The 140,290-nt window shown below is 35.7% G+C and overlaps 1 protein-coding gene across 3 annotated transcripts; it reads left to right on the top strand.

Annotated features, from left to right (window-relative positions):
• The first annotated feature begins 19,758 nt into the window (after positions 1-19,758).
• wcd (U3 small nucleolar RNA-associated protein 18 homolog wicked) lies at positions 19,759-127,879 on the top strand. 3 transcript variants are annotated; one of them, XM_081728592.1, is made up of 9 exons: positions 19,759-19,992; positions 37,006-37,233; positions 38,104-38,272; positions 48,399-48,584; positions 50,711-50,908; positions 59,782-59,950; positions 76,229-76,527; positions 92,920-93,059; positions 127,471-127,879. In XM_081728592.1, exons 1-9 carry the CDS (start codon positions 19,820-19,822, stop codon positions 127,493-127,495), a joined length of 1,587 nt encoding a protein of 528 aa, XP_081584718.1. In that variant the 5' UTR covers positions 19,759-19,819; the 3' UTR covers positions 127,496-127,879. The 3 variants fall into 3 exon arrangements, with proteins under 3 accessions (XP_081584718.1, XP_081584720.1, XP_081584719.1); XM_081728594.1 differs by lacking the exon at positions 50,711-50,908; XM_081728593.1 differs by lacking the exon at positions 92,920-93,059.
• The last annotated feature ends 12,411 nt before the right edge of the window (positions 127,880-140,290 follow it).

The raw sequence follows: 140,290 nt of genomic DNA, 5'->3' as shown, positions 1-140,290 counted from the left end.
CGCTTATTTCTATTAATTTAGGTTAGATTTGGTAACGTTATGTTACGTCTAAGTACTTCCATCATTCATTTCTCCTGTGAATTTTGTGTTTATTACGTGCTTCTGGACCCCTTGTAGTAAACATACTCCAATACAGGTTCTGTACACTGTGCAGACATATACCGCCGGTGAAAAATTGTATCTAATAGAGTCATCTGTCATATGTACTCACTTATTTTTTCGCCGTAAAGCACTAGTAATGATTTTGCACTATTAACATTACACTTGTAAACCTAAAATACAGCTGTATTGCTTTGTATTTAATTCTGCCGTCTGCAGAAATAAGTTGCATATAATAGGATAACAGGTTGTTAGTAGTGCACTGTAAGCCAAAAAAATTAAAATATTAAAGAAATAAAGATTAAAATAAATTATGTTAAATCATAAATTAAAGGAGCAGTAAATTTTTAAATTAAATAAAGAGTGAAATTAAACGAATGGTTTGTAATCTCTTATTGTCACAAATGGCAGTATTTTATTCATGACTCAATTAGCTTACAATGGTAGTATAGTGTATAGTCTTTTGTAAGAATATAATTATCTGACTGTGAACAATCAAGAGTTCAATCTGAGTTCAAAACCAGACATAGTAGGTTAGCTTAACTGTATAACAGTTAATTTTAGAATCACTTAATGCTAGGCCAGTTATAACAGAAATAAGCTAAATATTTAAACATTCAAATCTGCCTGTCACTTTCAGAGACTTCCTAATATCATGTCATATGCAATATAGACAGTTAAAGTTTTCTATAGTCATACTATACCGTATTTCATATTTTGCTTGGTTTTGACCAGACAATGGTCTCTTGTGGTATTTGTAATTTTGTATAGACCATTTCATTGCGATGCTGGATGCAGGACCCAGAGTGCAGAATGATTTTTTACTTGCAAACTTGGTAATTTTATATAGACTATTGTCCTTGTTTGCCTTAATTATGTTTCCTTTTTACTTTGCCAAAAGCCAATATGAAAGTTCGCAAAATCTTAGGAAAGTCCTAATTACATTTTCTGAAAAATATTGTTATCTAATGATATAAGAATAAGTATTTTTGAACTTTAATTTACCTTGAGATTTGCTTTCGTCTTCTTTGTGATTTTATCCGAATTGTTAATTACTACTGACAAGCATTGTTACTTGACTACAAGTGATTCTTGACTATTTTGCTTCTGCTTCCAACGATTTCGTGATTACAAATACTGTCCTTATGATTTTTAAAAATAATGTTATGCACGTATCCAACAGTTAAGATATTACAAAAAACTTCGTTCCATTTTTACCTACCAAATTGCCATTATAATTTTTATGAATAAAATTCATGATTTTTTAAAATTCTTAGCTCATGGTTTCATTACAGTAGAGTAGCGCGTAATTTCCGAGGAACATCAGTATGTGTACGTATTGTCAGTCTGTACGCAGTACTTTGGGTATGTGCCAGGGTAATAAGAGTTTTAAATGGCTTAGAGAATCATTTAAAGCAAGAGAGATAATAATAATAATATTAATAATAAAGCTTTTTGAATTTGACGGATTGCTTTTAATCTGTAAGAAAGAATATGTTTAGAGATTTGCCAAAATTTATTCTAACTTGGTGATGTAGAACATCTGTGAGACCAAACTAAGGTCTAAGGTCTTTTAACAAGCAAAAAGGGTGCTGGGGAAGTTTAGGCACACATTTTCAAAATTTATGGGTAACACTCAGTATTCTATGGATAGGCATATTTATAAGGGACAAGTTTCTGGAGGTGGCAGAATTGAATACTAAGTAATACAGCTGTAATTCAGATTTAGAATGTAGGGTTACTGGTGTAAAATCATTGAAAGTGCTTTTTGACGACTAAAATAAGTAATTGCATACAGAAGATGACTATTGGATTCTGTTTGTCACCGACAGAGTATTTCAGCAAAGTATATAATAGCTATATTTTGTGTTTACAAGTGTAGCGTTACTAGTCTGAAATCTAGTTACTAGTATAATTGCGATAATCTACATGTGTTGAATACCCTTTTTACGAATATACTCACTATCGTTGACGCACCTGCTCCCTTCGGACGCACACGTGCGTACCAAGCGCCGACCAGTTTAGCTCTGCCCTGACTCTACTACAGAGCATTCGTGCTTTTTAGTGTCACAGCACAGGTTAGTTTGTGTTTTTTTGCACCGTAGATGTTATGCAATACTTCCAGACGCTGAATTTATACACAAATGGTAAAAAGGACTGTAATTTCTCAAAACAATTACTTATGGTGTCTCTTTGAATTTCATCTATTCTAAGTAGGGTAGTATCATGTCGCCTTGTATACAGGGTTTGCCCAAGTGGGCCCAGCCCGAAAAACCCGGTTGGTTTTTTCGGGTTGGACCCACTTTAAAACCCACCTGGGTTTTTGACCTATTTGTTAGTATGTTATTGGTACAACTAAGGTGATCACATTGAAAGTGATTTTTATCCGATTTTAGACTTTCCTTGGGCGAATTAGAGGCTTTCACGTTAAGGTATACAACAACATTCAACATAAGACTTTTATAAAGCTCTGAATGCACTTAAACCAACCAGCTTGAGATAGTTATAAAACAAATTAATGTATAGATTATGTTTATAGCCTTTTGAAGTAAAATAAGCAATTTTGTACTTTAGAAAATATTTTCCGTGAATAGTGTGCTGGTCGACACCGAGGGACGTTATCACCCATACGTTTGACGGGTTTAAGGTCATAGGTGCCGGTACTAATAGTACATATGTAAATACATTAGTAAAAATATTAGTATTATTTCTTACCTTTGATGTAAAACACAAGTTTTTTCAACTAAAATTTCGTTGTACAATAGCAGTTTAGTTCAGTCATTTGTTGCTACTCTTCAAATAAGCATTCTGTAGAATCAACTCCAGCAATAGCGTAAAAATTCTTGTCAAACTTGAGAAGCTTAATGCTCGGGTTTCCGAAGACTATGTAACGCTTACTATTTCAAGTGCTGTGTTCAATTTCCGTGAAAGAAGTGCTCGGGAAATTCCCGAATTAAACGCAGAAGGATCGGAAATGAATACTTCAAGAATAAAACTATTTATTTTGCGCTTGAACCTGCCATGGGACAGTCGCGTTTTTGGGCCTCGAGTGTCCCGTATTTTAACTCCGTTCCATTTCTGCTATCAATATCAGCTTATTCGAAAAGTGAAAAACAAAACATTCTGACATTGACTGGGTATCCTGTAATTAGTGAATGAACAGAACGCTGTTGCATGTAACAGTTTCGAGAAAGTTATTGCACCACTCTGTTCGACTTGATAGCAAGCGAAATTTGCAATGCTACTTTTTCCATTGAACTTGATGGAAACTCGGATACTCTCCGGATAATAATTTAAAAAAGAAGATGGCTTTGAGTGTTTCTACATTTACAAACACAGGGAACAGTGGCGGCGGTTGGACGTTAAAAGTGGGGGGGCAAGACATGATCTGAATATTTGTATATCAATGTTAGTTTTCCTAGTTTCTTGTAACACTTTGTTTGATGAAAGGTTGTATAACTATTAGGATACTGTCTTTTTCAGTTAAAATACCGTGTATCGTGTTTCATATTTTATTAAGTAAATTGGTAAGAGCAACGCAAGTAGACACTAGCCCCTTGTAGTCTTAAACAACGAAAGTGTAAGAAGAGATTTGGTACCTTGTTCATGAACATCTTAAAGTTCTGTCTGGAAAATTGTGTGATCAGATTAGGGGCCTATTTAATACCAAATTTGCAAAACAAATAAATAGAAAGGATAATATTAATCAAATAATCATAGTAATGAATAATGAGGCTTGTTTTGCAAAAGTTATATTGAAACTGGGAGTTAATGAACAACTTATACTTTTTAATTCCATGCATGCAGTTATGTGTTATTATGCTCTTAGAAAGACAGTGAGTACTACAAGCATGCTACGACATTTAAAGAAAACTTTTGCAGCTTCCCGAAACATATTCGTTGTCATTAGGTACAATTTTCACTTTCTTGGAATACATCAAAACTCAACAATACTTACGTTAGAGTCACGCTACATTCCAGTTATACAAAATAATCCTAAAACCTAGAATCATGTTGAATTCAATAAACTTATTTTATATGTGCACTCCTAAACTCGTATATTACACTGTAAAACAATGGTAAATGTAGAAGTTGTTTCTAATTACTCTCTTTTTAGTTAATATTCCTTACTGAGCCCCTTCGTGACTAAGCGGTTAGCGTACGCGACTTTGACGTGGGATACTAAGGTCCGATTCTCGGCGGGAGCTAATGTGGTTCGGATTCCACGTTAATCATTAGGTCCACGTTTTATATAGCCTCGCTATTGAACGGGATGTTAAACTCAAAAAAAAAAAAAAATCAAATCAAAATATTCCCTACTATTAGAAAGAAGAAAAGACACTTTAGGAACTGTCGATTTTTGTGCAATTAAAGAATAACTTGTGAAGGACTTAAAAAAAAAAAAAAAAAAAAGGGGTTATCTCAATTAGTTCCAAAGCGGCTGACTAACATATCCAGTCCTTGTAAGAAGAAATGAAAGTACGCTCGAATTGTGGCGCTCTAATAGGTTAATTTTTGGGCCACTTTTCGTGGTGATTTAAACGCAATTTCTGTAGCTTTCTTAGCTCCATGGAAAGACAACCAATACGTACTCACAGAACGGCAAATATTTTATGGCACCGTTTTTATTCTATGAACCAATAATACATACAAAACTTTATATTTCCAAAGGAAACTATGTACATTAGTGGGTAATTTCAAAAAAGTGGGGGGGCAACTGCCCCCCTTTGCCCCCCCTAATCGCCGCCCATGACAGGGAAGATGGCTGACCTTTTCTCCAGCAACACATTAGGTAAGTTAACAAAAATTATAATCTTTTTCAGAGGCTAGGGGCAAGGAATTGTGCTTTGGTCCAGGTCTTAGAAAAATGTAACTCTGGTCCTGACAATTACACACGACACAGGGAGAAAAATCAGCTTTTCATCAGATTAAACTGACGAACGTAATTTTGGCAAATACAGCCATGTAAATAAATATTGCTAAACGCGCGAAGAAAACATTTTTATAGCACATCTTAAGTTTTTAGGCATCTTTAGTCTATAAATTAATTGCAGGGTACGAACAGAGAAAAGCAGCTGCTGCTTAGTGAACTTTCGCCAGTTATACATATTCTAAAAAAAAATTAAATTGAATAAAATGATATCTTAGTTTTAGTCTCACGGTTATGCCTGCTATGCTCAAGGTGACGGTGATGATGAGAAATGAATGAAATGATGGAATGAAGAAAGTGAGAGAAAACGTGAGAATCCCGAGAAAACCCACGCACAAGGTGTTTGTCCACCACATAGCTCACTTGGCGCGAACTGGATTCGAACTACGGACCCAATGCACCAGAGGTGAACGCTCTACCACTGAGCCACCGCGGCCTATTATACTTTTGTTCATAACCAGACTATAGTTCAATTCATTGTGTTGGAAAGTTGAGGGGGGGCGGATCTGAGGTGTCCTGTATTCTCATGTAGAAAATATGACAGGTTTATTTACGCTGGAAGATGTTAATTTCATGTAAGACATTTTGAAACATTTATTTATTTTATACAACATGAATTGTATCTTTGTTTTAAATTGATAGACCCCTTTTGGTATTCATATTTGGCGAACGCCAGTCAGGCTTCTGGAGTACTCGATTTACATTTGTTCGTTTGTCTGCCGAGCTCCTTCATGGCTAAGCGGTTAGTGTACGCGTCTTCGGCATGGGTGACCCGGGTTTGCTTCCCGGAGGGAGCTCACGTGGTTCGGTTTCCTATTTAATCAGTAGGTCCCGTCTCATATAGCCTCGCTGCTGAAAGGGACGTTAAACACAAAATCAACTCAACTCGTTTGTCTGCCTCTACCACACACACTACAGGGTACAACTTTCGGCCTTTTAAGTTAAAATTTTCAGAGTACAAGCACGAGACACTCTAAATTTCCTGTATAGATTTTGGCGGCATACCAACGTAAAATATCAAAATTGCGGCCATTTTGTCAAAACAGCGAGTATCTACACTTCAGTCTTTTAAGTTGAAATTTTGTCGGTGGAAGCACAAGATATGCTAAATTTACTGTGTAGATTTTCTCGCCGGTTGAATGTAAAATTTCAAAATGGCGGCCATTTTTTCAAAACGGTAGTGAGTAGAAATTTGTTGCAAGTTGTGATAATGACAATATTGAAATATAAGTCACATTTTAACACTTTTACCCCAAAGACATTGAAATATTTCGAAAAAACTAATTAAACCCGAAAATACCCATATGGGCTCAGGTAGGTTGGGCTTTTTCAGAAAAGCCCGGGTTGTTTCAAACCTTGCTTGTATACACCTTTTGGAAAGCAATAAGAATTAAATTAGTGAGAATATTATAGTTTTTCAACGAGTATTTCGAGTGAGGGGCCTAAACTTGACCTGTACGCCAGAAAGTAAAACAATGACGTGTGTGTAATTTCTCTTGAAAACTTACATGTGAAGGATCGAGATAGGATTTAAGTACGTGCCCTCCAGATAAATCAAGTTTTATAATTCATAACTCTTCGTAAGTTACTTCCCGTCAAATGTTTGGTCACTCGATGCTTGGCGAAAGGTTTACTCACTTTTTGTTGTTGTTGTTGTTGTAATACTTCCAAATAGAATTGTGTGTTGCAAATGTTTTAGGGCGATTTTCTTCCAGCGCTGACATGGCTCTTCTTTCATTCTCGAAGATATATATATTTGTGTTTTACGTATTTTCGTTACCTTATTTAGAGTTAACATATGTTACCAAAATTATATCATATTATCCCTTATATATATTGTAGACTTCCGTTATTCTGGCATCCAGCATTTCGAAATGCCTGATGGTCCGGCACTGACACGTGCATTTGTTTTCTTGATTTTTGTGCCGCAGAGTAGGTTCCAACGTAGGCTTAAAACTCCTAACATTTTGTAATTTATTATCATTATCTTTGAAACTGTTTCCCAAGAAAGAAGTTGCAGGGCTTTACCGTTTTGCGAATAAATACTGTGTTTTAACATACTCCATAGAATCTACAATGTAAAAAATACCAATCTAGACTAGGTAGTCACTAAAACGCACGAATGATATGTTACTGAGTGAGGTCAGGGCGAATCCTGGTAGGCTCGCAGGGGTGCGTAGGTAGGGAGAGGCGCGCCAGCAACAATGAGAGTAAGCGGAAATGTCGCTGAAAATACCAGGTTCTGTTAGTTGCTTCCGTAATACATTCATATCTTTACTACGGTGTTCAAAATTAAATATCCAACTGTTTCTCCATTTTATTTATTTATTTTAAAGGCCTTCCTACATTTAGCACACACTCCGATTAATTTCAATAATCAGTTTTTTCCATGAAATGTAATAGGGCCTAACTCCTCTTCCTTACCAACATACGTTGTTATAAAACTGAAAATGGAAATGTCACATGAAACTCTCTATCTTTCGATAGGAGAACTAATTGCCTCATTACACCGTAATGCTTGACGTTCACATGCCTGCACTTAAAATAGTACCAACAAGACACAGCTTTTAACATTCCAAACTAACACATTAAACTTGGTTAGTTCGTGTGGATTTCACGAAAAATAATCGATTCACCATTTTTTCCTGTAAATTTCACATTTACATCTTATTCTATATATATTCTGGACCAACTCCACCAGTTAACTCAATTTATTGTAGGCTACAGCACTACAGTAATTCTGTACCAGTCTGTATTCTTTAAAATGTAGAATTGAAATGAAGATTCGGTTGTATTTGAGTTAAAGTGATTATTCTATTGTTCCTTCTATATAATGTTTCTGTCAAGCATCATATTATTGCTGTGTTCAATCTACGACTTAGCGTTTAGCGTTCATTTCTGGTGCGTGAGGTTCCTAGTTGGATCCCAGCCTGTGGCGAGTGAATTTTGTGGTTGACAAGTAGCGTACCCATAGGTTTTCTCGGGATTCTCCCGTTCTCCCCCACTTATTTCATTCTAGCGTTGTCATCCATTTGACCACCATTATCTCCCTTAGCCTCGATGCATAATTATGGAACTTTACTAAAAAAGATCAATGCACAGATTGGCATTTGGAAGATGTTAGCCATTGAATGCCAGCCCTTCGTGCATAGGTGGGTGACCAGTGATGCTGTAGGGAAGGCCTCATAGTTCGATGTGTGAATCCAGAACTGCTGAAATATACAGATATGGCTATTAAGTGCTGATGTGACAAAAACAAAAAAATCTTATGGTGAAAAAAATATTAACATTGGATTTGCTGCGTAAAGTTTTCTCACTCAAAGACCAGCAAAACAGAACAACGTAAACTGAGTTTTAAGACAGCCGCTTGTTACGAACTTACATGATTACCACACTTCAATAGAGCAATCCATTAGATTACAAAGCAGTAAAATGGTCTGTCTTCCTTAGGCCAGACGCATTATGAAGAACACTTGCATCACCAGAAGGAAGATATAAGTGAATACAACAAAAAGGAAGCTGAGAAGAAAATGTTGGATGCACAGCTGAGAGACTTGAAGCAGCAGAGGATACGTCAAACGGGATAGCGATGAAAAAGAACCTAGAAATTGATATATCAAACTGAACGAGAGCAAGAAGGAAGGGGCTTCCTTCCTTAGTTCAGTAACGCCTTGGGGCTAAGGCCAATATTTGGTCGCGATTTTTGCGGTGATTTTTTTTCTTTAATTATAGTTTAATAATTTTAATTCAAATAAACTGGTGTTTCCCGTTTTTCTATTTGAAAGTTGTGGTCATACTTGTACGCATTTTACGTACAGGCCTATGATCTTGATTGTAGACTTTGTGGAGTCTGTTAAAAGCGAAGAGAAATTGTCAAAAGTTGTGTGGTGAGGAAGGATCGGCTATAAGGGAGAAGGCCGACTTCACAAGAATTTCATGTGGTCATGGAATTCTTATGAACAGAGGGATATATATATATATATATATATATATATATATATATATATATATATATATATATCAGACCTGCAGAAACCGTGATATCTTATTATTTATATAGTTTCCTGTGCTGTTTGTGGTATTACTTTCACAAAAGAAAATGCGTGTTCTTCGCAGGATAGTATCAGCACAGCTGCACATTTGCTTCCATCATCTTTATTTCTGAAACTAAATATGACTAAATTTATTTTTTCTTTTGAAATAATATACTTATCTTCAGTTCTAAACAGGACATAGAGGATAGTTCAAAATCTCATTTATCCATTATATTTCGTTAAATAAATAAACGGAAAGTATTACTACATTTATACTCGAAAATTTCGAAGATAATGTGACAGACATGAACAATTCTGGGATTAATTAAACAATGGTCCATACCAAAATAAACTGCAATGAAGTGCAAAGGATTGGAAGCTATCAAAAATATTTTTTCTTATGTGCTGAAACACAAGTTACTTGAATAGATACGGGACACTTCACCTTGAAATATACATCTTGAATATGAGTCTCAACATAATTGAAATATTTTAAGAACTTTAAGACTTCATGTATCAATACAAGTTTGACGTTTCGTGGCTTTAATATTGTCTACGAACTGATTAAACTAGCGATAAATTCAGTAGTGGCTTACTGAACTCGTTTACATTATTACTACATGTCGAATTGTATGTCGGAACATATTTTTCTTTTGCAATATTTCAGAAAGAGAGAATTAACGTCAACATTTTATTAGCAAATGTAGCAAGTGATTATGCCTAAAAATTGTGTTTGTTTCGTGAATGTTTTTGAAGGTTTTACAGAATTATTGTTATTATACATAGGGGTTGCTTCTGTTTGATAAGAATAAAATTTCACTATCAATAAAATGGTTTATAGAGCCCATTCTGGAATATCCGTTTTTAGTTGTAGTTGATTTGAGTTTAGCATCTCGTTCTTCAACGATGTTACGAAAAGTTTACACCTTAACATGGAATCCGAACAACATGAGGGGGCCACGGTGGCTCAGTGGTAGAGCGTTCTCCTCTGGTGCTTGGGGCCTCTGGTTCGATCCCAGCTCACAACAAGTGAACTTTGTGGTGGGCAGACACCGTGTGCATGGGTCTCCTCGGGGTTCTCCCGTTTCCTCCCACTTTCTTCATTTCACTCATTTCTCATCATTATCGTCTCCTTTAGCCTAACCGGCAAAACGTGGAACGTAAAACTCAAAGATTTCATTTTTTTCCCAACAACATGAACTCCCGCCGGGAATTGAACCCCGTTTTTAGAAAAAGATATCTGACCGCAATCAGTGTTACCCGTTGATTTGAAACAAATTATTATATAATTATAATAATGCATAAAGTTTTTATATATATAATTAAAAGAAAACAAAATAATCATTTAAAATAATACTTTTTAATACAAGTATTTGCATCGAAGCAGCCAAAAGTGGAAGCAGCTTATTGTCAAACTTGTGTATAAAATAAATAGCAAATTTTGTCATCAGAAAATAACAGCCAAGTTATGTTGGTGTGTGCTTTTACATTCTTTGTACGTAGATAAAAATATAAAACCATCTAGTGGCATTGTAAATTAAAAAAATAACAGACGTGTTTCTTTAACTAGAAGAGAAAAAAAGCAGCATCAATCAATATTTTGTCTTTCAGTTCAATAATAATATTTTTAGAAATTATTATTTAAACTTACGAAAGTCAAAAATGCAGTATCAAAAATTCCCGGTAAACAAAAATAGGGGAGACAGGGGTTATAAGAGAGACGGCCCAAAAATATCCTAAATATCAAATCAGAATTATAACAAAAATAATAATGAAAGCGTGAATATTTTTACTTTCTTACCCCGCTTGTACTTATGAACTAATATGAGTTTTTATATTGTCACGCTTTGCAAAAATACCTTCACTTTGAACTTACCACGAAAGTTCGTGACTGTTTTAAAATAAAATTTTATTGTGAAAAGTGAGTTTCAAATGTGGAAATGACTGCTGTGACTAAAATTATGAAGATTGATGTGAAATTTTGAAAAATGCTGAAACATTGCATTTCAGGTCAATTAAGGGCATGTCTCTTATTACCCCTTTTAGAAATTTTGAAGGGGTAATAAGAGACAGCTGTCTCTTATTACCCCAGTTCAACTTTATGCTTATTTTGCGCATGTGACGAGTATAATCTGCTAGTGTTTTGTATATAGAAAATAAATAGGAAAATTCCTACTCTGGCAATCCAGTCAGAGTCTGTGCATAGATAGTGACAGTGGAGAATATGCTTTGGATCAACTAATTTCATCATCAACTAGTGAAAGTTTGCCAGGAGAAATTGATCCAACCAGAGCAGAATCTTGCTTAGAAATGTATTACGCCGTATACTATGATCTTGACTGGTATATTGGGAGCGTTATTGCTTTCCCAGATGAAGGACCGTGCAAGGTTACATTTTTGAAAAAAGGACTAAATGGTTTCAATTGGCCTGCCTATGATGACATTCAAACAGTGACATCCAAATTTGTGTTTTATGGAACTATCAAACTGGATGGAAATGGGCCATTCCAGATTTCCAGAGGATAGCTCCAAAAATTCATTGTGTTTATAGCAAAGTGAAAAAGGACTTTTGAAACCAAAACAGGAAGATTAAATATGACTCGTCTTCTTTTGGTAGGCCTAGGTGTTTGTACTGTTAAACTCATGCCTATATGTCAACAGTTCTTTTTGGCCTATACATTTTTCCTATGTTAAGTGCTCCAGCCTAAGATAATTAATAAGGCCTACCTGCTGTGTTATGTTACACTAAAGTTTAAATTACATTTATGAGTTTTAAATGTTAACTTGGAGTTTACATAGGCTTGCATAACATTTCCAAACTCTTTGGTACATTTTTCATTGGTTCGTTCGACTGTACATCGTAAAAGGTTTAATATTCATCTTACATATTTTTCGAAAATGTAGTTTTTTACATAGGCTACATTTTACAAAAAAAAATTGATCAACAATAGGTTTACAACATTTTTCAATGTTCTCTTCTTGTATGATTACAATTTAATAGCTTTTTCAAACCATTTAAGTTAGCTGAAACTATTTTTCAAATGCAGTGTATTTTTCTTTATTGCGAATTTAGTCACTTTTTAAGTTCATTTTCGACATTCTCCGGAAAATTTCTTATCAGCATTCCTTTTTATTTGGTAGTATGAGTTTTGTCCATGATGTATCTAGATAACGTAAAACTCAACTATGCTTTGTTTTAATGGTTTTTGATATTGAATACTCAGCTAAATTTTTCGAACGAACTATTGAATTTCATTTTTTAAATCTTGATATTTCAGGAACATATGTACATATTTGTGATCTGAAGAAAGTAAGTTGTTCAGAATTGTCTGAAGATGTTTCTTAAAACTATTATTCATTTTCTATTCTGTTTGCATGAATAGTGAGAGCCCTGTCTCTTATTACCCCTTAGGGGTAATAAGAGACTGACTTTAGCAGATTTTTTTTTTCATGAAAAAGCAACTGGAAAAATGTGTTAATACATCAGTAGATTTCATTTTTTTTTTTTTTTTTTAGTACAATCACATATTTTTGTCTAGTTCCTCAAGAAATCAATACAAGTGCCAGATTTTTTTTTTTGTCTCTTATTACCCCGGCCTCCCCTAGTTGGATATACAAGGACGATGGTGAGCATAAAAAGTCAAACTTTAAAGCAAATAAATCATCCCAGATCAATGAGTCATTTGGCTTTCATTATTTGGACTCACTTCATTTAAAGTTTCAACATAAAGTCTCTGAGTAGCGGTTGTCAGGACATTAAGTATAAACTTAAAGAAAGAAAGAAAAAAGTGTAACTAATGTATAGTGTACTATAACAATTTACATATTTTTGTAGTAATTGTATGCTTCTTTTTTTACTAATATATTTGTGTATTTAACGTATATGTAATCGTTTCTTTCATTCAAAATATTAATTAATTGCATCATTATGCATTCATATTGCTATTTTTATTCATTTTTTTTTTTTTTTTTACTTCACAATCTGTCACATCTAAATTAAAAAGTCATAAATCATTTGAGTATTGGTCTCCAAGTAACAGGCAATGCATTATAATCCCACTTTACTACCAACTAACTAGCTGTTGTGTTGCACTAATACATTTTACCTATCACACTGTTACAAATCAGTTTTATTTATTTATTTTCTTATTTATGATACAATATTATATTATACTTGGTATTGGGAAACACTAATGAAATTTCTTGCGAATTTCGTGATCTAAGCAGTCAAACCCGTGACTCGATATGACCCGAACAGACTCGAGGACGAGGAAACATCGCCATACACATGGATACTTTATACGAGGTTGTTGATCTAAGTCCTAGCCTTTACAGCAGGTCTATTGATTGCACGTGCGCCTTCCGTGCAAGTATTCCCCGATTCGATTCCCGATGGGAGATTTAAAAAATTTTGCTTTCATTAATCATCTGTCTTCTTTAACCTAAAGAACAAAACTATAGGACTTTTAACAAATGTTTCATTAACGTAGAACAAACACGATTCTGCCCTCTCTTGTCTTTAAATCTGAAATTTTCTTTATCTCTTGATGTCTGCGTCTGTATATGTCAAAGTGCCACACTGAAAAATAACTACAAGGTCTATAAGAGTGTAAATACTCGAAACTTGCATAAAAGATAATCTGTATGTTTTCCGTATAAGGTATCGTCAAAATTGAATCAAGCGAGTCATAAAACTTGTCGTGTAGAATATGAGAGAGAACGCTGAGCCCAAACAATGATTTGTTAAATCTTTTTGCGTAGTCTGTGTTCAAAAACCACTGCATTATTTTTCAGTATGGGAGACAAACTAACATGAAATTATACTTGAAATAGTCGACATAATATCTTAATTAAGAAATGTCACATCAGGAATGAAACACGTAAATATTCGAGCTTGATTAGTGGAAATCATTAAGGCGGTCTCTAACCCTTGGAGCGCGCTGAGATTCTCCCTATCTAAAAGCATGTAAAATTTGGTCATGATTATTTCAGGAACTACTGTACTTAGAACATTGTAATTTTGGATAAGTGTTTCAATGACCAATCTCAAGAAAATGACTGAGCAATTTTATAGATATCCCGTTTCATTTTGCAGTGGACTTTGATCATTTAAATTTGACAACCGCGCAATAAGACTGGCTGCTGCTCGCATGGAAAACAACAATCGACTTGTTTTTCTCTTTCCTCTTCCTCGCGTTGACCTGTCTCCCTACACGAAATGATTATAAGAAGTTTCATTTTCTTTACATCTTATTGGAGTACTATTATTATTGTCATTTTCTCCCTCGAATCTGAAAATAGGTTGAGGCACAGATAATGTAACTTTCTTACAGCAGAAGCATAACAGTCAAGTGATTGGAAAAAAGAACAAAACTGTCTCCGTACTAATTTTCACATATCTTTTTAAAATGCAAAACGTAAAATATTTTTAATATTCAGAATTATAGTGAATAAGAAAGTACTAAACCACACTCCTTTTCCAAACTTTATATATATATATTTGGTCTAGGAATTAATTCGTGCGGGTGGACAAGAGATGGCGCAACGAACGGAGCGTCCCACAGTTCCGTTTATCCACACATGTGTTGCAAACCCCTGTCATCGCGTATCGTTCGTAGTATAGGGCAGTGGATTAAAGCGTCAACAACACCAGTTTGTAGTTAAGTGAACATGGCGCAATTTGTGCCTGATAAAGTGTTTTTGCGGGGTGTCCTGCTGCATTACTTTAACACGCAGAAAAGTGCGACTGAAAGTCATCGTATTTTGGTGGAAGTGTATGGTGACCATGCTCTAGCTGAGCGAACGTGTCAGAAGTGGTTTGCACGGTTTAGAAGTGGTGATTTCGGCTTGGCAGACCAAGAGCGAGCTGGACAGCCAAAAAAATTTCAAGACGAAGAATTGACAGCATTGCTCGAGCAGGATTCGTGTCAAACGCAGGAACAACTTGCAGCAGCATTAGGCGTTGATCAAACAACAGTCTCCAAACGCTTGAAAGCCATGGGAATGATTCAAAAGATGTCACATTGGGTTCCACATGAATTGAAAGACAGAGACGTTGAAAGACGAAAAACCATTTGCGAATTGCTGCTTCAACGACAGAGCAGAAAGGGGTTTCTGCATCGAATTATTACGGGTGATGAGAAGTGGATCCATTACGAGAACCCTAAACGAAAAAAGGCCTGGGTGAAACCAGGTGAACCAGGTCCATCACAACCAAAACGAGATATTCACTGTGCAAAGGTTATGCTGTGCATATGGTGGGATATAAAAGGTGTGGTGTACTATGAGCTGCTGCAACCGGGTGAAACTATGAATGGAGAACGTTATAGACGACAATTAATGCGTTTGAAGCAAGCTCTGGCCAGAACACGACCAGAATGGGAGAACAAACATGTTGTTCAACATGATAACGCTCGCCCACATGTCGCAAAACCGGTCAAAACCTATTTAGAAAATGTCGGATGGGAAGTTTTACCCCACCCGCCGTATTCACCAGACGTTGCTCCTTCGGACTACTACTTGTTCGATTGCATGAACAACGAGTTGATTGGACAGCGGTTTACTTCTTCAGAAGATATCGAAACATGGGTCTCTGACTGGATCGCTTCCAAGGATGAGGACTTCTTTCGCCACGGAATCCGTACATTGCCTGACAGATGGGCGAAAGTGGTGGCTAGCGATGGACAATATTTTTCTTAAGGTATTTATGTATTTTGTGTTTGTACTACAGCTTCAATGTGTGCGTACCAACCGCACGAATTAATTCCTAGACCAAATATATATATATATATATATTCAAATTTGAGGCTAAGTCCGTTCACAGTAAAAGGAAGTGAAGAATGTGTTCAATCTAAGCACAGCAGGATACAATATTATTGAGCCTGAATTAATTTGTTCCATCACTAATTTCGTCTTATACAGTCTGGTTCAAAACATGTCTGTTCACTCTCCTAACTCTTTGACATCCATCGATTTTATTCATCATGAGCAACACAAGAACATTTCTTTTGGACAACTGAGATGTTTCTTCAAGCTGTCGCATCATAATTTCATGCATACGATTCGATTGATTAAATATGGCTTTTGAACGACTAGTGGGTAGCCAGACTTTTGAAGTGACAATACACAGAGAAAAATCCGTTATCCGGACATCGGTATATTGTACAAATATACTAAATCCATATGTTTACTACGTAAATCTTTACGGAGCACACATTATCCATATGCTACATACGTACTGCCTTTTTTCCGCTTAGATATCACATCATGTCGCTGCAGGATGTCTTATATCTAACAGTGTTCCATATATTACATATGTATACGTATGTTACATAGTTCATGTTGATGTTGACATTTTAATGTTGATCACTGTAGACAAAAGACTGTAATAGATAATTACCTAGATAGAAACGATTTTCTGTAATCAAGAAAAAAATATATCGTCCACTCTAATCTCTCTACTAAAACCGGAAGCGGCATAAATCTAATATCACTTTCGGTTTCAATATTAATTTAGAAAATATCACTTGATACTCTATACTGTCGTTTCCAGAGTTTATTTCATTAGTAAATCGTTTCCAGAGTTTATTTCATTAGTAAATCTAGAATATAGCATAATTTCTGTCAAAATAGAATCAGCGGAATTTGAGTGACTTTTCTAGTGATGGAATGGTTCTTATAATTTTGTGAATAAATGCTATAGAAATTGAATTTTTAGAATAAAAATAGATTTCATAATTGACCCTGTATTATGGGACTTTTTTTTTTTTTTGTGAAGGATCCAGAAAGGATATTACACTGGTAAGGTAAGTAGTGTTGTCACGAGACGAGATGTCTCGTCTCGTCTGGGAATCGAGGCAACAAGTAATTTTTAAATTCGAGACAAGACGAGAAACATGACAATTCTCACCTTGTTTTCCACACGACAATCTACATGAAACGAAAAATTTCTCGAGTCCTGTGGGAAACAGTATTTTATCCAAATATTAAATCTCAATGATGCATAATATAATCCTATAAGTTGACAAAGTTTTTGTGCGAACAAAATGAAGAGCACTTATTAACGTTTAAAGATGTTCAAGTCATTATACAGAAAAAAAGGAAATTTTCGAGACGAGATGGGAAAAATGGAATCGAGACGAGAAATAATCCTTCGACAATTTCGGCCACACTAGATGTAAACATTTTAATTAGACAGACTATTTGAATCTCAGTAAATAAAATATTGAAGTCCTGAGTGACTGGCTGACACTAAGCAAAGGCTAAACCACAACCAGAAATTTGAAATTTGGACAATACATAGGATTTGTGAAACATGGAATTTGGTATTTGACCTCATATTAGATACGTATTTTCAGCTCCCCCCCCCCCATAATATGGTCTTGAAGGGAAGAAAAGGAGCGGAAAGAAAAATGAGTGGGAATTACAATCATTATTACAAACCCTTAGAGACTTCAAGAAACTTGGTATTTGGACTTCACATTTAAAATAATTTCACACGTATTTCAGGATTTTCAGTATTTTAATAAAAAGGATAAGAAAAGAGATAGAAAGGAAAATGAGGGGCGAGGATTGCAATTATTATAAAGATGTCGTTATCTCAGAATCTCTGAAAATTAGAAACATGCAATTTGCTATTTCGACTTCTCAATAAGCGGTATTTTTATATATGGTCTATAAGGTAAGAAAAAGGATGGGAAGAAATATGGATGGGGATTACAATGATTATATGTTCATATCTCGGGGTCCTGAAGAGTTAGAGACATATATGGCTTACACATATATTTTTCTTGTGGACAACTCAAAACTACTGATATTTTTCTAGTGGTACTTTAGGGTTATCAGAAATTTGTATTGTATTTGAATGTTTGTTAGCAAAAAAGTATTTACCCGACCTGTACAAGTTTTTCAATATTTTAGTAAGCAATAACATGGTCGCTACTGAGAAGGGAGGCCTGATCTCCCTACGTTTCCGCCAGGCAGGTAGCCAGCCCACAAATGTAGGGGGGATGGTAGAAATTAGGAGGGGCGATCCAACCATATTATAGTTCATCATCATATTATAGTTCATTTGCAAACATACCGTGAAAATTTTAGGAGGGTCAGTGAAAATATGGGGGGGCAGGTCCCCCAGACTCCACGTTTATACGGGCATGATTTCCGCCACTGCAGATATCAGACTTTTTCTTGATGGAATCTAATTGTTGGCAGAGAACGCAAAGTATGTGGCTGCAACCGCAAACTAATTTGAATAACAAATTAGTAATTATACTTTCTATTTGGTTTTATTGTCATTGAAAGTGACCTTAGACATTTCAATCGCACCAATCCAATACTTGAAAGAAGCAGACATTCGTTTTGCTTACCTGTCCATTTCAGATTCTCGTCGATTTTCCCAGTACTTCTTCAGAAAATATCCCTGACGGGATCGTTTTTTCGGAAGATGAGAGTAGCATCTCCGTCTTCTTACTTTCGAATCTTCTGTATCGCTCATCTTGCCAAATATGGGTTAGTATTTACGTAAATATGCACAAAAGTCAATACTAGGTACGTTGTTTTCTTTACTCCGAAACTCAGAGAATTACAAAAGCAATACGGGTGTAACAATGAAAACTTGTCCACGCACTCTAATGAAAAGAAAAAAGAAGAAAATATCACCGCAGCACAAAAGGTGACAGAATGTCTCAAAGACCCAATGTTAGTATTTCAACTCATACCTCCTCACAACACACAGCAAAACTAAACAAAATTCAGTTGAGCTGTTTTATGAAAGAAATACTTTTTTTTTCAGTCGATTGTTTTAGGGACCGCATTTGTGAAACCAAAACCTACAGCTATAACTGGCGTGGGTGAATTCTACAGCATAAAAGCATGGAACAAAAGTGTTGAGAAGCATATATAGAAATAACACAAAACGGAAACAATAGATCTGTTACCCTCACCAACTTTCCCTCGACCAGCCATAAATAGGTCCTCATACTGAGTTTGGTGACATCCTCAACCACCTGTGGTGTGTCGGCATCGCACAGTAACTGTATACCAGGAAAGCGGACGTATAGCGCAGAGCGTTGAAATGTTTCTTGAGTTACAATGAACGTGACCAAAGAGAAAAAAAATGTGTCTGCTCGGGCTAGCAGCGACGAGTCTCATTGCATGATTGTCAAATTTAATCGAGGAAAATCAACTGCAAAACAAAACGAGATATCTATAAAATTGCTCAGTCATTTTCTTGAGATTGGTCATTAAAACACCTATCCAAAATTACAATGTTCTAAGTACAGTAGTTCCTGAAATAATCATGACCAAATTTTACATGCTTTTAGATAGGGAGAATCTCAGCGCGCTCCAAGGGTTAGAGACCGCCTTAAGGCTATAAAATGCTGTAGAGCTGATATTTCGATTACTTGTGGGCCATCGGATCTCTCTGGGTTACTGAGTCTGTTAAGATGAGATCGGGTCTGAAAAGCAAGACACACGGTGTCGTGTGTTGTTTCTCTTCGACAATGGACAACTCAAGCATTAGTTCGAGATTGCATCTGATTTAAGGTGTACTTTACCCGTTGTAATGCAGTGTCACCTTTTAATTATTTCAATAACGTAACGGTGTAAAGTAAATTATAACTTCCTTGTAGTGACGAACAGTGTAAAGTAAATTATAACTTCTCTTCCGTATAGTGAACTATTATTATACTGTTACTTCTTGTTCTGTTCAATAGTACTCTTTGTTCTAGGTTGATGTTCGTAGGGAGAAGTCAAAATGCTTCGAAGTAGAGTGAATGGCCCAGGAATCTCGAAGAAGAGAAAACATGAAGACGGAAAAGATGAACATTTTTATGAAAGGCGGCGAAGAAAACATCGGAAACCATTACAGGGACATACTGAAAAATCGGAATTATTAGTAACTGACGACACTGCAGAAGAGGAGCAGAGGTAAGCGTTTATATTATTACTGGGCATTTATTTTATTTTATTTTTTTATTTTTATTTATTATTATTTTGTATTAGCAATTAATGGTCACATATAGACAATCTTCGACTTAGATCATTTTAGGTCTCTTCGTGTGGGTTAAATATTTACCATAACCTAAGATTTGTCGCAAACATGTACAAAAATACCGAATAAAGTACTACTTAATAAGTACTGCTACTGTTAGGTGCAATGCAAGAAGTCAGTTACATAATGCGTTTTATAAATATTGTACAGAACCTTACATTCTTTCTGCACCAATGGTAAAGTAAATAAATGACACACAAATTAAGAATCAATAACAATTTAACAATAGTGAATTGTCTCTTAAAGAAGAATTAATAGATTTAATACTACTTACTTCAGATGTAATTCGTAAAGTTTACTTATATTGGAAATTTCTTAAGGAAATATGAATTTACTTGTGTCGAATTTACGTAACTCGGGGATTTTATATTTGGCCCTCAGAACTTATTACGAGAATTAAAAATTTATTGCTTACCTCTCCGCTGTTAAGAACAAAATGATTTTCTGTATACTCTGTGGTCTTTCTAACCTCCTTTAATTTAGAAGCTGAGAATGGCTACATCTTCTACACAGATAAGAATGTTTCTTTGGAAGTGTACCAAGTCCTTGTGAACATGCAAACTTACATAAGAGTGATCAAAATTATATTTTCGTTAGAACTGAAGAACATACTAGATTCTAAAAATCCCAATACAGGTAATTATGGTTTATCTAAACATTTATTAAAAAGTAATGGATAAAACACGGGTATTTACACATCTCAAGCACATCTGCTTTTGAAGCTGTATAATATTCTTATGAAACATCGAAAAAATTAAGTTTGGATCAAGGAAACCGTAACAAACACTGGCACAATATTACATCAGTGTACAAACACAACTATAAAAAAAGTAATTAATAGGTACAAAACTGCTGGTTCCATGGTCATGTAAGGATGGTTGTAACCTTTTCCATTTATGAGCTAATAGTTTTAGGCAATTTGATTTTCTATTTGGGATAATAATGATCAAATCGCAGGGGAAAGAAAGGAAGGTATAGCTAGGGGTGACCCAGGAAAGAAGAGGTAACCATCTGAACTTGGAAATTACAGAATTAGGAAGTGAGGAACCTACCGAATATAATCGGAAATTGATTTTCCTTAGTAGCAGCGAGGTGAGTAATAGGTTCTTAATTCTCAGATGATTTTCATTAAAAGAGAATAAGCCATAAGAATTTTATAGAGAGAATCAAGAAGAAATGAATATTATTTAGTTGCAGAATCGTTCCTAGTAATCTGCAAGACTAAGTACAATTATATATCATCACAACATTATATACTGGATAAGTGCTGAATGTCCACTTAATACAGTGCAGCCCACTTGTAACAAACTCGGAAATAACGAATTATTCAATATTACGAACATAAATGAAATTCTCGTCACACCGCCTATTTAAAACATGGAAGAAATGTCTGTATATCACGAATAATATTTTCCGTAAAGACCGCTTATAGTGAAGTTTTCAGAACGGGGTAGTGTTTTCTTTTCTTCAGCTCGTGGACAACTCAGGTACTAGAAACTGGTTTTCATAGCTGTTGCTGCTGTGCAAGCCAGGCATGATTCACTTCTCCCCTCCCATTCAGACGACAGCAGAAATTGCCACGAGTGCAGATATTTCCGGCAACGCGCGTCCACCAGTGTTCAAGGTTGAGGTTAAAAATAAATCTCTGTTTTCACTAGAGCATATTGTGTTAGGCGTGGTAAATCTGTTTTTACTGGAGCTCATTGTGTTAGGCGCGGAGAGAAAGTGAGGTGTGTTTTCTGGTAAATGAAGGCTACGAAGGAAGATGAAGCAGGCTCCGATGATGAGGGAGAAGTGGAAAATTTGAAACAATCCGAGAGTTCCAAAGGAGCGATCCAAAGTTTGGAAAACTTGCAACGCTATCTTTTCGAACAAAACAACACGGTGCCGATTAATGCATTTCTGGCATATGAGAAAGTGGAAGCGGTGGTGCTACGAACAGCTGCAACAGACACGGTTCAGAAGAAAATTACAGACTTCTTCAAGCGTGCTGGAACAGGTAGGAAGAACTGTAATATATACGATAGGTTAGATAACAACCCAATTAATAAAATTATCTTAACCCAATTAATAAAATTATCTTCAAATGTAATGCTATACTACTGTATATTCTTTTTTAAACGTATCTGCTTGTTATCTAGTCCTTGGTTTTTTCTATAATTCAGAAAAATACGTGAGTTTGTTTATAACGAAGTTGGGCGGATATAAAGAACTCATTGTGTTGGTCCCTTGAAATTCGTTATAAGTGGGCTGCATTATATTCTGATGCATGGTATGTTTCACCTGTATATTTACATGTTTAGGGTGATATATCGGTTAAATAATCTGGCGTCTAACTTCGATAGCTATCACTTGTACACAGCTTTGGTTCAGGAAGAGTAGGTTATCTGATTTGGAACTAAAGGAAATTAACCAAACTTCGGAAGTTGGTGAGGAACGAAACATGATACATTTGATATATGAATATATCAACAACATGACTGTTTAGTAATGCGTATTACAATTTTACCGTTGTTAACAAAGATTGCCATTGATTATTTTGTAACTGGAATTTCTAGATAAAATTGATATGCTCCCCACTGTATTGTAACTACGTTAATGATTTAGTTGGCTCACAACAATAGAATGTTAATTAGATTTTCCTGTATTTAAATTCAGAGTTACTTGTGTAAAATGCGCCACAGAAGGAGTATAATGAGTTCCTAACTTTCTTAGGTTTATCAGTTTCCAGAAGAGACAACAAATTGCAACTACAAAAGGACATATAAGGAGTTTATAGAAATCAATATATACATAACAGAATTTGAAAAACTGTTTTTCTGTATCATCGATTACCGAGGGAGCACCTCAAGACTATCCGATTGGGAATATTAGCCTTTAATATGTCCTTTAGTTCTAACGAAAATATTAATCTTGGTCACTCGTATATAAGTCTGCATATTTACAAGGACTTGGTATACTTCTGAAGAAATATTCTTATCTGTGTAGAAGAGGTAGCCATTCTCAGCTTTTAAATTAGAGAGGAAGGTTGGATAGCCCACGGAATACCTTTTATTGTTGACATACGAAAGAATAACCATTAAGGACTGTTTTGGGAAAAATGAGTGAAGGAGTCAGAAAGCATTGCAGAAAGTTCCTCATTTTTAGTCGTAAATGAGGAAGATGTATCCACAAATGCAATTTTGACACCTCCAAATAGTACTGAGAAATCACTTTTGGCTTAGAAATTATATTACCAGCTTTGTACGAGGTTCAGTTGAAAAGTTCCTGGTCTAACACTGAAGGCGACGTAGTAGCCAGCTGAAATTTTATATGCATTTTCCTATGTACTTTAATGTGTCCTCCGCAGCGATGCTTCAGTTTCTCTATAAAAAAAGTTTAACCCTGGGTATATGACCAGACATTGACAGCAATCATAACAGCTCCGTCCGTGTGGCAGATAACAATAAGGTGCTAAGCCGGGTAAATAGGAGGGTGTTAGATCAGTTCAAAGTAATAGACATGCAGTTTCAGGAATGTGGCGAGCGGTGTGGCGTGGCATGTTGTCATGAAGAAAGAGGATACCACGTTCCAGTTTGTCAGCATGTTTCATCTTAGTCTGTTGTTGTAGCTACTACAACAGGTTTGAATAATAATCTGCATTAATAGTCTGTCCTTTGGGCAGAAAATCGATTAGAACACCCTGTGCATCTCACTGACACCATCACTTCGCCCCGCGGAAGGTTGGAAAGAAACCTTTTTTGGTGGACGAATTGAAAAATGTTTCTGTTGTACTTTGTTTCGTCTTTGGGACAATGTCATCCTAAGTCAGAAACTGTTCTGAAAATCTGTACAGTTTGCAATGACGCGCCACAAATTTGTAACTGAGAGAAACACTTTTTCACGGTTTTGGTGAGCCTTCAAGTCCTGAGGCATGTCTAGATTGTCACGATTAATGACACACACACGCCCCTTAGAAATGTTTAGACGTAGTGCAATAGTTTGTTGTATTAATCTGCGATTCAATGTGATAATATTTTGGTAAAAGCACTCAACAGACGTCATATTGTTCGTAGAAGCACTCTTCGGGCGCCATCCGGCTCGAGGTTTGTCCCTCAGGGACTGTCGTCCAAGATTCAAATTCATTCATTCACCCTTCAATGTTGCCAGGGTGTCTACAGGGCAAGAAGGTAAAGAAAGTCAAGAAATCGAACACTAGGTCAAGAATGTCAAGAAAATGGCACGGTAGGTCAAGAATTTGCAATGGACGGTCCCAATATGAACGTAAAATATTTCCGTTGTTTGAAGGAACGCCTCAAAATTGAAGCAGATGATCCAGACCTGCCAGAAATTTTTGACATGGGAACATATTCTTTACATATTATACATGGAGCCTACAAAATTGCTTATAACAAGATTGGATGGTCACTTCATGAGTTTCTTCGTTCTCTCTCTCTCTCTCTCTCTTTTTTTTTTTTTTTAATCTGTTCTGTGGTTATCCTTCCAGACGAACAGATTACACACACTTTTCTGGTTTATTAAGATTCCGAGTTTTGTACAATCAGGTGGCTGGAAAACTCGAAAGTCATTAAAAGAGTCTTAGAAGTGATCACATCTTTTAGGAAGTATGTGAGTGGGGTCCAAAAAAAGCCTCCTCAAACTTCGAAAAGGTACAATAATTTGGCAGGATCATCTTCTAATTGCAAAGCTTGAGTTTCTTCAGTCAGTTGCACTTGAGTTGGAGCCTTTTCTTGCCATATTTCAGTCTAATGATTCACTTCTGCCATTTATGTACAGGGAACTGTACAGTATTGCAACCAGAGTCATTCGCAAAACTGTCATGAATGAAATAAACAACGCCAGAAAGCTCACTACCATTGACTTGACAAATTCGTCCAATATCAAAATGGCTCATGATCTAAATGTTGGTTTTGGTGCTTCTGCTGCTTGCAAAGGTTTAAAAGATCTGGAGATACTGTCATTTCGGAACGAGTGCAAAGAAGTTTTGATCACTCTGTTCAAGAAACTAGTTGAAAAACACCCATTGTCCTGCAGAATTGTTAAAGGGACCTCTTGTTTTTCATCAGATATAATGGCGAATAGCTCATTACGAGTGTCTCGTAAGTGAAAGTGTTAATTATGACACAGCAATAAATAAAGCCATACGCCTTCCAGGATAAAAATTAAAGTTCATTCTAAGAGGTAACACTGAGATGATAATATTAGGTAAATTGGATGTGCAGTCCTTATTAATTCAAGTTGCTGAGACAAAAGTGTAAAATACCTTTACCTTTCATCTTAACCGGCCATTGGTAGAAGATTTTTTTTTTTTTTTTTTTTTTTTTATAAAGAATACCGTAAGATATTGTGGTACTTGGTCAAGAAAATTAGTAAAATCGTCAAGAAAAGGTCAAGAAATTCGGATTCTCAAAACTTGCAGACATCCTGTAACGTAGAATTGGGCTTTGCCGTATGAGATGTTTTATGCGTCTTCATGAATTTGTTAGGCCGTCCAGTCTTCAGTAAGAGATAACTGAATTATTGAATGATCAGCTGCTTATTTACACATGGTACAACTCCTGTTAAAAAGTAATATATAATACACATACAAGAAACATATACGAACCAATAAGGAAAGTATTCAAATAAGGGAAGTCCCCTCCATGTAGCGGACTGGCATCGTCGGGGAGGGGGTGAAGCTGAGAGAGCGACTTATTTTTCATCTCTTTATCACTTCTTCATCCGCATGTTCTCACATACATTCTTAGCCGTGAATACTGATGCCGGACTCGCGGGTGGTTGATGAGAGTCTTGGGAAGTGGATGGTCTGTTCATGTCTTTCTCCATTTGCGGTGGGCGTGCACCTATCCCGGCTGTTGTGTGCGTCCAGTGTTTGTGTTGTCTGGTATGCTGCGTCCTTAAACATAAAAAAGAAAACAATTAAAATCTCGAAAAATAAAAAAAATAACAGTTGAAAAAAAACATCCGCACATTTTGTCCTTTTTTTGGGTGGAGTGTGTCTAAATTTTGGTTTACACTTTTCTTTAGTTTCACTACTTTTTTCGGGGCTACGCGTTTCTAACGACAAAAATGGTTTTCTTGCATCCTCATTTCCCGTGATCGCGTCGGCCCACGCTGATTCTGCGGTTAGGGCATGTTTATGGGATAGCCAGAGGAGTAGCACCCGCAAATTCTTTCTCCCTGGTGTGAAGTTGTGGCGTTCACACACGTTTTCTATTTAGCAGTATGTATTTAAAATCAGCTTTTCATGGGTACTAGAAAATCTTTAAAATCCGGTCCGGGCTCACCCTCTTGTTTATATATATATATATAAATCGAGAGAAAGACAAACTCTCAAGTTGTAAATAGTGTGAAAAAGACAAGTATCGCGACGCCTGTAGTCCGATATCTTGTAGTTAAAGATGCTGATAGTGCCAATGTAGAAGCTAACCGTCCGAGTGCTATTAAGACCTTGTACCCTTTTCTTATTAATAAAGTTATTACTTATAACGCCTGACAGATTAGAGATATCAAGAAATTACGGAATGGCACTTTATTGGTGGCTTTCTTTTATTATTTTTGGCTTTCTTTCCGGGTTTTATTTATATTTTGCAGCCTTTTTTGTTTGGTATTATTGTTTGTTTTCAAACATAGTGAATGTTAATCGTGATGCGGACAAATAGCCTCGATGCTGGCGTCCCCATTAATCTTCAGTCAATCAATTAATCAAAATAATGGAAGAAGTGACATAGAAGCATGAAATTAGAAGAGAATATTTATCATTACAGATTACTCTGATTCAAGTTCCAAACACTATTATCTCACTCATGGGGATAAATTCATACATATAATTACGCAATTACAAACGCTTTCGGTAATCGCTGCATTAAATACAGATGAAAAAAGTAGGAAGAAAAGATAAAAACATAAATAGCAGAAAGGGAGTGATGTAGCGTAGCTGGGCTGACGGTGGAGACAATTGAGTATTGAGAGATAAAATTAATGGAGCGGGGAGATCGTAAGTGCAAGAAAGCGAAGAAGATGATAAAGTTAATAAACAAGTTCAGTGATATATAAATACAGGGTGAGACATAAGTCGGATAACACCCCTGTAGCACACGAACGTCTTGGCGTTCACAGTTGGTACATGATGTATATTGTTCGGGTAGGTCATTTAACATGAACTCAGTATCAGGGAAACAGTGGTGCAGTCCATTTTCACCTACCGTTATTGGTTCAGAAGTTATTGCGTCACAAAGGGTGAAAATTTGGCATTACAGCGTGTGCTCTAAGTGCTGTCCTTTTTGAGCAAGACACACTGCAAGGCACCTCTGCCAATCAGCATGGACTCGCAACAGCATGTCCGGGTCGACTGTTTCACAATATTGCAGAATTTGCTGCATTAGATGTGGATATCACGGATGGATTCTTAATAAACCAGGTTCTTCAGATGGGTTAGATCTGGGTATCGTGGTGGCCACTCTATCAGTTCCCGTCGCCCTATCCAATATCCCGTTAATTTTCTATCGAGCCATTGACGTGAACATAACGCATAGTGACGTAGAGCCCCGTCTTGCTGGAAAAAGGATGGAAAATCGCCGCCCTCATTTAAGAGAACAGGAAACGCATCATCCTCGAGCAGATCACGATATTTCTCACCAGTCAGGGTGCCGTGGATGAAGTAAGGTCCAATAATGTGCGCCCCCAGATTCCACCCCCACTATCATTCTTATTGCTGTCTTGGCGCCAATCAGGGTTTGTGTCACTCCAGTATCTGATTTTGTTTATTGACCTCTCCGTGAACGAAAAATAATGCTTCATCACTGAAAAGAACACATTGTGGGAATATGGGATTCTCCTCACACATTTCTGTGGCCCATTCAGTAAACTGCACTCGCCTGTCTGGATCATCCTCTGTTAAGCGCTGCTAAAGTTGCAGCTTGTATGGGTGCCACTTGTTCACGTGCAGCAACCGTAGCACTAATCGCTGAGTGACTGAGTGATTCCTGTTATGGATGCCACACGAATAGAACTGCGTTTTGAACTTTTTACAACAGCAGCCAACATTTTTGTCACATTGTCATCATCAGTAGCAGGCCGTGGGCGTCCAGATCGATCCTTGTTGTGCACCCCGTCTCATGGAACTTCTTCAACAACTTGAGCACTGCAACGTGCGAGATGTTCTCCCTTTCTGGGTGGGATGCATGAAACTCAGCCGCAATCACCTGGCAGATCGTTCACCACTCTTCATCACGATCTTGATTCGTTCTGGGATTGTTAGCGACATCACCTGGAACAACAGAGAAAAACGTGCTGTAATGCCAAATTTTAACCCTTTGTGACGCAATAGCTTTTGGATCAATAACGGTAGGGGAAAATAAACTGCACCACTGTTTCCCTGAGATCGAGCTCGTGTCAAATGATACCCCACATGCACCCTTCCCATTTAAAAATTCGAAGTTGGATTCAAGATGGCTGCCATTGCAACCATGTCGTGCAATATGGTCCATTACTCACCCAAACAACATATACTATGAACCAAGTGTGAACGCCAAGCCGTTCGTATGCTACAGGGGTGTTAACCGACTTATGCTTCACCCTGTATATATATATATATATATATATATATATATATATATATATATATATATAAAATACATTATAAAATATAATGAAAACTTATACAGAGTGAAAATATGAAGGAAAAATTAGGAAAGGTAAAATAGATGTGTTGGAAATGGAGAGCGTGTGTTGAGGAAAAGTATTACAGACGGACGAGTAAGAACAAAAGGTCGGTTTGCAGACAGGGCGCTAATGTAAGTATCTTCTTATCTGTTTCTGAGGTACATAGAGGACGAAGGAGGGTTTTAAGGACAACTTACTCTGGAAGTTTAATCAAATAAACTGTTTTCAAGCGTTGGTCTTCCGTGGCAATCATATGGAGAATGTGTGCTTCTTGTCAGTGCCTATATTTATTTTGAAACACGCTTGTAGTTTTAAAGTAATTGATAGAATTCTATGAAAGTTTCGAACGTGTAAACATAAACAGGGGGACAGTATTAGACATACTTATCAATACCCTCGATTAACATTGTTGTCAAATTATTATTATTATTTTTTTTTAAAAGGAACGTCGTATTTCATATCTACTACGTGTTAAACGAAAATTTACAATATTAAACTTATTGTTCAGTGTTACAAATTAAGGACGCTACAATATTTACAAACATCCGTTAACAATCAAATTTTGGAAACCTCCACAACATCAATAAAGCAAGTGAGACCGGTGTGTCAATGGACATCGGAAGTACTTTAATGTTCAAACTTTGACCATGATATGACGTATTTCTAAACCAAAGGCTAGTCTATTAATATATAAAGCTACATGAACTGACTCGCAGACGTAAAATCACGGGTACTTCCAGTTGCTATGGAAAGTTGCAATATGGCATGCTATAGGTTTAGGAGAGAATGCAGCTGGAAAATGGTTAAAAGTATATTTTTTACATTTTCAAGAGATAAAAAGAGAGGATGAAAAAGTTTCCCATGTTATTTAAATGGGCGTTTCTTTGGATATTAAATCTCACGTTTAAGGGGAATTGGAATTGGAATCACAACTTGAAATATGGTATGATCACATATTTCTGATAGCATGATCTAGAAAGAAACTTTAGTGCGTTTTTATTGGGAACAAAAAATCTACACGTAATTAGTAGGTACTTCCAATAGACCTACAATGATGTCATTTGGTATGTTTGTAGTTTATTGAAACCAACCTACGGAAAAATTACCAAAAGTGAATATTTGGAATTTGTAGGGGGTCTAAGGGGGAGAAGAAAAATTTGTCTTCAGTGGTATAATCAAGTGGTGGTGTTTTTCAGTGAAAAACGTCAGATACTTCAAATTAGAACAGAAACTCAAAACTAAGTCTGGAATGCGTGGAGAAAATTCAAACAAACTTGGTACACACATGACTTATAACCAGGAAAAAGTACTATGTGGGAAAGACCCACTAGTGTGGGAAGAGGTGACATAATAATAGAAAACTTACGATATTAGTGTCAAATTCATAGTTCTCTGGATCTGACAAGGAAGGGTCACGCAGTGGCTCCGCTGAGATCCGAACGAGGCAATTGTGTTTGCATTTGAAATGTTATAACTAGATGAATCCCAAAGTTATACGTGCCACCGGGAGGAATATCGTGAGTTACAACATATTTTGTAATGTAAGAACTACAAAAAAATTACATGGCAGAATAGTTTGAACCGAGTCATTTGTTCGGAAACGGTTGGATAAGTGGAAAACTCGACCAACACGTATCCCATCATTTTCAACGACAACGTTTTTGGGGTAAAAAAAACTTTGTCCCAGGGTCCCCCGCAGGGTCCCAGACGGGGTCCAACTCAAAATTTCAAATGGCAAGGGGGGTTAAGTGGCACATCATTTGAAAGCTGTTGTAAAATGAAAGAAAATGCAGCAAGTCTCGACTCTACAACAACCCTGTGCAAAATGACGGAGGGTCAAAATGTAAACAAAACTTAATTGAAAAGTCCATGGTCACCCCTATAAATCGGAAATGGTGAGACTTGAAAATAGGAAGGGAGTCTGGCATTATGTTCAAAGTACAACAATTTAAGTGAAAACGTCTTGTCCCAGGTGGGGTCCAACTAAAAAGTTTCAAATGGCAAGAGAGGTTAAGAAGCTCATCGTTTGCAAGATCTTGTTAAATGAAAGTAGATGAAGCAAGTCTTGACTTTCTACGACAACCCTGTCCAAAATTGTGGCGGGTCAAAATGTAAATAAAAGCTTAATTGAAAAATATGGCCACCTTGAATCCAAGGTGCTTAAAACCTGTCATTCATAACAGTACAAATCTAAATCTCTATTTTTCTCTATTATTTATTTAGAAATACTAGGAAGACTAAACAACAATTGAATTTCGATTCACTTCAACTATTATTTCATTCGGTAACAACATATATATGGTTTCTTCTTAATGCACGTTCGTCACGGTTCTCTCGGCATTATTTACTTGAATATAACGAATATGCGATGAACACACAACTATGACTTCCTACTCACAGAAAAAAAAAAGTTGAATACCTTCGGGTATTTTTTAAATTTTGTCATAGGTAGTTCATACAGAAAGAACTTGCTGCACCAGTAGGTTGGGGACTCTATTGTAACGTATTCGTGATGGTTACATTTGTATGTCATTCGTTGGTTTGATCTCAATACTTCAAACAATACCAAATTAAAAAAAAAAACATTTGCAAGATTGGCAAGTAGTACCAAACATATGTAAGTCATTTCAGTACATCGAACTGCGTCAAACTTTGTTCGCTTGGTCACAGTATTCCAAGAAATAACATGTTTATATACAAACTCATTTTTCACGCTGGCAGCCATATTAGATTACAGATTATACTCTTTGATATTTTGTGGACTATTAACCATAAACGTTCACTTCTCCAACACCAGTGGTATGAGCTGGATATGCGTTCGATACATAGTGCGGCATTTTGAACTCAAGATGTCGCGTTTTTGAACATTTTGCATATTTTAGTCACTTGCTAATCAACATTAGTGCCAAATTTGTTTTCCTAGCTTCAGCAGTTTGGCATGCTTATCCTTTCGATATAGGTTTTAAGCGGCCATCTTGGATTGTTTTCCAATTTGTTTACATTTTGACCCACCGCAGTTTTGGATAGGGTTGTCGTAGAAAGTCGAGACGTGCTCCATCTTCTTTCACTTAACAAGAGCTTTCAAACGATGTCCTACCTCTCTTGCCATTTGAAATTTTTTAGTTGGACCCCACCTGGGACCATGTGGGGACCCTGGGACAAGACGTTTTCACTTAAATCGTTATACTTTGAAAATAATACCACATATCCTTTTCTGTTTTGACATTTGTCTCACCATTTCCGATTTATTGGGGTGACCATGGACTTTTCAATTAAGTTTTTGTTTACACTTTGACCCGTCGCCATTTTGCACAGGGTTGTTGTAGAGAGTCGGGACCTGCTGCATTTTCTTTCATTTTACAACAGCTTTCAAATGATGTGCCACTTAACCCCCCTTGCCATTTGAAAATTTTGAGTTGGACCCCGTCTGGGACCCTGCGGGGGACCCTGGGACAAAGTTTTTTACCCCAAAAAGTTTGTCGTTGAAAATGATGGGATACGTGTTGGTCGAGTTTTCCACTTACCCAACCGTTTCCGAACAAATGACTCGGTTCAAACTATTCTGCCATGTAATTTTTTTGTAGTTCTTACATTACAAAATATGTTGTAACTCACGATATTCCTCGCGGTGGCACGCATAACTTTGGGATTCATCTAGTTATAGCATTTCAAATGCAAACACAATTGTCTCGTTCGGATCTCAACGGAGCCACTGCGTGACCCTTCCTTGTGAGATGAATAGTGAACCCGATGTCGTTTAAGTCGAAGTTCTTCCTTATTAGCATCCCTAGGAAGTAAGAAGCTGGTTACATGTAAAAGTATTAGCAAACGACCGGTATTAGTGTCAAATTTTTCGTTTCCGGAGTCACTGAGATAAATACTGACGTATCTGATGCTGTTTAAGCACAAGTTTTGCTCCTAGTGGGAGTAAGACATCTCTAGCACTCTTAAGGGTGGAGATGGCATGTAAAAGTAATCGAAAACCGAAAACGACTAATATTAAATCTGATTTAAACTACTCGCTGAGCAAAACAATACGTTTATTGTAGTTTGGCTTCATCAGCCAGTATCTGATATTTTCAGATATTTTCCACAAACCTTTTCTCCCCGTGCGAAGAACGTAATGTTACTTCCTCTGAAATATTAATATCAGGGTTAGCAAAAACCATGGTTTTCATTGAAAAAAACCAAAAAACCCGTTTTTCTTGCTTAAACCCGGTTTTTTGGTTTAAATCGTTCTATGTATTTATATCAGATATGGACAGAAATAAGTTGGTTTCGCCTTGGTGTTATTATGCAACAATCGGGTTATTCTGGAAGGGGTCGCATAAGCTTAAAGCGGAATCCAAACCGCTTTTCGGCTTACATCCAAAAGAAATTGTCCTCCATTTGAAATTGAAACCGGGACAAATTGGTCACAAATGCGATACGTCAACCGACTCACTCACGAAGGACACCTGATAAAAATACGTTGTACTGATCTTTACATACTTGTTAATACACTTAGGCCTATAAAGTCATTTCAGAAGGACAAAAAGATAAACAGTTGCATAAGTGAAACCATTATATAGAATTACATATGACAATTTCAAAATACTGCAGAGTACAGAAGAACTACTTTAGTCCAAGTTAGTTTACTACGACTTTTATTACTCCAAGTTAAAGAAATTCAACAACTTAATTTGCATATCAATAAGAAAAGTGAATAAAGATACGAATTGTTTGAGTCTACTTTGGCTCTGACCCATTTGTACATAAATAGATACCAAAAATACTTCTGATTTCAATAAATGCCTCTCGTGGAGTTTTGTATGACATCCTCCCCAAAAGTACGGCATTTCGATGTATTTTATGAACAGCAAACATTATTAAAACGAAATTAATATTTAGTTTTTTTTTTTGGATGCAATTGCATAACAATAATAACGAACTATAAAAAAGTCAGAAAAGAAACATTCATAAACTTATAAAAAAAGCAAAAGTTGCTTTTGTAAAATAAATTCAACGTAAGAACCACACCTGAGATAAACAAAATACTTTGTATCACTCCGCGTCAAGCACGTGCTTCACTGCGAGATTTCTGCTTCGGTTAACTGTTTTTTTCCGTGCGTTCCTCGATCTCAAAAGCAAGGTATCGGTTATAAAGCAAGCATATCAATAAATAATGGAATCAGTGGCGTAGCCAGAATTTGATTCCCGGGGGTCCGATAGCTAGAAGGTAATTTCGGGGGGGGGGGGGGGGTCCGAGGTTCCTCAACCGGAAAATTTTGGGGGGCAAAAAACACGATTTTAGGCTTAATTTTAACAACTTTTCCAAATTTGGGGGGGGGGGTGGCCCGGAACCACCCTCTGGCTACGCTACTGAATAGAATTAAGTAATAGCGGTAAGTAAATGTTATTATCAACTTACAGAAATAAAAGATAAAATAATTATGAATTACTCACGTTAATTTAAGGTTTTTCTGAATCGCTTAACGCAATAACTCGCAGGTCTTCATCAGAAGATTCATCAGGTTCGTTGTTTATGTTAATTACAAGGCAAGGTGTTAGAAAGTCCGTCCAAATTCCACATTTTCTCTTCTTCCTTCAGCACATGACGAATAATGTTTTTCCACATATCTGGTGTCACTTGAATCAAGGCAGTTTCAAGCAACAGCCGAACGTCACGTAACTTAAACGTGGTATTGTTTCTGGCTACAAAACCCGTAACAAACGCCCACACAGTTTCTATCGGGTTCAAATTGCTGTGGCAGGGAGACAGTCTCTCAATCATTTTCTCGTTCTGTTTGGCGGTGCTGTCTGTTACAAATAGGTTTTCGTTGTTGAGAGCAATGCTTTGCGCTTTATTCAGTAGTTCCACTTTAACATCGAACTCTGAGAAAGGCACTCTCTGCTGTTAACCACTCAATTATTTCTTGTTTTCGCAAAGCAGGAGGAGTTTGGACGTCGTTCGAGCCTTTCACTATGATATGAAGCATTATCCATTAAAATAATACACCCGGGATCAAGTTTAAGCAATATTGTTTCAAACCATTCACGAAAAACGTCACCATTCATGTCATCATGGTAATCACCACCGCGCTTAGATTCAAAGATATGAGCACCACCATCTACAAATCCACTATCACTACCTATATGAACAACTATTAGTCTTTTTCCCTTGAACGTAGGATTTTTTAGACCGGTTGATTTTCCAGACAAAAATGCCTGTTTTTTTACAACATGCAGTTGTGTCTACCTATACACTGGATGTGTGACCTTCGTTCACCCAGGTTTCGTCTAAGTAATGTATGGTTCTATTTTCCGCTTTGTGTTTACGAATATTTCTCAAATATCGTCGCCGCCATAATGCAATGTCTTCCCTATCTAAAATAACATACACTTTATTTCCCTTGAGAAACAGAAAACGAATATCCAACAACAATGTGTAGAACGTAGGTCGTTTGAAAGTAGGCAACATAGGGTCACTATTTACAGAACTCAAAATTTTGTTTGGTGTAGGTGATTCATTTCCTAGAAAGAAATCATGCACTTTGCTCCAAATAGCACATTTCACAAAGTCATCCGTCTTCACTAATTCTGTTTTCAGTCTGTTTCTCTTTTTACCCGGTGTTTTCAACAACCCCGTTTCTTTGAACTCTTTACGTAGTTTACAACACTCGACTCAGAGACACCAGTATATTCTGCCGTTAATTTCACTATGTCATTCACTAACACAGTAGGATTGTTTTCCAGCAGTTTATTGAACACGTTTAAAACAATTCGTTTTTCCCTGCTCTTCAATGGTTTTCCTTTTGGATGTTTCATAACTTGACACTGAACAGAAGCACTACATGTAGCCGCCATGTTTTCAAATTGTAAGGTGACTGTTGGGGGCGGGACTTGAAATGACTTGCAATCTCTGCGTTTCTTAAGGACAGTCATTACACTTTTTTAAAAACTGTTTTTCTTTATTATGGTTGTTAAGAGCAATTCAAAATATATTAAATTTGTACCGAAACATGTTATATAAATGTTTATTCTCTACTACATTTACTATCTACCTCTCTCTCAAGTGTTTAACATTTGTTGTTATAGGTTTGCATGTTAGCAACACTGTGACGATTGTTTTTTTCTCGATAACAGAAGGTAAAAATCACAGAATATGACATAAATTTTGTCAGTAATTTGTAGTAGTATATTTTGCTCCGTGAATTAATATTTTTTTCGTCTCGTCTAACAAATGGGTGAAGTTAATTATACGAAACAATGTGAAAAAATAGTTCCTCTCTTCAACCAATTACAGATAAGCAATTACGTCAATCACGGAACTATATTTATAACTCCAGCCAATTACATTTCATTGTAGTACGTCATTTGTTTATCCCAGGTGTGTTTCTTACGTTGAATACAGAATAGTATAATCTCTTTGAGTAATGAATGGGGAATTTAACTCTGAATATAATACGAATAATATACGGGAGTGAAACGTGATAACCCACAAATGTGTGTTCATCAAGTTTTTAGGAACACTAATACTTTTACGAACATATTTCGACTTTTGGTTTAAACCGTTTTTTTAAACTGGTTTAAACTAGCCAACCCTGATTGATATCTTTATAAAAGTTCTTTAATTGTGTCACTAATAGTATTAAAAGTAAAGTAACGCAGTAAAAACATGACTATTATTATTATTATTATTATTATTATTATTATTATTATTATTATTATTATTATTATTATTATTATTATTATTATTATACACTGAAAATATAGATAGACGTAACCAATCGTGACGAATTATGAATTTCTGGGAAAAGTCTATTTCTGATCGGTTAGCTTGTAAGTGATTTATTTTCAAATAGCAGAAAGCATTTTCTGTGCTAAATGTGTACTAGCTAAGAATAGTTCCTGTTCATTATGAAGTGATTACTAAATCGTTAGGAATAATAATAATAATAATAAAAAAAAAAAAGACTACGTTCGTATCTGAAAGTATCCGTGAAAAAGGAGGGTTTTTTCCCATAAAAATAGATCTATTTTTGCAGGGATGAGAAAGTCCATTATGGGGGCATCCACTATTGAATGATGTCCGTTAAGAGAAATTTCACCGTGTAGAGAATTTTCTAACATTACGTTAGAATTTTCTAACAAGAGATGCGTTACGTTTCAATTACTAAATTACGATCTGTTCAGCTACATTGTTTTACACATATTGATGTAATAATGTGGACTTTGTATTTTAGGTTGGAAAAACTTGTGTTTGGAGATGCATCCGATGTCTTGAGGAATTTGCAAGTTAGCACTAGCCATGGAGATACGACTGCTGGAGATTCTGGAGTCGAAGACGATGGCACTGAAGATTCTGAGGACGACAATTTACCGTCGCCGGATTCTGCTATGTCAGCAGATCATGACAAAAGTGACGACGATCGTCAGCCTGCTTGGTTTGATGAGGATGATATAAATATTAGGTAAGGTTTATATTAAAAGACAAACTGTTGAATGTGTCAGTTTTCACTTTTAGCATCTCGTATTTTTTTTTTCCATGTTTAAAAACTATGTCCGAATGTTCTGTTCATTCGCAAGATAAGTTCCAACATCCTCAATGGCCACTACTTCTCTTAGTGCGCAAATGTGCATTTAATTCACGAGTAGGATTGGCATAGTATGATTGTTGGAAGCCCAGCATGGGCACAACCTAATGATATGACCGACTGTAGATCAAGAAAACGTGGATTAATGGCGTTGTAAATCTAGACATTGGCGATGGCGCTGACTTTCGTTGAAGTTATACGTGCGCTTCGTCCGTTCTGCGACGGGCATAGACTAAGAAAGTAGAAAAGTTTGTTTAATTAACATTATTTCGGAAGAAATTGTCTTATTAGGGATCTAATAGAGGATAAGTGAGGTAAGGAAAGAAGGGAACTGCAAGGAGTGGATAGTATTAGAGAGGACAGTTACGAAGGGTCGTAGTGCATAGAAGCTCCTAATTGGCTGCAAATAAGCTTGTAGTAATGGCTTGTAGCTTGTAGTATAGTTGTGATGATGGAGCCAAATTGAGATTACTTAGATTTTTAAAAGTAGGTTAATTAATTTTCGTGTAGTTAATTATCTAATTAACTTTCGTGTAATTAGAGGATTGGTAATGTAATGGCAAGGGAAAATTCATATTGACTTCCTTTGTTTGTGTATTCTTTGAAGATTCGTCTATAACTAAATTTGTCCGATCTGTACGCTCCATATGTTGCAATTTTTCTGTATATTTTTTTTATTTATAACTAAGTCACAATTTCTTTTCTTACATTTAACTTGACAATTGAATTATATGTAATGTATTACAGCACCAAAGATGCCGTCAGAGGTCCTATGGCTAGTACTTCTGAGGAGAATTATTCAAAATTCCTCAAAAAGAAGTTCGAAGCGGTGATGGGGACCCCAAAATGGGCGGAACTTGGATCAAAATGTAGAGTTGACTCGGATGATGATGAATCAGATAATGAGTTCCTTCAGGTGAATGTTTAATATATTTTTTTTTCTCTTTAATCTTTTAAGACTTTAAAAAATAAGAGAGTGGAATTTATGTCTGTCATAATTTCTGATTTTGATAGTCTTGTTTTATTATTCCCGCGTTTTGTTTGTCGTAATTCTAAATATATGACTATAACATACGAAAATAATTTTACGAACTTAAAGTTTAAAGCACCATTGGCTACAGTTTAATTTTGCTTTCCTGAACAGATATCACAGTTAAGGAAGTGCCTTTACCACATAGAGTACTATGACTCATAGGTTAAGAGTAGGTTCATGTCTCATAATCTCGGTGCTAAAAAAAAGACTGTAACCAGGGTTTGAAAACACCCGGGTATTTTTTGAAAAAACGCAACCCACCTGGGCCCTTGTGTATTTTGTCGGGTATTTTCGGGTTTAATTGGGGTTTTTCGAAATATTTCAATGTCTTTGGGGTAAAAATGTTAAAATATGATTTACATTTCAAGATTGTCATTGTCACAACTTGCAACAACTTTCTATTCACTGCTGTTTTGAAAAAATGGCCGCCATTTTGAAATTTTATATTGGATAGCCAAAAAAAATCTATAAAGCAAATTTAGAATGTCTTGTGCTTCTACCCTCAAAATTTCAACCTAAAAAGTCCGAAAATTGCACCCTTTAGCATGAATACCTGCTATTCTGAATAATGGCCGCCATTTTAAAATGTTATGCCGCCAAAATATATATACAGCTAATTTAATCTCTCGTCTTCTGCTTTGAAAATTTTAACTTGAAAGACGGAAAACTGCCCTTTGTAGCGTGGATATCCGCTACTTTAGAAAAAAAAAGAAAAAGAAAGAAAGAAAAAGAAAAAACAGAAAGAAAGCGCGCCATTTTGTAATTTTACGTTGGTATGCCGAAAAAATCTATACAGAAAATTTAGTCTCTCCAGCTTGTATCCTGAAATTTAAAAGACCAAAAGTTGAACACTGTGTGGTACAGGCACACAAACTAACAAATGTAGATCGAGTCATCCCAGGACCCTGTGACGTTCGCCAAATATGAATACCAAACAGCTATATTAATTTAAGACATAATTCATCAAATGTCTTATATGAATAAATATTTTTCAACGTAAAATAAATGGTTTTATTGTTGAAGTTCACTTTCGATGCTGAAAATTAATTTAAAACAATTAACAAAGATAGACCTATAATTCATATTGTATTAAAATAAATGTTTCAAAATGTCAAATGAAACTAAATATCTTCTAGCGTTTTATTGTTGAAGTATTCGCTTTCGATGCCTTGTGGGTTCAATTGCGGGAATTTCCCGAACATTTCTTTCACGACGGATTTTTTTTGAAAATGCAGCTTGCTTTACTGTACATCGAAATTTCCATTAATACTGAAGTTTGAATTCAGCACTTAAAATAGTAAGCGTTACGTAGTCTTGGGAGCTCCGAGCATTAAGTTCCTTAATTTTGACAAGAGTTTTTACGCTATTGCTGGTGTTGAATCTACAGAATGCTTAGTTGAAGGGTAGCAACAAATGACTGAACTGAACTGTTGTTGGAAAACCAAATTTTACTGAATACTTTTGTTACCGTAAAAGGTAAGAAATAATGCTAATAGTTTTACTAATGAGTGATTCCATTTCAAATCGTCCAGGGTGGTCCACACGACTGTCTCAGATTTAGTTCATTTTTTAAAATAAGAAACTACATACAAAATTAATAGACTCATATCTTTTCTTTTTGCTGAAAAAAATTTTCCTTCGATATACAGCCTTCCAAAATGGCTGCCCTCCTCTCGGATTGCTCGAAAAACTGAAAAACATGTCAAATTAAGAGTTTTGTTGTAGGGAAACGAGTGTACTTAGTAACGTATTCGCAATAGCAGGAAGAGTATAAAGTTGTATGTTTCGGTGGAGGGCCAAAATTCGTCTATTGGTCCAATGGGAATCGCGCAATTCACTCGCAATGTTGCCAACTTTGGTGAATTTTTTGGTAACTTCAAACATTTTTTTTCTGTCCTCATGAGCAATATCAACCATCTGCTTCTAGCATCGAAATCTACTCCATAAGGTCTCTTGAAAATATAAAGGACTAATAATATTGCATGTAGATCCCATATAAAAAAAATTAATGAAATCTGAGACTATGATGGGGACCAATTGTGGTTTGCCTGGACGATTTGAAAAGGAATCGATCTAATGTATTTACATATTTACTGTTAGTACTGGCACCTATGATCTTAAATCTGTTAACGTATGAGAGATAATGTTCCTCGGCGGCGCAGAGTCAGGAAGCAGACTATTCACGGAAAGTATTTTCTAAAATACAGAATTGCTTATTTTACTTCAAATAGGCTATAAGCATAATCCACACATTAATTTGTTCTATAATTATCTCAAGCTGTTTTTTAATTCATTCATTCAGAACTTTATAAAGGTCTTATGTTGAATGTTGTTGATTACCTTAAAATGAAAGCATATAATTCGCCCAAAGAAAGTTCAAAATCTGATAAAAATAACTTTCAATGTGACCATCTTAGTTGTACCAATAATATACTACCAGAAAGGTCAAAAACCCAAGTGAGTTTTTTCAGGTGGGCCCAACCCTGCTGTAAACCCCAAACTAACCAACCAACCACGCTATCTATTCACCGTGTCTGCACCTGAATTATATACATTTCGTCCTTTGAGTTGTTGTAGGTTGCGTAAATTCAAACTTGAAGTTAATGTTACAAGGTAATGTAAAAGTTCTTGCCACTTTAACATTTCATTTAATGAAGCGCTCACAGAGAGAAAATGGAGTGACTTACGCGCCGGAGGAGCGATGGAGGTTAGTGTGACTACAATCCTATGCCAATACAGGCACGTTGTGCGCACACAGCAATCATAGCTCGTCCATTGTCGAAGAGAAACGGAGGTATAGAAGCAGTTTGTTCGCGATTGCTTGTTTTCTAAGCTTTTAACTGGGCCGATCAGCAGCCGCATCAAGTCATCAAATGCATCAGGTAAGTGGGGAGGATGCCGTGAACGAACACATTGCCAGGCACCTGTTCCGGAAGTTCAGGCAGGGAGATCTAAGCCTGTCTGATGAGTTGTAATGGGAATTTAAAGATTTCCTGTTATTCCTGAGTTCGTTCCTGCACGAGCAGCCTTTTTTATATTATTAAGATTAATTATTTTTCATAAGCTCGAATCTTGTCTCATATTCTGATGTCATCGTTAGAGTTGTATGGTTCGGTATGCAGTTGTCTCATAAAGCGTAAGGGTATCTACCACAAGTTGACCAGTTCAAAGTACATCTGTACCGGTGAGAAATTGGAAATGTGTGATTCGAACCCTGGACATGCGTCAGATAACAACGCTTTCCATTCAGTGACAGTACGAAGTCACTGCATGTTTATGTCAGTACAAAACATTCATTATGACATTTTGTTCGGACAAGCGCATTCTTCATATAAACGCAATCACAAAATACTAACTTATACTAACATGCAATTTAGATTTTACATGCACAAGTGTTAAATAATTCAAGAAAACAATAAAATTTTATTTCATTGTAATGTAGTTGCCTCAGGTATTCATCAACTATCATTTCAATGAAGCAGTGTTACTTACTACGTGTGTATTACAAACACTTATCGTATATCATATTATAAAATAAGGTCACTTTCTCAAAACTATATATATTGAAATTGTGGATATTTTTCTGATATTAATATTTTATTAATACTTCATAGCCCATAAGAAGATGATTTCGAGCACGCACGATCACTAAATTACTAAAGCTCAATATAGACTGAACATTCACACTAACACTTCACTAATTCACTTATCTTGATGTGATACCACTCAAAAGAAAGAGGGAAGGGATTCTTCTTAGAACATACTGCTTCCCACATTATAGGCGTTGAATACAGTATGCACAAGGTAAAGCTATGCCCATAAACGACTGCATAGCCAATTGTGAATACAACACAAGTGACATCAGACTTTCTACACTGAAACAAATTATACACTGAAATATTTCGTTATTAATAATTTTCCGATGGTTCTTGATTTTTCTTTACGGAGATTATCAGCATCCTACAGTATGATGCCACATCGACATTCCAATGGGTAGATAAGCTTTTTCCATTTTCTTTTAGAATATTTACATTTTCTGGTTCTAAATAGCACAGTTCGAACTTGTCACTCTCCTTTACATCGATTTTTTAAATGTGTTAATTTTTAATATTGCCACATATCTCAGGTAATTATGATAATGTTCTGCACTACAATGTTAAAAATTAACACATTTAAAACAATATTAATTAATGAGTCGCAAATATAGTTATTACTTGTAATAAATGGTTACTGTGACTGACTGTCGTTTGGCACGCGTATGTAATATTACGCCAGCACTAAAATTTGCACCATCATACTAGATTTGCAATAAAAGTAATTAACACAATCCAATACACCTACTGTGCGGTGTTAAAACCATTACTTATTAATGAAATTTTAGTGCATAAGATGTCAGTATGTCTTGTAATGATTAAGGATAAAGATGAACTATTTCTCGAACATACTACGTAACACCTTTCTTCTTTGTCTTAAGAGCGTGAGAAAGCCACGCCCACAGCAGTTGATTTGCAGCACAATACTGATGATATACTGAGTTTCCAGTGACTCGGACAAAACTCGTAGGCTACCAAACATGGCCTCATTCCATAATGGTATGAGAATTAAATGCTTTTAATGACGGGGGAGACACTGTCATAGAATCCCGTAGTGAGCTACCACAGGTGCTCAATGACGAGGCCCTGAAAACAGCAATAGAGGAGGATAGCAGTCAGACGTGTGGTGAATTTGTCGAACTCTTCCAGGTTTTCTAGGAAATACTTACGACTTCAAGGTACATCACATAGGGTAGGTGTACACTCACGGAATTAATTGGCTTATGTCCGTAATGAGTACCGTCATGAGATGGCAGTATTGTGTGTGCAAAGTTTTAGCAGCATAAGGTCAGATTTGTAATTCACAAATCCGTGTTCAATCTAAGCTTGTCACTTTCCTTTACTTTTATTTCTACAGTCCAGCTGGTTATTATTAACTATTTTGTTTATGACACAGAGCGAGACGAGACAGTGTGAAACAGCGTCATCACAACGGATAAGATTGTCAGGGGCTCTAAGTTGAAGTTTGTTCTTGTTCGAAGACAGTTTTATTTCCAGCGTTAACAGAGAGAAATAAAATAAAATAGAAATTAACTCCGAAATGATATCCTTTATATATGAAATTCACAAAGAGACACTTTTCTATCAGAACCGTCGGGTAGCGACCGGACCTTGAAACAGATTACAAAGATTTTTTTTTTTTTTTTTTTTTTTTAAGAAAGAAACATTTACAGGATACTTATCTTTTATCGTAACTACTTATTTTTTTATTGTGTATTGAAAGGAGACATACACTGTATAAGCTCGCTAATATGAGAGCTAGCCTGCGATTAGGACAGTTAACACAGACTACTGAATTTGCTAAAATTTTCAGAAACAGATAAAATGTAATTGCACAGTGCCATTCTGCACCGACAATAGTTAGTCGTATGGATTTATCAAGAACGGAAAATTGTTGTAGTGAATTTAACAACAAATCCAGATTGGTTGCAAGATGATACAAGATAGTAACAAAGGATGCTAAGGAATTTGTACAAGAATTATTTAATTCTCAGCTACTGTTCGGAAGCAAAACCTATAATTATGCGAGCGTAACCAGAATAATGAATTTGAGCTCTAAAATCCATCTCCCAAAATTTGGCGCTCAGTGCAGTTGCTCGTCTCGCTCAAGCCTTCCGCCGGTCCTGCTCACGAATGACGAAATAGCTGTATTGGGATTAAAGGTTTAACGCTGAGTACCATGCGCTGTATATTTGTTTCTGACGGTCGCGAGCGACATTTTTTTTTTTTTTTTTTTTTTTTTACCTTGTATCTTGGACAATAAAATAGAAATGGAAACATTAAATATATTTTGTGTGTGCAAAATATTCTTGTGCCACTTTGTAGTTCGAGAACTATTTTTTTTTTCTCTTCGAATGTTGTCTAAAAAAAATGTAGAAAGAATATACATTGAAGAAGTATAACTATAATTAATGATAAAGAGAGAAAGAAATAGGAGGAAACTTTAATTGACGCTGATACGAGACTACCAGGAGCAGTGGAACAATGTTCTAAAGAAGGCATAGATGACTCTCCTGCAGAACTCCTATAAAATAGTGGTGACAGACTAAAAAATATATGTAATTTCGGTATCCAAATCCTATGAGAAAGGTATCCCTGTTGGTTTATACTAAAAGAAACAATTGCAATGCCCAAGAAAAGTAATGTGTTAGATGCTCTCCCACCTAGAATCGAACCTGGGACCTCGTACTTCAACAGCATGTATTCTAATACTAGATTATGGAAGATCGCTGAAAAGACACTCGAGAAACAGTACTTGTACTATGTTTATCCTTGAAAGAAAACTAGAGCTTAACAGGAAATCTTAGGTGGCATGCATTGATTTAGAAAAAAAGAAAGAACTTCGATAATGTTGACTACTGGCAGTGCGCTGGGCAGACTTGACTGGAGGATCACAAGATTAGTTCTGATCTCTATCAAGGAGAAAGTACAGAGATAAAAATTAGTGATAGCCGGAAAGAACAAAAATGAGGAGATTTAAATAGGTTGGCTTTCATCACCTTTTTCATTTAAATTTATTCATAGAAGAGACAATATCTTTAATGAAAACAACTAAATGAATGAAAATTATTAGTAAACAAATTCACTTTAGCCAATTTGCAGATGATATATCATTAGTTGCATTCAGGAAAATGAACCAAGTCGATTACTAAAAATTTGAAATAAAATACTTGTAAAATTGCTAAAAGTGAGCAATAAGAAATTAAAAAGAAAAAAGAAAATAAATAAAAAAAAACTCCATTCTCTACTACCATTACGCTTTGCTTAGTGTCTTCAGGCAGTCAGTGTTACTCTGTCTTTGCAGGTAGTCTCTCTCGTTTCTTTTTTTCTTCCTCTCTCTCATTTCCACATTTTCTTCCTCACGCTTAAGTGAGACTACTAAACTTAGTCTCGATCCTTGTATTTAACATCAGACTGGAGTTTACTCTGTCTGGTTTCTTAATTGGAGACTCACTGTAGAAAACAATGTAAGTGGCACCTTGAAATTGTTTCACTTATTTTATTTTTTTAATACGTTTATTCCTTACTTAGATTTTCATACTTTGTTACATGCTAGGTTGTATTTCTAAGCAATAGTATCTTCTATTTGTGAAGCTTAGGCACAATTTACTGTCTTTTGTCTCAACTCGTACAGTAACTATTGTTTATGGCACTTATTGTTTTCTACAGCGAGTCTTCAATTTCTTTTACTTATTTTCTTGTCAGTAATACATTTGATACACGTATACATACATACATTTAAGTACACACATACAGACATATATATATATATATATATATATATATATATTTGGTCTAGGAATTAATTCGTGCGGTTTTTAATAAAAATTGAAGCTTTATTTCAAAAACAAAGTAAATGAATACGTTAACAAAAATATTGTCCATCGCTAGCCACTACTTTCTCCCATCTTTCAGGCAATTTACGGATTCCGTGTCGAAAGAATTCCTCATCTTTTGACGCAATCTAATCAAAGATCCATTTTTCGATATTTTCTGAAAAAGTGAACCGCTGTCCAATCAAATCGTTATTCATGCAATCGATCAAGTAGTAGTCAGACGGAGCAGTGTCTGGTGAATATCGCGGGTGGAGTAACACTTTCCATCCGACATTTTCCAAATAGGTTTTGACCGGTTTTGCGACATGTGGTCGAGCGTTATCATCTTGATAAATAAGTTTATTATGCCTGTTATTCCATTCTGGTCGTTTTCAGGCCAGAGCTTGCTTCAAACGCATTAATTGTCGATAGCGGTGTCCATTAATAGTTTCACCAAGTTTCAGAAGTTCATAGTACACCACACGTTTCAAATCCCACCATATATACAGCATAACCTTTGCACAATGAATATCTCGTTTCGGTTGTGAAGGACCTGGTTCACCTTGCTTCACCCAGGCCTTTTTTCGTTTAGGATTCTCGTAATGAATCCACTTCTCATCACCAGTTACAATTCGATGCAAAAATCCCTTCCTTTTCTGTCTTTGAAGCAGCAATTCGCAAACGGTTTTTCTTCTTTCAACGTCTTTCTTTTCAATTCATGTGAAACCCAATAAGACATCTTTTGAATCATTCCTATGGCTTTGAGACGTTTGGAAACTGTTGTTTGCTCAACTCCAAATGCTTCTGCAAGTTCGTCCTGCGTTTGACACGAATCCTGATCAAGCAATGCTCTCAATTCTTCATCTTCAAATTCTTTTGGCTGTCCAAATTGCTTTTGGTCTTCCAAGCTGAAATCACCACCTTTAAACCGTGCAAACCACTTCTGACACGTTCGCTCAGCTAGAGCATGGTCACCAAACACTTCCACTAAAATATGATGACTTGCGGTAGCACTTTTCTTCATGTTAAAGCAATGAAGAATAACTCCCCGCAAAAACGCTTTATCAGGCACAAAATGCGCCATTTTCAGTTGAAGAAAAAATGATGTTGTTTCCGCTTCAAGCAACTGACATATACTAAACAAGATGCTCAATGACAGTAGTTTTCAACGCATGTTTGGATCAACGAAACTATGGGACAATAAGCTAGTTACGCCATCTTTTGTAAAACCGCACGAATTAATTCCTAGACCAAATATATATATATATTTAAAATCCTGATATTATTTTGTTCTATCCATACCGGAGCTCATGATTGGGTTATTTTCTCTCCCATAGATTCTGTTTCTTTCTGTATTTATTTACGTACACTGTGTTGCTGCCTTCTAACGATATGTTTGTCTCAACACTTTTCATAATCGAATTTTCAGGGTGGTTTTCTCACTTTTTTACTATTATTTCATCTTCTCACAGATTACTGCTTATGTACTATACAGGACACTAACATTTGACACGCTGCAATTCACTGTAGGACAAACAGGTCGGATTTCCTGACCTTTCACATGATCAATACAACAAGAACTAAAGCTCTGATAAAATATTTTGTTACAAAAGTACCAAAGATTGAGTAGAATTAAAGCACTAATGACTATAATGCCTTTGCACGATCAAAAGCTTATATCGTTTATAACTGTGTAAGCAGTGGGAAGATACTACAAGTAAAACAGTTTCACTCCTTGGCAGTGAAATTGAGAAAGAAAATAGATTATTTTCAGAAACCACGAGAATTGTAGCATTAGTAAAGCAAACAGTATGCAGTATGTTAGCATATGGATTCAAGATATGAATTTTAGGATAAAAGTAAACTTGAAGGAACTGAGATGTGGTTGTGGAATAGGTTTACGAAAATTAGTTTGACAGCAAGGAGATGTACTAAGAGAGGTACAGACAGAAAGACAATTGATCAAGGTAGTTGAGAAGAGAAGAATGAAACTCATTGGACATTATTGCAGTAAGAAGTTTCATGCAAATATGTTGTTGACCGAAGGTTTATATTTTGTTTAAATCGCCCTACACAAATTCAAACAAATTAGAACAGTAGTATAAAATTAAATATTTAAATGAGTAATCATAAAGTAATGTAGTATAGTGAAACAATGCGTGACTGTATTGGGACTCATACGCAGGATTTTCTGCGTACCGTGCCGATGCGTTAACCACTGCACTTCCTAGTCCGGCCTCTGAACAATGATGTATAATACAACCGTTAGAGGTGTTCTGAATGTGGACACTGGATTGCCTAAGCATAACAGAAGTTGTTGTACAGACCATGTTGTCTGAGTGAACGAACACTAACTTCAAAAGTAAGGGAATCTTTAACTGTTCAGGGAGTGGGCTGGGTAGCGTTGTGTTTAACGCATTGGTACGGAACGGTGAAGATCCCGGGTTCGAGTTCCAGTCCAGTTGTGCATTTTTTTTTATTCGTTGCGTATCATTGAATTCACACCTATAAAGGAATTGGGGTGTTAGAAATTGGTTGTTTCCTCCATTTATTGATATAGTGTAGTGTTGTTAATTCTACTAGTTTGGCTTTTGATTTTAGCACTGTGGAGATTTCCTTCGAAAGTCATCGGGTAGTTTGAATAAAGGTATTTTGGACTATAGAAAACTTCGAGATATAAACTCTGAAACCCATACAGAAGGAGCAGTGATCAAAGCAGTGGAATTTCATCCTAAATCTTCAGTAGCATTAGTGGCAGGTCTTTCTGGTGTTGCGTCATTATTTCAGGTAACTAAAGTGTCATTTTATGGTGCGTGTGGAACACGTTATAATATAACGAATTATTCACCTATTAATATTCCTTCAGTTTTTCTTCTAATATTTCGAGTGTTACACTTGTGACACTCTTCCTCAAGGACACAACGGCTTTAACCCCTTTTTTCACAATAGAGTCTTTACATAATTGTATCAACAATGGTATTTTAAAACTGTTACGAAAATTTCATCTTTAAAATATATAAGAAAAAATTACAGGAACATTAGTAGGTGAGTAATCTGTTATATAAATTATTATATATAACTTTACTTCCAGTTGCTTTTCTTCTTTCTTCTGATTGCGTTCTTTATTGTTCGCTTATTAGAGTTGACATTATATGAATGTCTTTGTTGTCACTGATATTAAAGTCAAGTTAATTTGCAGATTCATGTATCGAATGGTGATTCCTTTCCGGAAGGAACCAGTGTTATCGATCCTTTCTGAATTATCGTAATAATGTATTCCATGTCTTTTTATTATAATTATTTGAAGAACGGAATGTATTAGATAGTCTAAAAGTAGTGAGTCTTTTGTGCACGAGATGGTGTTAGTGTCCCAAATCTCAAGGTATATGAGTCCAACGGGTCAGGTTTAATATCATTCGAAAGCTAACAGTTGAAGCTAGTAGACGTGCGAGAAGTGTTCGAACTATAATCAGACTTATGATACTGTACTGCGCCTTGAAGATGAGTTAACCTTCCGCAATACTACGCTACATTCTACAATTTTATTTTGATAAAGGCTCAGATGCTGCGTAGGCCCCTGAAGAAATTCATGCTGTTTATTGATAAGTTACAATGTCAAAAGCAACAGCCAGAAAATGGTTGAGTCGAATTCGATCTGGAAATTTCGATGTTGTAAATGCTCCTCGCAGTGGGCGACCAATTACAGCAAAAGACGAACAAGACCGGCTTGTAAACAGTCATGACATCGTGAATGGCCTGAATATCTATCACCAAACAGTAGTAAATCATTAGAGAGAGCTGGCTAGAAATAGAAGCTCGAATGTTCAAGTGTCACATGATCCAACTCATAAAGTTGGATCCAACCCATACTCAGTTTAATTTCTATCAGCGAATCTCTACTGAACGTAATGAACTCGAACAATTTCTGAAGTGATAGGTTACGATTGATGAAAATAGATAACATACGACAACAATGTGCCGAAAAGAAAAGATCGTGGTCGAGTCGAGAAGCTCTACAATCTGTCGCAAAAATCACACTGAAGCTCAGGAAGGTTATGCTGTACGTTTGGTGGCGTTGGGAGAACATTGTGCATCACGAGCTGCTGCACTCGGCAGAACAATAGACTTAGCTTAGGTCTATTGTCAGTTAGCGCGAGCGCACCTAACAATTAAAAAAAAAAAAAAAAAAAAAAAAAAATGGAGCTAGTCAACAGAAAGTGTGTGTCGTATATCACGCTGACCACACCAGACCGCATTCATCTGGAATAACCTGTAAGAAATTGAGAGAACATGTGTGGAAGGTTTTACTGCATTCACCGTATAGCCCGGACCTGACTATGCGAAACTATAATTTGTTTCAGTCTCTCAGAACTTCCTGAATGGTGTTAGATCAGTTTCAGAAGAGGCCTGTGAAAACCATATCTCAGTTTTTTGATCAGAAAGTATAGAAGTTTTATGGCGGGATTGTGGCGTTTGGGGAAAGGTGGCAGAAGGTACCTTCGAACAAAATGGTGCATATGGAATTTCTTAATGTTACTTTCAATTCACAATAAATGTATTGCAATTTTGATCTCCAAAGTCTCATTGCTTTTTAAACAACCTGAAAGAAAAGCATAGCTAAACAGTAGGTTATCAATTCCACAGTGAATTATAACGAACATATCGTTTTACTACTAGTTCATTTGTTAATCCTTAGAATACAAGAATTCCTCGAACTGTCTGTACTTTTGTGCTAATTCCTGCTAGTACAAGTCGCTAATTAATAGGTTTTTCTACCTGTCCTGCCTACATGATGCCAATAGATGGTGCTAGTGTGCAGGCAATTTGCAAATTTAATTGCAACTGATACGTTAGTTCAATATGTTAAAAGCGGCCTGAATGTGGTTTTGAAGTTATTTTTAATGTTTTTACAGATAGATGGTAAGAAAAATACAAAACTCCATTCAGTGCAATTTGAAAGGTTTCCAGTCAGTTGCGCACATTTTACTCGTGACGGCGAACACTTCATTGTTGGTTCACAGCATCATGGACATTACTTTTCTTATGATATGATGTCTGGTAAAGTTGTACGGGTGCCATGGAGCGAGAGTTTGGAGCAAACTAATATGAAGGTAAGACATGGAAAAATTAAGACGAATAAAGTCTAATGGAATATTTGTCATATACGATCAAAGTTCTTAATCTTAAACGGAATGTTATTTTTACTGTCCGTCCACGGAATGTATATTATTTATTTCGTGCTCGGTAATGAAAAATTAGTTTAGTTTTATTTCAGAAAGTTTTGAATAGGTAATCCCAAAATAAAATTTTGAAATCCCAAAACAAAACGAATAAACATACATAGAAAAAAGTTGTTCTGTCGGCATGCAAAGCCTATGAGAAGTGTAGAAAAGTTCAAATCTTGAATTCGATATTTTCACGATCAGATGCTTTCTTTACTTATATTGTACCTCGAAAATGAAAGTAAATCTTTGGAAGCCTGACAGTCGTGATTTAAATACATAATTTACCTAAAGGCCATAACGTTTAACATATGGAGAGCAAATTACAAATTTAGTGTTTTTGTAAAGTTCTACATGGGAGGTTTCCGAATTTTCTTTCTACCTATAAAAATGAAGGAAATTTACTGAAGGGTGGAAATCAAAATTTCCACTATTATTGAAAACGACTCTTATGAATTTGTTCATATTTCATAAATCAATATTCCATTAACAATCCTATAATATGGTATATGTCGTTTTTCTAGGAAAAATTCAGAAGTAGTTTAATCTCAATTGTTGGTTCTTTCTGGATGATTTTCTTAAAAGCAACTCAGGCGAGGTGTTACGTATATTAATACCCTATAATATGGGGTTAGTCATCTCTTTTAAAAAGTATAAAATAAGTAATAAAAAAAAAGGTGCAAGTACTCTTGGGGATGTATTTTACTAGCGTAGCCTATATCTCATGTATTACTGCGGATAATATTTTTCACTTCTTCTTCTTTTTGTGTTTCATTCCTCTTCGTCTTCAATATTGAATACAAATAAATAAATAAATAATAATAATAATAAAAAAAACACGAAAAAACTTTCTAAGCCCACATACCTCCTTACAATTTATTGTGCGAGAAGAACATTTATACAATATTTCAAGATTAGACATTTTAATAATTTCGGACATTTGGCGAATAACGAAATATCCTTCAACACTTCAATCCTCCTTAGAACAGCAATTCCAGACACTTATTTACCGCCTAGGATGCAAGGAGAATAATTGTACAAAATTTCAAGGTTCTACACCAACAGTTCCAGAAATCAGGTAAACGCCAAACACACACACACACAAACTCTTTAAGCTCCTATAGCCCCGTGGGATATGCAATTCTGAAAACTCCGTCTTATTATTAGAATATGCAATTTCCAAAACCTCGTCTTATTTATAGGGTGCAAGGTGAATATTTATACAAAAATTCAAGATTCTACGCCTTGTAGTTCGGTAAATCTGCCCCCCCCCCCCCTCAAATAAATATATAAAGTACTTGACAAAAATGAACGTTCTACGTCTAATAGTTATTTACTAACCCCTCCCCCCTAATCCCCCTCATATTACGTATTTCACTAAATCCAATCTTCTCGACAGCCTAGGTGCGAAGGGAACATTTCCACAAAATTTCAAGGTTCTATGCGTAGTTTTTTTCGGATACCTGTTGAGTGAATTAGAAGTGAGCCAAGGTTTGATTTGATTTGGTTTGATTTTGAATTTAGCGTCTCTTTCAGCAGCTAGACTATATGAGCCGTGGAAATACAGCTTAACGTGGGATCCGAACCATATGAGCTCCCGCCAGTAATCGAACCCAGATCTCCCACACCAAAGGCGTGAACACTAGTCACGAGCCACGAGGGACCTCAAGTGAGTGAATGGATGGATGGATGGATGGATAGATAGATAAGTAGATTTCAAGGTTGTACGCCTAATTGTTTTGGAGTTCTGGCGAACGGCAAGCCCCCTTATCCTCCTTTAGGAGCCTCATTTCAAAAAAATGTCTATGTCTGCAGCTTAAAATACAAGAACATCATTCGTACAAAGTTTCAAGATTCTACACCTGATAGTGTCGGAGATATGACAAATGTCGAAAAAACCACCAAATCCCATTATCTCAAGAAATCCTGTCTCATTGAAGTCAAGGCTGTAAGGATAACGTTTATACAAGATTTCAGATTCTACGTTTAATAGTTAAAAAAAAAAAAAAAAAAAAAAAAAAAAAAATCATTCATGCTCTGTTTTTCTTGTGGCTGCATTTCTAAAAATCTCATCGTATGTACAGCCTAGAGTGCAAGAAACGTTTATACAAAATTTCGAGAAACTTCGCTAATAATTTCGGAGATTTGTTGTGTGAATCAGTGACTAAGTCAACGGAAAAATCCACAAAGGGTAGTTTATTTTTCCAGTGAGAGCCTTCCCAGATGATTTTCTCAAAAATGACTCAGTCGATTTTGCTCGTATTTCATAAATACATATTACTAACACTACGATGTGGTGAAAGTAATTTTACATAAAGATAAAAGAGAACGCACAAAATCCTTTGTCCGCTCATCACGCTAATACGGCTGAACCGATTTCTTTCATTTTTGGGGGGTTGTTAGGATTTGGACCCTAGATGGTTTTTATCATATCACTTTAATTTTCAATTACCAGTGTCTTGAGATAATTGACCAATCAGGTGTCAATACGTACAAAAAATCCTTTGTCCGCTCATCACGCTAATACGGCTGAAGCGATTTCTTTCATTTTTGGGGGGTTGTTAGGATGTGGACCCTAGATGGTTTTTATCATATCACTTTAATTTTCAATTACCAGTGTCTTGAGATAATTGACCATTCAGGTGTCCATACGTACAAATCCTTTGTTATTAGTTCATCATAGGTATAAAAATAAACGTATTTATATGCAACCCGCATGACCCTGTGACTCGGCGGGTTAACATAACTGACAGGCGCTATAAATCACTTGAAAGCGAAAAAGTAAAAATTATCTAAGTAACAAAGTTTATTGCGTTCCGGGATGACCGCAGCGAAGCGGGGCGGGTTGGGGTGACCGCAGCGAAGCGGGGCGGGTTAACATAAATGACAGGCGATATAATGTTAACATTAGTGCAATCTTCTATGGTTTTTATCATATCACTTGAAAGCGAAAAAGTAAAAATTATCTAAGTAACAAAGTTTATTGCGTTCCGGGGTGACCGCAGCGAAGCGGGGTGAACGCTGCTAGTTTTACATAAAGAAGAAACACGAGGGATAGTTTACTCCTGGAAGTGGAATTTTTCGCACAATTTTCTCAAACATGTTACAGGTAATTTTAATCATATTTCATTAAAACCCAATAATCCGTATCTACAATTATCAACAAAGCGTAATTTATTTATGTGAATAAGTTGTTCCGGACAATTTTCTCAAAAACTGTTCCAGGGATTTTGTTTATATTCCACAAATAAATAGTTGATAACCAAACAGTATAGCATAAGTCATTTATGATGAAATTCATAAGGCTAGTATATTTTTGCGGGTGTGTTTCTTCGAAGTTGTCCTAAAACTTCGGTATATGTTCATATTTCATATAAATAAGTGTATTGGTAATAACTGCAGTATTAGTTGATTTAATTTAAGAAATAGAAGCAAGAAAATTTCTAAATGTAGTACTAAGTATAATATTGTTTCTCAACAAAGATGTCTATAATTGCTGTTTGATTGATCGGGGTTTAATTAAGGCTCAGCGACGACGCTAATGTTCGGTACACGCTGCTTCTACCGTAAAAAAAGAGATAAAAAATACAGTTTCTAAAATTATAAATCGAACATAAGCTCTGCAAGCTGATAGAATATAAACGAAACCAGTTCTATAAAAAGTTGAACCGAGGCTGTGATAAAGCTAAAAAAGATTAAATACAAATGAAACAAGTGAGTATCATTTTACATTATGAAACTGTGATAGACTTCCAAACTATGCTATGCGCACTCAACATTGAAACTGGTCATAGTAGATCTATAACTCCCAAGAATGAGTTTACTGTCTAACAAGAATAAGATCAGACAGTAAATTCATTTTTGGGACGGTGAAGCCATCTCATAGCCATTTCTTGCTCTCACCACTTTTACTATATTAAGAGCAATATTTACATCATAAGTGGTTGTAGATCTCTACAACTTCCGTTTGTATCAGAGGAATCAAGTCGGAATGGAACATACTCTTAGGACGATTAGTTGATTGCAGAAAACTGGTTCTCGTTATGTCTTACCGTTTCTGCCCTATTGAAATCCATAAGGAAATCGAAAGTAGCATTTCAACAATTTCCCGTTTCAGTAGAGAAATGTGGGTGAAAATGATATATTTTCTTGAGACGCTGGTTTGATCCCAGTAAAATCTTGTCGGAAGGGGGATGTAGAGGTTGCACAATTTGTTTAGTGCTTCTTTGTGGTTTTGCTGAGAACTGGTAATGTGATTTTGCCACTAGAAGTACAAGAATATCACTGGAGTAATGACCAAGTTTCAATTTTTACAGAGGTCACGTATTTTCAAGACAATATCAAAGATGTTGCAGTTGTAAGTGATGACAGAGGACATGAGTTAGCACATGCATTTTGGCAATATACAAAATTCTTCAATGGAGATGGCAGCTGCAATCACAGGCACAAAAGATCTTCATTATTTCTGATAGTGCCCCAAGTCACTTCAAAAATTGTTCCTAACTATTTGAATTGACGGAATTGCTTGTGCCAGTGGCATAGGTATACAGTGCTGCTGGTCGTACGAAGGAGCCTTGCATGGTGTAGGGGATGTGCTGAAGTACCACACTACAAAACATAATCTTTCCAACCCAAGTACAGATGCAATTCAGAATACCGAAAATTTTACAAGAGTGGTGAAGTCATACACATCAACAGCCCTCATCTTGTTACTAAAAAAATGGTCCGACTAAACTAATCCTGTGGAAGGAATTCAGAAGAGACACGTCTGGACTTAAGAATTATGGGCAAACTTTGAAGAGGAAGAAAAAAAATCGTTGATCCAACCAGGATGTTGTCACAATTCTCGGTATCGCGGTCAGAATGTTTCCTGTATCTATTAGCTACAATAGTTAAAAAGGAAACTAAATGTGACCTCGAGTGACTTAACCATACCTGATTGGACAAATCCTGTAATAAAGATATTATTAAAGCAAGTAAATTACAACTAGGTATCATTGACACCAGCATACAATCTTAACACCGAAGTGAGTGAAGGTGGGTGATTAGAGTTATAGATTTTATTTAAAGAAATTCCAAAAAATTTTAAAATATTTAATGCAATTCAGATTTCCTTCAAAACAATTATAACAATAATTAAGTTCCAAAATTCTTTCATCAAATTCTTAATAGATCCTTAATTTCGAAGGTGGTGGTCAAAAATTTAATAGAAAAACCTTTACTCTAACAATTTCAGTAAATTTCGCAAGGCAGAGATCATTTACAGTAATTTAGGGCAATCACGAAGACAACACAATCAAAACTCTCAAATTATCAAAATTTAAATGTTAAATTGAATTCTATAATTCAAAAACAGCAAAAGTAACAACCACGTCAATTAATTTATCTCATTGTAACAAACAGGTATCGCGACTTTTCAAAATAGCCTCGTATATTTATTAACAATTTACTTCCTGAACTATTTATCTATTTCTCTCTGTATTTCTTAATTAAGGAATATGCGCAGTGATCGTGCTACTAAGATACTATTCAACTAACTACTGTACTTTTAATTAGTATTAATACTTCACACTTACCATAACTCAGCAGGAAATAATAGTTACAGAAAAGCAGAGGTAGTTACCATTCTCTTCTCCAGATCCTCTTGGGTCTTAGTGACTGTTCCATTATAATACCATACAATACAGTGCAGTGCACGGAGTATTTCATTCAATTCAAAAATTTAAAAAAAAAAAAAAAAAAATATTCGGACGGACGAAAATTTAATCAAAATTTTTATTTATTTTATTTCAAATTTACATTCGAAACCTAGCCGAGAAATCCAAGAAAACTGAAATAACAGTAAATGAATTTAACAGCAATTAATTAGTTAATTAGCTAACTAATGACGTTTTCAGTAACAGCACTGTAAAATAATTAAAATATTTCCCCAGTAGGAAATACCTATCTATAATTTACTTTAGTTCTTGAGAAACTATTACACCTTGAAGAAAGGAAACCCAGATTAATTAAACCCTATCTTAATTACAGTAATTACGGTAATTAAACATTTTTACTAAATTACTTTAGTCGTCCAATAACTATCATCACGTCATTAGACATGGTTTAGATTTAAAATTTAATTGACTCTTTTCAAAGTGAACGAAAACTGAACTAATTAGAAATTTTAAATTACCGTTAATTAGCAACAATTTAATAATAAACAAAAAGAAATTAAAGAAATCCTTCTCATATTAGTTACCACAAAAGTATGCAATTTAAGGGTGTAATTTTAACTCTTGATTTTACGTTTTACTTTTTTTTTCTTTTATAGTTGCCCAGTTAAATTTCTCACTCGACCTCCAAAGACACAACGAAAGCAAGACAAGCACTAGACACGCTGACGCATTACACGTGTTCCGTCTCTCACATAACTGCATAGGAAGTTAACGTATTTTTCAGCCTTTAAAAGGGTTTAATACGGACTTTTTTTTTTTTTTTTTTAAGAATTAGACTTTTTTAATTTCATTTCATTCACTTGCAAGATACGTCTTCTTTAACACCACTTCACACACTTGAAACACGGAAAATACAAGTAACCTTATCACTTTTAAACTGATTCAACTTTAGAGAACTTAATTAGACTCATAATTTAAATTAAGCCTTTTAAAACTCTGAGTAATTTAGCACTTAGACGCACAGTTATAATTAAGGCACTCTTCACAATATAATACGAGGCACAGCTACATCGAACACTTCGACCACGTTTTTTACTTTTTCTAAAAAGAACAGCTTTCGGCGCGAAGTAATGTAAGTCGATTACGTAAGTCCAACCCGTGTTGGCTCAATAAACTACGAAAAGTTATGAGGCGCAGCGGATCAGAATGGCATATATAAGACCAAGACTCTCGCTACTGCGCAGAGCCCAACTCATTACATACGTCACTCTAGAATACTGCGCTAAACTGAAGTGGTTGCGAATGTGTATATATATATATATAAAAATGCTCTACCGTATTACAAATATTACTAAGTTAACATATAGACATATATACATCATTTTAAAGCTTTTTTTAACGATCTTTGCAATGAAAGTATTCTCAATTCAATATAACAAAGTACAACAAAATAATTCTTCAAAAACAATTTTTTTAACCTTTCTTGCTTTTTAAAAAAAGAAGCAAAAGAGTAACTTCATAATGAAGATATTAACAAAAATGTAACGATTTTTCAATCGTTACAATGTCAAAAACGACAAGAAAATGTTCAAATTTACAACGTACAAAGAGAGATGTTTATGGCTGTGTGTATGACTGTGACTGGTGGCTTGCAGAGATTATAGATGTCAGTCGTGAGTTAAATGAAATCATCGTGAATTTTATGCTCCTACATAAACCTGCTGGATATAGATTTCCACCTGCAAGACAGCAACACCAGTGCTGAGTTCCAGTTCGCAATGTTTTAATTCTTATTGGTTCAACAGGCATCAGTCAATATTAAATAAAGATATTGATGTAGTTGAGCACATTTTTAGTTCAGTGAATTGCTAATTTCAGTTCTAAGCAGTGCAAAGAAGTGGTAGTGCTTTGGACCTGTAATATGTTTTGAGACTGCATGTATATTTTCGAAGCTTTAATATGTTTGAAAGCTGTGTCTTGTTAGTTATCTATATGTAAAACTAAAACCATGTCAAATAGGATTAGATTTTGATTTCATTAAACCAATGTATGACAATGTGGTAACAGAAACTGGTTTAATGTGAGACAAAATTTTCAGTTGTTTATAAATCATTTCAACTCAAAAAAGTTCTTTTCAGCGCATCTAATGCTGTAAGGTACTGATCAAAATCAAGATTGCTAATAAAACTCATTGACCAAAGTAGTATATATATTTTAAGATTATATATTTGTGTTACATAGCTGAAACTGTAACACAAAAATATAATCTTAAAATATATATACACAGCATTTTAATGTTTGCCGAAGTTCGCACGTGAGAAAGGACACCCGAGGCACATGTTTTGCAGCCTGTATCTCGGCCAGGAATTTGTTTCGACAAAACAAAAATAGGTTTCTTACTTTGTCCTGAATTTTAACATCTATTAAATTCAATAACATCGAACACTATCAAAGTAAGATTTTTTCTTTGCCTTCTTGTATTGATCTGGACTTGACTTTATGGTGTACCGGTTTAGTATTGTCTGATGTTATCATTATTTTCCGGTAAGTAATTTGGTTTGTATACTCTCCAAAGCATTCTTTTGCCCAATAATGGACATATTCACATATGAACACTATAAGATGATGATTATGGTATTTTCCTATCTAAGATAGTTCTGTTGCTTCGCTTTTTAAAATATTGATATGAAAACAGAAATAATTGACAATATGTGACTTAATATTTTGTGAATCGGTATGTGTCAATTCGAATATAAAATTATTCTTGTGTTAGAGATTACATATATTTTATAATTGGTAAATCACGGAACATTCATCTAAAGATCTGGAATTTTGAGAAAAGATGGTAGAGTTTAGTTTATTGTTTATTTTGATCCTCCAAAGCTTACTGTTGCGAAAATGTGTAATTTACTTCATATAAGTTGGCCTATAAGATAGATACTGGCGAATTTGAACCAATAAACATTCGGCGATTATGAAACCTGTAGCTTTTGGGGTAGGTTTTAGTACTTCTTGTTATAGTGTACTTTTATTCATATCTTTTCAACAGATCCTTTCATTGTAAAAGAGGGATGAAATTGTAACGTTTTATTTTGTTTCCAACAGAAGTTCGAGATATCACCAGATGGGCGATTAATCGCTGTTTGTGGAAGGTTTGGTAATATCCATCTTCTTACTACACGAACCAAAGAATGGGTGGGAACGTTGAAAGTTAACGGAGAAGTCAAAGACCTAGCATTTAATTCTACTGGCAGTAGATTATTTTCTCATGGAGGTAACTGTTGTTTTATTTTGTTATTTTACTGTTTTTTATGTCTGCTCCTTCGAATAAATTATATTTTAATATAATTACTTAAATATTTAAGGCAATTGTATTAGTTTCGAAAACGTTATCACAGTCTCTTAAGATAATGTTTATTCCAAGATGAGGCCCACTTGGACAGTTCATAGCTACCTCTATTCATCGATTTTGTTTTTCTTTTCTCAGTATATCATTATCATCATCCTACCCGATGATGCGTGTAGCAAAAGTACCAGAGCAAAGTGAGTACATTTTATAATAGTATAGATTGCAGTCAATGATGAAAGTTACAATAGTCAACAAAAGAAAATGTTTCATGCTGTCGCATATCTTGAGGATTCACCGGTTCTATTAAAGTATAATCACGCCAACGATAACCAAATAACGTGTAAAACTTAATAGTAACTATTCTCCTCGCAACTTGTGGGCTTGACCGCAATTTGAAAAGTAAATTATGATTCATTCAAGTCACAAGATCTTAATATAAGTATTTATGAAGAATTTACCCTGCAAATTAAATCATACATATTATGCCACTCTCACACTCCAATCTCACCATAATGTGCACTGCACCACATTGGTTAACATGTTAGGTAATTGAAATGCCTTTAAATTGAAAATCAAAACAATTTGTATAAATTCCAGAACTTTAATTTCACAAAAACTTTATTAACAAATACGTAGGAGGGTAGGCATACTACTTTACTATTTTTCCTAATAAATTGAAAAATCTCAAGGAGAAAAAGTTCCGTTAAAAGCAAAGGATCAAATAGCTCGTTACTAATTGTTTCGCAATATCAAACAAAATTCTGTATATAAGGTTCAAAAGGAATAACTCCAGAATTTAATTACTTCGAAAAGGAAGAAATTTTTAGGTGTAGATATATATATATATATATATTTTTTTTTTTTTTTTAATTTGAACCTTTATTTAATTAGGGTTTAATTTCTCACTCATACGTGCAGTGAACATAATTCAACTAAAACTACAAATATAGAAAATTTGGATACTCACCAATTTGTAGTAGACACTTACTTCAATATCTGAAGACTCTTGCCATGAAGGAATTACTTGACTGACCAATAATCTCATTCACTCCAAATTTTAGGATTTTAATTTAATTCAAATTTAATTTTAAGAAAACGTGTTCACTAATTTTTTTACTTAATCCCTTTAAATTTTTTAAGCCACTCACTCAGTTATAAGTTTTAATCCAAGTTAATGAGATTGTTAAAGATTAAACATTGATTTAATTATTATTTTACAACCAACATAAAATTTCAATTTAACGTCTTACCCTTATGTCGGTTTTAGAATCTCTAAATCATGGCATTTAATTGCGTTAAATAATTTCGAATTGTAATAGGTTTTAACTACAAAAGATTAACGTCCCGAATTTACCATATCTTAGTCGTATTTTAAGTTCCTTTCAGAATTTGCCACTACTCAGAAACGTGGTTTAATGTCCCTAAATTTTAGTAGTGATACCCTTTAAACCAAAAATAACTATCACTAGTATTTATAGATTCAAGAAATTTTTATACCCAAAACTCAAATACTTCTTTAAACCCCTTAAATTCTCTATTTAATGAAATTTAAGAAATATATTAAAATAATGAAGGAATCTTTGACATTAATTTTTAGCTTCCCTTTAGACCAACTTTAAACTTATAACAAATAGCTACTTTAATTTTTCCTATTTTTAGTTTTTAAGTCAATTTTGGTTCAAGAGAAAAATTAAAAAAAAAAGATTTAACTTAATTTTTCTCTAACTCTTTCTTTTAAACACGAAAGGAGTTGTTAGCAAAAGCTAGTCAAAAACTCCATTTTCCTAACGACACTACTCAGTCAAGAATCCTTTTGTATGACAAAGGCAGCATTTTGTACTCCACGCCAATTCAATCGCTTGGTTTTTCCTCCAAAAAGACACTAGAATCATACTACATTTCGCTCTTGTTCTTCACTCCATTTTAACACAATACTTTCAAAGCACAATTTTGTACGAAAGCTTCAAACTACAAACTTCAATGCTAAAGAAACGACGAACATAGAAACAGCTATCAACGGGCGAAAATCAACTAGTACGAGTAATCCCATAATCAGACAGCGATGTTGACCCAACTAATAATCCTTCCGTGAATGACACGGCAGTTTCCGCTACACACACACCAAGGTGAAAAAAGGAGGGGAGGGAAACAGGTTCGCGCAACGAACCTTGAGTGAAGAACACTGCCATCTATTATCGGAAATGCGAAACAATTGTAACTCACCATTCGATTTACAATAACTTACGGAACTTTTCCTTTACATTTTTTTTCTCTCTACTTTTTTAAAAAGAAAAACTAAATTTTATTGTGACAACATGTCACAACCTCCCTCCTACCAAAAAAAAATTTTGTAATATATAAATAAGAATGAAATTCTTTCAAAATTTTTTCAAAAGTCTCTATCTTTGAAATATTTTATTACTTTGTTTTTAACACTTAACAAATTTCCAAACCTGGAGAGTCCAATTTTCAATTTTTGATATTTTCATTTCAATAGAATGTCTTAATATGTTGAATTTTCAAGACTAGTTCTGGAAGTTTCAGGTCAATTTTCAGGAAGTCTTCCAATTTTTTTTTCCATGGAGATTCATCTTTGGTACCATATCTGAGCAATTCCAACCAAAAATACAAATGGACAAACATTGAATATTTCTGGATCCAGCATACATTAAGGTGCATTGACAAACAGGTGAAGAAAATTTACAATCATCACAGTAAGGACCAGCCTCATTTTTCTCTGTGAAAATATTAAAAATAACAATATTATATACAATTTAAACAATATCATATATATATATATACATATTTCTACATATTTACAATTCTAATTTATTTCAGAAACTGTTCGGAAGAAAGGTACCACCTTTATCAAATCTCATACATCAATTTAATTAATTCTTTATTCCTTATCCCTTTTACACAACACCTTACAGAATTTATTAACTTTATTTAACTATTTCATAATTTTAGACCTTACCTAACCTTTTTTTTTTTTTACATTACAGAACTCTTCTAGGAATAAACTTTTTAACGTCTGAGACATGAACCCTTCGTTTATTATTTTCATCGTCAAGATCTTCAACGAGCAAGGTATTAGCAGTAAGAAACCTACTTAACTTAAAAGGACCGATCCATACATAAGCTAAACTTTTAGCAAATTTATCTTTCAAGGATGACTTAACATGATTTTTAATTAGAACTTGATCTCCTATGGCTAAATTTACTTCTCGTCTGGTCTTTTCAAATAAAAGCCGACGTTTTTCCCAGCTTTTACGCATATTTTCCATAGCTTTCGTCCAAATTTCCCTTTGTCTACCTCCATCAATGTCTGCTTCATATATTTTCCGTCTAGCTTCTAGAGGACTCAAAAGAGCTCTACCTAAGAATATTTCTGATGGAACCGCCTTCAACCCATCGTGCTCACAAAGATTCATACTAAACTGAAGATCTTCAACATAAGAGCTCCATTTGTCATGCGCTTCAGCAAAGTACGATTTCATACAGACCTTCAACGTCTTGCTGAAACGTTCCGATATGTTAGCTTCCGGGTGATACGGACTTAATTTGATATGTCTTATACCCAAACTAAAGCAAAACCTTTCAAACACTTCTGAGGTAAAAACAGACGCATTATCTGTGGATAAGGATTCAATGAACCCATATCTAATAAATAGGGAATATAGACGATCACAAATTACCTTAGAATTTATCTGCCTCAATTTTTCTACCATAACAAACCGAGAGCAATGATCTACTACTAATAACAAAAAGGAATATCCATTTGACTTTGGAAGGGGGCCAACAAGGTCCGCCATCCAATTTGCATTAACTCTAGTTTCAACAATAGAACCTAGACGTCCCATTTTTGCAGTATTAGCTTGTTTGGACTTTTGACATATTTCACACGATCTTACATATTCCTTGACGTCATTTATAACTTGGTCCCATGTAAATCTTTTTAAAATTTTTCGTAGTGTCCTCTGCATACCAGAATGTCCTCCCGTCAATTTCTCTTGATGAAAATATTCTAATATGTACGGAGTTAATTCCTTTGGTATTACAATCTTCAATGGAAATTTATTAGCTCTAGTTCTTTTAAGCAAAAACCCATTATGGAATTCATATCCTTCCACTGGCCTACCTGCTTCAAAACTTTCAATAATTTGATGTAGTTGCGGATCCTTACGTTGGTAGTTCTGAAGAGGTTCCTTTAAATAAGGAAGATTCCATACATTAATACAAGATATATAATTACCAAGAAGATGTAATCCAACAATCTCCTTCAGCATCTCGAAATTATAAGGATCATACACTCTGGACAATACATCTGCTATTAAATTTTCCTTAGTTCCAATATGATGAATTTTGAAAGAGAACTGGGACAATTGCTCTACCATAGATCCGTATTTCAATAACCTCTTCGGATTGTTGGTAATCCAAGACAAAGCTCGGTTATCAGTATAAATGTCAAATTCCCTGAAAAGATAATGTTTAAACCTTAAAATAGTTCTAACTAAACTTATGAATTCCAATTCATAAATGGACCTATGCCTATCTGCTTCTGAAAGTCTTCTATTAAAGAACCCCACAGGTTGTAATTCATTATTTTCAGAATACTGGGAAATCACGCCTCCAATTCCTCGGGTCGAAGAATCCACGTGGATAATAAATCTTTTATTTAGGTCAGGACTTTTTAATACTACATTTTCCATGAATGATCTTTTTATATTGTCAAATGCAGTTTGTTGTTCCTGTCCCCACACAAATGGTTTTTTAACAGATCTTAATTCAGATATAGGTCCAATTATATCTTGAAATCCTGGAATGAAACGAGCATAAAATTGCATCAATCCACATATTTTCTGCACTCCTCTCCTAGTTTTGGGGGGTGGTAAATTTACTATGGCATCTATTCTGCTCGGATCCATTCTGACTTCCTTTCCATCTACAATAAACCCAAGATACATTAATCTCTTCTTAAAAAAGAAGGATTTAGTTGGGGAAATAGTTAGTCCAACTTGCCGTAAACGATCAAGCACCATGCGAATCATCTTCATATGTTCTTCCTTTGTTTGATGGGCCAGGACTACATCATCAAAATAGGAATAAACTCCCTGATCTTCCAAATCACCAAGAACATCCCTCATACACTTCGCTAAAACGCTTGATCCGATCTTAATTCCAGCTGGCAATTTGCAATATTGGAAAGATCCAATAGGTGTAACAATCGTAGTAAGGTCCCTACTATCCTCATCGATCTCTAATTGGAAGTAAGCTTTCGAAAGATCAATTTTACTGAAATATTGACACCCTGTGACGTTTCCTAGACACTCTTCCATATTAGGAATCGGATATAAGTAATCTGCTAATATAGAATTAAGTTTAACATAATTCGCAACTAAACGAAAGGACCCATCTCTATTCTTTACCATAAAACAAGTGCTTCCGTAATTAGAATGATCAACTTCTTTTAAAACACCCTGTTCAACTAAATCTTTAATCACCCTTTCAAAAATTTCACGCTTATCTCTAGGAACTGGAAATGGATTTTCCCTAATAAATTTGTTTTCTCTTAAATATAACTTACATTTAAAATTTTTAAGACAACCAATTTTTTTACTGATGATATCAGAATATTCTGACTTTATTTCATTTATAAAATCCCTAATGTCAGTATCAATCCAATCAGATTCATTTAAAATTTCAACTTCATTCATTAACGGTGATTCCTCCTTTTGCTCATTAGGTGTTTCAACCGTTGCCACCACATCACCACGTAATTGTCCGGTGAGACGATTAAATCGAAGTTCGAACTCCTCCTCGAAACTATCAGTCCACTCCACCTTCTCATTCAAATCACTATTCGATGTACCACACGATATTAAATTATTCACAGTCTGTGATGCAACACTCTTCTTGTTAACTCCTTCGACCACTGTAATCTGATTAGGCAAAGTTCCTCCTTGATGATGCACCTCCTCATTACTAGTACTCAATCCAATGTCCACCATACATTCACGAGCTTGAAAAATTTCAGGTGTAACCGAAAAATTTCCACCTAATTGATTAGGTAAAACACTCCTAATTTGAGTATTCAATCCAGATGGTGATGATCTTCCTCTAAGATAAACACAAACCAAATTTGACGATGACACAAACTTGTGCGAAGAAGCAACATTTTCTCGAACCTCACCATCATCCATCCAATAGAGACGAACTGATCTTCCAGAGTTTTTAAAAATTAATTTTTCCTCACTCATGTCAATAAGTGCGTTAACCACAGTTAAATAGGGAACACCCAATAAAATATCGCAAGGGAGCGTTTCCACCACTATAAATGAGACTGTATTTCTTATACCAGCAATTTCAACCTGAAGGGTGACTACTTGAGTACTTTCAAGTTGCTTTCCGTTGGCTAAGTCCACCTTAATTGGATCACACTGTTGACTAATGACCTCATTATTGAAATTTTTAATCAAAAAATTTTTATTCGCCAAATTCAAAGAGGACCCTGAATCTATGCATAGAGCCACTTTACTGCCATTGATCTTTCCAAAAACAAAGGATGGCGATTTTCCCTGAATATTCGCAGGAACAACTCTTCTATCTGATTGCGGATTGAAAACTGCATTAGAGCGTTTATAACCTTTACCTTTATAATCCAAGTTCAAGGCCTTATTACATAATTTCGAATTTTGAAATTCAGATCTAAACTGTCGTTGAGTATTTCCCAACCTTTCATAATTATCAGTACTCTTACTAGTTTCTTTATTAAAAGATTTACTCTCTTTATAATTTCCGTTATTAGGTACATTTTGCTTGCAATCATTTTGAGCAGAACCAAAAATAGCATTATGTCGAGCCTCAAACCCATAACCCCCATTAGTTGGCATTGTCATAAAATTTTTTCCCCTATTCTCAAATTTAAATTTATTGTTATATTTCAAAAATTCTAATTTCGACCGCTTATATGAGTTATAAGCTTCGACTCGTTGTTCCAACTCAATTAAAGTTCGAGGCCAATAATTACTAAAGCATTTAAATCTATAGCTTGGATTTATTCCATGCAAAATAATCGAAACTATATCAAATTCAGATGTCCCAACGCCTAATACCTTAGCAGAATGTGAAACGCTATGAATGTAAGAATTCACATCTTCATTCAGTCTCATACACCTATAAACTCTCTCTGCAATCAGTCTAGATCTAGCATTCATCGATACGAATTTATAAAAGATCTTATTCCTAACATCAGGCCATCTCAACTGTAAACGTATGCAATTTTTAATCTCATCTAAAAGCAAATCTCGAGTTTTAGTAGTCACTGCAAACAAAATTAACCGCAACGGAAACTCATAATTTTCAATTAATTCATTAAGAGTTACTAAAAGCTCAAAAACTGAGACACTATCTGAACCATCAATAATTTTTAATTTTCCAACACGTTCATTTAAATTTTGTGTTATTTTATCAAAAATAAATTTATCCATCAATTTTTCAGAAATACTAAATCCTCCAGTTACTTCTACATGTGGGACACAGGGTTGTCCATCAAGAGATCGACCAACATTAAACGTACTAGGCTGTGTTAAATTTGTTTGAGGGTGACCAACATTAAACATACTAGGCTGTGTTAAATTTGTTTGAGGTTGACCAACATTAATGGTACTAGCCTGAGTTTGAGTTGGACCAGAGTTAAATACAGGTTGACCATAATTTTGAAATTTTACCTTAAGTGGATTTTCAACATTAAGGCTCTTTAATTCAGTTTCACAATTATCAACTGCATAAGAACGAGGTAATTTAGTAACCAAACCTAACGGTTGTTTTTCTAATTCTGAGACAAGTCTATTATTAACTTTCTGACCTTTCGATTTATTTTCATTTGAAGTCAACAAAGATTCAGATTTTATTCTTCTTAAATCATAATTAACAGGAGGGATTCTACTAACAGGAGTTTGACTAGGTTTACCATATTTATGAGCACTCATTAAACTCACTCTATTTGGATCCGAATAAGGTACATGACTTGACACACCAAGTCCACCACTGCACCTCGAAGCTCCGTTTCCAAACTCGAAGTTATTCAAAACTGAAAAATTTCTCATATTACTTTCAGCTAAGTCAGCACCATTACCGGCTATGGCATTTGATGACTCAGATATTTCAAACCTACTACTCGAACTCAGCGATGAAGAAAAAGCATTAACCGAACTATCGGAACTAATTAATGGTTCAACCTCCCCCGTCCTATCAATCGTATAAAAGGTATCTGGTTCCAAACTCATACTACTATTAGTAAATGACGAATAACTTGCCATTTTTTTTTTTTTTTTTTTTTTACGGAAGTTCAAAACAAATTTTACTTTTGAATGTAAATGAAAAGGAAAAGGTTAACAATACAAATATTTAAATACAAACTATTAATAACTAAACTACTCCTAACTACTCTCTCATTCATACAAGCACACCAAAATACATCAAAATTCAAAATAATACTATTAACTAATAATCAAGATTCACAAACAGTTTCAATTCATTTATTTTTATTAAATGACAATAAACAATAAATGCTCTGCTTCTCTGCATTCAATCATCAAAAAATATCTTGGACTTTCATAATGTTCCGCCTCTTTTTTTTTTTTTCCGCTAATGTTCAAAATTTGTTAATATTTAAAGGGAAGGAATAAAGTTACAATCCATTAATACATCTATTTTTTTTTTTTTTTTCAAAACAATCGTAAGATACTATCTCACCATTCACCTAACTTGTGAACCCTTAAACTATAACGTAACGTAGAACCAGAGTTACAAATAATTCTTAATTCTTAATCAATTAGTGTTTATAGTTTCTAACCCACAACTCAATTAACTAGTTTAGCTGAACAGTTTCCGAAAAGGTTTCGCAGCTATAACCCGACCTAATAAATACACACATTTAATTTAAAATAATTATCTCTAAATTGAACATTCATGAAGTACTCAGACCCGAATTTCCAAGCAATATCAGTAATAACTATACTCAATGCAGTCATACCAAAAAGGCCATTATTTTTTTTTTCCGATCAATTTCAATCTGATTAGGAGAACAATTCAAAATTTATTAATTTATTACAATCCTAAATTTTTATTTGAACAAAATTCTATTCATTGAACAATCCTCAGCCTACTTAATACTATTATTTTAATTTACGGCTACTCGAGTCACTCATACCAAATCGTGAGACCCATAGCTATTCGTGTGTTTGGGATTCACGGAAGGATTATCATTATTGTCGCATATCTTGAGGATTCACCGGTTCTATTAAAGTATAATCACGCCAACGATAACCAAATAACGTGTAAAACTTAATAGTAACTATTCTCCTCGCAACTTGTGGGCTTGACCGCAATTTGAAAAGTAAATTATGATTCATTCAAGTCACAAGATCTTAATATAAGTATTTATGAAGAATTTACCCTGCAAATTAAATCATACATATTATGCCACTCTCACACTCCAATCTCACCATAATGTGCACTGCACCACATTGGTTAACATGTTAGGTAATTGAAATGCCTTTAAATTGAAAATCAAAACAATTTGTATAAATTCCAGAACTTTAATTTCACAAAAACTTTATTAACAAATACGTAGGAGGGTAGGCATACTACTTTACTATTTTTCCTAATAAATTGAAAAATCTCAAGGAGAAAAAGTTCCGTTAAAAGCAAAGGATCAAATAGCTCGTTACTAATTGTTTCGCAATATCAAACAAAATTCTGTATATAAGGTTCAAAAGGAATAACTCCAGAATTTAATTACTTCGAAAAGGAAGAAATTTTTAGGTGTAGATATATATATATATATATATATATATATATATTTTTTTTTTTTTTTTAATTTGAACCTTTATTTAATTAGGGTTTAATTTCTCACTCATACGTGCAGTGAACATAATTCAACTAAAACTACAAATATAGAAAATTTGGATACTCACCAATTTGTAGTAGACACTTACTTCAATATCTGAAGACTCTTGCCATGAAGGAATTACTTGACTGACCAATAATCTCATTCACTCCAAATTTTAGGATTTTAATTTAATTCAAATTTAATTTTAAGAAAACGTGTTCACTAATTTTTTTACTTAATCCCTTTAAATTTTTTAAGCCACTCACTCAGTTATAAGTTTTAATCCAAGTTAATGAGATTGTTAAAGATTAAACATTGATTTAATTATTATTTTACAACCAACATAAAATTTCAATTTAACGTCTTACCCTTATGTCGGTTTTAGAATCTCTAAATCATGGCATTTAATTGCGTTAAATAATTTCGAATTGTAATAGGTTTTAACTACAAAAGATTAACGTCCCGAATTTACCATATCTTAGTCGTATTTTAAGTTCCTTTCAGAATTTGCCACTACTCAGAAACGTGGTTTAATGTCCCTAAATTTTAGTAGTGATACCCTTTAAACCAAAAATAACTATCACTAGTATTTATAGATTCAAGAAATTTTTATACCCAAAACTCAAATACTTCTTTAAACCCCTTAAATTCTCTATTTAATGAAATTTAAGAAATATATTAAAATAATGAAGGAATCTTTGACATTAATTTTTAGCTTCCCTTTAGACCAACTTTAAACTTATAACAAATAGCTACTTTAATTTTTCCTATTTTTAGTTTTTAAGTCAATTTTGGTTCAAGAGAAAAATTAAAAAAAAAAGATTTAACTTAATTTTTCTCTAACTCTTTCTTTTAAACACGAAAGGAGTTGTTAGCAAAAGCTAGTCAAAAACTCCATTTTCCTAACGACACTACTCAGTCAAGAATCCTTTTGTATGACAAAGGCAGCATTTTGTACTCCACGCCAATTCAATCGCTTGGTTTTTCCTCCAAAAAGACACTAGAATCATACTACATTTCGCTCTTGTTCTTCACTCCATTTTAACACAATACTTTCAAAGCACAATTTTGTACGAAAGCTTCAAACTACAAACTTCAATGCTAAAGAAACGACGAACATAGAAACAGCTATCAACGGGCGAAAATCAACTAGTACGAGTAATCCCATAATCAGACAGCGATGTTGACCCAACTAATAATCCTTCCGTGAATGACACGGCAGTTTCCGCTACACACACACCAAGGTGAAAAAAGGAGGGGAGGGAAACAGGTTCGCGCAACGAACCTTGAGTGAAGAACACTGCCATCTATTATCGGAAATGCGAAACAATTGTAACTCACCATTCGATTTACAATAACTTACGGAACTTTTCCTTTACATTTTTTTTCTCTCTACTTTTTTAAAAAGAAAAACTAAATTTTATTGTGACAACATGTCACAATGCTCACCATAGTAATTACGAAAATAAGGAAGGTTTCCGAGGATCATCGTCAACTTATTTTTAAGCCTGAAAAGGCTTTTAAAAAATCGAAAAGGGCAAGGGAGAAAAAGGTAATTCGAAAATATCCTTAGTTTTCATAAATATTAGGGTGAATATGAAGCATTTTCTTTTGTTCACTATTGTGAATACATTTTTATTTTTTATTGACGGACTGCTCTTCAAGTGGTTTACATTATAATGCTTCGAGTGTAATTTTTTTAGTGATGTGATTATGTTTTTACTACTTTTTGGTAAGTAATTCTTACCCATCTAAGAACAACCTACACAGTGTCTAATTTGAAACGAATTTCGGATTACGGAATATGTTTTTAAAGGGCATGCTACTAGAAGTTTAAAAGGACAGTAATCGGACATGAGGTAGTTGTGTGTGCAAATTCTTGAATCATTGTTTGTGTTATGAAGGACAACACCAGATTAAGAATGTAGTAGTCCATTGGAGCTGTGAGAGTTCAGAGACTTTGTTACTGGTCTAGTGGCTAGCACGCGCATCTTTGTTGCACGAGAACCCGGGTTTGATTTCCAGTGGGAGAGAATTAAAATTTGAACACATTTCGATCGTTTGTATTCCATCTTAAACGGTAGATGTCTCATGTAGCCCGTTGCTGGAAAGGACGCTAAACTTTAATAACAACAACAAGAACAAAAAAGAGTCTGAATAATTGTTCCGTAGTATTGGCCATTGTGTGTATAAATGAAATTATTATTATTTCAGTTTAACGACATAAGTTTATGCCCTTTAGACTAAAGCATACGAAGATTAATGAAAGTGAATTATTGTGAAATTAAATTTTGGTGTTCTCCCACCGGGAATCGAACTTGGAACTATGTGCATCAAAGGCACACGCGCTAGCACTAGGCCAACGGTGAGGGCACCCCTTGGCTGTGTCGTGCATAACGACTCAATGGTCTGTCGTTGGTGTACACGATAGGAAGTAGAGGGTTCTCACAACAAATGTGTCCCCTCGACCAGCGACTGGACCGAAGGATCACTCAGGGCGTTCCGACTGACTAAACAGCGATCGCCAAGGCAACCAGAGCCACTTCCTCAGGCCTTTGTAAACACACGAACATTAACAGTCGATTGTTAGGGAGAGATCTACGTTCCCATGTTCCTGTGGCATTTGCTTATTGCCGAGGATATCATCAGTGGTGTCGGGAGAGATTATAGTGGCGGGGCAAATGGAGGATGATGGTACTCAGCGATGAAAGCTGTTTCTGTCTCAGACACAGCGATGGCTGTATATATATCAGTAATCTTCCAACTGAGCGGAAAAATCCAGTGGGCTCCCACTCGTCATACAGGACCAAAACTTTTTATCCTAATATGGTGCACTGTATTTTTGAACATCCTGTATAATATACTCGGTAGGTCGATAGGCGGTCATGTCGGGACGATTTTCTTTTGCACCACTTTGGCTAAATCCGTGAATTCATAGTAGGTGTTCCACCAATGTGTATGTTACCTTATGAACTTAAAGTTGCGAAATATGTATCGGTATCATCATCTTGTTAACAAATAATGCATTTTGCATGAATGGTAAGAAGTTTATCGTAATATTCACCTAATTCTTTTACAGCCACACTGTTACCTTCATGTTGTCTTCATCCTTGAAAATAGATGCTTCGAGACTGACTTAACAACAAATCTATCTGAAGAACATTTAATCTAATGTTTAGGAAGAATAACATAAGTAATAATGTACACTCATGTCCAAAATTATTGTCACATATCTATAACTTTTTTCTTGTAAGAATATAATTTGATAATTTTGCAGGTACTTTTAGTACTGATACTATGTATGTAATCGGGAAATTATATTTGTGGTAAATTTCATAGGAAAAGAATTATAAATACGAAAATTAGAATGAGTAAAACAAAATGTTGCTAAATGTACAAGAAAGTTTTAGTGTTCGTATTTACAGCTTTTTTGACCTGAAATTTGCCACATACTTGTCTTTGCCGATTATACACATACTAACATTATAAGAAATACCGGGTGAATTTATCAAATTATATACCGAGAACAACTTATTTATAGACATGTGACAATAATTTTGGACATGAGTGTACATGTAAATTAAAATTGCTGTAGAGTTCCGTCTTGGTGGAAAATGACGTTGTCTTTCTATAGTTTTGACATTAGCCAGTGTTCTAATATGTCCAGATATCTAATTCACCCGGACAGAAATATGAGATCTGTCCAGAAAGTAACAACATTAATTTCATAAAATTCGTTTATTTCAAGGTATGCTGACATACACTTAAAATTCCTCGAAATAACATCTATAAGCGTCAGTAATATATCACTGCCAGCGGTTCTGTCAAGCTTCGTAGTTCGTCTGGACGTCTTAAGCAGGGATGTCTCACAAATCACTCGTCATAGCAACGTTCTGCTTGCTTGTCCCAAATTCAAGCTAGATTTGACTCGGAGAAACAAAAGAGAAGTTAAGTGAACCCAAGTCCGAGCTGTATGGTGGTTGGAGCAACATTGCCATACTTTATTTCGCCAGAAACATTAATAGGAGCGACGCCTGACTCGGCGCATTGTAGTAGTGAAGAACCCATATATTGGGGATCTGGGCAGTACGAACTCTGTGAACAACGTATTTACAGTCAAAAAGCGGTATGAACTTCAATTTGCTCATTCGCATCTGCTTTGGTCGAGTACAGTCTGTAAGTCCTACTGATAACTCTGTTTTTCGTTTTCGGAAGACCCATGTTTCATCTTCAACTAAGCTTTCTGTATTATAGCAAGCGTCTCAGTTGCGGAGTTCTTAGTTTTAACACGAACTTTACCACGTGTCGCGTATCACTTGACACTCCTCAGCACTTCGACCGTTAAGTGATGCTTAAACAGCTGTCTCCTTCGCAAGTGATCCGTGCTCCGTAAAGTTCAGAGCCAGTTGATGAGAAATCATCGAACGTTTACGCAACAACCCTCACTAACCATCCCTTCCAGAGCTCCCTGACTCCTCTGATTGGCCCAAGGAAATCAGTCTCATTACTTTCCAGACTTGTACAGTGTATCAAGTTTATGAGAGGAAAGTGTATAAAATCATTGACTATCGTTGAGTCATGGAGACGTGTTTCACGATTGTGTAAGAATTTAACATTCTTCAAACACGGACGTTGCATTGTGTCGATCGGCTTGAAAGGGATATCAAATGTTTCCTTGTCATTGAATGCAAGCTTGTTTGTAGATCTATTATCTTCCGTATCTACATGGAATTCCATATAGTATTGTCAACGAATATTTTCTTCTTGCTGAGTGTTTGCGGGCATCATTTGCGGCTGAAATGTTTTGAAGACAAATCTTGTGCGAAGAGTACATCAAACAATTGTCTGAGCCACTTGCTGCTCTCGGCACGCACAGTAATTTGATTTCTGAAAAAACTGGTAAAGATGCATGGTTACATGGTTACATGGTTCACATAGTCATGCAATGTCTTGTGCCGGTATGTTCGGTTTGTGACAGAAAGTCACTTCGATTTTTTTTAGTAGCGCTCTCGTATTGTTTTGTGCATCGTTGGGTTTGGTGAATATGTTCGGAACTTGACATTCAACCGTTACAATATTTGTTTTAAGCAAATTTTAAAGCCAAATACATTTTACTTTCCTGGAAACGTCATATTTACACATTACTGCCCTCTAACAAAAGAAAAAGGAAAAACAGCGCCGTAATGCGTACTTCGAAAGGAATTTGTACAGCCTTTCTGTCTGTTGGAAGTTTTTTTCCCTCTTCCTTTCTCTGTAAAATTTTTCTTTGTTGCTTTGTTGGCAGTTTCAGAAATCCAGCTGGAATCATTTTAGATTACTCGTATCACAGGCATACATTATTGTAAATGAGTTCTGACATGGAGGAAAGGACAGAAAAGTAGTGTCGTAGACCAATGCGGTTTGAGCGACCGAAATGAAGGAGGAATGGAACAGTTTTTGCAAACAGTTCAATCATCACTGAAATCTGTCTGATTCAGCCTGCACAAAAGAAGATAATATACATGGAAATCCTCGTCTGGCAGAAGTTACAAAGCCCAAAATATTAGTGTTGAGGTATAACGGTTTTAAAATTTGAAACCATTGCTGAATTGGTTTGGCATTATTAATTAATGCCAACAAAAGTTTTATGTTTTTTCTAGTCTTGTGCTCTTATTCGTACATATGTTTTTTTTTTCTGTTTTTGTGCTCTGTTCAGTTTCCTGTATTAACGTACAAAATCTCTAATGTAAGAAATTAGTGACGTCTGCCAGAACGATGATGTTTAACAGTATTGAAACAGATAATTGCTACTACGTAAGGACCGTAGTATATGGAAGCTTCTTATTTTGCAAGTGACTTGCCAATGATGGCAAAATTCCTGATTAACAAAGAAGTGTATTCCATAGTAATAGACCATTGTATTTAATTGTAGAAACCATTGTATTTAGTAGAAATTATGTAAAAGAAGTGTTTTTAGTTTTAAACCTTACTTAATCAGAATACAATATTTACATGTGTTAAAAATAGAGATTAAAGGGAATAATTAGAAATAGCTTCGAAATATTGATGCTATGCTAGCAGTGATTTGCCTTGTCAGTCAGTGAACAACAAATGCCTATGAAGGAAATGCTGGTTTATTTGAAAATATCTCATTAATTAACTTCTGCTTAGAATGCTTAGAACTTCGTGGGTAAAGCATTTTGTTCATCCTCTCTCGTTGAAAATTTTTATTCACAGGTTGACAATTAGTATATTTCCGTAGAGATATCAATGTTAAAATTAGTTCTGTTTCAAACTTCTCTTCTAAGTTTCTTTTTCTTAAATTACAGATGCTGGAGAAGTATACATTTGGGACATTAATTCTCGAAGCTGTGTTCATAAATTTGTTGATGATGGGTGTATCGTAGGCACAAGTATTGCGGTCTCTCCTAATGAGCAGTTCCTAGCATGTGGCTCACATACTGGAGTAGTTAATGTTTACGATACATCTAATATTATACCTGGGACAACTCCGCGACCAGTCAAGATCTTATTGAACTTAGTTACTTCTGTTTCCTCTCTTAAATTCAATGCTTCGTCAGAAATACTAGCCATGGCCTCAGATAACAAGGAAAATGCAGTTAAACTTGTAAGTACGCTTAAGTTGAGCATATAGATGTTGCTATAGTTAATTACTTTAATCATCATTTTGTATAAAATCGTAAACCAGCGCTTAAGCCAATTTTCACGCTTGTAATGCATTTACAAGGTGTGTGAGAAAAGTAATGAGACTGGCAACACTGCAGGCGATCTGGCAACGTTGTGTCTACCGGCATGTGCTAGACCAGTTTGTTTATCCCTTCCACTTCCTCAGTCCGAGTTACAACTCCGTACAACTAACTCATTATTTTTGACAGCGCCATGTGTTACAGAAATGGAGCATCGGGATTTAGAGCAATGTTGTGCAATAAAGTTGTGTGTTAAACTTGGTGAATCCGCGAGTGTGACTTTCGAAAAGTTGAAACAGGCCTATGGGGAACATTACTTATCAAGAGCACAAGTTTTTCGCTGGCACAAATCACTTTTGGAAGGCCGAGAACACGTTGAAGATGAACCTCGCTCAAGGAGACCTTTAACTTCAAAAACTGACGAAAACGTTGAACGTGTGAGGGCTCTTGTGAGATCAGACCGTCGTTTAACAATAAGGATGATGAGTGAACAGTTAAATTTAAACACTTTCACCGTACATCAAATTTTGACAGACGATTTGAACATGCGAAAGATTTGTGCCAAAATGGTGCCGAGAAACTTCACAACTGAACAGAAGGACAATCGAAAAAACGTGTGCGTTGATCATCTTGAAAGGATTGCCAATGACCAACAATTCTTCAATTGCGTGATCACAGGTGATGAATCCTGAATATTTGAGTACGATCCTGAAACAAAGCGGAGAGTGGCACACTCCGTCATCTCGTCGGCCGAAAAAATGTCGAATGAGCAAATCAAAGATCAAGACGATACTGATTTGATTGTTTTTTTTAACAGTAAGGGTATCGTGCGCAAAGAATTTGTTCCACCAGGACAAAGTGTCAACCAAGTGTTTTATAAAAGTGTCCTTGAAAGGCTCAGAAAAAGAGTGATTCGTGTGAGACAAGACATTGCAGACAAGTGGATGTTTCATCATGACAATGCCTTGTATCACACGGCTATTTCCATCAGTGAATTTTTGACCTCAAAACGCATTACTGTTGTTCCTCAACCCCCCTATTCACCTAATTTGAGTCTTTGTGACTTTTTTCTTTTTCCGAAATTGAAATGTGTCCTAAAAGGCAGGGTTGGCTGGTTTAAACCAAGGTGACCAGCTGTTTTTTTCAAAAAGAACCAACTGGTTTAAACCAAAAAAAACGAAAAATGTTCGTAAAAGTGTAAGTGTTCGTAAAATCTTGATGAACATACATTTGTGGGTTATCGCGTGTCACTTCCGCATATTATTCGTATTATATTCAGACCTAAATTCCCCATTCATTACTCAGAAAATATACTACAAAAGCAACTTCTAATTTTTACATTGTACTTGTCCATTATTGGCTTCAATATTATTTAAAAATGTATAACAATTAAAATATCAAAATAATTGTACAATTCTGAAGATAAATATAGTTAGTGTATGTTTTATCTGATGTTTAATTTAAACAATTAGAACAGATATTAAAAATGAATAGAAACTGTTAAAAAAAACTTTTTTAAATAAGTTTAGAATGTTTCTTTTGTGATTTTTTAATAGTTTATTATCATTGTTATGCAATTGCAATCAAAGAAAAATTCTAAATATTGTTTCGTTTTAATAATGTTTACTATTGATAAAAATCATCGATATATCTATTTTTTTGGAGGGAGGTTCATTTACTGAAATCATAAGTATCTTTGGTATCTATTTACGTACAAATGGGTCAGAGGCAAAGTGGACTCAAATAAGTCTTATCTTTATTCACTTTTCTTAGTGATATGCAAATTAGGTCGTATTTCTTTAACTTGGACTAGCAAAAGTCGTAGTGAACTAACTTGGACTTAATTAGTTCTGAAGTGTTTTGAAATTGTCCCTCTGTAATTATGTATAATGGTTTCACGTGTGCAACTGTTTATCTTTTTGACCTTCTCAAATGACTCTTGACAATTAGACAATTATACAGGGTGTTTCAAAACAACACCGAAACGTTTGGGAAGTAATTCCTGACACCAAGATAAAAAGTATAGACCAACTTGGGTGCACAAATGCTTCCTTTCGGATAGGCTGCCGAAAACATGAAAAATTGAACTTTAGAGATCCATAGCTTCAAAACTATGGAACGTACAGTAGTCGGTTCAAGACTTCACTTAGGAACTAGTATTAGTTCTATCCAAATATCCAACTTCCAGAATCCTAAGGTACTCACGCAACAATTTTTATGGACGGAGTTTGGTTACTGGCATATAATCTGTAGTATTCACTACCTACCTCTAGAAAAATAGTTGCGGAAGTACCGCAGGATTCTGAAAGTCGGATATTTGGATAGGGCATAGTCGGATATTTGGATAGGGCATACACTAGTTCCTAAGTGAAGTTTTGACCCGACTACTGTAGGTCCCATAGTATTGGAGCTATGGACCTCTAAAATTTAGTTTTTCATGTTTTCGGCAGCCTATAACTCCGAAAGGAAACATTTGTACACCCAGGGGTATACACTTTCTGTCTTATCTTGGTGTCAGGAACCACTTCTCAAACGTTGTCGGTGTTGTTTTGAAACACCATGTATTATAAGTATGTAAAGATCAATACAACATATCAGGAATCTTTTGAGAGTGAGTCGGCAGACATATCGCATTTGTGGCCAATTAGTCGCGGTTTCGAGTTCAAATGGAGGACAATTTGTTTCGGATGTAAGTCAAGAAACGGTTTGGACTCCGCTTTAAGCTTATGTGACCCCTTCCAGCACAACCCGCCTGTTGCATAATAGCACCAAGGTGAAACAAACTTATTTCTGTACATATGTGATATAAATACATAGAGCGAATTATTTAAACCAAAAAAACCTGGTTAAAAAAAAAAACAGGTTTAAACCAAAAAAATCTGTTTTTTTTGTTGTTTTTTTTTCAATAAAAACCATGGTTTTTGCCAACCCTGCTAAAAGGACGTCATTTTGGATCTCTGGAGAATATTCAAAAGACTGTGACCGACCAGTTAAAAGCTATACCAGTTGAAGACTTCCAGCTCTGCTACCAAGAGTGGAAGCAACTACTCCGCCGGTGTATAGCTGCCCAAGGGAACTACTTTGAAGTGGATAACATTGTTGTTTGAAAAACATGAAAACTTTAGTTAGTACAAAATCAGTCTCATTACTTTCCTAACACACCTCGTAAATGTATGTATTTTAGTTGAGTTTTATTTAGAAAAAGTAGTGAATATTTTATCTTCTTCCTTTGCTTTACATGCATATATTCAAGTATTATAATAATTATTCATCCTCGTTACTCCGTTCAACCTTTCTGGTGCCGAACTCGAACTCTGCACTTGAGTTGAAAACACAATGAGGGCTCGACCACCGTCAAGCGATTGTGAGATTAGCGTGTTTTTCTTTAAATGGGAAAGAGAAAGAAAAAAGAACAAACTGATGAATATGAATATTTGTTAATTTTATAGCACTTGAGCGCAATATATATATAATAAATGCTTTACTAATGCGACTCTTATGTTTTTGCTATAGACACCACACGATAGTTAATATCCAGTTCTCCGCATTTTCTCCCTAAACCATGTTTCTAAAGTGCATTTAGGGGAAGGTCGAGTATTTCGTGTCGGTCATCTCATTTAGGGCTAGTTCTAGTATTTTTTGTGGGTCACATACTACAATATTTATTTTTTGAAAACATTCCTCCAGATTTCTCCTGTTAGTGTGAGCAGTTAGTGGTACCAGGATTAACGTGCAGTAAAGCATCAGAAAGTATGCACTGAAAGTTACAAAATTATACATTTGTACACACTTCTTCATAATCCTTAAAATATAAGTACTAGGCTATAAACATTTTATTCACCTTTGAAGTTATATAATGTATCGAGAAAATCAGTTGTTTTCCCCATTTCTTATTGTTCATTTTATAATGTTTATTTACGTTACTATATCTTATTAGCACATAATGTAGAATCATGAATTATTGTGCAATATGTGATACACGGTATAAGTAGACCATAAGTCAGTTGGCACAATTGCATTTTCAGTGTAGAAGTAAAACACAAACCAAAAGTGATACGAATAACATGCTTCAATTAAATAATAATAATAACAATAATATTAATATGAATAATAATAATAATAATAATAATAAAGATGAATAGTGCTCAAATATACATACAAAATATGTCTACAAGCTTCTTTTTTGTTGGTTAGTTGATGACCTACAAAATTTTGCGCAATATCATGTAAAGTCTCTTCTATACAAATTGATTTAGGCCTACCTGCATGAAGAAACTACCCTACCGAACCGTTCTGCTCAAATCTTTTATTCAGTTCCTGAATATTTTCGCGAAATGACAGTATTCAGGAGTATTGTAATTATGGTCGTTTCCAAGAACACGCTGTTCTGAGATAGTTTTTTATCCTTGCTTCTCGACTAACACCAACTAATATTTTATTCGTTGCTTCTCGACTAACATCAACTAGTTAGTACTAACAACAGTAGGGCTCATATAAACAACTTAACCTCACACACAAGAGTCATGTAGGTAGGCCTGAATTAGTTTGTACAAAAGAGAATGTAAATTATATTGCACAATGTTTTCTACAGTCACCAATAAAACCAACAAAAATAGCGTCTTGTAGGTGTGTGTCATATACTTCAGCATTTTTTTTTAATTGTAGCATATCATCGGTATCTCTCTTGTTTCCGATTTCATTTCTATACTAAAAATGGAAGTTTGCCAATTTACTTATAGGCTACCCAGTACCGCATGTTACATATTGTACTTGTACTTATGTTTCTAGATTATATCTTGATAGGGTAATAATAACGTACATACGAAGTGTGGCTAGGAAAAAAAAAAAAAAACGGACTGATGCTACAAAATCTTTTATTGGACATTTTGCACAATGGGAACTCTATCACCTTCAAAGTACTCCCCTTCAGTATCCTCACATCGTTCCATACGATTCTTCCACTGTTGGAAGCAGTGTTGCCAGTCATTTTTTGAAATTATGTTAATGATATCCGTCGCTTTTCTTTTCATAGTTTCTACTGTCTCAAATCTGGTTCCTTTCAGGGCTGACTTCACAGTGGGGAATAAAAAAAAAAGTCACGGAGCAAGACCCGGCGAATATGGCGGGTGATCTAACACTGGAATGCTATGTTTATCCAAAAATGCTTTAACTGACAGAGCCGTATGGACAGGAGAATTGTCTTGGTGCAGAATCCATAACTTCGTTTGCCACAAATCAGGTCATCTTACTCGCTCACGAAGGGTTGTCAGAACATCAAGATAATAATGTTGGTTTACAGTTTGATCCTCGGGTACCCAGTGAACGTACACGATCCCACGGATGTCGAAAGAAACAATCATCATGACTTTGAATTTCGACTTGCTCATTCGAGCTTTCTTCTGGCGTGGAGAACTCGGGCGCTTTGTATCAGGATCGTTAGTGACAAACCACGATTCACCACACGTAATTACTTTGTCTTAGAATATAGGATCCTTTTCAATGTTTGTCAAAATGTCAGTACAGATGTTCACTCTAGCTTCCTTCTGTTCCAATGTCAGGTTTTTTGGCACCAATTTTGAACACACTTTACTCTTGTTTAAATTCTCATGTAAAATTTGACAAACACTTTCTTTGTCTATTCATGTGATGTCAGCAACAGCTCTAATGCTTAATCGACAATCTTTCCGAATCACATCGATCACTTTTTGAATGTTTGTTTCTGTTGTCGACGTGCAAGATCGTCCTGGACGCGGGTCGTCTGTGATCATTTCCCGTCCCTCTTCAAAACGTTTAAATCACTTAAACACTTGTGTGCGTGATAAGCAATCATCTCCGTACACTGATTTTAACATATCGTACATTTGTGTTGTGAAACTTCACATGAGCACGCTGTTCCATTTTAACACACAGCATTTTTCCGACAGAGCACAGACGTACGTTGTACTTTGTACAAAGACCACAGCAAAACTGATTGACCTGCATCCAACATACCTGCATTCAGTAGGCAGGGTATCGTGCTATAGAATCATGCATTTTTTTTTTTACCTTCATGTACACGTTGTTTGCCAGTAGCTAAACCAATCCGGTTTTCTTCTACACGTAATTTTCTCTGTATATTATATATCCTTTAACACAGCAACTTAATTGTATATATTGAACTTCACAGGGTGTCTATAGGTCAAGAAAGTCTAGGAAAATTCAAGAAATCGAACACTCGGTCAAGAATGTCAAGAAATGGCACGGCAGGTCAAGAATTTGCAATGGACGGTCCCAATGTGAACGTAAAATGTTTGTGTGATTTGAAGGAACGCTTCAAAATTGAAGCAGGTGATCCAGACCAGTCAGAAATTTTTGACGTGGGAACATGTACTTTACATATTGTACATGGAGCCTACAGAACTGCTCATAACAAGATTGGGTGGTCACTTCATGAGTCTCTTCGTTCTCTTTTTTATCTGTTCAATTATTACCCTTCCAGACGAATAGATTACACACATTTTCTGATTCCTTAAGATTTCTTTAAATTTTTGTACAATCAGGTGGCTGGAAAACTTGAAAGTCATTAAAAGAGTCTTAGAAGTGATCACATCTCTTAGGAAGTATGTAAGTGGTGTGTGTGTGTGTGTGTGTGTGAAAAAAAAAAAAACCTCTGAAAAGGTAAAAGAATTTGTGCGGATCAGCTTCTAGTTGCAAAGCTTGAGTTTCTTCAGTCAGTTGCACTTGAGTCGGAACCTTTTCTTGCCATGTTTCAGTCTAATGATTCATTTCTGCCATTTATGTACAGGGAACTGTACAGTATTGCAACCAGAGTCATTCGCAAAACTGTCATGAATGAAATAAACAACGCCAGAAAGCTCACTACCATTGACTTGACAAATTCGTCCAATATCAAAATGGCTCATGATCTAAATGTTGGTTTTGGTGCTTCTGCTGCTCGCAAAGGTTTAAAAGATCTGGAGATACTGTCATTTCGGAACGAGTGCAGAGTATTTTTGATCACTCTGTTCAAGAAACTAGTTGGAAAATACTCATTGGCCTGCAGAATTGTTAAAGGGACCTCTTGTTTTTCACCAGATGTAATGGCGAATAGCTCATTATGAGTCTCGTAAGTGAAAGTGTTAATTATGACACAACAATAAATAAAGCCATAATAAGCCATAATAAAGACATCGTTGTAATGAAGTAATATGTTGAAAGTGGCATGACCATTTTATGTTCGGATATATAAACTGTCAAAGTCAGCACTTTTTTACATTACCGTTTATAAAGCTCATATTTTAACATGTCACAAATTTCTTAGATAACACAACAAAAGTCTGTATTTGTGCGCAGTACCTTACAGGATAGTGAACTATATGCACCAGTAATGCAGAACTGTTTACACTTTATTTACAGGATTTATGGGAAGTTAAAGTTGATATCATTGTAAAAACACGAAGTTTTTGCTTATTTTCAGAGCTGTGTTTAACTATGTTGACAGTTGAATATGAGTGTGATATTTTGGATGAACATTGCTACTTATGTAACAAATAGCTTGTGTGAATTTCAAAACCCTGATGCATTTTCTTCCATTTTAAATCTTCGCCTTTGTCAACAGGTGTCGGTAAAACGGATGTGGAGAATGGAAGTAATTTTATTTTCAGAGTCCCTCTCCACTCTGGATGAGAACAAAATCAATGAGCTTCGGGTTAACCTTGTGCCAGGACCGAAGTTGTGCTGAACATGTGTTAGATGTGCCAGTGCCAGAAACAGCAGTGATGATGATAATAAGTATAATCCTAGCTACACACCACACACTGTTCACTAGGGGCAACTAAACGTGCCTCTCAAACCTGTAGACTGCTCACCACTGAAAAATATGAGAAACAGAGAAGAATACAGCAAGAGAAAAGTGAAGCAGATAACAAATGTTGTACAGGAGAAAATAGTAGATGTTCTTGGAATACCGAACACTACGTTTCTCTAGAGCTCCTTCGTGGCTAAGCGGTTAGCGTACGCGCCTTTGGCGTGGGAGACCCGGGTTCGATTCCCGGTGGGAGCTCATGTGGTTCGGATTCCACGTTAATCAGTAGGTCCACGTCTCATATAGCCTCGCTGCTGAACGGGACGTTAAACTCAAAATCAACTCAACTCAACTACGTTTCTCTACTGAAAAGACATGTGACAGGTGTGCTGATTTCTCTATACTTATACAGCAGCTTGTAGAAAAGTATCACAAAACATTTTCCTATAAACAGAAAGTCCAAATCTTAACACTTGCTCCTTCAACTTGGAGTATCAGAAAAACTGCACAGTTTCAGGGCCTCAGATTATTTAGTGCGAAAAGCAAAGAACTTAAGATGAGAAAGGAATCCTATCATTTCAAGAAAAGAAGCCTCGGAAAATAATTCCCCAGGTAACAGTGAATGAAATAGTTTCATTTATGAAAGCGACGGGTGTTTCAGAATCTGTCCTGAAATGAAAGAATGTATGTATGTGCATACAGAAGAAGGTACAGTTCAAATTCAAAAAAGGCTACTACTAATGAATATACATGAAACATATGATGAATTCTGCTAACAGAAACCACAGTTTAAAATTGGGTTTGCGAAATTTTGTGCCTTAAGGCCGAAGTGGTGCATTACGGTTAAGGCGAGCGAGATAGAGAGAGAGAAAGAGAGAGAGAGAGAGAGAATGAATGAATGAATGAATGAATGAATGAATGAATGTGAGTGTGTGTGTGTGTGTGTAAGTGGGTGGGTGGGTGTCAGTCAGTCAATATCACCTAAACATGAAACTGTGGTCGATGCCCTTCCTGGATCAAGACACTGCTGAACATTGCAGTGTGTGGTGCAACGAACAGACACTGTGTGGTACATTACTGTGGCAACTGTGGAAGGAAGGAGGCTGTGCAAGATTATCTACTAAAACGTTTTGATGATCAGTTACTTGAAGATGATGACTGTGTTAAATTTAAAAACTGAGTTCACACAGACCGGTTGACATTACAAATCCTTCAGCTCTCTGTGAATGAGTTTTGTGACACATTGACTCAGGGAATCGATAGTCTTAGACAGCACCATTACATAGTCTTAGACAGCACCATTACCAAGGCTCAAGCTGCATAGCTGAGTAATATAAAAACTTCACTTCAGAAAGGAGAGCTAATTGTTTTACTGGATTTTGCCGAAAATTACACGTTCGTTATACAGGACGAGGTTCACGGGTACCATTGGGAGAAATCCCAGACAACTGTGCATCCTTTCGTGGTGTACTATTATAATAATGGAACCCTACAATGTATCACTTTCTGTTGCATATCAGACAGTTTACAGCATAATGCTACTTCTGATTATATTCCTAAGGCACTTCATGATACACCTGACAAATCCTTCAAGATAGGCAGATAAATAAGATAATTTACTCTAGTGATGGTGCTGGATCACAATATAGAAATTAGAAGAACATTTGCAATCTACGTCAGCATGAAACTGTCTTCGGAATCAAAAGCAGAATTGCACTATTTTGCAACATCCCACGGCAAAAGCCCATGTGATAGTATAGGAGCAACTACAAAAACACTGACAGCCAGAGCCACTCTTCAATCACCTACTAGACCAAGTGTTAGTGCACAGGGGATGTACGAATGGGCTGACAGCAACATTAAATGCATACACTATTTTTATGTGTTTGCTGAAGATATCTCGAGGGAAAGTGAATGCATAGAAAAGCAATACACAAAATTAAAGACCATTCCTGGAACTAGCTCTCACAGTGCATTTATACCAACTGAGGCAAACACAGTCCTTATGAAGATAATTTCTGCAGACGAGTTTGGTATCACAGTGTCTGGTGGAAGCAAGAGAAGAATGGCAACATAAGCTTCTTAGTGGTGTGTACGTTGCATGCATGTATGACAGTTAGAGGTAGGTTGGTATGGTCAACGAAGTGTCACGTAAAAATAAAGATGTACGTGTGAATTTCATGGTACCAATTGAGTCCTCTGTGCTGTCATGGCCACTGCGGAAAGATGAAGTCTGGATACCATTTCATGATGTTATCTGTACCCTGGAAGTACCTTTATTACAAGGTAGCAGTGGACGAACATACAGACTGGATGATAATAGTTACCAAAACATACTAGCATGTCTTAGAAAGTAAGAAAAGTATGTTGTTTTGCAAAGTGTTAGTTCATATGTTTCCATAATTTGAAATCATTTATGTTTCACAACATGCACGTATCATTTGCTTACGTAACCTATTCCACAAGTTTATTATGTTTCTTTTCACTTTGTGATGTTTCTTTATTTATTTGAACGTTCAATTTCTTATTAGTAATACTGAACTGTAATTTTGACCCACAGAACTCTACTATTTTGTAACAATTAATTTCATTATGTGGCAGATTGTTTCTTCTTATAGTCCCACAATATATGTTATCAAGTGCCGTATCAGTGTAAATGATTTCACCTGGCGCATACGTACTCCTTTACTTCCATTCTCCATATCCGTTTTAAACCTGAAAGACTACCGACACCTGTTGACAAAGGCGAAGATTTAAAATGGAATGAAATACATCAGGGTTTTGAAATTCACACAAGCTGTTTGTTACATAAATAGCAATGTTCATCCAAAGTATCATACTCATATTCAACTGTCAACATAGTTAATATGATTATTGGTCGATTTTAAAGAGAGCTTGTTTGTGAGAAAATACTGTAAGTGTTGTAGAAGCATCGTTTTACTTTCAACTGTTTTCACATAGCTAAGAGATAAAAGTAGTTTTTAGACTAGTTGCGGCCTATATACGGGTGATTCTCCTGAGAAGTGTTACTGATTTTAAAAAAAATTAAAATCCTGATTTTCTTTTTCCTTTGACACACATGTAATCAATCTATAAAAATTTGAGTTTTTAAACATTCACACAACGTTCGAATGACTATGCGGTACGATGTTTTGTTGCATTACTCATAGTACCGAACCTCGGCTTGGATATCCTGTCCTTTGGTCAATATAGGCCGGCGTGAGAGTCAAGAAACAACACACAATAGCTCAAATATTGTTAACGTTTGCGTGTAGAGCGATTGTGTAAATCATCGTTGGTTCAGAAGCTACTAGTAAAACTTTAGGAATTTCTCTTACTGCTGGCACAGTCAGTCACCGAGTTAGTTTCAGATTCATAGTTGAATAAAGTAAGCTTTTCGACGTTAACAGAAATTAAAATATCAAAGAGGGAAAAACTCAATACTGTCGAAAGAATTGAAATTTTCATTGTCAACGATACATCCACGAATCAGCCGTTGTGTGCAGTTAAGCAGCTCACATTGAAGGTATAAGTAAAGGAGACCTAATGATAAAATGCAGTCGTCTCAGTCACTTGCAGTCGTCAATCCAGTACACTTATGTACTATTTAATTCATGTTCATTATTTTAATTACAACAACAATGTCTATTGCAATACACATTTGTACTTTTTTTTTTTTTTTTTTTTTTTTGTTTCGTATAATATGGGATTCAGAGGTATAACGTTTTGGTGTGTTGTTTTAACTAATAGATAATTTATGGTGTGACGCGAGTAGAAAAAGGTGGAACAACTAAACAATACAGGCCTCCTGTGTAGAGATGCAAAAAAGCCGGCTTTTTTGAATCGATGGTTTTTTTCACATAAAAAGCCGGCTTTTTTGGAAAAAAACCGAGAATTTTGGAAATTTTGGCTTTTTTCATTTTCATGATTTTTCTATCCAAATAGCTTTCTTATAGTATATTCTATAGTTAGATAAGATTTCCACGACCTGAATGCCATATTTAGCTCTGTAATTCACCATCAAGATGGATGGAGCCCATATTTTACGAATTAAAGCTAACATGAAGAATGTAGTATTTGAGGGCAATTTTACAGGTTATTTAACTTTATTTTAACTTTTGAGTTATCGACATTTTTTTCCTTCTCTAGATCATTTTAGTTTGTCATCCGTGTTTCATTTCTAAGAGCTTAGTACTCCAGCTTCTAGCACGAAAGTTAAACTTACGTTTTTCTATATATCCGTCAAAGCATACGTTTTTCAATATGTCCGTCAAACCGTATTTCCACATTTCTGTTATACTGTAGTTGTGCAATGATTTAGCAATAATTTTCCAGATACAACCTTGAATACCAATTTATACAAATAATCAATAGCGGATTTAGAAAAGTACTTTGGGAGGGGTTTCTCTGATTGTTTCGTTTTCTAAAAAGTCCTAATTTTATTTGGGAGGTGCTTGAAGTTTATGAGTACAGGCATAACTAATATTTCGTTTCGTTTATATGTTTAGCAATAATCTTCCGGATACAACCTTGAAGATCGTTTTATACTGAGAATCAGTGGCGAATTTAAAAAAGTGTTTTGGGAGGGATTTTCTTACTACTGATGTTTAGTTTTTCTAAACATTCGTAATTTTTATTTGACGGGAGCTTAAAGTTTATGAGTAAAGGCATAACTAACAGATATTTCGTTCGTTTTAGAGATTCCACAACTTTGGAGAACAGGCTTCAGTCCGAAAGACCGATCCTCTAACCTTCGCAAAACCGTCACTGCTGGTAATTAGTAATAATAACGATTTAAAAACAATAAGAAAGGAAGTCGGCCAACTCCTACACTCCTAGTCGGCCAGTACACTCACTATTTCTACATTCTCAGATGGAATGAAGGAAGGCTTTGTCAGAATGGTCGAATGCTGGGTTGAATCCCGGACATCCCGATAGAAGCGCAAAAGCCAACCACTTAGTCACGTTTGTTGTGCAGTTGTATTTAGCTTAACTTAAATATATTCCGTAGTCTTTTTTTTTTTTTTTTTTTTTTTTTGTTCCGTAATGATATGTTGAATCCCTCTTGTTAAAAATTCAGAAAACTTGAGGACTGGGTAAACCGTGATGGTGGTCAAGGGCGCCCATGTTGTGGTTTCCAAGGAGAGGAAGTATAAGCGACGTTTCAAAAATAGTTTCAAATTTTGCTGTAACTAATGTAAAAATCCTATTGGATTTTCAATATTCTGAAGTACATTTTCCTCTAGGGGGGGCAAGCGCCCCCTTAACCCCCCTGATGGGCGCCCTTGATGGTGGTTATAAAAAACTTGACTGTAGAATTTCAAGAATATACAGAACCATGTGCAGCCTTTAATTGTATCATACAAATCTAAGTATTTCTCTTATGTTTTATTTTAATTTTATTTTGTTTCAAAAAGAGGGTATGGAATATTTTGAAGTAAAAATACTACATACAATTTTGCTAGTTATTTGTGTATTTTTTGAAAGAAGTTTTTACTCTTAGGGTTGGCTCGTTTACACCAGCTTTTTTTTTTTTTTTTAATAACTGGCTTAAACTAAAAAAAAATTAAAAGAACAAAAATGCGAATCGTGTGAATTTCATAGTGACGTTTCACATGTCAACCATCTGCATTAGTCTTATTTCCTTTTCACCTTTTAATCAAGGTGTCCCATGTTCAATTGTCGGTCGAACCACAACCCTTCTTTCATGTGTAAACCAAGTACTCTTTCGGATGTCACTTTAAGCGAAAGTCTTCTCCTTGATAACCTCGGTATTACGTAAGGATGTTAAGCCTAAACATACAAAACGAAACCAAATTATATATTTCTGCATGCCTGTTGTTTTATAAAGAAGCGAAGGTTGCTTAAATATATTGATTAAAATTGGTAAAATTTATCGATTGCCTACTTAGCTTCCAACATTAGCTTGGATTGGACTTTCAATGATACCTACATACTAAATTTGTAATTTAATACCTCAGTTTTAGAAAAATAAACACACTGCTGAACAAGACTGCACTTATTTAATATAAAAACACATTTACACGTGACGTTTCGATCTTCTATCCAAGATCCTCATCAGACGTACACTCACGTCTGATGAGGATCTTGGATAGAAGATCGAAACGTCACGTGTAAATGTGTTTTTATATTAAATAAGTGCAGTCTTGTTCAGCAGTGTGTTTATTTTTCTGATTTTATTCGCAAGACGTTGACTATGATTGTGTGTCACTCAGTTTTAGTGTACTGATTATAATACGTTGACCTTTAAATTTTACATACAAATTAAATTTTACAGGATTTTCCCGTTATTGTTTTACATTTAAAAGAATGACGGGATTTTCCCAATGGCTAGGGCGGGAGTTTTTCAATTTAAGAAATTTACTGACCGGACTTCTTTAAGCTTATGTGACCTCTTCCAGCATAACCCCGTTGTTGAATAATAACACCAAGGCGAAACAAACTTATTTCTGTGAATATGTAATAGAAATACATAAAGCAAAATATCTAAATCAAAAAACCTGGTTTAAACCCCAAAAAAGCCTGGTTTAAACTGCCCCCCCCCCCAAAACGGGTTTTTGGCATTTTCAGAAACAACCATGGTTCTTGCCAACCCTGCTTACTTTTGTATATAGGAGGTTAAAATGTGCTTATTATATACATTGGTTAATCCTTTGGAATTCATAATGTAAAAATGTTGAAGTAAAATTGTTTAAAATATCTTTTCGAAATTCATGGTTTACTTTCGAGGTTTTATATTATTATCGGCATCAACCACTAATTAAATGACTTTCTGTGTTATAGAGAAGCGAAACAAAGTCTGCTTTATCGATTTAAAGCAGAATTTTGAAAAAAGCCCAAAATTTCCCAAGCAAAAAAGCAAAGCAGAAAAAACCGAGTTTTTTTCCAAAAAAGCCGGTTTTTTTCCGAGCCCTTGCATCTCTACTCCTGTGTGACTGGCATCTCAATGTATTTTCTGAACATGTACGGAGTTTGTGACATAATATGTGAGAATAGGGTACATGACAGAGAATAGTTTCCCATTAGACGTAAAATCGGACTTTCAGTCCATCCAGATCCATTTGTCGTGAAAAGTAATAATATGACACAGGAAACCGCGCCAACCCAATCATATGGATTATTTTAACGACATTCAAACCTTGATCGCTTTACAGTTTGTGAATGGGTAATAGGAAGCACATTCATATCATTCTGGCGAATCTTACTAATATCAGATTGTTTTGCTTCTAACAGCCTTCGTACAGGTTGCCAGTCTCATTACTTTTCTACTATACCTCATATAGTGGGTTGCATTTGAGTTTAGCATCATTTTCAGCAATGAGGCCATATGAGACGTCAACGTACATTTTAACAAGGAATCCAAACAACATGAGCTTCTGCCAGGAATCGAGTCCAGCTTTTCCGCGCCAAAGGTGCATACGCTAACCATATAGCCACGAAGGACCTCAAATTCAGTATATAATATCTGTAAAGATGCTTAAATTAATGTTCAAACTTCACCATGTAACTGTTCTCGGTTCTTCGTAGGCTTCAGCTCCAGGGAATTGAATTTAATACATTTTTATAAAGTCCGATATTTATTTATTTTTGTTTGCATTCAAAGGAAACAAGATAGAGATTTATTTTGTGTTACCGTTAAAGATACAATTTATTGGCAAGTTGAAGACCATGTAGTGATAACATTTTTAAGCAAATACTTCTGGAGGCGTTTGTGTACAGCCACTAATAATGCTGTAATAATAACATAATGCATATATTTAGAATATCTATAGACTAGTTAATTGTAATAGGTTCTGGTAGTACTATGAACGTAACTGCAAGTTCAAAATAACTGTAGATAACTTAACACATCGCGGTTAACATTTACATTTACAAAAATTACCGATTTTCATTAAAAAAAAAGTTTGTTTTGGTTTCCATCTACTATCGTGTTGATAGTGTTTGCTTCAACCCTTAATTACCCTGTGGTTATGAGTTAATACCCTCATTCAAAAGTAATTCATCTCAGCATCACAGTGGGTGCGTCAATTGTAAAGGGGAAAGAATATTCGATTTACTGTATTTTTTTTTTTTTCTTTTTGATACTACGACAGACGACAAATCGCGCTTTTCACTTCCGTTACTGAAATAAAGCATCTTCAGAATACAGCTAGTATTCTGCAGTTTAACATCCATGGTTATGCTCCGAGGCTGAGAGACTGTAATGATGAACGAAATGGTGAAATGAAGAAAGTGTGAGGAAACTGGAAAATTCCGAGGAAACCCACACAGACTGTGTTTGCCTACCACAAAATCCACTTGGCGGGAGCTGCGATCGAACCAGGAATTCCATGCACTAGAGTGGAACGCTCTTCCACTGACTCAGTGCGGCCCTCAACTATTCTTGCCGTACAAAGTGATGCAGATGTATGTCAGACGATTTTTGAACTAATGGAGTTAGAATAATCTGTATTGGTTAAATTTTATGCGGATGTTTATTATTTATTTTAAGAAAATTATATATTTCCAGGTTCACTTTCCAACGATGACAGTATTTCAAAATTTCCCTGGTTTCCAGTCGAATTATATGAGGCCTCAGTGTGTGGATTTTTCGTTGAATAGTGGATATTTTAGTCTTGGAAACAACAGGGGTTCGGCATGTCTTTTCAGGTAAAATGTATAGAAAATCTATTTTTATAAATTTGGTTAGGGGTAATGCTATACCTCCATACCGCTGCTGTCGTTAACTGATGCAGAAAATAGTGCAAAGTTATCGTAACGGAAGATGGTTCATAATAACGTACTTGGTTTAGAATTTGTATAACGAGAGCTTGCGACTGGGACTTTTCAAATGCATCTGAAATTTCAAGCTTGTCCAGTAATTTCGTGCTTATTTTAGACAGATATTGAAAGAATGGAATAGTAGTTAGATCACTATTTTTTACTATTCTACTGTTTTCTTTTTTTTATTTTATTCGACTGTCTTAAGACTTTTGATCTACCTTAAATGACTCATATATATATATATATATATATATATATATATATATATATATATATATATATATATATCCAATCATAATTCTTTGTTTTCCACATCTGAATCATAAATTCTTTAGAAATAACTACATATTACATTACGGTGATCAATCAAAAACCAAATTTCCGTTTCTTTATTGAGAAAGTATTCATTATGAGGACTTGCTCAAGTTAGAGAAATGAAAATCAGTATATAAACTCTCAAATAAATATTACATACGTATTTGAACGTCTACGAAAATTCCGCTTCTGAAAAGACTGAAAGCAATTCACTGAAGATTCAAGCCATGTTAATAAATATAGAAACGTGAGATTTGAACAAAAAACTTGTTTATTACGAGAGCAGTGATTAAGAGAGGATTTTTAAAATACATATGCTAAGGGAGGTAAAGATGATTCTAATGTTTTGCCCAGAATAGAATATCACATAAATCCCTCAAGTTAGGGAGATGAAACTCGGCATATAAACTCTTCACTAAAAATGAAGGGTCAAGTATCCCAGCGTTGTAAAAATTTCTGTTTTAAGAGTAAAGATGCATTTTGTATTATTTTGTTTCTACGCGTTACAAGCGATGTTGTGTGTTATTTGTGATTGCATCACGGGAAAATAGCTGAAAACTTTGAAATTAGCTTTGGAACATACTTAGTATCTACCTCGAGGTAGGTTTCTATCACATTTTGATTAAAGCGCATATCTTAAAAGAGTATGGGATTCAAAATTAATGCAGTAAATTCAGTATCTCATCAAGCCCTCAACTTAGGGAGGTGAAAATAAGTATTTAAACTCGTCATTACAAATAAGCGGACATGAATACCAGCATTATTCTGATGTTACGAGAATGGAAGGAGCAATTTCTATATTTTTCTCCATATTGGAATAGACGTTGTCTATTTTGGTTGCGTCATGAAAAACTGCTTATACATTTGAAATGAAACTTGGAACGTTAACTCCTACCTCAAGGTTTTTATCATTCACATTGATTAAGAGGCATATACCAATGGGGTATTAGAGTTCAGAATATACGCCAAACAGAATATCTTACGAGTTTTTATAAGTACATTTTCATTGAATGCGTATCCTAAGGGAGAAAGGAGATATTTTCCATATACGTATTCTCCTCGTGCAAGTAATGGGCATTTCAGCTAGTTTCCGTATAAAGTTTTAGGAACACAAGTGCGCCTTCTACATAATATTTAGATTTGTCATTTATCCTTTCGTTTATAAGACAACACACAATATATATATATATATATATATATATATATATATATTTGGTCTAGGAATTAATTCGTGCGGTTGGTACGCACACATTGAAGCTGTAGTACAAACACAAAACACATAAATACCTTAAGAAAAATATTGTCCATCGCTAGCCACCACTTTCGCCCATCTGTCAGGCAATGTACGGATTCCGTGGCGAAAGAAGTCCTCATCCTTGGAAGCGATCCAGTCAGAGACCCATGTTTCGATATCTTCTGAAGAAGTAAACCGCTGTCCAATCAAATCGTTGTTCATGCAATCGAACAAGTAGTAGTCCGAAGGAGCAACGTCTGGTGAATACGGCGGGTGGGGTAAAACTTCCCATCCGACATTTTCTAAATAGGTTTTGACCGGTTTTGCGACATGTGGGCGAGCGTTATCATGTTGAACAATAAGTTTATCATGTCTGTTCTCCCATTCTGGTCGTGTTCTGGCCAGAGCTTGCTTCAAACGCATTAATTGTCGTCTATAACGTTCTCCATTCATAGTTTCACCCGGTTGCAGCAGCTCATAGTACACCACACCTTTCATATCCCACCATATGCACAGCATAACCTTTGCACAGTGAATATCTCGTTTTGGTTGTGATGGACCTGGTTCACCTGGTTTCACCCAGGCCTTTTTTCGTTTAGGGTTCTCGTAATGGATCCACTTCTCATCACCCGTAATAATTCGATGCAGAAACCCCTTTCTGCTCTGTCGTTGAAGCAGCAATTCGCAAATGGTTTTTCGTCTTTCAACGTCTCTGTCTTTCAATTCATGTGGAACCCAATGTGACATCTTTTGAATCATTCCCATGGCTTTCAAGTGTTTGGAGACTGTTGTTTGATCAACGCCTAATGCTGCTGCAAGTTGTTCCTGCGTTTGACACGAATCCTGCTCGAGCAATGCTGTCAATTCTTCGTCTTGAAATTTTTTTGGCTGTCCAGCTCGCTCTTGGTCTGCCAAGCCGAAATCACCACTTCTAAACCGTGCAAACCACTTCTGACACGTTCGCTCAGCTAGAGCATGGTCACCATACACTTCCACCAAAATACGATGACTTTCAGTCGCACTTTTCTGCATGTTAAAGTAATGCAGCAGGACACCCCGCAAAAACACTTTATCAGGCACAAATTGCGCCATGTTCACTTAACTACAAACTGGTGTTGTTGACGCTTTAATCCACTGCCCTATACTACGAACGATACGCGATGACAGGGGTTTGCAACACATGTGTGGATACACGGAACTGTGGGACGCTCCGTTCGTTGCGCCATCTCTTGTCCACCCGCACGAATTAATTCCTAGACCAAATATATATATATATAATATGTATGTGTGTGTGTATAGATGTGTAGATGTAATAATTAAAAATGTTACACTAAAATATTTCAGCCGTTTAAAAGCTTATTCTTTTCCATTATTACTTTTTATAGAAGGCATAATTTTATTTAAATACATTTTCTATGTGTTTCATACTTTAAAAAATGTAATTTCATTAAGCAAATATAGCTACAAAATTTAACAGAAAAATAATATATATATATATATATATATATATTTAATTCGACAGTTAAGAACTTAAATTACAGTACTTTGCTATGGCTTTGCTCGTTACAACTTAGAGCAATCAAACAGAAAGTAGTCAAATTTGTTGATTCCTGATCTAGACGATTCTTTTGGCATGAAGCAGATGTTTCTTGGTATAGATTATGTCATTTTATTTTATTTTATTATTATTATTACGGTATTTTTATTTATTCATTTATTTATTTATTATTATTTTTTTGAAATACTCTCAACCCTTAATATCCCCTACCTCTAGTTTTTTTCAAAATAATTTTCCCAGGCCGTTGGATGAGTGTGAATCACCGATCTTGAGTTCTAGAATTTTCTTATTTTCTACGCAGGTTACCATTCAACTGTTTTATCACTATTTTTTTACGTACTAGTTTATGCAGAAAGACCGGAGTGAAGTGTGCAATTTGCGTTTTCCTAAAGCTGTTTACAGAGATTTACTTCATATATATGAATATCCATGTTATGATATTACTATTATAATATTGCACTATCGTGTAAATTAATTTCGTGGCAGTAAAGGAACGTTAAAAGAATTCATGAACGAATGTTACAGTGTCAAGTTCGAATGATCCTAGTGTTGGGAATTATATTTTGGATTCATACAAGATTATGCATAGTATTAATTTGTGCAATAAAGAGAATATGATGTACATAAATCAATCTGAAACAATTAAATAAATAAAAGTAGCTGTTAAACATGGATGCAGTTTGGGTTTTAGTTTAACATTGGTCTACCGTAGAAAAGTAAAGGAACGAGAAGCAAACCTGCAAAATTTCTTATCTATTTCCATTGGCGCGTGGGATCGTTATTATGTGTGTTATTGTAAATATACATAATTATAAGCTACTAAAATTCTAATAATGAATCCTTTTAGAAGAATCCCATCGTTGTTTGTCATCGAGTACTATTAATTTAAAGTGCGTAAGTGGTATTTTAACATAATGAAACATCAGCAGTATTCTTACATTTTAAATATCCAAATTTCTCTTCCTGACAATAGGTAGAATTGCCATGAAATTTAACTTTTGTTTTACCCGGGTTCGATTCCCGGCGGGAGCTCATGTGGTTCGTATTCATATATTACTCCTTAGATTTCGCTGTAAGGAAGGTAACCGGACAAAGGTATGCTTTGGAGACACTCGAATTGGCAGTAAAACAATCGCGTGAATCATACGGTTAATCATTATAGTCTGTTTGTAGTTATGAGATTTCCCTTACTTCCATTGATTTTTAAAACGTTCTAGATTAAAAATGAAGGGGAAGGGGAAAAAACAAGGAATGTCCATTTATGTGCATTTTCGGGTGCTTTGTCCTATCTGTTGGTGACTATTGGTACTATTTGACTGTATATACCATGCATGACCAGATGTAGAAATGTCCATGTAAAAAGAGGCAAAGATTTAACTAACCCTATTCTTTTTACGCGGTTTTCAATATTAAAACGCCGTTTTCTCGAAAATGCAGTTTTGTGACATTCCTTCTTTTTTCCCCTTACCCTTCAAATATAAATGATGTATCAAATTTCCGTCTTTATATTACCGTAATTTCCTGTATATAAACAACGTAAAAAGTATTCAATTACGATAAAACAAAACGTATATTTTCTTTGTAGCATTGTAAATATCCCCACTCCACCTCCCCAACATTTCGTGATCATTTCCGTGAAACAAAAATCGATTTTATACATTTCTTTGAGGCTTCCCAATTAACGTCTCTACAGGGAGTTAAAATCAGTGAGGAATAAAGTACTGGATTTACCTTTCTAGTCCCCCATGAGCTGAAATCAGTAAAGAATAAAGTAAGTTACGTTATTCCTCCGCCTGCCAATTATATGAAAGCTACTCGGGCAAACATAATGGCAGGGTTGGCTGGTTTAAACCAGGGTGGTTTAAACCAACACACGAAAAATGTTCGTAAAAGTGTAAGTGTCTGTAAAACCTTGATGAACACAATTTGTGGGTTATCACGTTTAACTCCCGTATACTATTCATATTAGATTCATACCTAAATTCCCCATTCATTACTCAGGGATTATACTACAAAAGCAACTTATTTTTTCAGTTTATGAATGTTTCTTTTGTGATTTTGTTTTAGTTTGTTATTATTGATATGCAATTGCAATCAAAGAAAAATTCTAAATATTGTTTCGTTTTAATAATGTTTACTGTTGATAAAATATATCGAAATGGCGTACATTTTTGGTGGTGGTGGTGGTGGGGAGTCGTAGAAACCCCACGAGAGGCATTTATTGAAATCAGAACTATCTTTGGTATCTCTTTATTTATAAATGGGTCAGAGCCAAAGTGGACTCAAATAATTCGTATCTTTATTCACTTTTCTTACTGATATGCAAATTAATTGTATTTCTTTAACTTGGACTAAATTAGTTTTTTTGTACTCTGCACTACTTTGAAATTGTCCATATGTAATTCTGTATAATGGTTTCACTTGTACAACTGTTTATCTTTTTGTCCTTCTGAAATGACTCTTGACAATTATATTAACAAGTATGTAAATATCAGTACAACTTTATATATATATATATATATATATATATAGGACAATTTCTCTCTGATGTAAGCCGAGAAGTGGTTTTGATTCCGCTTTAAGCTTATGTAACCCCTTCCATAATAACACCAATTCGAAACAAACTTATTTCTGTCCATATGTGATGTAAATACATAGAGCAAATAATTTAAACCAAAAAAACCTGGTTTAAACAAAAAAAAAAGTTTTTTTTTTTTCCAATAAAAACCATGGTTTTAGCCAACCCTGCATAATGGTAAACTCCACTTCCGGTGAAATTAAATTATTAGGTAGAATGAGTTGTGATCGAAATAACGGAAGAGTGTGTAGCTAGTTTTATTTCGGAAATGTACCTACACAAGACAATGGAAGCTTGTTTAGTATGTGTCATTGCAGTTAATTGCACAGGAATGGCCAATGTTCTTCTTCAGTTCACTCAAAAGTCGGAAAATGTGACATACTATTATGTTCGTCCGGGCCGCTGATATATATACAGGGTGTTAAAGGTCATACAGACGCAACCCAAAATGCAATGCAATGGGTGTGCAAGGCATTCTGTACAGGGACAGACATGGTTCCCAGACATGCTCTCAACAGAATTCGTAAATATGCCCTGATTTCAAGATGGGGCCAAAGTAGGCAAAAGAAAAGTTTGACCAAAGTGAATGCCCAATGCTCGGAAGTCGGAAGTGTTAGGGACCGACGGCCTCCGGTTCCTCGGTTTCGGAATAACGTGTGTTGCTTTAACTTTTTCTTTCATCTATATGCGTGAAACAAAACATCCTAGCACGCGTTACTCCCAACACGAGGGACCTTGGTGCTGGCATTCCCTAAAGGTGCGTACGCACTTGTAACATTTTGCCCGAACAGAACAACGAACATGTTCGTTGTGATGTTCTGTGCGGTGTCTCGATGTTACGGCAATCCATCAGCCTGCACTGTAACACACCATAGATGGCCATTTTCCACTGGGTTCGCTCGCACTCGCGCTCACCTATCTCAACTGGGCTCGCGCTCATCTCTCTTTACTGAGTTCGCACTCACTCGTGCTCGCGCTCACCTGTCTCAACTGGGTTCGCGCTCACTAGCACTCGCGATCAGTTCTCTCAACTGAGCTGGCACTCACTCGGGCTCGCGCTCATCTCTTTTGACTGAGTGTGATGGTCTCTCATGTGTGCGGGAAGCACGAGAGATAAGTGATTCGACAAGGTATGTGAGTAAAATAGTATTGTACGAACAAGGAAATGGATAAAAAGTTACCTTTTGATTGGATAACAATTTTTATTATAATAAATAAGAAAGCAACAACAACATATATTAAACGTGAAACTCAACAACCGAAAGGTTATGCAATGAAAATCCTTGCTGTCATATAATACCCAATATATAATACCGCAACAGTGGATAATTATGTTTAAATTGACCAAACAAAGGTTACTAATTTCGAAGAGGTTTGTTCTAAATACAAATTTAATCCCATCAAAAAGGTGCATGAAAAATATGGACAATAAGGATCACTTAAATCACATACTAACAAAATCCACTTCGAACAATTTAACAGTAAGAATTGAGATGTTGACGGATGCCTTACCAAAGTTGTAATACCACGAGCAATCGGTAGTTATAACTTACAACATTTCAGATAGATGGCAGCATACTACAATGTTCGCTGTCATACAACTAGCAGCACTGACCTCTACCGGAAATAATCTAAAGTCCAATGTCCCTACTTGTCAACTATTGAATATAATTCTTATTTTTTTTGAACTTCACCGCTTCATACTCCCCACGTCCGGGAGAATTTTCAAAAGAAAATATGATTTTTAGAGTTAAAAAAAAAAAAAAAACGATCATTTCAAAATTTGATCGAGTCTCTAGAAAATCAGCCATGCACTAGGAAAACTTTGAACTCTCCACCGTCGCAGTTCCAATTTCTTACTTGATCTTACTTTGGGCACACATTTCGGAACACTTCACAGGCAGGGAAGTCCCAGTGTAATTCGCTTATCACTCCTATAATCACGCCTATCACTTCACACCGCTTCAATGAGCTCGCACTCACTCGGGCTCATGCTTAACTGTCTCAACTGGGCTCGCGCTCACTCAGGCTCGTACTCATTTCTCATGACTGGGCTCTCATTCACTCGAGCTCGCGCTCATCTGTCTCAACTGGGCTCGCGCTCACTAGCGCTCGCGATCACTTCTCTTAACTGAGCTCGAGCTCGCGATCTTTTCTTTCAAGTAAGCTCGCGCTCACTTGAGCTCACGTTTCATTCTCTCGACTAGGCTTGCGCTCACTCAAGCTCACGCTCCCTTCTCTCGACTGGGCTCGCGCTCGGGCTCATTTCTCTCATTTGGGCTCGCTCTCACGTATTTCATTGGGGCTCGCGCTCTCTTGCACTCAGGCTCACTTCTCTCAGTTGGGCTCACGCCGACTTATTTCACCGGGGCTAGAGCTTGCTCGGGCTCAGTTATTGAGTCCGAGTCCGATTGAGCTCGAGTTCCGAGCTTGCGAGCATCGGGTTCGGGAGTTTGGACATCTATGAAATGGGGTGTAGGACATAAGCTCACTGGCAATCTTATATCATAGAGGCGGACAAAAGATCACCGATAGCAAACATGAACTCCCTTGAGGGACTTGTAATAAAATTCACCTAATATTGAAATCTAGACTTTGGCTACTTCCTAAGCAGAAAATGGAGCTACCATCTTAGATCACTTATCAGATATATATATATAATAAGGACTTGCGGAGTTGTGTTGTATTAAAAGAGGGCAGACCTTGACGAACTTCGAATAAAGTGCCTGGATATTAAAATCTATCCTTTGACTGTAATATGCAAATAGGCTAATAACTCAGTAGAAACTAGAGCTACTAATGTCGTATAGCAGTTACCAGATATCAGAGAAAATAGGGATGTTGCAAGTTTAATGTGTTAAGCATGGGCGACAGTAGGCCTAATTTTGGCCCTGGAAATTTTGGAACCAAATTTTTCTTATAGGCCGGACAATTCACCACTGCATTAAGATAATTTAATGATTAGGCATGAATACTTACATAATATAATTTGCTTGCTAACAGGATTGGGATTTTTTTTCGAATTCATCATACTCAGATGTTTTAAGGCCTTGCTTCTTAGTGCTGCCGTCGTGCTTGCAGACCAACACTCAAAGAAATCTCTTTCTTATTTACTAACACTAAGCTTTGTTTGGTTCATAAGTTGTTGTTTTGTTCTTAGTAAACAAGAAAGAGATTCATTTGATGAGTATTGGTCTGTAAGTATGATGACAGCCTTAAGACGTGAACTCTGCAACATTCTTAATATTTTATTCTGATATCTCCTATATGACATTAGTCATATAGCCTATTTTCTATTGAGGAACTAGACCTACTAGTAGCCAAAGAACATTTTAATATCGGGAGCATTTTATTACAAGTTCTTCAAAGCCCACCCACGTTTGACACATTAAACCATGCAACATCCTTACTATTTTGTTCTGATATCTGACAACGGATATATAGCATTAGTAGCTCTATTTTCTACTGAATTAGGCCTACTACTAGTCAAAGTCTAGATTTTAATACCTCTTCATACCCATCATATGTTTCTCCGGGTGTCGGACATAAGCTCACCGGCAAGAAGCTCTCCGGACAAAAGCTCACCTCCAGTGTTATGTTAGGCTTGCGGACAAAAGCTCACCCACAGCAAACTTAAACATGAAACTATTTTTTATTATTACTGAAATGGATATTCTATCTTCCTCTTTCGTGATTATCTGCAAACAGCCAATAATCGTTTCAATTTTTATGTATAATTATAAATTTACACAGTTCTACTTTTATTACTATTAGATGCTTCGTTTTCTAGCACTACATTCGGTAAATGAAGGTTGTCCAATTTGAAGTAAACTTCCCAGAAATCTTGCAAAATTTGTTGTTTTATTCCAGGGTTTAAAAAAAACTTTTTTTGTTTAAAACGTTTTTAACGTTTAAACAAAGTACTTTGTTTTAAACAGCAAAAGAACACGTTTAAAATGTTTATTTTGTTTAAAACAACAATCTAAATAGGCATATATATTCCATTTTTACACGCTCACAGGTATTGCTTGCCATCTATATTCAACCGTTAGATCAGATTTCGGGAACTTCCCTAATCTCGATCCGTCCAAATGTTCAATTCCGAAGAAAGAAATCGGGATTTTCCCAATTTATGTTCACTGAATATGTAGTTTCTTTGTGTTACGTTCTATTGGTCGTTTGCATTCTTAATCTTTAAACGTCCATTGGCGCAACTGCTGTATCAGAGCTTTAAACCTCAATGGCTCAGTCCCTAATTAAGGCTGCAAGATGGTTTTGGAACCAATTTATTCCTGAAGGATGCAGCTTTCCGCTGGTGTGCATTTTATCTATGTGGAGGTACCACGTGGCGGTGAGAGGATTGGTAAATATTGTGTTCTTTTGTTTCTTTTTAAACGGTTTTTTGAAAGCCATTCCCCCTCTTGAGGGATAGGTTCATAAAAATTGGTACATGAAGCAATGAAGTAGGCCACTATATGGTAATATCGTGTATTTGTACTTCTTGCTTATATGGGGGAGCAGGGAGGGGGCAAAGTTAGACAATTTTTGGAGTTTCAGTTTTTTGACGTAAATTACATTTATTTTTACAACAAACATCAATAGCTCAGCCCCTAATTAAGCTAGAAAGATGATTTGGTACCAAAGTATTCCTGAGGAATGAAGCCTTCCGCCTGTATGCATTTTATTAGGGATAGGCACGAGTCGAGCTTGATTCGACTCGAAACTCGAAGCAAATTCGAGTCGAGTCAGAGGTAATTTTCTCGAGTGGAGTTTCGAGCCAAGTCACTGTTTTGAGGTCGAGTTTCTAGTCGAGTCGAGTTTGATAAACTGCTCGCTCGTTTTAGCTCGTTTTAACTCGTTTTGAAATCATGGCCTGATTAGACTGGAAAGCGAAAGTCATAAGAAATGTAAGCAGTAATATGGAACATTTTTAGTGTTGCTCAGAAGATGGGACACCGCTCGCATCTCGTCTCGTCTCGATTAACAGGACGACTATGGATTTTTATAACGAGACAGCCTCAACTATGAGCACCAATGTAAACACCGCTATATACTGTAGTCCTTACCACCAAGGCTGAGACCTGCACGAGCCAAAGGAGAAGCCCAACCCAGGTAGTGATGTTAACTGGCTCAGTTCGGTTCAACTGAGGAGCAGCTCGAACCGGCTCGGTTGAGATGAGGCACCGACTCGGCTCAGGTGAGCCATCGGCTCGAGCCGGTTCGGTTGGATGAGCTGTTGGCTCGGTTCGATAGTGAATGAGCTGTGAGCCGAGCTGCTAGAGCCGTTGAGAACCCGAGCCGAGCAGGTTTGAACATGTTTGGCCGACGCAGTCTAACTTTTAATGATTTTTGGTTCGAGCCTGGATATTTGCTCCTCCGGAACTGAAGCCCAGAACCTCGTGAAGGATGTCCTTGCCTCCTTGACTTCACCTGTTCCGAGGTCAGCTGTCAACTACTTTTTAGTATTCAGATATAAGCCGCCAATCATTCATGTTTATACACGCTTGTGTTGTTATAATAATAATAATAATAATAATAAGTTATAGTAATAGTAAGTATCATTGATAAAAATTATATTGTCTATGTAGGATAGTTGAAGAAAGTACTTGAAACTACACACAGCATTTGGCTCGACTCGACTCGAAACTCGAGTCGAGTTGGAGGAAATTTTTCGAGCCGAGTTCTCGAGTGGAGCTCAGTGATGTCGGTTTCTAGTCGAGTCGAGTTTCAAAAACTCGCTGTTGCAAATCCCTACATTTTATGTATGTAGTGGGTATTTATGTGCGGCCGAGAGAGGGAGGTTGAAGTTCGTTTTTTAAATTTTTCATCAGATTTTGGAGGCCATTCCTTCCCCTTTGTGGTACATAGGGGAAATTTGGCTAATTGTGGTAAATAGGGGGTGAAATTTGGCTAATTTACATTTAGTTTCAGAACTGTTCCATATAAGGCAAGATATATATTTTTACTGAAGTGGTCTAGAAGCATAATTCTTGTTCGTATACGTGATGTGTGCAGCAAAAATGATTTGCATATGGACGTGGTACTGTCGTGGGGGAGGGGAGAGAATGTCTAATTCAATGAATGTTTTTCTGCACACTTTTTAATACTTCCTACATAAAACGAATTCGTTACGCAATGGCAGCACTGGCTACCCTTTTTTATATTATTGTCACAAGTATGTGGCCTACATATTAGCATGATTTTGTCAGCGCAAAAGCACACATTTTGCACATTTTTAGCAGCATTTTGTCACAGCATTTTGCGGCCTACTGCCAGAGTTGCCAGGACCCCGCAAAGTCAATATTTTCATATTTTTTAATGATTTTTGTGTCTGTTCGTTTCTACAAATACGGCGAGAGTTTCACAAATCATGACTCTGTGATAATTAGGAGGGTCACCAGAGCCCCGAACGTGAGAGTCTACCATTTTGTTAAAGTCCCTGGCGTGCGTCTAAAGGTTAATTGTGTTGTTATGCCGTAGACACTAATCATTGTTAGCTATCCATGTTGCAGATAGAGATGTATCTTGAAAACTGTTTGGTTAAAAGATGTCATTTGCTCCTTGTAGGCTAGTCACTGCTCTTTTTTATGAGTTGTATTGTATTTGTCAGAGTATTTATTCTAGCTTATGATGTGAGAATTGTTCATTATTATGGAAATGATAGTGACCAAAAAATACTCAAGTTTTGAATTTGTGAATTTGGATCTTAAATAGTGTATAGTGTGTTTAACCTCAATTATTCTTGGAAATTAAGAAATGTTCAAATACTTCACTTGAATTTCTGTTGGTTTAGTTATATGCACATTGATGTACAGAATTTCGTTCAGTAATTGCTGTTATAATAAGAATATATAACTGCTTGTAATTTACTTCATGCACAAATCCTGCGGAGGATGGGTTGTTTGTTAGAAAATTAAATTAGCTTCTTCAATCTGATATTTTAGTGGTTTTAAACATGTCCAACCACCATCGAAAAAAACACGTTTAAAACAATTTGTTTAAAACGTTTAAGACAAACTGAATAAAACAACAGCCCTCGTATAAAACATGTTTTAAACATTTTGTTTTAAAGATATCAACCCTGTTTTATTCTGATAGTACCTTCACTAGTGGCACCTTAAAATGTGTTACATCTTACACCAACAGGGACTTGTTTCTAGATTCAAGAGATACCCTCCTCTGTTACCTACGGAAATGTGGAATGTACATGAAGCTGCGCTTAATGGGGCAAAAGTGACAAATAATTCAAATGAAGGCTGGAATCGAGGATTTTTCCGATCTCGTTAACGGAAGCCAACGATCAGTGGCGGAGCCAAGGGAGGGCCAGGTCTCTTTGCGCAAATTCCTGTCCCCCCCCCCCCAGTGGCTTCCCCAACACAAAGTGATACTGCTATAGGTCAACAAACGGTGAGGTGATAGTGGCCACAAGTGAAACTACTACTAAAACATCTCTCTAAAACAGAGTTACTAACTGCAGAATACCGTATGTTGCAATAGTCTGCGTTCCGAGTGAAACAGTTCCAGGCTCCTTTTTGTTTGTAGTACAGCAAGATCTAATTCACTGAAATTTGTAAGGTGCATTCATTGACCTCATTATCTGAACGCTCCTTTTAACTTCTGTCCCTTATCTGGTTATCTTCTTTGTTTTCGACAAAGAACCAGGAAAAAAAGCAAAATCAATCGGCCTTCTCATTCGCTTCAATGTTGAAAGTCATACTAAAATATGAGATGTTTACTTACAAACAGCATGCATTGCAGTAAATCATTACACTTGTGTTGGACGAAAGAAGTCTTGGTACACTACTTACTATAATTCATACACTAAGTAAACAATTTCCATTGATTATGGCGACATAGAACAAACGCATAACATCCATTAAATTCTAAATCATTGGTAATTATTATTATTATTATTATTATTATTATTATTATTATTAAATAATCTTAATATCGAGCCGTGTTATTTAATATACAGTAAAAGAAGAACACGAATTTTTTTATTATTTCTGTCATTCTCTTTGTTGTTCGTATTCCAATCGTTCGAGAAAATTAAGATACTGAATACTACTAACACCTACTATTTGCTACTGATACCGGTTCTCCCTCTCAACTACCTTCTGGTCGTGTTTCTAGTACGTCTAGTTTCCTAACGCTCTCGGCCGTTGGCAACTCTGTAGTAACCTTCTGCTATGATGTTAACAAGCGATACTAGCGAATTCCAAGGAAACGGAATCAATATTTGGTTTGCCTATGCTACTAACTAAAGCCTGGGAAATGTAGTAAAAATCAGTGATTCTTTATAAATGAATCATTCAAAAGTATTTGGTTTTAAACGATTTTAATTGTAGCTTAATCCAAAAGACGCTACTACTAGAGAAATTCCAAAGTTTATCACAGAGCCAGTGTTAAAATCTCCTGATTACTAACCATCAGGTAAGATACCTAGATGATACGACTTAGTCGCAGCAGTAATAATATGTTGTGTAAAAGTGGTTGTTACTCCCGTGACCTGGTTATATCATCCCGTTATCTGATGTTTAGTAATCAGAGAGATATCAGGAGCTTGTGGGACTGGTCCACAGATATTCCATTTGTAAGTTCAGTCAATGAATACCCAATTTTATCGCAGATTTATATTTGTTCTTTGCCAAAATATGCATTTCTGAGAAAATTAAGCATCAAGCATTTCTGAGAAAATTACACTTAGGAATTATGCAGAACAGTAAATCAGTGGTGATATGAATTTTCAAAAGGATATATTAATTAATGCCCCTCCTTCAAATCTAATTTCAAAACTAACAATATTAATTTAGCATCGACTACAGCATAGTAGTGTTAAGTTACTTCAACTACATTTGAATTTATTTTAAGGTTTTAAAACATCTTAGGCTCAGAGGATAGAAATGAGGAATATGGGTCAATAGGACAATAAAAATTACCCTAGTGATACCGAGGAAGAATCTCGGTAAAGTTCTCAGACGAAATACTTACCCACGAGGGATCGATCACACCATCTTCCGAATCTTAAGGTGATGTTCTACCGCTGATCTTTGGCCATTCGGTGTGGGTGTGAAGTGTTTGTGTATTTGAATTTACGTCAAATTCTAAAAACTAGTGAAGGTGAACAAACAAAAGAAAGAAAGAAAAAAAAAAACACTTATATTTCTTTTGCTGTAAAGAGTCCCGATTGAAATGTCTGTTCTGACACTGTTTGATATTAGGAAAAGAAACACACATTTCCTCTTTTAGCTTCAGAGAGTGTTCACTGTATCATTTTAATGAAGTAAAGGCAAATTCATTACTCAGCTTTAGAGCTCAAGGGGTAAAAGTAACCAAATATAATTGAACTGTGGCCAGACCAAAACAAAGAGGCTGCAACCGGGGCAGTTGCCCCGGACGTCAGCAAACTAATCGGTGTGTTTATTGGTGTAGATGTAGATAAAGTGGGTGCTAATCGGAAAATTTGCCCTGGCATCAAATGTCTGATTTCGTCACTGACCAGGCTACCATATTTTTAGAGCATGAAATCGGGACATTTTTCTGAATTTTTAAGAATACATGACAATTATTGGTAATTTACTTTAAAGTGAAACTTAAGCTTCAAGAGCAAGGCTTAAAATTTAAAGTGGACTGGGACCGCAAATCAGTGTCCTGTTTTAGTTCAGTTCCTGTTTCTGCGTGACGTTTGTCTCTTAAGAACATTTGTCCTTGTCCGTCACTTTTTACTTTTATTATTATTATTATTATCATTAATAATAATAATAATAATAAAAATAATACAGTTTATCTATCAAACAACTATTTATATTATTATGCGGTATTAAACTAAAGCTGGAACTTGTAATATTTATTTGCTTTCATCATTCCATCCGGCAAATTAGTGTGATCTGTACAAGAGGGAATGTTTTCTGGCTGATAAAATGAAAGCGCAACCCTTGCGGTAACGATATTTGCGGTACTGCGACATTTACGGTACTTCGAGTATCGACATTTGTGGTACTGGAACATTTCCGGTACTATTCGAAATAGCTTCTTATTCTCCAAGTTAAGAGAGGATATTTTCGGGTGGTCAGTAAGATGATAAGCACACACTATCAACTGCTATACAAACACTAAGTTTTATAACATTGGTGTAGCCAGCAAGTTGTTCTAGGGGAGAAGAACATGACTTTTTCAGGGGACTCGGGGCTTTTTTGCATACTAAAAGCAGACTAAAAATCTTTCAGAATATAAAACTATTATTAACTCACCATACATACATACAAACCTTTCTCAGAACATGTAAACCCAAATATAAGGATCAATTATACAGAAAAGTGAAAAAAAGACATTTACTAGAATACATGGTAGTCACATCCGAAAGATGTAAACAAATGCCTGTTTTTGATTGGCCAAAACTAAAAAAATAAATAAATAAAATAAAATAAAAAATAAATCATTATCTGTGATTGGTCAAATGCCTGTCGATGACATTTAAAGAGAACTTCTAGAAATATTTATATTTTTTGTTTTCTTTTATAAGTTTGCCAGTGTGTTTACTTAGAGTTGAAATATAATATTCTTCTTTCTTCGTTTTCAACGTATTCTAATTACGAGAAAGTATTACGGAATTTCCAAAGAGCAACTTGCCTGCAGAGTGATTTATCATAAGTCACTCATTTTGCACACAGTTGTCCATTGTTATGAGCATATTTAGGGATTTTTGGTTAGATCAAGCTCGGAATAAGTATAAGAGACAAAGTCAAAATTAACGTTCAATAAATTAGTAATTTATTTGCATGATTTATAATAGAGTTCAATTAGTATACACGGAAAAGAAAGTATTTGACAGTTGACAGATTTTCTTTTGTCAATTACTCGGAAACAAATTAATTAATTTGGATCTTTTTGTTGTTATCCTTAGAATAGTTATAATTTGATAATTTGCCAAAATCGGTACTCTAATAGATTAATTTATTGTTTAGTTATAAGGAAAAGAAATTTTGTCAACTGAAGAATATTTCTTTCGTGACTACATTAGAGACAAACACATAACAATAACAAATAATGCTAGGGCAGAACACATTCTGAGGCAGAGCCTCACCTCTGGATCTGATTTTTAGTTATTTATAAGTCACAATTCCTTAACCTTCCTCCACTGATTGAAATGAAAATTACACCTACTAATGTGCGTTTCCTTCTGGAACAGTGTTCTTCGAGATGTTATTGTTGCTTGCTCGAAATCCAATTTGATTAATTTCGGATTCCAATCATTAATATTAGCCATCACCAAACTGAAAAATCCCTGATATGTCTTACTATCTCGTGCTGGTAAGAGGCCGAAGATCAACTTAACAATATTTGTTTCCTTCAAGTTATGCTCCTGTTCTTGAAATTTCGATACTGTCTGTACTTAAAACCCTGTTGAAAAGTGCATGGTTTCTTTTCAGAGGTTTCGATTACTGTGGTAGTTTCTATTAGGTGGCCCGCGTGATTTCCTCTTATATATCCATAACCTACCAAAATCAGCTGATCAAAATGAATCGCATAATATTAGGCTGTTTCATCTCCATGCCCACCTCCTATATTCATTCTAATTTAGACTAAAATAGTGTGAAATGGATGCTTTTTTCACGTTCTACGGTGTGTACCACAAATGTTCCACTGTCTAAGGGAAAGGTTTGAACAGTACCGCAAATGTCCCAGAAAAACTGTTTTTCTGGTTTACCGCAAATGTCCTAATACCGATAAAATTTGAGATAACTGCTACCATGCTATAACTTTGAGCTTCACCTTATCTCAAGTAAATGCAGACATGTCGGAAGGTTTGATTCTTGTAGATTCACTAGTTATAACGCTGCTGAAGATGTGGTCTGGAGAATATAACTCTCAACGAACAACATTCGAACAAATTTATCAAGAATGTTTGGAGATATGCAAAGAAACGGTCTTGAAATTCCAGAGCCGGAAACAGATAGGCTATAGGGGTTCCTCGTAGAAACGAACTAGATATTTGCCATCGAAATATCACAAATTCATTTTGGATGAATCTCTTCCTTCACTGGAGGTAGAAAACGAATTTTCTAAAGATAATACACTAAGAGACATTTTTCTGCCTACTATTGATAAGGCAATCACTGAAATGGAAAACCGCTTTGGATCATGTAGCAAAATGATTAGATCAATCACCGCTCTACATCCAAAGAGTGAAAACTTCCTATATTACAACATCGTCGAGTCTATGGTGCAGCATTATCTGGATCTGGAAGTGATCTGGAAATATTCAAATGTGAAATCAAAATCCTTTCAAACACAATTAAGTTGTATGAAGACGAGAAAAAACAAAAGTTGATTCCTTGATGAATTTCGTTGATCTTTGCGTCTACAAAAATGTATTCTTAGAAACCTACAAGCTAGGTATCATCTCGGTGACTATACCAATTTCTAGTGCTACATGGGAAAGATCACTATAATGTTTGAAGACATATATGCAATTCAATGACTGACGATAGGTTGAAAAACGTAGCATTATTTTATATTGAGAAGAAAATTACTAAATCGTTAGATCTTGAAGAAGTTGTTGATAAGTTCGCTGCTGCCTACAAGAATAGAAAGTACCTCTTTTAAGTAGAGGCATGAACCAATAAGTTATTTTCTTTACCTGTATAAGTGTATTTCTCTGCTTCCACTTAAATCAACCAGCCACACATACATTAAACGCCGTAATTAAATAACTACTTATGTTAGAAATCAATTGTTATTAATGTATCCTAGTTGTTTGAGGTAGTAGATTCTTACATCTTCACTGTAAAAGGGTAAAATCATAAACAACAAAGGTGGCTCAGTGGTAGAGCGTTCACCTCTGGTGCTTGGGGTCCCGGGTTCGATCCCAACCTCCGCCAAGTGAACTTTGTGGTGGACAAACACCGTGTGCGTGGGTTTTCTCAGGGTTCTCCCGTTTCCTCCCACTTTCTTCATTCCACCATTTTCATTCATTACTCATCATCACCGTCTCCTTTAGCCTAACCGGCATAACCGTGGGACGTAAAACTCAAAGATTTCATTTCATTTTCATTTCATACACAACAAAGATGAACACATTCACCTTAAATACACACACACACACACACACACACACACATATATATATATATATATATATATATATATATATATATATATATATATATATATAATTTTTCATTCATTGGAGATGGCCCACTCAAAATTTTCTTGGGCCTTTCATTGGCCCCCCTGAAAAAAATTCTAGCTACGCTACTGTCAAAGATCCTTCTGGAATGCTCTGAGTAATATTAGGAAGGATGAAGCTGTATTCAGAACAATCATTCTCTAGCATCAGGTAGGAACTTTTCCTGCAAAACGTCAGAAGAAGGAATATATAGAATACTATAGGTCAAAAGTTATTGGTTCTGGGTAGAGAAATCAGAGATGGTAAAAGGGATATTCAGAGGTTTTTGTGAAATATTGGTCATACTATCAGGTTTTAATATCTGGAGTTGCAAAATATTGTATTTTAACGTATGTTCAATATAAATTGTGAATGTACTATATTTTCCAAGTACTGCATTTTCAACGTATCTTAACATGTGTATGACTAACTAAATTAACTAAACTCTGATACAATTATGTAATTTAAATTCTGTTTAATAGAAAATACGTATTATGTACTACTTCGACAAAACTATGCTGCAATTATGTATTTTAAATTATGTTCAATAGAAATAATGTATTGTCGACTATGTACTCTATCATTGTATAGTAAAAAAATAGAAAGAAAAAAAAGAAAAACACTAAAGTCTTTGTTTAACATAATATTTTGTAAGATATGCTGAGATTTTCCCTTGCGATAGATTTTTAGGAGGCTCAGCCCCTCTGTAGAAACGTCGCTGATTATTATTAGGTTATTACAAACAATTGTTATAACATAGTTCGTTATAACATAATTGTATTATTTTTGGTGAGCTTATGTCCGGTTAGCTTTTGTCCGCTTGTACATTAATGTAGGTGAGCTTATGTCCGGTGAGTTTATGTCCGCGAACCCGTTTTCCTAAAGCAAAATGAAATATGTCTCAGATACTTTCAGTCATAGTGAAGAAAGGAAAAAAAAAGGATATACCCTTTCACCGAAATTTCTGAGCCGCAAAATTTCCTGCACCGAAAGTTTCAGCACAATGAAGGCGGGGTTTCTTCAGTAAAAGAATGTAGTATTTATTTCTTTGTCCAAATCTGTTTTCAATTTATATTTTAATATTCAAAATCTATTTCATATTAATATTCAAAGTCCAGTTTTCAATTTGTCATATTTTCCGTTTGCCATTTTTCCGTTGCTTATTTATTTTGTTAAGGTTTATTTTCCTCTGCAATTAAATTATTGAACCTATAAATGTAATTAGTTATCATTATTGTATTTTTATTGCATTAATTATCTTATAATACAATTATATTATTAGTGGTGAGCTTTTGTCCGCTTATGTCCGGAGAGCATAATGCCGGTGAGCTTATGACCGCGACCCTATGAAATGGGAGATTAATGGCGTACTCTTCGCTCCAATTTCCACCCCTGATACAGTTGTTAAAATTAATTGGAATTTTCTAACTTTTCCTATTTTTGCGACAGCCCAAACTACACTTATTAAAATCGATTTTTGTTAAAATAATGTTAGTCAATTTCGTATCGATTTTCGTTGTTTCTGCTTACAGAATCTACGTGGATAGAGCTATTATTTAGTTACAAAATAATGTATTTTCTTATAACTAAATAGAAGTACCTGGCATGTTAATATTGAAATTTTGTTAAAACACTTGCTTCACCAAAATTAATTTAACCAGTCCAAACAACACATGTTGTTTATGCAGCGGAAATTTGCAATAGGCCTACTGGTGACTGATTAATTGATTGGTTGACTATCGTTTAGCGTCTCCTTTCATCAGCGAGGCTATATGAGACGTGGACTTACAATTTAAGCGTGGAATCCGAACCACTGTCGTTCAAAGCTCCCTTACCGGGAATCAATCACCAAAGGCACACTTACTAGCCACTAGACCAGTGAGGAAGGCTTGCAATAATGTTGTTCAATTTTTTTTAAAATTAGGAATAAATTACAGGTGATTTTATTTATTATCGTTTAGTCAAGGTAACGAAGATGTCCAAATTACAGTATGATAAACTGATTGTGAATGTGATAGTGCAAGTATTGAACCATTGTTTGGTCCACAATCCAGCTTACACCCTCTGAACCCCTGTCACCAAGTCAGCTTAAGGCTTTGAAAGTGAAAATGTTAGTGCTCTGAAGAATGTTAACCCTCCCCCATCCCATCCCCATTGTTAAGAAACCAACTACCCAACCCCGAGTCAGTGAAGCAGAAATCGACCTACAACCGATGCGAATTTTGTGCTCAGGAACTGCATCAATTAGTAAGTACAACAAAACTAGTAAATCCCAAATGTGTTAAAGCAGACCTTCACCTTCAAGTTTTATTGTGTTGCCAAGCCCCGAGACACGTTCACTGTCATGCTCTGTAGATAATAGCTACGTATCCGAAACCATGCTTGTAAATTGTTTTCAATCTTTTATCAAACTAATTTTGGCTTACGGGCCAAAGCCCTATCAAATAATTATGATGTAATCACAATAACCGATTTTTTTTTTAACAGACTGTCATATTGATGGGTAATTCTTTGATAAAAGATATCTAGTTTTCGTCAAGACAGAAATCTTGAACTATCAATTATAAAGGAAGGTTGTAATAATAGCAGTATCAAAATTACAATGTATCCTATATAAATTCTTGTGATCTAAATTTTGAATATGTAATTGTCAAGCTCTCCAGTCACTCACTAAAGATGTTTATTTGTGCAGTATACATTCCTCCGAATACAACTGTAACGACATATGAATTGTTTTATGAATTATTGAGAGTAATGTTCCAATAGGAAGCAACGTTCTTCGCATAGGGGACTTTAATATAAATCCAATAACATGTTATAATTTTGGCGTACTTTCAACAAATAAATGTAAAGAATTAAATAACTTCATGTCCGTGTGTGACTAAATGTCCCATAATGACATTCAAAATAAGTAATGGTCGAACCTTAGACTTAGTACTCTCAAATCTTAACGACGTTTCTGTAATAAAAGTGTGATCTCTTGTTACTAATGAAGGCATCATCCAGCTTTACTTATCTCTTTCCCATTTAAACATCTCCAGAAACATAAGAAATAAGTTAACGAATCGGGTTTTAATTTTAGAAAAGCAGTTTTCCAAAAGATGTGCATAGAACCATAAAGTAAAGTGGGATTGCCTTTCGCAGTCGGATGATGTAAATATTGCATTAACAAATTTCTGTCAAATGATTAACAACATATTTTCCGTAGATGTTCCAACCAAAAGACATATCAGCGGAAGTTGTCCATATGTTGATTTACTTATAATTAAGAAAATAAAATTTAAGATGTACCACCCTAACAGGTGGAAAAAGAGATCAATAAATGCACTTTATCATCGCGATCAATTTGAAATACTGCGTAAAGAAATAAAATCTGACATAAAATTAGCCTACAATACTTTTATTTTAAACTCAGAATGCTCTATCGTAAAAGACTCAAGCCAGATTTGTTATTTTATTAAACGCAAAACATATTTGTCATCAAGCATCCTTACATGCAATGGCCATGATATCCAACGTGTCCATGAAATAGCACAGGCATTTGCACATTATTTTCATACAGTTTACAACAATGAACCCGCCACATAAAACGTTGATTCTTTGCTTTCTAATCAGACCGAATGTAATATATTAAATAACTTTCAATGAGATGAAATAAAACTAGAAGAAATAAAAAATTCTATACGAACGTTGAAACCAAAAGCATCTTGTGGTCCTGATAACATTCCTCCTTATGCATGCCCCCCCCCCCAAGCTCATGTGGACCCCCGTATTGTATTTATGAATATACAATATTTGGCATAATTTGAATGCAATTTGTCTTAAAATCCTCATATATATATATATATACCTTTTGCATCTGAGTGTCCCCCCCCCCCCTTCCGAAAATTAAAGAGAAAACGGTGCCCTTGTCCATATGTTGTGAAAAGTTGCAGTGATCTATGTAAATACCCACTCCGCATTATATTTAATATTCCTTGCTTTAAAAATATATATAAACGCAGCGGCGCAAATCTGTCTTCAACTTTCGGGGCGACGGGTAAGAATGTTCCCATAATATTTTTTTTATAGCGATGTTCAAAATATTTATGAAGTTGAAAAACAATGCTCAGTGGAAAATGAAGGGAGCACAGTTTTCCTCAACATTGGAAGGCGGGCAGATTTGAGGCTTATTCTGGGAATGGGGGGAAGGGGAAGAGATGAGACTCATATTACAGTAGATGAATTTAATTTCTCTGTTATATTATATATCAGGCGATCTAGATGAAGTAGTGGTACTTATCAGTGCCGTGAACACATTCTGGAATCTGAATATATCCGTATTTATAATTGATATGTTTCTATTAAGGCATCCACAGTGATCCACGTTAAAATTTTATTACATTTGTTTTATAATAATACAAATAATGACTTCCCCGAAACTATGAAGAAAGAAAATCAATTATGTATGACAACAATATGATGGTGATCTCAATAGCATTATAGTAATCGTTACAGGAATTAAACAAATAGTTGAAAATAGAGTAACTAACTAATGGCAAATTTAATGTAATGAGTTTCAAATCTTTACATCATTAAGGTGAAATGGAAAAGCCAAGAGAAATCATTTCACTTTCTTTTGTGGCAGTCGGACACAAATCATCACACTTATCCCCAAAAAGCACTTTTCAAATCGGATTATTGGGGGGACAGTTCTAAGATTGATGGGGACATGTCCCACTTCACCTCCCCGGGATTTGCGCCAGTGTATAAATGTAATTTTGTCTTAGTTTTTATTTATAAATATTAAAATTACCTAATACAGTAGTTAAATTTCCCATGAACCATGATAGTGCAGGTATTCAACATTTTTAAGAGCTACTCTTGTTTATTTTGATTTAAAGAAGCTACAATTAGATAATACATATTTCGCTCGGCTTTTCTATGAAGCCACAGGGTCATACCACGTCAAATCACCCAGGCCATGTCACCCACCAATTCAGATTTCAATGAAACTTTGTGTACTTGTTAACACTACTAAAGTATGAAGACCTGTAAAATTTTTCTTTCGAAATCCTAATAGTTTGTGAGAAATACGAGACCAAAGTTTCAGAATTTCAGGCATCGCAGGCGTTCTCGAGGCCATCTAATATTTCGTAGAGCTTGATACAAAAATTCATATCTCAGTATCTGCACTTCAAAATAGTTAATTTTTCTGTAAATTTCTAATTTTACGTAATGCGCATTATCGTTGTGAGGCGGACCAATTACGTTGCCGCTCTTTTTCTTTTTTTTTAAATTGAACCTTAAGGTATGTTGTAAGAGACTGTAAAATAAAATTAGTGGTTTTTTGAATGCTTCGGTTAGTAATTCTCGTTTAACCCTTCAAGGCCAACGCGCCAGCTTTTCGTGTCATCTGTAAAGTGTTATTGCCATTGATGCAAGCAAGGTATTGGCACATTATTGCTCGATTCACTCACAGGTCTCAAGTAATCACTAAGTATACGTGTTGTTTGTGTTGAAATGTATGGGTGTTCAGAGAAGCAGGATAACCAGGCTAGAAACATTCATTCTCGAAATTTTATAGTTTTATTTTTCTGTTTGCCGAACTATTAATATAATCAAAGTGAATTTAATGTTAAAATTGAATTAATTTTCCAAATCTACAGTCCATTATCTTTCAAATAAAGTAGAAATGAAGGTTATATAACAGTCAAGGGGAAGCCAGCGTCAGATAAAAGTCCTGCCAACCAAACTTAACCTAACCGTACAAGCTTTTAGTCATAATGCAAAGTTTTGTATGACTTGAAGAGTATACATTTATTTAATATATTTGTTGATATATGTATCTATAGTGTCAAAGATCTTACGTTCGTAGTTGTTAAATATACAGGGTGTCTCAAAAGTCCCCTGACATAGGGTAACTGTTATTATCATAGTTACAGCAAAATGTAAGAGGAAAAACAGTTTTCAAATATGATGTTTTCAATCTAAAGTGAAGGATTTTTTAAAAATCGAACTGGCCGTTTGGGCTTTGCACTCTACGAAAATGCAACGTTGCCATTAATAGAGGGGCTGGGGAGGTGGATCAATTTTGTAAGAGTATGGTGAATAGGGGTCATGTTTTAAATGTGGGGCTGGCCATCGACACGTTAGCGTAAACGACAGTAACTTGATTCACTTATGTTGTGGGTCCAGGTAAATGGCAATGTTGCATTTTCATTTAACATTGGGTATATAAAGAGTGTGCAGCCAAAACGGCTAGTTCCGAGTGTCCCTCGAGTGAAAATTTGAGACATCTTCTGGTTGCAAAATTCGAGGATTTTGATCCTGGGAAGGAAGTAACATATTACCAGTGGGTATCAACAGACAAAACAGAATTGGTGAAAAGTACTGTCACATTGGACGAGTATATGACAATTTTGATACGAAAGCTTGAAAAGCTTGTGCCACATTAATTTATTTCCAAAGCACAGTCACATTTCTTAAAGGACAGAAAGAAAAACCTTGAGTCAGAGACAGCCGTCGTTCTGATGGACTTCAGTGAAAATTATTCCTACATAATTCAAGACGAAGTTCAAGGGTATCACTGGTCTACTGATTCCTGTACCCTACACCCAGCAGTACTATATACACGTCTTCCTGGATCTGCAGACCTGACTGTTTCTAGTTTGTGTATGATATCAGATGACTTGTCACACGATGTCGCATTTTTTTATGATACTCAGAAACAGATAACTTCTTTTCTGAAAGAGCAATTTCCATATGTCAAAAATGTAAATTACTTTAGTAATGGATGTGCTGCGCAGTACAAGAATTGTAAAAACTTAATGAACTTGTGTTACCATTATGAGGATTTCTCCTTAAGTGCATCATGGTCATTTTTTGCTACAAGCCATGGTAAATCCCCATATGATGGTATTGGGACCATTAAACGTCTGCGTACTAAAGAAAGCCTTCAAATATGTACTGATTTTTTAAATACGCCAGAAAAAGTTTTTACCTTCTGTAGATCTCGCATTGAACATATAAATTTCAGCTTGCTGAAAAAAGGAACTCTCATAGATACACGCAAAAACTACAAAATCGTTTTTCTGGTGAAAAAAAAAAAAAATAAATAAATAAAAATAAAAAAATAAAAATAAATAAAATAAATTCCTGGAACACAATCATATCATCAGTTCTCTCCTCTAAGCCAAACCTCGATTGGGACAAAGCGAATCAGTGCTGATCCAGATTTCAGTTTCATTTTTCATTTTACTGAAGAAAAGACATCTTCTCGAATGAACATCGCGGACATCATCACTAATTCGTATCTTGCATGTGTTTACGATAACCATTGGTTTTTTTGGGTTAGCGTTAGGTAAAGATGAAGAGGAAAATGATGTTGAAGTCAACTTTATGCACCCTTTTGGACCGGCCCCATCCTTTTACTGGCCTTCTGCAGGAAAAGACGACATGTGCCATGTTCCGATATCCAATATTATTTGTTCTGTGTGCGCCCCCTTTACTAAAGGTACTGGGAGAGTATATTATTTCTCAGATAAGGAGGTTCATTTTGTGGAGGAACAATACAGGCTGCGTTTTGCTTAAACGAAGTAGCAAGTTCCTTCAGTCTCAAATAGTGAAATCCAATCACTGTGATTGGCATATTTTAAGGTAAGAAATTGATTTCATGCATAAGGAGTTAAGCATATTTCTTTGGTTACAAATTTTCAATTTAATGTAGTGGAAAAGTTCAATCATTATTTTTATTTCGTTTTGAAGACTAAAATGTAACTGTCGTAAATGTTGATAAAAAGAAGTACGAAATTGAGTTTTGAGCTGTACTTTGTATTGGTCCTGTTCTTCCTATTTGTAAATTACGTTTATGAAAGTACGTCTTCCCAATCGAAAAATAATCCGCTACTCCCCCTCCCCCCGGACTGTCATATAGTCTTCATTTCTACGTCATGTGAAAGATAATGGACTGTAGATTTGGAAAATTAATTTAATTTTAACATTAAATTCACTTTGATTATATTATAGTTCGGCAAACAGTTTTTTAAAATTATTTTTATTAATAATAAAATTTCGAAAGTGAATGTTTCTATAGAGCGTCTCACCCTTAGATTGCAGTACAGGAGTAAATGGCAATGCTTTTCCTTATGCCCATTGTTGCCAAGCAGCCTGAATTTTAGAAATATATATATATATATATATTTTTTTTTACTAGATATGGATAGAATATTGTAGAAAATTGTATTCTTTATCAAATAATCTGTTTTTCTCATATCAAGAAGAATTTTTAAGTATTGAAATAAATTGAAATAGTGAATTTGAATAATGGCAAATTCTAACGTCGCGTTAAATATATCATAAGTTCGGAACTATAAGAGATACAAAGTTGAAACATCATACTTAACATCATGACACATACACCATAATATGTATGTGTGTAATATGAAACATGGCACCATAATACATACAGGGATTAACATCATATTTGGTGTCAATGTTGGAAAAGTTTGCATTCAAAAAAACTTTTCGAATTTTAAAATAAAAAGTAAAATCTAAGAGAAAGTGCGTACACTATTGCAATGCAATATCTAAAAAGTTGACTAGTGACAAACCTTTTTTATTTTTCAGGTTAGATGGGGGTGCAAAGCGAGAAAAAATGTTGAAGTGCAGGTCGATATGACTTTTTGTGTTAAGAGTCAACTTTCGAAAGCGCGCGCATCTGACCAGAAGAAAGGCAGTGACAAATTTTCCCAATGCTATTTTCCTTATAATGTTTGTTTTAAAGTTACTGATGCAGAGTGTTACGCTATACCGATCAGTATTCACTGTTGATACTATGCGAGCACGAATCTACTGCTTAACGGAAGCATGATCGCAAAATAGAATCGTGGACCACACTTGCGAGAAACATTGCGTCAACTCCACTCAATCTTACGTTTCACTTACTTCGCTCGTTTCCCTTTATATATATAAAGACTAACATTCAGACGTATAGTTTTTATTTTCTTTGTTCCAAGAAAGACAAATTTCAATCGCGGGTGAATAGTAAGTACAGTGAACACTTGAATCAGGATAGTAATTCAGTTAGCAATAACATAAATCACAGAAATGCAGTTGGCACTCAAAGAAAACCAACTGTTTCTTCAGCAGATCACTATCTATGGAAGAGGAAAAAGCAGGCCAATATCTGTTAATAATAAAACTCCTCACTCATTGGTGATAAGAAGTTATTAGCTTTTGTAATTGATTCGTTTACAGTTCGCACGTGGTCTCTAATGTCCTTACGAATGCTGACATTTTGACAGTAAAAGTTGGTTTCGCTTGTAATTCCACTTTTCTTATTTACTGTGGATACGTAGATGAAAATGAAAAAATTAAAAAATAACGTTCATAACAAACAACTTCATGAGCTCATAAAGCAGAATGAAAAGGCTCTTTGTTCTTCCCCCCATGTTTCTTTAGGAAGCATGAGAGAAACAAAATATTTTTTCGGAGGGTTTGATTATTCTGTGTGGTTTTGTTTCTTCACTTAACTATCTGTGCCTTGTTGGCTGTCACTAAACGTGATTTAAAGTCACAATTTGTGCGTTTGTTTAGAATAGATACAATAGGATATCTTTTCATTCTTCTTCTGTTTCCAGATTGATATTGAGTGTCTGAGGTGTCAGAAGTAAGCATAGAAACCAGGGCGATTCAGTTCCTAATCACCATTACATTTGTAGATTGTTGAAATATTTAAAATATTTAATGTGTCGTGTACAATATTGTATTTACGGTATTGTTCGTCATTTAGAGTGAAGTGCGGAAAAGACGTTCAATTGGTAGGCTGCGTGGGAGAGGGGGTCAAATAGTGTTTAAGTGGAAGCGGTGAAAGTGATTAATAGGTATTTAGGATGCGTCTTTTCTCCTTTTATTTTATAATTACAAATCTTTCGTTAATATTCACAAATGCATTTATAATTTCTATTATAGTGCGATGTTTCATTTAGACCTCCTGGTATTTATTAAATATCATACTGTTGTTCCGCGGATAAAATCGAATCTAAACCATCGGAAGTGGGAAGCAGCCGCCTTCACAGTATACTTTACGATGTAACTTTTATTTGGCAAACGGAATTGGATTTGCGGATATTTTGCGTTTTCGCAATACAGACGAATGAGTGTTTTCGTACGTCATATTTTCTAGATATGTATCACTATCACACTACTCCAGTTTTCACTCTTATCCAACTTTAGTAGCAGTATTTTACCCATTACTATTCCTTAGTTTGCCACACAATTGTTACAGGAAATTTCTGTGTGAAACTGTTTAGTATGTCATTTATTTCAATCATATGTTTTCTATTCGTTTCATAAGTTCTTTCGATTTCTTATTGCTCTTACCGAAATTTTATTGCAACGATTTATAAACCATCATAAAAGGAAATCTCTAGCACGCAGTTATTAGATTGATGTTTCATACCCTCCAATTAGCCGTTCCAAGTGAATTTGACAATGAAATGACAAAAGGGCTCAAAATATATGAATTTAAGGAAAGCTTTATTTATAGACTCTGTCACTCTTTTTGTCTTTCTTGTTCTTTCTTCAGAAGAAAACATACGGCGGAATAAATGTGACAACAACGCACTCCATTTACTCTGTACTGCAATCTAAGAGTGAGATGCACTATAACCTAGTTATCCCGCTTCTCTGAACCCCCACACACTTCAACACAAACAACACGTAATTACTTGAGACCTGTGTGAGTGAATCGAGCAATGATGTGCCAATACCTTGCTTGCGTCAATGGCAGTAACACTTTACAGATGACACGAAAAGCTGGCGCATGACCTTGAAGGGTTAGACGAGAATTACTAACCGAAGCATTCAAAAAATCACTAATTTTATTTTACAGTCTCTTACAACATACCTTAAGGTTCAATTTTAAAAAAGGAGCGTCTAGGTAATTGGTGCGCCTCACAACGATAATGCGCATCACATAAAATTAGAAATTTACAGAAAAAATTAACAATTTTGAAGTGCAAGTGTACATTTTTCACCCTTAATGTACAGTAATCTTGATGGTGTTTTTTTTATTAGCTCTACAGACTTATATAAACTTCGGGTAGAAATTTCCAAGTGATACATTGCTCAGATACTAAGATATAAATTTTTGTATTAAGCTCTACGAAATATTAGATGGCCTCGAAAACGACCGGGATGCCTGAAATTCTGAAACTTTGGTCTCGTATTTCTCACGAACTATTAGGATTTCGTAAGAAAAATTTTACAGGTCTTCATACCATAGTAGTGTTAACAAGTACACGAATTTCCATTAAAATCTGAATCGGTGGGTCGGTCGGACTTTTTCAGGGTAATTTGACATGGAATGAGCCCATAGCTTCATTAGTTGCTAGTATATAAATTTCCTACTTTGCATGGTCAAGCAGTTTGCGTACTCTATGATCTTAATTAAAAAAAAAAAAAAAAAAAAAAAAAAAAAAAAAAAAAGAAAAACCTTGGATTATGGAAGTTGTTACTAAAACAACAAAAGCAAATACCTGCCTCAAACAAATACCATCCCCTCATAATAACCATGAAAAAGTCTTTTTTTTTTTCGAAGATGTTTGAAGTCCTTTGAACAATAAAATGACATCTCAGGCCTCAAGAATGTGCTGTTTCATTTTGTAAGTTGTTTCAATCGTACTTTTCAATTCTGCACATGGAATTCTTTTCCTATCTTTTTGGCTCTGAACCAAATGAGTCTACGTGAGTGCGAGCTCTCGCTCGCTCGTGCTCACGCTCACTTCCCTCAACTGAGCTTGCACTCACTCGGGCTCGCGCTCATTTCTCTCAACTGGGCTCTCGCTCACTCGGGCTCGCACTCACTTCCCTGAACTGGGGTCGCGCTCACTTGAGCTCGCGATCACTTTTTTCAACTGAACTCGGAGTCGGGCTGGCGCTCATCTCTCTTGACTGGGCTCGCACTCACTCGGGCTTGTGCTCACTTGTCTCAGCTGGGCTCGTAATCACTTCTCTCAACTAAGCTCGCACTCACTCGGGTTCGCGCTCATCTCTCTTGACTGGGCTCATTTCTCTCAGCTTAGCTCGCGATCATTTCTCTTAACTGGGCTCACACTCACTTCTCTCGATTGGGTTCGCGCTCACTGGGGCTCGCGCTCATTTCTCTCAACTGGGCTCGCACTCACTTGGCCTCGCGCTCACTTATTTCATTGGGCTCGGGCTCACCCGGGCTCGCGCTCAATTATTCGAGTCAGTAGGAGATAAGATCTGACTCTGTGCAGTTGGCTGCTGCTAGCTACATCTTCATTCACCTCAAAAACCGAAAAGCACCAGCGCGATGGTCGATAAAGCAAGTGTTTGCGAATCGACCTATCTACAGTGATTCTTGTTTGCTATCGGTTCTAGTTTTCTGTTTATAACACTCGATCAACTCAATTGCTGCTTCTCGCGACCACTCCGTGGCTCGACACTGAAAAGACTGTCTGTGTGGGTTGACGTGCGCGCACAATTTACGGAGGGCGTCCACACTAGCACGTAACATTCCTTTGATGTGTCGAGGAAAAACCGACTCCACTCGGAAAACATTCGTAGCATAACATCGTAACAAAATTTGTTACGTTGTTCTGTGCGGAGAGCTCCTAATTGACCGAACACGTCACGCGCACATGTGATATTCGTTGTTCTGTGCGGGCAAAATGTTACAAGTGCGTACGCACCTTAACACTTCCGACTTTCCGTCGAAGCATTTTGTGTCCACTGTTGTCAAGGCTTGCCGTGGCCTACTTTGGTCCCATCTTGAAGTCAAGGCATAGCTGAGAATTCCCTTGAGAGCATGTCTGGGAATTATACCTGTAGAGAATCCTTTGCTTATCTATTTCATATTGAGGGGCCGCGGTAGCTCAGTGGTAGAGCGTTCACCTCTGGTGCTTGGGGTCCCGGGTTCGATCTCAGCCCCAGCCAAGTGAACTTTGTGGTGGACAAACACCGTGTGCGTGGGTTTCGTCGGGGTTCTCCCGTTTCCTCCCACTTTCTTCATTCCACCATTTCATTCATTACTCATCATCACCGTCTCCTTTAGCCTAACCGGCATAAGCGTGGGACGTAAAACCCAAAGATTTCATTTTTTTCATTTCTATTTCATATTGATGAAATATGCATTTTTTAAATTGCGTATGTATAACTTCAGTTACATTAATATGAACTGCCACTTTACGGCTTCTCGAATTAGAAATAGTGCGTGTTGAAATTTAGCTTTTCGACGATTTTGGACAGTCCTAGCCATGAAACCATGCGCTTTTTTCCCACAGATCCATATTAACTTTTTCTTTTATTTTGGTGTGAAGAATCCCCTCTTACAGTTGTTTGTCGGTATAGTTCATGAACACCCTTTGTTATATATCTATCTATCTATCTATATATATATATATATATACTAGGCTTATTTTTAAGTAAGTACAGATTTGAAATAATAATAATAATAATAATAATAAGTATACATCTCTTAACAATTTTATTATTACATGAAGGCTTTCACCTTAATCTACGTTTCTACATAATTTTCACCAATATTAAAGCATTTATCGTATTGTACCACAAGCTTTGGAATACCATTTTCACAGAAGTCTGCCGCCTGACTTGACAACCACTGCAACACGACCGTCTTGACTTCATTGTCATCATGGCGCTGACCACCCAGATGCTTCTTCAAATACAGAAATCTGTGGTAGTCACTTAACAGATGATAACGAAATCGTACTTTGTGTTCGTTTCACGTTTTCGTCAACTTCCTGCACCAAGTCTTCAGTGGTGACAGAGGGTCGCCCACTTCTTCCTCATCATGAATATTTGTGCGGCCGTCTTTAACGGGATAGCCCACTTCCGTACCATTCCATCGCTCATAATGTTTTCTCCATACACTTCACTAATCTGGCGATGAATTTCAGCCGCTTTGACTCCTTTAGCACTAAGAAAACAAAGCACAGTGCATATTTTACAGTCGGCGGGATTCTCAATCAGCGGAGGCATTTTAATTACTCAAAACAAACGTAAACACAGTCGAATGCTTCCGTAATAGCGTCTGTGACTTGTCAACAGATGTAGGTACACAGTGCACATGTCCGGGTGCCGACCACAGCGCTACAGCGGCCGAATGTCAAAACGTAACACTTTAAGAAACACACCTTGTATATCTAAAGAGGGGTGGGGAGAAGGTGTTCGAGCTCGTATAAAACTCATTCGGTTTTCATGTAGTATTATGAGTGTTTTCTTTGACGACTTTTTATATTCGCCAGTGCTTGGGATTAAAATGAGTGTAGAATGAGCGGTGAATTCAGCCCCCAAATGTGGTATGGATTACTCGTTCCTCCTCTCCAATTAAAAAAAAAAAAAAAAAAAAAAGATCCAAGGTATCTTTCCTAAAATTATTAGAAATATAATGTGTACTTCTTGAGGCTTAAATATTCCCACTACGCTGATTTAAAATCAATCGAATCCTCATCTCCCAGGTTTAAAAATTATATATGTTTTATGATTACTTCCGTAAACATTTTCCCATTTTAACACAGTATTATGTGGGTTCATTGAGATTTTTACATAATTTCTTCTCTTACAATGGAAGTCAATCACATATGAGGCCTTAACTCCTTATCCTCCACCGAAGATTTAAATGAAATTCCGTGATGACTTTCGTAAAAGAGAAAAAATTATAATTTCTTTGAATATGTTTTTTTTGGGGGTGGGGGGATTTCTAATTATCTTAATTGTTTGCAATTTAAAGGAACCACAATTTTATGTAACAATTTTTCCTGAGTATTTTATTAAAAAGGTCCAGATTTTTTTTTTTTAATAGAGCATTGTGCGCGAGATACGCGACTTAAGCATAAGAATTGAAATCAGTCAGAGGAATGATCGCTCGCTTCAACAAACGCAGCATCAGCAGTATTATTATAACCTAAGTGCTAGCAAAAAGGTAATGGCGTACGTATATAAAAGTTGCTTTAAAAAGTTAAGTACAGTGAATAGCAAAAGTTGTTTGTATCGGCCTGTACAATTTATTTTGTCAGTAACGCGGAAATTCATGAGGGCAACTCAGGTTGAATTCCTGGTGAAAGTGTATGTAGTTTGTATATTTACTTAAGGTAGAAGTGCACATCTTTTCAAGTCTCAGTGCTAAAAATAGAGTTAGTCTCCAAATAATCAACCAACTTCGGAACAGATTAAAGTATTTAAAGACATATTTTTTATTACTTTTCCCAAGTTACAACAGCAGACTTTATTGAAATAGGTCCATTCACTCTGAATTTATAGAGAAAGTACCCATTGTATGAGCGGGTATACCCTTTTGCCGAGAACTAATCAGATAGACTGCCATAACAGTAAGTATTCATTTTATTTAATTATTAATTCGTAAATCCTAATATTGTGTGCCATTTGATAATTCTTACTTTCCTTTTGAATTTACAGATTAAAACATTACGGAAATTATTAAATTGCACATTTCCAGTTTACTACTCTACTACTACTACTACTACTAACTACTGCTACTATTGCTACTACTACTACTACTGTTGTGACTTCGGAAGCACATTTGTAAGAAGGCAGACCCAAGAGTTGTGAGTGATTTTGCGCACTGATGTGTTCAAGGCGAAAGACTGTAAACTTACGTATTAATTTGTGTAAATGATATTGATGTTGCCTTAATGTGATATGTTTTACAGTAATTTTGATATCAACAATTTTGTACATTATTCATTTCGCTGATAGTCTTACGTGATGAAAAGTTTTTCTGCATAGGTTATGATGTAATATAGTATACTGTATACATAATTCTATTTTAAGAAAAATAAAACGCATTTTTGCAGACTAGAATAAATTTGCGATGATTTTTTTTTGTTTAAAATAAAGGTAGAGAATCCATATTGTAGAAAAGATGTGTATGTGTAATTTGCAAACTGTATACGAAAAGTTACTTTTGACAATTTAATTAATTGGAAAATAATAGTTTACAAGATATTGAACTATGAAAAGTGTAAGAAATCCAGAAATGCCATACTCCTGAAAAGTCAAAAGAATTGATGACAATTCATTACAGACCTCTAATCTTCAAATTTGGAAAATTTAGATAATTCGGTAAAATCCGAAAATAGCCCGAAAATACTTCTTAGATGAACATTTGGTAGTGAGTACTAAACTTTTTGTTTATAGTTGTTTCTAATTATAATCACCGCTCGCAATATACAGTGATGATTCAATGAAATGTCTTGGAAGTTTAAGGAATTCAGCGTACAGAAAAAGTCTTGGTAGTTGAGCGAATTCCATGAAACATTGAAGTAACATGAACAGTGGGAATCAAATTGGAAACATCGGGAAATACAAGTGGATTTTGTGGGACCGCGGTGGCTCAGTGGTAGAGCGTTCACCTTGTGCATGGAGTCGGGTTCAAATCCTGCTCCCGCAAAATGAACTTTGTGGTGGACCAACACCGTGTGCATGGGTTTCCTCGGGGTTCTCCCGTTTCCTCCCACTTTATGTATTCCACCATTCCATTCATTTCTCATCACCACCGTCTCCAGTAGCCTAGCCGGCATAACCGTGAGACATAAAACTCAAATATTTCATTTCATTTTTTCACAAGTGGATTTTGCGTTATTCCGGAAAAGAATTGACTTGTAAATTTATTTATTACTTTATAATTCTGTTAATCTAATAAAAGTATTTGATCGATTAAAGTAAAAGTAAAAAACTGAAACTAAATTGAAAAAGAGAGAAAGATAGAAAAGATAAATTATAAATACTCATATTATTACTTCGTCCAGCGGAACGACTTTTTAATCTGCAGTAGCACATGATAAAATAGTATTATACTCAATCATCCATTTGTTTGTTGTGGAACCTTGTGTATTCGGTCGGCGGTGTTGCCAAACGCGGGTGGTTTAATTAAATGTATTCGGTTAACTGATGATCGAAACTTTTGGCCTATAGATAGAACTTTATTTAATTTCATTGTTTCGTTTTGCTGCGGCAGATATTTCTTGTCTTTGAATAACTGATACTGTGTACTAAAAATCCATAATGTGCATGTAATTATGCACACATTTAAAAATAATTCAATAAATATATATGAAAATACGCTAAGTGGTATGAAGTTGAATTGAAATTCAACAGAGTTATCAATAACTTATTATAATGGAAAGAATAATTCGTGTTACCTGTAATTCGTGATCTATATGCCAAATAATTATACCGACCTATTTCATATCGAGCTACTACTTGCTTGTTCCCTAATGCAAAAGCAGGCCTTGTCACTTACTTTTGTTTTAAATGCTTGTATATACGAATACATAGGCATAGTGCTCGAAATTGCGATTTCAATACCGGAATTTGAAATGTCCATAATTCAGGGGTAAACACCTCTGGTGCTTGGGGTCCCGGGTTTGATCTCAGCCCCCGCCAAGTGAACTTTGTGGTGAACAAACACCGTGTGCGTGGGTTTTCTCGGGGTTCTCCCGTTTCCTCCCACTTTCTTCATTCCACCATTTCATTCATTACTCATCCTCACCGTCTCCTTTAACCTAACCGGCATAACTGTGGGACGTAAAACTCAAAGATTTCATTTCATTTCAATTCAGGGGTAAAGAAATTTCGGAATCTTGTGACTTCAGAATTCAGATATTCCGCAATGCTTGACTATAGTTCCGAGATTCCGGAATTCCCACCCTCCGATATTTCGAATAAAGTTCTGCAGTGGCCAAAATATTAATTCTCGAATCTACAACACACCTATTCAGAATTTCGGTGCTCATGGGAGAATACCGAAGAAATGATCAAGTAGGAAAGAAAAAAATCGAGTTTTATGCTTTATCGATAAATTGAATAACAGAAGATTTTAAAATACTATACAAATGTGCTAGAAAAAAGAAAAAAGATTTTGTTCTGCAATGATAAGCTGGTGAGAATAAAGGAAGTTATGCTTTAATTTAGAATTTTATATAGGTGTTCTCTGCCGGACCCTCCTTCTTAACACTACTTTTTGTAAACAATATAAAAGATAAAACAATCTGAAAAGAGAATTGGTTATGAAGTTTCAAGGTAATGGAAAAAGTACTGATTTATAACTTATTGTCGAGGCGTCAGCACTTCGAAAAAATAAATATTTGAAGTGAAACTAATATATATAATTCCTAGTTGTATTAATGTTGAAGTCTTCTGAACGGAAACATTTCAAGAGAGTTGAAGGAAAAAACGTAGCCTAATGTTTATTGAACATCGGCAAAATTCTTGTTTTAGTTAAAGGTGGGAGTACCTCTTACATGATTTTACATTTAAAGACTAAATATCGTATTATGTGGAGAAAAAAAAGTTAAAAGAAGTTGCATAGAAAGATATGAGAGGAAACACTACCAAACAATGAAATTTCTGTAGTGGAGAAGACAAGGGTTTCATTCTCTTATTTTATTTATTTATTTTTTAAACATACGGATTGAATAGTTCCTGCAATATGTCACCTAATATAGTTCATTATAAAAAGTATACTAAGAGAATATAGTCCAACAGCTATATATTTGTATACAGACCATAGGTCGTTCCCTATTCACTATTCTTTATCTCTGTTCCTGACCATACTTTCACTCAAACGTGTACTTTTCACGTTCACCCCGCCCCCATTTTCTATTTCATAAATTTCTGAGTTGCCAATTTGGTTACTGCTAAACCACAAAAGATATGAATATTCTGTTTGCGAAAAACATGTAAGAGTGTAGGAGAAAGTATTTTTGTGTTGCATGTCTTATGACACTAAAGAAAATATTTAAATCGAACGGCTTCTATTAGCGTAGAACATTATAGGCATGTAGGGGAAAGTATTCCTGTGCTGTTGGTGATACGCGGAAACCTTCCAGCACTTCCTCCTCTCTTACCATCTGTAAAACTTAAATGGGAAGAAATGTCTTGTAATTGAAGAGCACAGAAATACTCTCAAATTGAAGAGCACAGAAAAAAAGCAACATTTTGGCAAAGAAAACCTTTACATCAAAGCGTGGTCTCTAGTAATGGTACGAAATACGAATGTTGTGCGTAAAAATCGTTTCATCTTATTAAATTCCCCTATTGGTACTATTAATCATTACACATGATTAATGCGAGTAACGTATTACGAAATACTCCAACAATTTGTTCAAACGGTTCAGTTCCGAGCAACAAAGCGACTAAACCTATTAATGCCCAACGAATTATGTCATAAGCGTTTTTCAACAATTTGTTATCGAGAATACCGTTATCTCATAATATTTGTTGAAAATGTTCACTATTTTTGTCCGTACAATCTGTTTTCAAATCCACCCATTATGTTTTCGAATGTCTGTCTAGTGATAACCTGGCACTCAGTGTTTGTTCTATTTCTGAGTCCTCTAAACTTGTTGGCAGTGTCTTACAGAGAACCGATTTAAAATGTCCCAATTAAAAAAAAAAAAAAAAAAAATCAATCTGATAATCTGGCGGGCCATTCAATGGATCCTTTTCTTCCTATTCGCCTGTCAGAGAAGTTATCATGTAGCCAATTTCGAACAACTGAAACAACTGATTATTACTTATCAAGATGTAATAATACTCGCCGAGAAAATATTTAATTTCTATTTTCTATTTGGAGCAGGCAGGGGTGCCCACAGGCTGGTTTTAGGGCATTGGTTGCATCCGTTAGATATTTTTTGGTGGGGTATTTTCTTTCAAAATGACAGAATCGCACTTTTAATTATACAATAATTTTCCTTTTAAGAATGGCAACTGTGAAAATGAATGAATGTATTCTCTGTGGCTTGAAAGGATAAAATTATGACGGAAGGTGGAAGAAAATACTGTATAGACTGATCTTGTTTAGAAAGAATGGACAAGGGCTACTAAGTGATGTAGCCTGCAATGTATTCGACATGCAAACCAGTATGGAAAATCATTGGGTAGGGGGAATCTCGCTAAGAATTTAAGCGCTCTGTTTGGGGGCGAATAGTATATTCGGGGGGAAATTGCGCCCAAGTAGTTGGAGAGATGGGCTCCCCTCGGCCGAGGGCGGGGGAGGGCTGCAATTCTTTTATGGTTAACTGCTAGCCCTACAAAATCTCTATTAATGGCAACCGAAATCACAAGAGACAACTATAGTTAAAGGGACAAAGGAAAATATTCAAACCAATTTTGGCGGTAATATATCTATTAAAATGCTACAATAGCAATTGAAAGCGCCCGAGCTCCAACCTATTTGGTCTAGGAATTAATTCGTGCGGTTGGTACGCACACATTGAAGCTGTAGTACAAACACAAAATACATAAATACCTTAAGAAAAATATTGTTCATCGCTAGCCACCACTTTCGCCCATCTGTCAGGCAATGTACGGATTCCGTGGCGAAAGAAGTCCTCATCCTTGGAAGCGATCCAGTCAGAGACCCATGTTTCGATATCTTCTGAGGAAGTAAACCGCTGTCCAATCAAATCGTTGTTCATGCAATCGAACAAGTAGTAGTCCGAAGGAGCAACGTCTGGTGAATACGGCGGGTGGGGTAAAACTTCCCATCCGACATTTTCTAAATAGGTTTTGACCGGTTTTGCGACATGTGGGCGAGCGTTATCATGTTGAACAATAAGTTTATCATGTCTGTTCTTTCATTCTGGTCGTGTTCTGGCCAGAGCTTGCTTCAAACGCATTAATTGTCGTCGATAACGTTCTCCATTCATAGTTTCACCCGGTTGCAGCAGCTCATAGTACACCACACCTTTCATATCCCACCATATGCACAGCATAACCTTTGCACAGTGAATATCTCGTTTTGGTTGTGATGGACCTGGTTCACCTGGTTTCACCCAGGCCTTTTTTCGTTTAGGGTTCTCGTAATGGATCCACTTCTCATCACCCGTAATAATTCGATGCAGAAACCCCTTTCTGCTCTGTCGTTGAAGCAGCAATTCGCAAATGGTTTTTCGTCTTTCAACGTCTCTGTCTTTCAATTCATGTGGAACCCAATGTGACATCTTTTGAATCATTCCCATGGCTTTCAAGCGTTTGGAGACTGTTGTTTGATCAACGCCTAATGCTGCTGCAAGTTGTTCCTGCGTTTGACACGAATCCTGCTCGAGCAATGCTGTCAATTCTTCGTCTTGAAATTTTTTTTGGCTGTCCAGCTCGCTCTTGGTCTGCCAAGCCGAAATCACCACTTCTAAACCGTGCAAACCACTTCTGACACGTTCGCTCAGCTAGAGCATGGTCACCATACACTTCCACCAAAATACGATGACTTTCAGTCGCACTTTTCTGCATGTTAAAGTAATGCAGCAGGACACCCCGCAAAAACACTTTATCAGGCACAAATTGCGCCATGTTCCCTTAACTACAAACTGGTGTTGTTGACGCTTTAATCCACTGCCCTATACTACGAACGATACGCGATGACAGGGGTTTGCAACACATGTGTGGATACACGGAACTGTGGGACGCTCCGTTCGTTGCGCCATCTCTTGTCCACCCGCACGAATTGATTCCTAGACCAAATATAACTTTGGCTTTCAAATCTTTCACTTACGGTTATGTGTGATTTCACGTTTAAAAACAGAGACAAACATTTTAAGTACGAGTACTTTAAACAAATGAGTTAATCAGATCTTTTTCATAAAATTTATGATATAAAATTATTGTTCAAAGCCTTTTTATTTTAATGAGCCTTCTCTAAAATCAATGCACGTGAATTGTGCTTCCATCTTCCAAGTTCTTTTAAACTATATTTTGTGGACGTTTATATGTTTGTGGTCAATCCTTTCGACAACGAGATCTCGGAAACTACAGGCTCTAGAAAGATGACGTTTTCACTGATCGAATGGAAATTTAGCGTAGATTGCCCAGTTCTAATTGAATATTTAAAAAACATGGCCATTATTTCTTTATTACATTTTTAGGGTACACTGGAAGCGTTGAAATTAAAAAAAAACTAAAGCATCATATCCTGTGCGTTATACATTCCAACACCACACTGTTGTATATAGGGGTTGCATATGCCTCAGGCGTTTGTTTCATAGCCAAATAATAATGAAAAAGGAAGGATAACCATTTCTCCATTGTAAGATGATTTTTGGAGTGTTCTGCCCAATGATCATATATAACTGTCATTATAATTAATTGTGTATGTAATGTATTTGCTTATTGCATACTGCATGCAAGAAGAAAGAAAACACTGGTCATACATGAATTAAAAACTCCAACCGGAGATAGGCTCAAATCTTGCAAACGGTGCGAGATATTGAGAAAAAAAATAATCGATAAAATCTTCCCTTTATGATACGCCTTGCCGATTTTTTTCAAGACCTCTTTCACTTGTCTGTAAAGGGACATGTACAGATGTGAGAAATGAGAAGGATATTTATGCTCATATGCGAATGATGCGCTGTGTAGAGAGCGCAGGTTCAGCTAATGTATCTTTAAAAATGTAGGTAAATACAAAACAATTTAATTTAATCAGTTATTTTATGATACTAAATGATGAATATTCTTGACCGGTGCCTGACAAAACATCAAGACATTCCATTATTATTTTCTACTTGCTTCTAAGAAATACCTGATGACAAAGACACTAAAACTTCTATCCCAAGTTAACCAATGAAAAAAAAATAAAATCTAGCGGACCAAAGATACTCCCTGCTTACCTATGGTCGTTTCACAGCAGGTGTTATCTTCAGGCAGAGAAAAAGAAGCTTTTGTGCAGAGAACAAAAAACCTACAGTGTTTTCGAATTACAATATACTTCTCCCTGCTATTGGAAGAACCAGGTGTCTACTTTGATCCAACCTCACGCTCACAAACTCATTTCGACCTCATGCTCACATAACCAGTCTGACCTCACGCTCACATCATCATTCTAACCTCTCGCTCACATAACCAGTCTGACCTCACGCTCACTTCGTGAGGTTGAGGTCGAGTGAGCGTTAGTTCCGAACTCGTGAGCGCCGACCTCATGAGTTTGGATATCTTTGTTCACACCTACAGAGGACTTGGTGTGTAAAGAATTCAGTTGTTTCCTCCTTTCATTAATATACAATGATAATACAACCATCAAAGTGTTCAAAATATGAACACTGGATTGTCCAAACACAGCAGCTAGGTTGTGGTACATGCAATGTGATCTAAGTAAAGAGCACCGATTTCAAGAGTGAGAGAGAGTGTATGGCTGTTCTGGGAAGCAAACTAGGTAGCGTAGTAGTTAACGGATCGGAATCGCACGCCGAAGATCCCGGGTTCGAATCTCGGTACAGTCATCCACTTTTTCACTCTGTATATCATTGAATTCTTACCTACACAGAATTTGGGGTGTAAAAAATCTGGTTGTTTCCTCCTTTCATTAATATATAACTATGTTTGTTTATTTCCGCTTGCAGATAAATATACACAGTTCTTTTAAAGAGGTTAGTGGCCATGAGTTTGTGAACAAGACTGGACAGATGTGTTTCAATAGAGTTGGATTTCGTCTTTTTAAATTAGTCATTTCCTTACAAAATTGTATTCTATCACTGTCATCTTCGTATAGTTCATGTAAAATTTGCATTTTGTTTGGATGAAATTTATAGACTAATCTTTTATGCTCTGAACTTACACACAATCCAGTACTTGCTGCAACTTCCCATAGTGGTGTCGTTGAATTAGCTGTGAAGTTACTCAATTTCAGGCAACTCTTCAACTTCTCTGTTTCAGGTACACTTTTGTTAGCTACCGAACTAATCTCGGCGAATTTAGTAACCGTTTCCTGGGCATTGGAATGAACTTCGTTTCTACCGGAATGTCATTAAATATTCTAGCAGTTTCCGGCTGTCAGTAGGTCTTATATATCTATCTATCTATCTATCTATCTATCTATATATATATATATATATATATATATATATATATATATATATATATATATATATATATATATGAAGAGTACGGGGGAATAACGATGAAAGTCACATTTTCACACTTCGGAGATATTAGATTTTTAAACTTTGAAACGCTTTATTTTATGCATTTGACACAATGAGCAAGAATAAATGGAATGAAGCATAAGGTCAACAATCTGACAATGCACCAGAAATGTTCCAAGAGGTTATATTTGGTAACAATGGAGAAAATTCAACAATAGCATTGTAATGCAAAAACAAAAGCGGAAAAAAAGATGAATGTCCAGCAAATTGAGTGAAAAACGATGAAAGTCACATTTCTCTCCTCTAACTTTAAATGAAAATTCTACATCACTGGAACGGATAAACCACAAAAAGATTTAAAATGATAACAAATCAGAAGTATGCTTCACGCACATAACTACTAATTGGGGAATACATCTCTGTATGTTCATTCCTGATGCGGTAAATTTGAATAAAACATCACTGACTGCTATGTGGTAAGAAGTTGAGATTTCCTGCAGGTCTTTCCACTTCAAAGCAGATATTGATAAGTCATGGGAATACACTTCGCCTGGTAAGAGGAACTCACCCTCCTGCAACCCAGATGATGTCTGCTTCTTATTAATTGCCTCTGTAAGTACCACTGTTTCCCATGGACTGTTGTAACTTGCGAAGCGCATAGGCATAATGCGTGGCTGTTCAATCTCTACTTTGACTTCCTTCAGGGGTCTGGAGGGAACAGGTAACTTCCTTTTGTACAATCCATTAGAGGCAAAGAAATGTGTCCAAGCCTTCAACATCTTCTATTGGCACTTCAAATATGAAATGGTGGAGCATTGAGACGACTTCATTTGCCCCTTTCTTAGCCACTGTCTCATCGTACCCATAAAAGACTGATTCTCCCGATGGCAGCAGATGAATATTGAATAAATGCACTGTTAGTTGTCGTTTATAATACAAAATATTACTAGCTATATTCGGGACTTGCAAATTCGCCTGAAAATCCATAGCAATTGCTTCTTCTTTTGTGGTTTGTGCGCAGCGTTGTCGACACTGACGTTTCCTGGAATAAAATGTTTCTGCTCGCCGCAAATGTAGTTCTTTCTTAATACGCAAATCATGCAGGTCCTTTTCCTTCTTCCTGCCATCGTCATCTGAGTTCGCTTTGGATGCCAATTCTACTTGCAATAGTTTCTCTTGCGCCTTCATTGCATCACATGCACAACATGTATCTGAACGGGGATATCCAAACGAAATGTTGTACTCAGTATTGAAAACACGCATGTAACTATCGTATGAAACATAGTTGTTAGAGTACATTGCTAAAAACATGTGATGCAGCTTCTTACCATTGAGTTCTGCCGGCAGATAAATCCTGGATGATTTCTTCAATGAGTAATGTGCTTTCCGACCTCGAAGAGATGGAATGTGTTCATGAATTTTTTGTAAGGTTTTCTCGCGGAAAGAATGTGGTCGATTTTTGTGCTTTTCTCGTCTATCGGGGACTACCGTACCACATTCTTTCAACTGCTCTTGAATAGTCTGTAAAGTTCTCGCTGATATGCCATGAAGGGCCAAAAATCCTTTGTAGCAAACCGGTATTTCCTCCATCACATCATTTCTTTAAACCCTCACTTTGTACTTGTACGCATTATCACGAAGGTGAGCCTCATTTTGATTTTTTCGCGAGCGCCTCCTATTCACTAGATTAACCTCAATTAAACCGCTTAAATGGAGACGTTGAGCATCTCGATCAGGCAAAGAATTGAAATGACTGATGATATCCCTGTTACTTCCGTGTACACTTTCAAAACATTTGAATCTTCTACACTTACAGTCTGCACCTGTTTCATGCGTTTGTTGGCGTAATTTTTTGGAAGCGTCCGACACACGTCCATGTCCTGTTCTTTTCTTCCCACGTTCTTTTGCACCTGGGCACGGGTTAACATCCATGTTAACTCCAAAACCGTGTTATTGTTAACGCACTTCTCAGCAACACGACTGCTCTATGTAAAGGCGTGTTTCTACTGGCAGCTAACAGCGTTGCAAAACAATCTTATCATTCGATCGAAAGTGTAACAATACAAAGACTTGTTCAGCAGGAAATTGGACTTTCATCGTTTATTCAGCGTATGCTGTGACATTCATCTTTCTTCCCTCTTTCAAGGTTTTTAAAAACTCGTTTTACATGGGACTAAAAGCGTTTCTGTGGAAAATGAATATATGTCCAGAAAGCTCATGCTGACCTCTACCGTTGGCCTCCATAAAATAAAAATCGTTAAAAATGGACTTTCATCGTTATTCCCCCGTACTCTTCATATATATATATATATATATATATATATATATATATATATATATATATATATATATATATATATATACATGAAAACAACGTTGTATAGCGGCTAATTCCTTCTACACCCCAGCACAGATTTTGATCATTTTTGGTACATGAGTGGACCATGGCCTAACTTAGGTTTTTATCATGTTTGATTAAAATGCATATTCTAAGCGGAAAGCGGGGATTACGTGCTAAATTGAGTACCTTACGAGTCTGCCAAGTTAGAAAGATTAAACAATAAGCAGACATATGTTTAAACGTTTCTGAAAAATTCCGGTTTAAGAGGAGAAATAGAGGATATTTTTCATCGTCAATATTTATAAAATGTACGTCATGTGTTTCAGCATAACTCGGGAACGCCTGGAGGAATTTCAACCGAACTTGGTATACATATGACCGACAATCTGAAAAAAATGTGGGAGCAAGACATCACTAACATTCCGGAGGGTTAGGAAGGCAAACGTTACTAAGAACGACTGATGTTAGTATCCACTTCATAGTTTTCGGAGTCGCTGGTCTGAAAAATGACACTCCTTTTGCGTTAAGTCAAGTTTAGCCCCCAGTGGGGTAAGACACCCTTAATAAACCTGGGAATAGGGGAAGGAAGGGGTTGTTACAATTCTTCGTTACTATATTCTAGAATTAACCTAAAAACCCATAGCTTGCTGTCTAAAAGACATAAGGTCAACTTACTAGGAAGACAAGTGACTTTACAGGTGAGAAAGGGAAACAGATTGTTTAATCCTGAAATTATTTCATAAAAAAATATTTCACATTGAAGTAAAGTTGTGGCATTGTTCATATTCACGCACTCAACACAACCAAAAACTCATTATTTACGAAAATGCTATCATTTGGGTACATGAAAGAGCTGAACATTTGTTTGATCCTTTAAAATTAAAATTTGATTAATTTTACAAATAATTCCAGAAAATTTCGCAAAAAATAAATTTGATTAGTTATGGAAACACAGAGCAATTAAATGTAGTAAAAAGTTTACGATTAGAGTTAACTTCTAGAAAATAACTATACTTAAGTAATTCGTTAAATCCACAAACGCTTTCCTATATATATATATATATATATATATATATAAAAGCTTAATGAAGTTGCAATTTTTGAATCTAATACGTTGCTCCAATACAGTTATGTCAAATTCAGTTACGATCCAACTTCGGTTACTTTTAAAAGAATTCAGTAATCCTTAGATTATTCAGTTTTATTTTTAATAACCGTTGTGAATTCCATTTTTTACTTTCCATTTCTACGATGCTGTTTTACCAAAATGCAAAGGACGTTCAAGAACCTACCACTTTCCAAAAATAAGAAAGTTTGGGAAAGCCGTATTTTACCAACTGAAATTGCACTAACTTTCATCTTTAGTTGGTCTCTGGCCTTACCTTCGTCAGCTAAAAGTGCAAAGCGCAGTCAATTTGAATTGATATTTAACGCTTGTAAAATATTTTATTTAAATCTATTCATGTGCAAAATATAGTCGCAAAATATTTCTAACAAATAAAATGTTTTATTACTGAATTTCTTCGGAAAGAAATCCGTTTACATTTCTAACACTTTATCATATCCGGAGAACAGGGTTATTATAAATGAATGAAGCGATTTCATAAATTCACTGTAGCTCTAGTAACTGAGATATTTTAACAAAACTCAACAGTAACGTAGAAAAACTCAAAAAGTTTTGTTTGTTGCAGGTGTACTTCAGATTTCTCTCACGAGAGCGTAGCAGTGAGCAGTGAGGTAAGATGGAGACAGGCGCCGAGAAAACATTTTATGTCATGGCCTCCACACTCTTCTGACCTAACCCCATGCGTAGACCTTTGTTTTTTTGTGTGGGGTTATGTGAAAAATTCAGTGTTCACACCTCCTCTATCAGCAAACCTGCCAAACTACGAGCCCGCATCAACAATGCTTTTCAACTCATTGATAGGGACATGCTGCGCCGAGTGTGGGAAGAACTTTATTTTCAGCTTGATGTCTGTCGAATCACTAAGGGGGCACATATCGAACATTTGTAATT

This window comes from Thermobia domestica, chromosome 10 (genome assembly GCF_964235325.1).
Source record: "Thermobia domestica chromosome 10, izTheDome1.hap1.1, whole genome shotgun sequence".
Taxonomy (NCBI): Eukaryota; Metazoa; Arthropoda; class Insecta; order Zygentoma; family Lepismatidae; genus Thermobia; species Thermobia domestica.
The sequence above is the reverse complement of the archived record's forward strand: the minus strand, read 5'-3'. Positions and strand labels throughout refer to the sequence as shown.

Bases quoted from the DNA above. Each gene is read 5' to 3' on its own strand.
- wcd (XM_081728592.1), top strand. From the start codon at position 19,820: ATGCTTCGAAGTAGAGTGAATGGCCCAGGAATCTCGAAGAAGAGAAAA. The intron at 59,951-76,228 runs GTAACTGTTGTT...CTTAAATTACAG, and splicing joins TAGATTATTTTCTCATGGAG to ATGCTGGAGAAGTATACATT. The intron at 76,528-92,919 runs GTAAGTACGCTT...ATATATTTCCAG, and splicing joins AGGAAAATGCAGTTAAACTT to GTTCACTTTCCAACGATGAC.